This window comes from Mustela putorius, unplaced genomic scaffold, assembly GCF_011764305.1.
Source record: "Mustela putorius furo isolate JIRA1106 unplaced genomic scaffold, ASM1176430v1.1 tig00000867_pilon_pilon_pilon, whole genome shotgun sequence".
In the NCBI taxonomy this organism is placed as follows: Eukaryota; Metazoa; Chordata; class Mammalia; order Carnivora; family Mustelidae; genus Mustela; species Mustela putorius.
The window spans coordinates 3,389,964-3,534,142 of NW_025421501.1; the positions used below are offsets into that span (position 1 = coordinate 3,389,964).

At 43.3% G+C, this 144,179-nt stretch overlaps 1 protein-coding gene, 1 long non-coding RNA gene, 1 other non-coding gene and 1 pseudogene across 4 annotated transcripts; 3 read left to right on the top strand and 1 right to left on the bottom strand.

Annotated features, from left to right (window-relative positions):
* Positions 1–12,908: 12,908 nt before the first annotated feature.
* On the top strand, positions 12,909–13,045 carry LOC123393473. Its single transcript, XR_006608255.1, has one exon. It is a non-coding gene; the product is annotated as a U4 spliceosomal RNA (small nuclear RNA).
* Positions 13,046–20,736: 7,691 nt separating this feature from the next.
* Positions 20,737–104,143, top strand: ULK2 (unc-51 like autophagy activating kinase 2). Of its 2 annotated transcripts, XM_045085446.1 has the most exons (27): positions 20,737–20,869; positions 22,070–22,162; positions 23,283–23,324; positions 34,547–34,579; positions 35,079–35,115; positions 39,467–39,640; positions 40,711–40,784; positions 42,357–42,458; positions 43,603–43,661; positions 44,991–45,073; positions 48,734–48,781; positions 49,110–49,198; positions 54,674–54,845; positions 67,993–68,053; positions 76,518–76,655; positions 80,038–80,183; positions 82,102–82,182; positions 84,110–84,396; positions 85,895–86,082; positions 86,680–86,783; positions 93,017–93,166; positions 94,705–94,913; positions 96,564–96,742; positions 97,390–97,508; positions 97,884–98,041; positions 100,868–101,003; positions 101,793–104,143. In XM_045085446.1, exons 1-27 carry the CDS (start codon positions 20,780–20,782, stop codon positions 101,849–101,851), a joined length of 3,111 nt encoding a protein of 1,036 aa, XP_044941381.1. In that variant the 5' UTR covers positions 20,737–20,779; the 3' UTR covers positions 101,852–104,143. The 2 variants fall into 2 exon arrangements, with proteins under 2 accessions (XP_044941381.1, XP_044941382.1); XM_045085447.1 differs by lacking the exon at positions 93,017–93,166.
* Positions 104,144–125,576: 21,433 nt separating this feature from the next.
* Positions 125,577–126,543, top strand: LOC123393454 (annotated as a pseudogene).
* A 754-nt stretch (positions 126,544–127,297) lies between these two features.
* On the bottom strand, positions 127,298–134,408 carry LOC123393455. The gene is made up of 3 exons (XR_006608245.1): positions 133,171–134,408; positions 129,314–129,474; positions 127,298–128,477 (listed from the first exon to the last, which is right to left on the bottom strand). It is a non-coding gene; the product is annotated as an uncharacterized LOC123393455 (long non-coding RNA).
* Positions 134,409–144,179: the final 9,771 nt, after the last annotated feature.

Genomic DNA, 144,179 nt, shown 5'->3' on the forward strand with positions numbered 1-144,179 from the left:
AGTTGTGGACATGGCTGCTGTAAACATTCGGGTGCACGTACCTAGAGGGCATTTCTGTCAACGAGTAACTGATAATAAGCTTCAAATGATGGAGGGCCACTGCCTCTTTATTACGAAATAGGTACATGCTGACCACTTCCGTGGGCTAGGTAAGATGTCTGGCCTTTGGCTGCAACCGTAAGTAGGAGCAAATCCCAGCAAAACCCTCAAGGTTCCAACTTAGGAGACGGGCACTAACAGTTACTGGAGGAGGCCTCTCTGCTTGGGCGGGGTTGGGAATGGCTGGGAGTAAGAAGTGTGGTACTGTATGGGTTTGGGACAGGCGGAAATGGCCATGGTGTGCCAAGTGTTGGAAGGATCCATATGAGCAAAAGCCTAGAGGACATTCATGCTCAGGGAGGAAGAAGTTTATCTGCTTTCCCGTCACGTGGGGCAGTGATTATTTCTGCCTTAGTAACTTTATGCAACCAAATATTTCTTCAGTCTCTTGCCCTCAAACCGCCTGCTCAGGCACAATGAGTGTCTGAGCTCACCTGGAGTATTAAACCCCTTGCCCAAAGGTGGGTAGTGCCCCCCCAGACCCCCCCAGAGGCATCTACACCGTTGCTACCTACTTGTGCCCGTATTTGTGAGCATAGGCTGGGGCAGCTGGGCCCTCTGGGCCTGTGGTGGGCAGGCAAGCTGCCTAGGAAACATGGGCTTCAGTTCAGTTCGGAGGGAGCTGGGAATTGCCAAGGAGCAAATAGGATTGTGGTGACTGGCCTTTCCCCTAACTTCAGGTATCGGGGGCCCCCATCTTTAATGTGCCTTCAGGCTCACCCCTAGATGATCCCCAGCTGGCCTCTGCCTACGTCACAGTAAGAGTCCACCATGCACCTCGTGGAAAAGCCCTGACTAAACAGCGCCCTGGGCCTCCACACTGTGCATAGCTCCCAGCGCCCAGCCGGCCTGGCGTGCTCACCAGCACCCAGTGGGCTCCACCCAGACCTTTCGTTTTCCTCCACTTGACGGAGAGCAACCTTTGTTCCTGCTAACAGCAGAGCCATTGGCCTAGCAAATGTTTGCCAATTCCAAAGTATTTTGATGTCTACTAAGGGCTCTGTTTACAGTGCAGGGACTCGGGAAATAAGACAAGGTTCTGGGGCGCCTGGAGCTTTCCATTCTACTGAGAAGGAGATAGAAGTTGGAAGCTCCATCTATAATTGCTGGTGTTTTTTGGACTCAAGCCAGCCTTTTGAGCCTATGATTTAACACCCTTTCCTTACAAAGCTCCGCAGGGTGTCAATAGGCTTTCCTGACCCAGAAAGGAGACCCACAGGTTAAAGGGGTCTGAGGAGGGGTCGCTCCTCTGAAAGTGCCCACTGCTTGAGGACTGGCTGCCTCACCATCCCATTTCCTCCCTGCGAGATTAGAACACTCAGGTGTGCTCCTGGCTGACGACAAGGGGCGGGCGGCGCTTTGATGTCTGAGGCCATCAAGCAAGGCTCTGGGAGTGGGGTAGGCTGGAGAAGAGGCCACAGGATCAGTCTCAGACCCCTGGGGCTCTCCACAGAGCTTTGGGAAGTGTGAATTCTTAGAAACCAGAAACAAGGCTAGTAGTGTAAAGTTATTACACGCATGGGACAAAATCCTGGCCTTGGAAGAACCTAGCTAGCCATTGAGCTGATGCCTCGAGGCGATCGGCTCTTCCTGAGTTCTGCTTGAATGATAATGGCAGCAAGCAGCAGGACTGAGTACTTAATACTGTGCCAGGCACAGGAAAGGTAAGTACCTACTCTCCCCTCCTATAAGGGGGTGCTGAGGCTTCAGAGGCCAGGGAAGCCAGTTGAGGCAGTGAACCAGCCCTCTTCCCCACCACTCTGCTCTGTTGTAAGTTGCCCTCGGCTCTTCTCTCCTCCTGCTGCTTGTTGGTACTCACTAAAGACTAGTGTATCAGACGCTGCAGGTTTCTGGAAAAGGGGACTGGAGCTTGAAAAAGTTCCATGCATTGCTTTAAAGCAGTAGTTCTTAAACTTTCTCATGCATCAGGATCCCCTAGAGAAACTTATTAAACCTTGGATTTCTGGGCCTCACCCCGTTTCTGATTCAGTCGATCTGGGGTAAAGGCTGAGAATTCACATTTTTAACACATTTCCAGGTGATGCTACTGCTGCTCAGGAGACCAGACTTTTGAGAAGTCACTGCCTTCAGATCGTTCCTATAAATTGGGAACTAATTTCTATTCCCTTTTATTGGAGATGTCCATGCTACGCAGAAAGGGAATTTGAGGCTTATGCCTCGTGAATCACCAAAACAAGCACATACATCCTTTATTAGTATTCAGATGTTAACTCCAAGAACACCCAAATACCACCCCACTCTCTGTCACTGAGCAGGTCTGGACATTGAGGCAAGTGTCTCCCCATGGGATAAGGCTTAGACGAAGCCACAGTCTAGTCTCAGCCCACAGTCTCCCTCCTCCCTTACCGCCCCCACCCCCCACCCCCCGCCCTGTGCCTTTGCCAGGGACATGTTCTCCAGGGCTGAGACTTTGGGCTGCTGGGATCACACCCAAGGCCCCAGTGGAATCTTTGGTGCAATCCCTGTCTGGTCCATTTCCTTCCAGTGTGTCCCCCAGCTCCTTGATGCCAGCTGCCCTCTGAGGTCTTGACCATGCCTTTCCTGACCTTCGTTGCTGTCCTCCTTTTTAAGTCCCTCCCATTGGACACTAGTACCTTGTTCTTCCTTTCTGCCCCCTCTGTCTCCTTCCCGTTTCTTCCTTCAGCACGTATTTCCTGGGGACTTGTTATATGCCTCTTCTCATTACTGGGGGTACAGCAGTCCCCAGAACACACATACTGCCCGTCTTCCTTGCAGTCTAGAAAACTAGGACGATTCATGCAATGAGTATTAATGGGAAAGCATGAGGAACCTGTTGCGGGCAGTCTAGGTGGACCCCTCTTCGTGAGTCACAGACTTCCGATCATCTCAGTCTTTCTGCAGAATGTGTCCATTCTGCATGTACCTCTTTCCTCAAGATACCCTTTCTTCCCAGTCCCAACACTCCCTTCCCTGTGCAACTGGACCAGGACTCCATATTGGCATATTGGCATGACTGCCCACTGCTGGCCAGTGCTGTTTCCATATCCTTGCTGCACAGCCTCCATTGCTACATGAGGAGGCTGTGCTCTCATCTCTACCCCCTGCCTGGTTCCAGGATATTCCGAGCTATCTCCGAGGCCTTGATGCATCACTGCTTCATTCCCACCCCCAAAACATTCCTCTGTCCATGAGGATGATCCTACCTAGGAACCCAGCTTAGAGCTCTTTGGCCTTCTTCATTCTCAAGAATATGTTTTACTCTTCAGTCACACCATAACGAGGTCTTGTCATCGCCTGCAACTGCTCTACTACCTCTGATCTCTCCTCACATTTTAGCCCACCAGAATGAAAAACAATGCCAGACTCCTCCTACTGAGATGGGTGAAAAGGGGGGTGGGAAGAAACTTCGTAATTATTCCAGGGGTATGCCCATCACTATTACAAGAGTTAGGTTTTGTAAACCAGCTTTTCAAGGAGCAACTTCAAAAAGCAATAAGTGAATACTTTTGCTAAGGTTTGTAAACCTGCACCTGCATGAAAAGTTGGGGATGGGGGCAGAATTGTCCTAACGTGACTTGGATCAAACTTTCCAATGACAGTGCCAGACAAGTATTTTAAAATGCTGCATCTCAGACAACTTCGATGCAATTGAAGGATATACACTTGAAGAAAGTGACTCTGGATATGATGAAGACATTGACGTCCAAGATGCATGTAGAGACTTGAATAAAATTGTTACTTGACATGTAAGAATGGGGGGAAAAAGCAATATTTTGTATTACTGTATTAGTGTATATAATGTTATTTTAAATATGCATGTATACCTAAATAAATTAGATATTATAATTCGACATCTGACTATTTCATCGACATTCCTAAAAGTTTAAATTTACACGAGTTGATCCCTTAATTACAAAAAATTTTTTTAGAAAAAATTTTTAGGCAGAGCAGCAGGCAGAGGGAGAGGGAGAAGCAGGCTCTCTGCTGAGCAGGAAGCCCAATGCGGGCCTTGATCCCAGGACTCTGGGATCATTACCTAAGCCAAAGGCAGATGCTTATCCGACTAAGCCACCCAGGCACCCTGATCCCTTAATTTTTAAAGATGTTTTCATTAGGAAAATAGGGATTTGCCTTAAATATAAGATCACCGGTAATAATGAGCCCTGTTGCTGCTGAATAAATTCCAAGTTCCTTATCTAGCATTTAATCTTGTTCTAGCCGCCTTGATCTTAGAGCACTAGACTTTATTTTTTTTTATTTTGTTAAAGATTTTATTTATTTATTTGACAGAGAGAGAGATCACAAGCAGGCAGAGAGTCAGGCAGAGAGAAAGGGGGAAGCAGGCTCCCCGCCGAGCAGAGAGCCCGATATGGGGCTCGATCCCAGAACCCTGAGATCATGACCTGAGCTGAAGGCAGCGGCTTAACCCACTGAGCCACCCAGGCACCCCCAGACCTGACTCTCTTAAAAGACATTTTCTGGAAACCAAATGAAGCAAGCCAATGGCCCTGAGAGGAAGACACTTGACAGCATGTATTGCCAAGGATAGAAGAATGAGAGTTTTCAAGCAAAATTTAGAATTTTGGAATACCGGTGTTTGCCACCGTGACCTGGAGAGCTTCCCAAATGTTTACAAGGCATTTCTGTTGCAAGTAGATTAACAGATACGATTTTTTTTTTTAATACCGTCAGATGAAATGTGCCAGCATTTGGAAGATCGACATAAACCAATGAACCAATGTTTCTCAAACCACCGATGTGTGATGCGCAAAATTACGCATAGGTAAGAATCATTCAAAACTCAAGAGCCACCAATAGAGGCTTGAAGGGTTTCTGAGATGAAGTCTCAGAATTCCTCCACTTGTCCAAACCTTAGGCTGGTAGAAAAAGCCACACCCAGGAGACCAGACCGTATCTTCATTGTGCTGTTGGCATGGAAACAGGTTCTGTGCCGTACCATGCTGTGTCCCTGCTGTGGGATCTTCGGCCATTTCCTTCGCCTCTCTGGGCCTCTGTGTCCTCTGCAGAAGAGAAGGTGCTGATTCTTCAGCAGCTGCTGGTGGCAGAGAGAGAAGTCCACTGATTCGAGAAAGCTTTTGTAATGCAGTCCCAAGGTCCTGATGATGTACTATGCAGAAGAGGGCGAAGAGCTGGTTTACTTTAGATGGTCGCAAAGAAAGCCCCTCTCCAGTAACTCTACTTCCGAGGCTGCTCCCACAGTGCACACCCAGCAGGCCACGCGGGCCTTTGGCTCCTCATTCGAGGCATCTCTGATCAGGAGGATTTACTGGGGTTGTGTGATTGCCAAAGGAAGAAGGAGTCTTCCTTCTCTCCCCACTGCGGTGACAACTGTTTATCTGTCTTCCCCCAACTCAGAAGGAAGTGAACATTCTGTCCTGACCGCAGGGCCCAAAACAGGCTCCTCTGAGCTGCCTGAGGTCAGCCACAGTGCCGACATGCCAGCCTCTCGGGAAGGAAGCTTGTAGAAGCTGTGGGTCTGAGGTTAGCCCTCAGCGTGGCTTTGATGGTGAGCGGGGGACATCAGGAGAAGCTGGGGGCCCCGCAGTCCTCCCTAAGACTCTACGAGGGGAGTGTCCCTCCAGAGAATTCACACAAGCCTGATTTCATGAACAACCAGAGGTCAGGCTGAGAGATTGTCTCAGGAACCGGTGGCCTCACTCCAGTTCCCTGAGGCTGTGGCACTGTCAAAAGGTAAACCAGAAAGAGCATTTGGCAAAATCCAAACACCGGTTCCAACAAACCAGGAATAGAGGGGAGCTTTCCTCAGCTTTGACGTTTGTCCAAACCCACAGAGTGTGCAACACCGGGAGTGAGCCCTGATGTAAACTACGGGCTCTGAGGAAGAATGGGGTGTTGACGTAGGCTTACCAGGTGTCCCACTATGGGGCTGGATATGGACAGCTGGGGAGGATGTGCACGTGTGAGAACGGGATATATGTGCAAAAATCTCTGTACTTTCTGCTCCATTTTTAAAAAAGTCATCTCCAAACTGAATGTGGAGCTCGAACTCACAACCCTGAGATCAGAAGTTACATGTCCAGGGCTAGGACATCTTGCATGAATTCTACTGTGAGCCATCGTGCTGGTTTTGAACTTTGACTCTCAGAGTTAACCCTCTATCCATGCGGCCATCCTACAGAATGTCGATTATACACGCCGCCTCTGTCAAGGTCATCCTAGGGCCCAACACAGCAGACAGAAGCAGAAGGAATGAAAGAGACATCACAAAATGGAGGTGCCTTATTTAATAAGAGCAAGTTGTTAAATTTTCATTTTTTACCCTAGGAAAAGATAAATCTCAGATGGATTAAAAAATCAAATGTAAAAAGCAAACAAGCAAAATAAAACCACTTCCCAACTCACACAGGAAACTCAGAAGATGGCGGGGGGTGGAGGGGGTGGGATACATGTTTGAAAATTAAAAATGTGTTTTGAGGAACACCATAAACTAAGCCAATACATAAATTATGGATTTGGAGGGCACCTGGGTATCTCAGTGGGTTAAAGCCTCTGCTTTCGGCTCGGATCATGACCCTAGGGTCCTGGGATCGAGCCCCGCTTCGGGCTCTCTGCTCAGCAGGGAGCCTGCTTCCCTTCCTCTCTCTCTGCCTGCCTCTCTGCCTACTTGTGATCTCTGTCTGTCAAATAAATTTTAAAAAAATTTTAAAAAATTATGGATTTGGAGAAACAATATTTTCAAGGCAAATGACAAAGTCTGAGTGTGTGTGTGTATCATATAGTTCTAAGAAGACCTCTGACACATTGCCAGATATTAAATCACCAAGAAAAGCAAATCCAAATGGTCTACAAGTATACGAAAAGATGTGCAGGCTCCTTAGTTCCTAGGAAAAATCACATTAGAGAAAAACAAAACATTATTTTATTGCCATGAGAGTGGAAAGCATTAAAGAGGTAGAAATGGGAACTGTGGTAGCATTTTAGGAAAGCAGTCTGAAAAAATCCATTACAGTGTAAGATTCATATATCCAGGGCACCTGAGTGGTTCAGTTGGTTAAGCATCTGCCTTCAGCTCAGGTCCTCATCTCAGGGTCCTGAGATGGAACCCTGTATCGGGCTCCCTGCTCAGCTGGGAGTCTGCTTCTCCCTCTCCCTCTGCCCTTACGTTCTCTCTCTCTCAAATAAATAAAATCTTTAAAATGAAAAAACTTTGTATGTCTTAGACCTAGCAATCCCATTCCTGGCAATCTGTTCCAAGAAGTAAAAGCTTTGATACATAAAGTGTAAATGTAACAAGGTTTCTAGTGGGAAATATATGCACGCACACACGGACACACACACACACACACACACACACACTCACTCACTCACTACAGGGAACAGTGAATGTCCAACAGCAGAGGGTGATTGAATGTCTTCTGCTGCTTCCACGCTGATGTGGGGTCGTTGAGCATGGTGGTCAAGAGAGAATTCTTGAGAAAGGTTCACGGTGCGAAAGGTGCTTTTGTTAAAGCACGGGGCCAGGACCCATGGGCAGAGAGAAGTGCACCTGTGATTGTGAGGAGGGACTGATCAGTTGCAGGGTTTGGGATAAGAAAATCTCTGGGGAATTTCTGTATGTTGAAAGCGAGATTTGCAAGACCTTGGAGGTCTGGCTACTCTCAAGATAAGATTACCCTTTACTGTCTAGCTAAACATTAGTCATGAGACCCAGTAGAAATGCCTTGTCCCACGTGGCTCAGATGTGCATCAGAGGGCCACATGTTGTAAGATGATTCCTTTTTGGTTACATTCTTCCTGCCTTTGTTTTCTTCATCAAACACCGCGGAATATTATGCAACCATGAAAAGGGGGTTAACTAGATGGACTCCAGTTAACCTGAAAGAATTCCATCAGGTCATAATCTAAGAATAGCAAAATGCAGGAAAGTGTCTATTATATGATCTCGTGTTTGTCAAACTCTGACACGTACGGGAAGGCTGTTTTCCACATACATATTTATAAGAATCTGTTTAAATAATTTTCTATATGGCCATACTTGCTTGGGGAAAATCTGTAATAGGTTGCTGATATGTGTCTTGTGAAAGAGGAAGAAGAGGGAGGTGAGCAAAATTAGAAGAAAAATTAAAAAGAGTAGCAAAACAAAGTGCCGGCATGTATAGTGTAATACTTTGTATTTTGGGGGAGGAAAATCTACATATGAGAATACATCAATAAACCTTAAAATCGCTTAAAATAAGCACACTACCACAATCCCTCTTGTTTTCTAAAATTGTACACAGACGGTGCAAGAAATAATGTGGTATCTATGCCCAGACTAGATGTCCCTTGTCTTTTCAAAATTTTCTACAATGAATTGCTATTGCTTTTGTTACAAGCAAAGATGAATATTACAAACAAGAAGATCAGGGAAGATTTCTTTGTACCCTCCCACCAGATGCCTCAATGGCTCCCACTTCCTCCCTCCTCTTGCCTCAGCCCTTCTCACTGCCTTATTTCATACATGTTCCCTCATGGCTCCCAAACCTCTCTCTTGCCCAGGTAATAAACAAATATTTGTTGAGTGAAGAAAGGTTGTGTCACTCCTTACCTTCTGGCTTCAGCTCCTTCATCCATTACTCAATCCCTATATCCCAGCCCTATGGGCCTCTGTATGGTTGCTGGATCTGGGCACAAGCTGCTAACTTTGTCTGAGGAGCCTTTCTTCCTCAAGGACACCTGACTCATTTTCCAGATTCACCTGAAACACCATTTTAGTCTCATTGGACTCCATCTAGATAGGATTATTTGCTTCTAATTCTAATTCTAGCTCTGCCTTCAACACATTGTCCTGGCTGCATGACGGGTAAATTAAAAGACAAAATTTAGGGGCGCCTGGGTGGCTCAGTGGTTTAAGCCTCTGCCTTCAGCTCAGGTCATGATCTCAGGGTCCTGGGAACGAGCCCCACAACAGGCTCTCTGCTCAGCGGGGGAGCCGGCTTCCCCCTCTCTCTCTGCCTGCCTCTCTGCCTACTTGTGATCTCTCTGTCTATCAAATAAATAAATAAATATCTAAGAAAAAAAAAGACAAAATTTATTCGTTCAACAAACTGAGCCTTTACTCTTTGTCGGGGGGTTTCCTAGGCACAGGGACTAGAGAAGTAAGCGATGCAGACACAAATCCTTGCCCCCAGAACGCCTCCTTTCTACTGGGAGCAGACAGACACTAGGGAGACAAAGGGGTAAAACAGACAAGAAGGAGGTGAGGGTTGGCTATGTGAAAGGAAAAGAGTTCCAGGCTAAGGGAACAGCAGATGCAAAGACCCTGATGTAAGACACAGGTAACTTGCCATGAGGAGATCCAGAAAGGACCAGGGAATGTGGAAGAACTTTCCAGAAAGGTGACACTTGGGTTGAGCCTTTAAGAAGGAGAGAGATTTTGGTTGAGGCGGAAGGATCCCAACAGCAGCCACATCTCAGAGGTGTGAAAGGGTTGATGCGTTTGGGATGTGATTCGTGTGCAGTGTCTGGAGCTGAATTTGGGGTATGTGATGACAAGGTTGAGGGGAAACAGAACAGGAAGGAGTCGGGATGTGGATTCTGGTCTCCTGCTTCAGGGTCTGGGGATGCCACAAGACTCTGAGGGAGCTGGGAGGACAGAACCATCACCCATATCCCCAAATGAACTTCCACCGGTTTTCAGATCATCATCTGTCCAACCGATTGGCAGGAAGTTTGGATCCCTTGAGGTGAGGGGAGGTGAGTGCCCTTCTGCCTCTGACACCAGCCCTGTGTGATTTCCATGGAGCATAGAATGGGGCTCACCGCTCTCCAAGAGAAGGAGGCTGATCTGTCAAGTCAGAGCCACCAGGTGATAAGAAGACTGGCCCTACTAGGTACTGGTGAGAATAAGAGCAACCAGAATTCTCATCCTTGGCTGGTGGGGGGGTAGACCTTGGAATACACTTTGAAATGTACTTTCTAAGTATCGATCAGCATTGAGTACGCATGCTATGACCCAGCCACTCCACTGCTAGGTATATGCCAAACTGAAATGCATACCTACATTCACCAAGATTCATGTCTCAGAGTGCTCATGGCCGCACTGTTTGTAATAGACTTGAACTGGACATTATTTAAATGCTCATCAGAATAGACACACAAGTTGGGGTGTTTTCGTACCATGTAGTATTGAAAAGCAAAAAGAAGGGGCGCCTGGATGGCTCAGTCGTTAAGTGTCTGCCTTCGGCTCCAGTCATGGTCCCAGGGGCCTGGAATTGAGCCCCGCATGGGGCTCCCTGCTCAGTGGAAGGCCTGCTTCTCCCTCTCCCACTCCCCCTGCTTGTGTTCCCTCTCTCACTGTGTCTTTTATCAAATAAATAAATAAAATCTTTAAAAAAAAAATAAATAAATAAACTGTAGGCTGAGATGAAATTAGCCTCTTTTAAAAAAGAAAGAAAAGCAACAAGAATGAAGTGACAACTTGGAAGATTCTCAAATACACATGCAGAGTGCAAGACGCCTTACACAAAGCAGATAAAACTAAACCTGCAAACTGGGATAGTGCTACCCTTTGGTGGAGGCAGTGGCTGAAGGAGGGCCTGAGGGTGTCTCTGAATGAATCTGACTCTCCCAACCCAGCTGGTCAAGCCATGACCCAGGAGAGGCTGTCTTGGATTTTCCAACCCCAGTGACGCCACCGCTGCCAATACCTTGTGGGGCAAAGATGAGCCATGCCTGATGCGCCCCATCCAAATTCCTAACGCATGGAATGAACAGTGAGAAATTAAAAAAAAAGGAAAGTGGTGTGCCCGGGGTCTCAGTAGTTGGGCGTCTGCCTTCGGCTCAGGTCATAATCCCAGGGTGCTAGTATCGAGCCCCACATCGGGCTGCCTGCTCTTCGGGAAGCCTGCTTGTCCCTCTCCAGCTCCCCCTGCTTGTGTTCCTTCTCTCACTGTGTTTCTCTCTGTCAAATAAATAAATTTTTTTTTTTTAAAAAGAAGTTTCTTGTTTTAAACAACTAACTGTTACAATGTAGCAATAGATTACTGGAACAGTTTTTATTCATCTTTGAGAGGCTACTGAGGCTGGGACCTAATCATTTCTGTATCCAAGGTGATGCTAAAAATATCTAACAGTATTTTTTTTTTTTAGATTTTATTTATTTATTTGATAGAGACAGAGATCACAAGTAGACAGAGAGGAAGACAGAGAGAGAGGGGAAGCAGGCTCCCCGCTGAGCAGAGAGCCCGATGTGGGGCTCTATCCCAGGACCTTGAGACCAAGACCTGAGCTGAAGGCAGAGGCTCAACCCACTGAGCCACCCAGGCGCCCCTCTATTTAATATAATTTATTTATTTATTTATTATTTAATATAAATAATGTTATATGTTAATATACAAGTAAAATAATAAATTTAAACATCCTGTTTTATTATCTGAGTAAATGAAACAATATACCACAAAGTTTTTTACCAGCACATATACGATGTAGCATAATTTATTAAATTACTTTGAAAATCGTGAATGATTTGTTAATGTTTTGAAATTGTTGGATGATCATTTCTCTGATGTGGCTGACTGTCACTAGTTAAATGAGGGCTCTGTGCAGAACATGCTTTAACCATAGGGAATATAGTAAACTCTCCTTAGGAATTCTCCATTAAATTGGAAGTCATAAGGTATTTCAGTATTCTTAATTTGAAAATAATTTCAATATCTTTAATAAGTACCAAATGTCTCTTAATATTAATTATGTTGTTGGGGTGCCTATGTGGCTCAGTTGGTTAAGGGTCTGCCTTCGGCTCAGGTCATGATCCCAGAGTCCTGGGATGGAGCCCTGCTTTTTTGGGGGGGGAGGTGCGGATCTCTGCTCAATGGGAAGTCTGCTTCTTCCTCTCCCTCTGCCAGCTGCTCGGGCTGCTTGTGCCCCTCCTCTGCCCCCTCTCTCTCAGTAAAATAAATAAATAAAATCTTTAAAAAAATCAACTCTTAATCCTTTCTTAATCCTTGTAATGATCTCAGAGATTTTATTATTTTTTTTAAAGATTTTATTTATTTATTCAACAGACAGAGATCACAAGTAGGCAGAGAGGCAGGCAGAGAGAGAGAGAGAGAGGAGGAAGTAAGCTCCCCGCTGAGCAGAGAGCCCAATGTGGGGCTTAATCCCAGGATCCTGGGATCATGACCTGAGCAGAAGGCAGACACTTAACCCACTGAACCACCCAGGCACCCCAATCTCAGAGATTTTAAAAATATATTCAACATCTTTATTATCAAGTATATATAAGATTATTGGTATGTCTTATTGAATCTATTGACGTAATTTTATGACTTTTTGTCCTTCCTCAATCCATGAGGCCAAAACATCATTTGAACAGTTTCAGCATTTGATAAATAGAAAGATTTAGAAGTTTACTCTAATTGTCACTTGTGAATTAAATAATTTCTTTATTATGTAATTAAACAACCAAAATTTTCTCTTGGGATTCTTTCTTTCTTTCTTTCTTTCTTTCTATTTCTTCCTTTTGCAGGGGTGTAGGTAGGAGAGGAGCAGAGGGAGAGAGAATCCATGCCCAGCACAGAGCCTGATGTGGGGCTTGATCTCACAACCCTGAGATCACGACCTGAGCCAAAATTAAGAGTCACACACTTAACTGACTGAGTCACCCAGGTACCCCTGTTTTATTTTTAATTGCATACCCTCTCTCTTTATTTCTCTTTCACCCACTCCTTTGTCATAGTTTCCTGTCCTTAGATTTATATCTTTAATCACTTTTATCCTGGACTTAATTAATCCAGTGGTTCTCAAACTGTTTAGCTTTAAGACCCAACATATTTACTGTATTAAAAATTAAAACTAAGAAACGCAGCTTTGCGCAGTGGCAGTATCGTAGCCAATGAGGTTTATCCGAGGCGCGATTATTGCTAATTGAAAACTAAGAAACACAAAATAAATTTATTCTTAATTTATTTAAAGACAACAATAATAAGCCCATTAGAAGTGGATACAAATAACATATTGTAATAAAAATAACTATATTTTCCAAAACAAATTTACTGAGAAAAGTGGCTTTTGCACTTAGTGCCAGTATTAATACAACGTAAAGGGCAACTCATATTTTTATGAAAATACATAGAAGACATCAATGTCTGACCTCATGGAAACCCTGAAATGGCCTGAAATCTTCAGGAATCCACACTTTGAGGACCATTGAATTGATCCAGCAGCTTCAACAATATCTTGTAAAGCACTGACTCTTCTATTATTTTTTTAAAGATTTTATTTATTTACTTGAGAGAGAGAGAGAGTAAGAGAGAGAGCATGAGAGGGGAGAAGCAGACTCCCTGCTGAACGGGGAACCTGATGTGGGACTCGATCCCAGGACTCCAGGATAATGACCTGAGCTGAAGGCAGATGCTTAACTGACTGAGCCACCCAGGCATCACAATTGAATTTTTTTTTTTAAGTGATCTCTACCCCCCTGATGGGGCTCAAACTCACAACCCCGTGATTAAGATGGGCGCCCAATAGGTGCTCTATAGACTGAGCCAGCAGGCGCTCCAACTGATATAATTTTTTAACTGCTTTGTCGTTCTAGGATCACAGCCTGGCTATCGAGATCCAAGTCTTCATCCTGCTGTCATTATTTCAATTCCTGCTCTCAGATATTTTATTTTCTTCCCCCTGCTGTTTATTTGCACAGGGTAGTAAATACAACATTTATCAAGAGAAGATTTGAAGTACGTTACTTGATTTGCAAATGTCTTGCATCATCTAGTGATGACTGAACACAGTGACTAAGCATCACATGAAAACATCTGAAAATTTTCTAAAACTTTGAAATGCTAGATTTTCTCCCTAGCATCATACTGGCACCACATGTGCAAAACAAAATGAAGTTTTTGCATGCATCTTCCTCATTGAAACCATTTTTCCGGAGCACTGACCATCAAATTCAATATATGATTTGATTTGATTTGATTTCTTCAAGATTTTATTTACTTATTTGACAGAGAGAGAGACAGCAAGACAGGGAAGACAAGCAGAGGGAGTGGGAGAGGGAGAAGCAGGCTTTCTGCTGAGCAGGAGCCCAGTGCACGGATCGATCCCAGGACCCTAAGATCATGACCTGAGCCGAAGGCAGAGACACTTAATGACTGAGCCACCCAGGTACCCCTATGATTTGATTTTTAGATGCTATTCCCGTTAGCACCACATCATCTATAAGAACCAGTAAACAACCTTCCAAGCCTTCAATTATGCACTTTAAGTACAGGATTAAGATACATGTACGTGGGGTCCATGGCCAGGTGATGGCAGGCCTGGGGGAGATGCACCAGTGTCCTAAGGGTCCCCGGCCAGCCTTGCAGATGGATATGGAAAACAGTTTCAGAGGGAGTATGGCCAGGAGAAGGCCAAGTGTCTTTGGGTACAATGGAGCAGTTCTTCCCCAGTGCACACCTCTGCAAAATAAGGGCTCACTCACTGGACCTTGACCTATCAACCAGCTGGGACCAGGAGCAGGAGAAGGTGGAAGCTTATGGTGCAGCTCATGACCAAGGGGTGTGATGTGTTCAGGAGGATGTGAGTCTGCTGTGCATAAGCCCGGAGCTACAGACCATTTCCTCCACTTTCCAGAGTGGAGAGGGCTCTTTGGAGGGACATGAATTCCTGCATCACCCAGAGGAAGGGCAGGGCCATCAGAGAGTCAGATGAAGATGAGGAAGAGGCAGACAGCAAGGAGGAGATGGAGGTCACAGTTAGGGATGGTGTAGCCAGGACACAAGGGGTCTGCCCCCAGCCTGAACCCTCTGGTCCAGACTCCCAGACTACGAAGGAAGAGGATGGAATCCAGGATGGCCAGCCCATCTCTAGGAGAAGGAAATGAGTGGAACTGGGAATGGTTTGTGCCTTTGTTTGCTAGTTGTTTGTGGGAGTTTTCTGGAGGGCTGTGGTTCTCTGGACTGGTTACCCCATCCCTGCCCTCTGCCCCACTCCCCTTCTCATCCAGCTCTCACCAGGGAAAGACGAGCCCTAGGGTCCTTGGTCTTGGGATTGATGGGACCTGGTTCACCATACTCCCTTGTTGGTTTCCCAACACAGTGCCTCTTGGGAGGAGGGATGAGTGGGTGTGGGTGTGGCTGGAGAAGCTGCGCGCTGATTGACAGTGGGCAGGTGCCCTTGGGAAGAAACAGGAGAGGCAGGAGAACTAATACTCAGCCTCAGAGAGGCATTCTAACTATTCAGAAGAATTTCAAAGCTTAGTTTCTTGGCCCACCCTAGCAGGCTGGTTGTTGTTGTTGTTGTTCTTCTCCTTTTTAAAGTTTATTTGTTTTAGTAATCTCTACACCCAAGGTGGGGCCTGAACTCACGACCTCGAGATCAAGAGTCACATACTTTTCTAAGCCAGCCAGGCGCCCCACAGCCTGGTACTTTTGCACAAATAAACAGATGGACAAATGGAGCACAGCAGCCCTCTGAAAGTTTCCAAAATAAGCTGTTGTTTTTTTTTTTCCTTTAACAACAACAACAAAGCAAAGCAGAAATACTTGTATGGGAAACAATAGGCGTGTCATTGACGATGATAGAAATTGTACAGCCTGATCCGTAAGTTTTCCAAAACACTGAGGTTGACTTGGAGATGTGCTGCCCAGAACTCGGGGAGGAAGGATGCACCTTCCTTCCGGCTGGGGAAATTCGGTTAGCCTTCGGCTCTCTGCTCCTTCAGGCCTGACAGCAGCCTGGCCCACGGGGGTTGCACCTGCAGCTCAGCCCTATCAGGTGATGAGGTGAGCTGGGGCATTCTGGCTCAGTATAAGTCAAGTCTGAGGCTTCGCTCCAGAGCTTTCTGCTGCCGTGGCCCAGGCTTGATCAAGCTGGCATCCCAGTTCTCTCTCTGCCAATGTTTCTCCCACCCCCTCCTGCCAGCCGTGTTAATTTCTAATAATCACCTTGCGCCCAATTCTGGGTCAGCCCCTATTTCTGCAAACCCACCTGGGACAGGGTTTTCTCATTTCAATCGATACACGTTTCACAAGAGGGCGCAAAGCTCTAGATCACAAGGATATGTCGATAAAATATTTCTTTTAGGCATTTTAATATTTCAGTTGCTTTATTTGGAAAAAACTGACTCATGATGTTCCTTGCAATTTATCTCAGCGATGTTTGCAAATATTCTGTATTTTGCCTGTTAGCATGAACAGAACATTACGGCCGTTCCTAGGAAATACATGTTTAGCAGTTTTAACTTCTTTTTAAAAAAATATCTTATTTATTTATTTATTTGACAGAGACAGAGAGAGAGACAGTGAGAGCAGGAGCACAAGCAGGGGGAGTGGGAAAGGGAGAATCAGGGGGAATGGGAGAGGGACAAGCAGACTCTAGCTGAGCAGGAAGCCGAATGTGGGACTTGATCCTAGGACCCTGGGATCAATGACCTGAGCCAAAGGCAGACGCTTAATGATGAAGCCACCAGGCACCCCCAGCAGTTTTAACTTTTAATGATCCAAACTGTGAGCACCATTTGGGTCCAACAGTTATGGCAACAGCAAAAATAAGCTACTCGGGATCTTGGGTGAAATAATCAAACTGTTTGTCATTTTAGAAATGCAAATTTTATTCCAGTTCTTGAACAATATGGAAAGATTCTCCTTGCTGTTGTCATATTACCAGCAAATTCCTAGGCTGAAGCCTAGGTATAATTCCAAAAGAAGTCTGTTTATTATTCAGAAGAATTGTGGCTATGATATTTCCTAAAAGCTTTACGAAATATATCCAAGTCTTGTTGTCTCTTCATTTTATGTGTTTATTTCAATAATTTATTATAAATTCATGCATGTATAAATGCCAAAGCCCTGCATACTAACTATTCCCAAGAATTCAAAGCCTCAGCAGCAGGATCAGAGTCGAAACAATAGAATTGAAATAGAAGCAATGATGTCATTTGAAGAGAATGATAAACGAGCGATTCTCCTAGACCTCCAGTACCTCCCTGCCCAGGAGACTGGGCTGCGAACGTTCCTCACATTTACTTTTCCAAGAGGCCCTTTTCTCACCATGACATCCTACAGCGTTTGGCTGATGAAGTTTATACTAGAATTTATGTTAGTAATTCATTTTACCTCTCATTGGGGTTACTGTTATGCAGTTTACTAACTAGCACTGATGCATTTCAATTGCTTATCAATAGGCACATTTATATGCATGCGCACAGAGTTAAATTGGACAAATTAAGACCAGTGAAAGTGATTCAGATTAGTCACGCTGAGTGATTTCAGAAGCAAACTAAAATCCCCCTTGCCTCCATTCCTGAAGAAAGCCTGAATTTGACCCATGGTAAATACTTTCTGGGTTGTCCGTCCAGTCCCTTCTTCTGGACACATCTCTCTGACCTCCCTCCCATCTCAAGCCCTGCCCTGCCTCTCTGTGGCACCTGCGGACTTGCCTTGGGAACAGTCTTAGTTACACAACTTGGATTGCCTCCCTCGTCTCCAGTCCCTGGCTTTAAGATGATTGTTCAGTGCACCTCATCTAAGGTGGGCCAATCAGAATCCCTTCCTTAAGAATTTGGATTTGAGGGGCACCTGGGGGCTCAGCTGGTTAAAGTCATGATCCCAGGGTTCTGCTCAGTGGGGAACCTACTTCTCCCTCTGCCTGCCGCTCCCCCTCCTAGTGTTCTCTCTCTCTCTCTGTCAAATAAAATTTGTAATGTCCTAGTGTGGGGATGTAATTTTTTAAAAGATTTTATTTATTTATTTCACAGACAGAGATTACAAGTAGACAGAGAGGCAGGTAGAGAGAGAGGAGGAAGCAGGCTCCCCACGGAGCAGAGAGCCTGATGTGGGGCTCGATCCCAGGACCCTGAGATCATGACTTGAGCCAAAGGCAGATGCTTTAACCCACTGAGCCACAAGGCGCCCCGGGGATGGAATTTTAATGACATTAAATATAAACAGCTCAAAATCGTGTGTTAATTATAGTGAGCATCAACTCCTAGCGCATGAGACCTTGTGAACAAGGCTAGGCTATGAATTATGTCTCACGACAAAAGGTCCGAGACACAGATATGTGTAAAATATCCATTGACTTAGATGACAGAGGGTATACCTGTCCTCATCTGGGACAGTGAGGTGACCAGCAGGAAAGTCAGAGTGCTGCTCCTGGCTTGTACTAACCCCCAGAGGGGCGTCTTGGCACACAGACCCTGAAGGCAGCATCTTCAGCCACTTCTGGGCAGCCTGGGAAAGTACCCCCTGTGCTCCCCGAGATGCTGACTGCTAAGTACAACATGGGAAAGGCTGTCAGACAGTCTAGATGTATACCTCCCCATTGATCCCTGCTTTCCAGAAAATGTATGCTAATTGTTCCTGCAGGGAACAATTCTGGAATTGTAGAAAGAATAGGAAGAATTCTCCAGACATGTGTTAGATAAACCACCCTTATGTGGGTATCGATGGTCCATCCCTGGAACTGAAGAGCTTTGATTTTGTTCATAGGAGAGCTACTGGGGGAGTATACAGAAGAGGGAATGGGGAACCGTCCTGAGGGTGGGCACCGGTCTGGGATTTGGGAAGTACCGCCTAAAGCTTTGACTTCACTTTACTTACCTGGCAGTTTCGTAAATTTTTCTTTGAATAAGCCAGGCACTGGTTAAATGCTTCACATGCTTAACTCACTTAATGGACCTGATGAGGCAGTTACTGTCTTCATTTTACAAGTGAGGAAACTGAGTCACAGGAAGTTATAAGTAACTTATTCAGAATCCTACAGCCCATAAGACGCATTCCTGAAGACCTATTTTTTTGGGTGGTGGTGGTGGGTGGGGATTGGCACATTAAATCCTATATTCCAGGGCACCTGGGTGGCTCAGCCTGTTAAGCCTCTGCTTTTGGCTCAGGTCACAATCTCAGGGTCCTGAAATCGATCCCGCAACTCTCTCTCTCTCTCTCTCTCAAATAAATACAAAAAATCCTTTTAAAACATACTATACCCTATTTAAATATTCATATTTAAACATTTACAATAAAGGAGCTTTCAAACAGGGAAAAGAATCATTTCCAGATGAATTTTTGTGTCCCTGTGTATATTTGCTTCATTTGCTTTTCCATTTGGAAGTCTCCAGATCTCCATAGTGTCCAACATTCACCTGGGCTAGATTTTGAGATGGGGTAGAATGACGTAGGTATGCACAGAAGTGATAGAAGAGTTCCAAGACCCTACATTTTGAGGGTTTGAGGAAGGGAGGTTCTTCCTCTGAGAATTCCAGCTGGAGGTTCTTAGGGTCTCTGTGCTGCCTTCAGGTCAGTTAGCCGCGATGGACCTGGGGTGGGAAATGTGATTCTGATGGTAAGGGATAACCTGAGCTCAAATATACTAAACAACTGAACATACCGGGATATATGGGGTCTGAGTTTTCTAAGATATTTTCAAGTTTTTTGTCTATAAAAAGGTTTTGTAAGACTCTTCCTTGAGGAAAGTTGCCAGGTAATTTCTTTGATGCTTGAACTTCAATAATCAGGGAGAAAAGCAAGCTCCCTTAAAGCTATTCAAAGGTAAGCCTGAGAGCAAACTAGCAGGATATCTGGTGGCTGGAAGCAGGGGTTCTCATTATGAGGGCGGTGGAAAATGTATTCAATACCGAGTCTGCGTGCATAAACATTTCTCCGGGAAGAGGGTCTTGAGCAGTCCTCAGCTTCTCACAGAAGTGAAGGGACCCCCAAAATGTGCAAAGCCCCTGCCCGACTACATCTTCAGGGACCCTGGGGAGTAAACGCAGACCGGTCAGGGAAGACACGCAGCTTGGCAGCACGACCTCCGCTTTCAGAGGGCTCGGGGAAAGCCGGGCTCTAGGAGATGCTCCTTTGCTCTGACCGGTTCCTGAGGTCTGTACTGCACAAGAGATGCCTGGTCCCTCCTGAAGTTGGGAGTTCACGACCCGCTTCCCCGAAGCCCGCCTCCCAGTGGGCTCCAGCCCGGGGCGTGGCAGGCTCGAATCTGCTCCCAGGCCCAGCACGAAGGCTGCAGCGTGTAACGAGCTGTGGTTCCAACCGCTCGCATCCTTCTTCCCCGCCTGGGCGAGGGACTGGGGACGGGCCTCGACAGCAGCGCCGCGCCCCGGGACCCGCGCGCACTCATTTTCCTGGCGGAGGGAGCCGGCATCAGCGGGCGCTGCGTCCTACAAGACGTGCTGACGTCGCGGAGGGCCGGCAGTCGGCTCGGGAGCGGCCGGCGCGCGCGTGTGCGTTAGGCCCCGCTGCGAGGCAGGGAGGCGCGCACGGACGGTGGTTGTGCTGGTCCTAGGGCGGCGGCCGCCTCCGCAGCAGCACCCGGGGCTGAGGGGGCCGACGCGGCCGGACGAGCTGGGGATGGGGAGGACCGAGCCCCGCACCTCTCCCGGTCGCGCGTGCGGCTCTGGGGGTGCACAGTGACGGCTGCGGCGCCCCTGGCCGGGCAGCGCTGAGGCCGCTTCGCCAAGGGAGCCTTCGGCCGGCGGCGGGCCGGGCCATGAGGAGCGGCCGGGGCCGGGCCAGGCCTCGCTGACCCCGGCCCCGCGCGGAGGCCTTCCCCGTTTCTGCTCCGGTCTCTCGGCATGAGTGTCCGCTCGGGCCGGGGGCCGCGGCTGCCCCAGTCCCGCGGCCCGCGGGCGCGCTCCGGGCCGGCGGGCCCGCGGTGCTGAGCCCGGCCCGCCCCGCTGCCGCTGCCCGCCCTCCCGTCTGCTGTATGCCCCGGGGGCGCGGCCATGGAGGTGGTGGGCGACTTCGAGTACAGCAAGAGGGACCTCGTGGGACACGGGGCCTTCGCCGTGGTCTTCCGGGGGCGGCACCGCCAGGTGAGCCCCGCCGGCGGGGGCGAGGCCGGGGTTTCGTGGGCCCCGGCCGGACTGGGTGGTCCTGAAACTTGGCGACGCCGCGGGCGCAGAGGCCCCCCGGGGTCGGCTCGCCGCCCTGAGGCCTGCCATTGTGCGCGCTGTCAGTGTCGCGGGGTTTGTTTTGGTCGGGCGAGGATTGTTTTGAGGCCGAAGCCGCTAGGCAGCGCTCCACCTACCGACGGGCCGCTCGGCCTCTGATTTCCTCCTTGCAGAGTGCCTGGCAACCGGAGTGCACTTAGGGCCTCACCGTCCTGGGCCGCGGGAACGTGCCTTTCCACCAGAATGTGCCCAGGATACGAGTCGGAAAGGACAGCACGGTCCCCTGCCCAGCTCGAGGCTCGGGCGTGGACGCACCTTAGGTTTTTCCGCGCCCTGGGCTGCCAAGGCTTGTCACTTTTGAGGTCGATAATTGCAGACCCAGCGGAAAACGGGCTGGTTTCCCGTTAGCCCAAGACTTTCTCAAACTCGGGGCGGGGTGGTATCGCATTTCCCGGCGTTGGTTCCTCTACGCGCGGACGAGCCCCGTACCACCTTCCCTAAGTGGGGTTAGACTGGCGGGTGGAAAAGATGGGTTGGACGCTTCCTTTTTCCATCCCAGTAAACATAAACGCAAATTCAAAAATGTCTTAAAGCTCTTGCTGTTCCACAAACAGGGTCCCACGAGGTTTTCGAATCTAAAAAATTTGGGAAGAGCACGTAGGGAGTGGAAATAATCAGAGGCGTTTGAAATAAATCCTTGTTGTTCGCAAGGGGCCTGTTAAAAGTGGGCTTTTTTTTTTGCTTATCAGAGTAATAAAAACTTACTTTCCTTTAATATGAGAATAACCGCAAACTCAACGGAAAGTAATTAAAAGAAGGCTAAATCTTGCCAGGCGGTCAAATCCCGCCTTCCAGTTTATTATCTGCATTTCTCTGTAACTTTAAAGTGGCTGTAAACTTTGTCCTTTGTTTCACTTCCTGCTGGTTACTATGTGGTCTTCATGTTTTTAGTGGCTGTCTTGTAGGACATTAGCTTTTAATTTATGAAATCCTTTTCCTATTGGAGATTCAGATTCTTTTCCATCCCCTCTCCCCCCAGTGTTTATGAATTTGCTAAGAACACCTTGTAGATGATGTTTCTGTAAAACAATTTCCCGGAATAACACTATTTTTCCTTTTCAGAAAACGGATTGGGAGGTAGCTATTAAAAGTATTAATAAAAAGAACTTGTCAAAATCACAAATACTGCTTGGGAAGGAAATTAAGATCTTAAAGGTATGTTGCTTTATGTGGTATTTCATACTGGGTTAAAACTTATTTTAAATTAATGCATGATGACATCTTTAGTAATTTTGGCCCTTGGAGCCAGGTTTGAGAATTTTCACCTGTTGCTCTCATTTTTGCATGCTCAGTTTTTTGAGACATTTGAGTACTCAGAAGCTATTTTTAAGAATAGAGGTTTGTGGCCTGTGGCCAGCGCCTAGAGGGATTCTGTGAAGACTGATTTTAGCTTCTAATTTCTTCTTTTCTCTAGTTATTGTGTTACTGTTTGAGAAGAGGCACAGCCTTCTTATCCCTTTAGCCCTTCTCTTGATCTCTTTCAGGTGACACTTAAATATGGGGGTGGAAATTGGGGGAAGATAGAATCTTTTATCCTTGTAGATCGAAAAAAAATTTTATTTACCTTGGAAGTGGTCTTTTTAGATCACTCACAAGCAGTGTTATCCAAGTGCTTTGGGGAAAAAAATGGTCATCCAGTCAAATACATGTGGAAAATCCCGTTTACTGCATACTTCTTGGAGAGTCACAAAGCACTTTGCTTAGTAAAGAAAATCTGAAAAATTACACAATGAAGAAACTGGCTTAGGTGTGTTTAACTTTGTGTTCCCCAAGTTGATGTGAACATAGAGCTCTCACCTCAAACCAGCTTTCATCAAAACTACTACTCTGTGGAGAGCTCTTTGGTAAGAATTATAGCTCTTTGAGCTAAGAATCATGCTTCGTTTTCTTTCAGGCAAATAATGTGCTCTTAAAAAGCACTTTGGAATTTCATGCCTTTATTGCTGTTAGAAATGTATATTGAATTCGAAAGACCCCAGAGAGTCTGGTCATACTAACTGTGACATTTATTTTGTCAGTGAGAGTACTCACCTTTTTAAGTGTCTAAGTAAGAAACGATCTTGGTGAAGAAGCATTTAGGGTTCAGGTAGTTTGATTGGGCATATTTCCTCTTATTCTTTGTAGATTGAATTGTTCTAATCCAGTAATGGAAGTGTAGTATATAGAAAGAGTATATAGTACGTATATGTGTGTGGACACTTAGTATTTATTTGCATGTTAAGATATATTTATTAGAGCGATCACAAATATTTTAAATTCTCAATTTCCTTAACAGGAACTTCAGCATGAAAATATTGTAGCACTCTATGATGTTCAGGTACCTCCTTATTATTATTATTATTTCTTAATTTGCATGTTAGTAAAGAACTTTGCTGTTTCTTACAAATTTAAGTGGATTGTAATAGAAATAGAAAATTGCCTTATTCTTGTTGGAAAGGTATATAGTTTGAATTACATATTTATTAACTAAAAAACTGTTTAAAAGTAGTGTAGAGGGATAGGAGGGAATAATGTGCTGCACGAGTATAGTTATAGTTGTACTACAGGAGTAGTGTTGCTTTAGGTCAAGGAGAGGAATACTGATACCAGATCTAACATTTCTTTTTTTCCCCTACCATTTCTGTAATAAATGTAGAAAGGACTGTTGTGGGCTATTTAAAAATCAGAGCTTTATTTTTACTGCAGAAGCAACATTTGTTAATTGTAGAAGTATTAGGAAAAAAATAAAAACAAAGCATACATATTCATCACCTGATATATCTGTGTTTATCACCATGGCATACAGGAGAGTTGAATTTTATTTGGAGGTGGGAAGGCAAAGTTCTGAGGTTCTCTTCTAAGGCAACATTTTTCCCCTTGGGAATCCTTTTAAAATGCCCAGTTTTGGAGAAAATTACTATTTTGGGAGGGGCAGAGCACCAGAATAAGTAGTTATCTTATATTTAGGGGCCATATTGTGTTTTAAATTCTAGAATCACTGTTGTCTAGTGTGGTAGTCACTGTGTGAGAGCCACGGTGATCTGAGATCTGCGGGGAGGGGTGGGTAGGGCAGCAGATTCGGCTTCTCCCTGAATTCTCACTAGGATTCTTACTAGGACTAGGGTGCTTGATTTACTTTATTTCCTTCTTTTGTTTTTCTTAGTCTGGACAGTTGAATCCCAGTAAAGTAAATGGACATGTTATATGAGCCTGCTGTATGTGTTTCTAGCTCAAACCTTTTCTGTGCACACTTCCACTACTCGAATCCATTTGTTTTCTAAAGCTTGGAGTGACTACTATGTGCCAGACATTGTTCTAAGGGTTAGGAATAAAGCTGGGAGTAAAACAAAGTCCTTGCTTTCAGTGTGCTTAATTTTAGTGGGGTGACACAAAATGGACTATGAGACAAAAGGACAAAACGTCCTTCATGTGCTTCTTTTTTGCATGTAGTGACTTTTCACATAGTCCTATCATACTGTGAAGTATTTAACTAAACCCATGTTACAAGATGTTTATTTTTTTCCACTGTAGAAAGTGTTATGAGGGTAATAAATAAATTCTGAACATAGCTTGGATTCTTTACATTCAGTTTCTAGCGTTGGAATCAGCAGGGCAGATAAATAGCACACGAGTTGTAAAGTTTTTGACTGTAGTGTGTGATTACTCTTCCCCCAAATTGCAATTTAAATTTCGTGTGCAGACTATGCGAGTGTTGTGGGATGTGCTCATTACCTGTTTAAATGTGCTCATTCCTTTAAGAAATTGAAAGCAGCATAGCAAGAAATGGGAAAAAACTTTAAAGTCAAAACTAAACTTATCTCACCATCCCTGGTTGAAATGTTGATTCTCCTCAGAGCTGTTTGTGTAGTTCATCTTACTCTCTGGAGACAGAGGGCACCAAGTGGTACAAGTCAGTGCCTGGTACAAAAATTGTTTAAATAATATTAACTCTTAATTTCCCTTTTTTTTTTAAAGATTTTATTTATTTATTTGACATACAGAAATCACAAGAAGGCAGAGAGGCAGGCAGAGAGAGAGGAGGAAGCCGCCGACTCCCTGTGGAGCAGAGAGCCCAATGTGGGACTCAATCCCAGGACCCTGGGATCATGACCCGAGCTGAAGGCAGAGGCTTTAACCCGCTGAGCCACCCAGGCGCCCTGTATTTACTTATTTTTTGAGAAGCACAGACAACCCTGTCAATTGCAGAGGAGATTTGGCTTTCAGAAAATAGAGAGTATACTTAAATTTCATTCTATTAGAAAAATGTTCTTAAGCACTAGCTTTGGTTGTAGAGTGAGATATTTAGGAGTAACAAGAACTCAGAAACCTGAATTATCAAACGATCAGGAATTTTAAGATGACTGCATTAAAATGTCTGTATTTTGTGCATTGTGTACTACTAGAAATATGTACATTTGTGGAATATCAGTCAAATACATTTTTGAGCATTTGACTAAGGAGTAAACAGTCTTAACCTAATATTTTAGATTTGCTTCCTTAATTGCTTCCATTATGTTGGTAGAGACAGTACAGTAATTTTATCTACTTGAAATAAACATTGTTTTTCCTGGCCATCAGTTTTGGAGATTTGTCTAAAGTTTATGGATACACTTTTATAAATTGAGAACTTCCAACACTGTAAAAAATCAAGTTTCAGTTTAGATGACACTTAAAAAGCAACATGTTTTCCCTAATGAAAAAAATTAATATATCCCCATAGTTAAAATAATCATTATGAACATGAATAAATTAGAAAAGAAATAGCAATTTTCAGAGATAAATTGAGTTTTCAAAATATATATATATGCAGCTATAATTATTTATACTTAGATTTTTAAGCTTTGCATTGTGAGGGACTTAATAGCATTTTTATATAAATGCAACTTGTTTTATTAGACTTAGTGTATTTTGGATACCTTTTCATATCAACATAGTACCATAGGCTAAATGATAATTACTTGAAACCCATCTGTGGCCATTTGGGTTGTTTCTTATTTTTCCCTGTTAGAAACAGTGCTGCAGAGAAAGCTGTGTACATATCTTTACTAATTTCAATGAGTGTTCCTGTAGAGTAAATTCCTGGTCATGGAATCATCTGGTAAAAGCTATTAGCATGTTGCCTTGCAGAAGGTTGTACCAATTTATTTTGATTTAATGACCTGGTTAGTTGTTTTTTTTTTTTCCCCTTAAATCATTAATGCATTGGCCATCTTCATTATTTATTTGCTTTTTTGTATTTCTTCTGTGACTTTCCTGTTATCATTCTGTGGTGCTTTTGTTGTGTTCATTGTTCTTACTGATTTCTTTGTAATTAGTATTTCTTGGATCAGTTAATGAGAGTATACAGGAGTAGAGTGGTAAACAAAATAGAAATGGTCCTTACATATTGGGGAAGAGGACACAAAGCAAATAGCTACTTATTCTAAGTGTGCACCATGCTGTGAAGGAGAAGAGGACAGTTAAGACCTTTGAGAAGAAAGCGCATGGGGCTGAGGGGAGTAGGGCTCCCCACTTTGTGGGGTGGGGAAGACTTGGTGAAGAAATGGTGTTAAGCTTGATGGAAGAGTGGGAGACGGCCAGGCTTAGGTACGTGGGAGAAGGGCAGATAAGAGCCCCAAGCAGAGGAGTCTTCTGTATAGAGCAGACAGGAAGGATGAGAGCTTGAGGAGCTGGGAGAAGCCTGGGTCAGGGGTGGGAGTGCAGGGGTGAGGGGAGGGGGGGTGGTAGCTGGTGATGGCCTTAATGCTGGCAGGAGCCACAGGCAGTCTTGATTCTGACTTCAGTGGCACTAAGCCACTGAAGACTTTTAAGATCAAGAGAGAGATACCATTTCTGTTTTTCAAAAGATACCTATCTTTGAGCCTTGTGGACAAGAGATAAGTATTGTCAGGAGTACTTCACCGGCATACTTGTCAATTGTCAGGATAAATATCCACCACTAGGTAATTTCTAGTGTTGTGAGGAAAAGATGATTCATTTAATAAAATGGTGCTGGCAAAGCTGAGTTGTCTGAGAAAAAGTAGTATGGATCCCTATTCTCATCATTTTCTTTTTTTTTTTTTTTTTAAAGATTTTATTTATTTATTTGACAGACCGAGATCACAAGTAGGCAGAGAGGCAGGCAGAGAGAGAGGAGGAAGCAGGCTCCCTGCTAAGCAGAGAACCCAATGTGGGGTTCATCCCAGGACCCTGAGATCATGACCTGAGCTGAAGGCAGAGGCTTTAACCCACTGAGCCAGCTGGGTGCCCCAGTTCTCATCATTTTCCACAGTAATTCCCAAATGAATTAAATGAATTAAAAAGAATTTAATTTCCAAATGACTTTAAATATATAAAATAAGAGCAAGAGTCTTAGAATAATATATATATTTTAAGATTTTATTTATTTATTTGTTTTTTTGAGACAGAGCACTAGCAGGGAGGTGAGTAGAGGGAGAGGGAGAAGCAGGCTCCCCGCTGAGCAGGGAACCTGATGTGGGGCTCGATCCCAGGACCCTGAGATCATGGCCTGAGCTGAAGGCAGACGCTTGACCGACTGAGCCACCCAGAGCCCCAGGAATCTTAGAATAATATTTAGATGACTGTAATTCAAGAGTTGGAAAGGTATTTTAAATCAAGAAACTCAGAAGCTATAGAATTTTTCAAAAGTTGCCTTATGGCAAATAGTACCATGAACAAATGGACAGCCATAAAAAGGAACAAACTTGATACCTGCCACAGCATATTCATTTTTTTTTTAAAGATTTTATTTATTTCTCTATCAGAGAGAGAGCGAGCGAGAGCGAGCACAGGCAGAGTCAGAGGGAGAAGCAGGCTCCCTGCAGAGCAAGGAGCCCGATGTGGGACTCGATCCCATGACGCCGGGATGATGACCTGAGCTGAAGGCAGCTGCTTAACCAACTGAGCCACCCAGGCGTCCCCCACAGCATATTAATTTTAAACATAAGCTTGTGTTTCAATGTCCTGATTGGGTGGGGGCCTGTGGTGCAGGTCCTGAAAGAATTCACTCAGCGCAGAACAGAGGAGGTAGACGTTTGCTGAATATGCCGTAAGGGAGCAGTGGGCAGGAGGGAAGGGAGAGACTGTCTTTGGAGGAGGCAGTGGTGGGGGCTGTATTTATAATGCAGAGTGAAGTGGTAGGGGCACATATGGAACTTTCCATTTTTTGGTATCTACGTGGTTGCGTTGGTCACTTAGGCTCTGTGGCCATTTCGAGGTGGGTCACTTAAGGAGCCTGTTTGCAGCATGGAGGTCGTTGTGGGTCTTTCTGCCTGGCTCACGTTTCCATTGCTCAAGCTTGTTGCCTAAAAGTGGCCCCTATAGTGCTGAGGAAAAGAAGCCAGCCATATACAGCTCCTGTATACGATTCCATGTTTGGGAGCTCTGAGAAGAGGCAGAACTGAGTGAGGGTGGTAGAAGTCAGGGAAGGCGCAGGAGAGGGTGGTGCCTCCAGGGAGCCGGGGACAGCCAAAGGGGTGAAAGAACTTTCTGGATGATGGAAATGATCTGTCTTTCGATTGGGAGGGTGGTTACACGGGTCTATGCATTTGTCAAAACCCCTGAAATGTATACTTCAACCGGTGTATGTTAATGAATATACATTATACTATAGTAAAATTTTAAAAAAGAGGAAGTATTTACAACACAACAAATACCAGGCTAATATCTCAAACATATAAATTGTCTCACAAATTGGTAAGGAAAAGATAACCCAAAGAGACAGTAAGCGAAGGATATAAATTGTTGGTTCTCATAAGAGAAATAAAAATGGCTAATGTGTGAAATATTCTCTCTCTCTCTTTCTGACAAATAAATAAATAAATAAAATCTTTAGGGGGAAAAAAAAGGGGCGACTGGGTGACTCAGTTGGTTAAGCTACTGCCTTTGGCTCAGGTCATGATCCCAGGGTCCTGGGATTGAGTCCTGCATTGGGCTCCTTGCTCAGCCGGGAGCCTGCCTCTCTCTCCGCCTCTGCCTGCCTCTCTGCCTGCTTGTGTGCTTTCTTTCTCTCTTTCTGCCGAATAAATAAATAAATAAAATCTTTAAAAAAAAATGGCTAATGTATGAAATGATATTCATGAACAAGTAGCAGGGAAATGTAAATTAAAGAAACAGTGAGATGTCCCTTCCCATGCATCCCTTTGGCAAATTAAAAAGTGCCTCAGTTCCTACTGGTGGAAATGAGGAGGAGGTGTACAGTGTTCTCATGGATCACTGGTAGAAATGGGAGTTGTTAGAACATTTTTGGTATGCTGTTGGACAATATTTTGCTTCCACACCCTGTAAGAATATTCTTAGCGTTTGCAGTCAGACTAATCCCGGTGATGTAAGTCAGGGCTTATTGGTCCTTTGCTCGGGCTCTGCAGCAACTCCCCATTTTTATCAAAGTAAACGCCAAAGTTCTTATGTGCACGGCATGACCCTAATATCTCTGACCCACCTCCTAGTTCCCTGGGCTTGCTGGCTTCTGCTCCATTCACAGGGGCCTCCAGCATGGTCCCCGTAGCAGTCCTTTCTCAGGGCCCTCCTCTTCCTTTCCCCTAAGGCCTTTCTTCCCAGGTACACCGTATATACGGATATTTCTCTGTCTTTGTAGTACATATAGACATATTCTCAGCCTCCTTGAGGTCTTTACACAAGTGTTGTGTTTTCAACAAATACATTTCAACTTTCTTCAGCCACCCTCAGTAGAATCGCAGTCCCCTCCCCAGCACTGTCTCCCTTCCCTACTTGTTTTTCAAAGCACTCATCACCCTCTAACAGATTTTATATACTCAATTCTTTTGTTTGGTGTCTCTCCCTGACTCTTACCTCTTAGAACTGAAGCTTAACGAGAATAGGGCATCTATCTCTATCCTCACCACCTAGAACAGTGTCTTGTGTATAGTGGGCAGTTAAAAAATATTTGAATGTTACCATTAGAAATACACACTTTTTACTACAAGAAAGTTGTGAAAAGATAACATACCAGCTGGAAATACTGACTATTTGGAGGGGTGGAGATAAGCAAAAAGGTGGAAATGGATTATGTTAAAACATACAAAAATGTAAGTATGTGCCCCATTTGTGTGTGAGTGTACGTATGAAGGCGTAAACTATCAGGTCAGTCTCAGATGGTGACTGTTTACTTCTTTCAAATGTGTTGTATCTTAAGGTCTTGCAATAAACATTTTGTAATTGAGGAATAAAAGTGATTTTCTTTTTTTGTGGGGGAGTATTCACTTCTGCTTTCTTTCTTTCTGTAATGCTTGGGCAGTCTTCTGATTATGAATTTGCATTCCAGGTCCTTTAATGCCAGTGAGGCAGTACATACATCTAAACATTAGTTTTTTTAAAATTATTTAATTATTTATTTGTCAGAGAGAGATGACAAGCAGGCAGAGAGGCAGGCAGAGAGAGGAGGAAGCAGGCTCCCTGCTGAGCAGAGAGCCCGATGCGGGGCTCGATCCCAGGACCCTGGGATCATAACCTGAGCCAAAGCAGCGGCTTAACCCAGTGAGCCACCCAGGTGCCCCTAAACATTAGCTTTAACCATTATGGTTAAAGGTTAGGTTATGGTTAAATGGTTAGGAAAAGGAATATTCTCTGTTATAAATCAGTGGGCATAGGTGTCTGTTAAAGTATGTAAACCACTGGCTACTCTGGAGAATGGGCAGGGGTGGGTATGGGGACACTGCGGGTGAGGGGTCTGGGTGATAGTGGTGGCACCCCTGGAAATGGAGAGGCCTAGATGGATGGGTGAGACATTTAGGAGACAGGGCTGATAGTAGCTGTGTGAGGTGAAGAAGAGGAAGCAGACTGTGTGAGGTGTGTGTGGTGAAGTAGCTGTGTGAGGTGAAGAAGAGGTGAAGCAGACTCCCTGTGGAGCTGGGAGCCCTATCTGGGACTCCATCCCGGGATGCCAAGATTCAGCCATCCTGAGGCCCCGCACCTGTTCTTTAATAGCCTCTAGGTTTCATATCACGTAGGGAGTTCTCCACTATGAAATTATAAAAATGACCCTCTGCCATTTTCTTCTAGTCTTTGTGGTTTTGTTTTTTTGTATTTATGTCTTTGGTCTCTGGAATTTATGTGCAGAGAAATGATATAGGGGCTCATCTGATTTTTCAGAAGGGTAACCCAAACTTTTACCTGTTGTTGAGTGCAACTGCAGAAGAGGGTGATACTTTCTGTGGGCCTGTTGCAAAGAATCAGGCAATTTGAAGAATTACTGGCAAATCGGGTTTAGATTAGGGAAGTCCTTTGTTATCACTTATTAAGTTTGTAACTGGGGCCCAAGGGTACATGAGCACCTGGTGCCTGGGGTCCCAAATGGACCAGATTTGACCACTCACCACTAACAAAATACAAAGACAGAGAAATGAGTGGTGGTGAAAGGAAAAAGGAACTTTTCAGTGCGTCCAACACTGGGAAGACAGCCTAGAGTAACACTCAAAAGACAATCTCCAAAGTGCTGAAAATACTTCAAGGTTCATGTAAGGAAAATGTGGGGCAAAGATTGGTTGGTACATGCAAGTGGACAGGAAAGGCCACCCTTAGGTGACCTGGGGGCTCTCTGAAGGTCACCTGATAAACATAACAAAAGAGCCCTTCATCTCTCATCCCTTAGGCGTTTACAAGGATTTTCTTTCTTCTTTTATGAGTAACCCATAGAAGTCACCTAAGGGGTGGAGAATGAATCAGGAAGAGTAGCAGACAAATGGTGAGGGGTGGGTTTCAGGAGTCCAGACTTTGCTTTCAATTTTTCTCATGCTCTTTACTGAATTGTTTTGTTACTTTAGTTTCTCCCTTTGTGATCCTGAGCATCTGATTTCTGCTGGAAAGAGCACCTAGTCATGCTATCTGGTTTTTAAATTCACTTTGTCTTTATTGTTCTTTCAAATTACAGAAGTAATAGGCCGTAAGTGGAAAAACAATTTAAGTAGTCTAGCAGTATATAAAGTAAAAAAGAGATGCCCTCTGCTGATAGCTCCCTTTATTTCTTTTTCCAGAAAAAAACCACTGTTGTGCGTCCTTCAAAAGACTTTATTTTTTATTTATAAACACCACCCCCTTGGTAAAGGGAGATGATAACCCAAGCCGGCTTACTCATAGGATGTTCTCAGGCTGGCTAATACAATGTAAACCCAAGGAGAATAATCCTGAGGATTGTGTTTTTATTTGAACAAATTGTTTTTTAAATTGTTTCATCTAAATTTTTGTATTCTGGCATAGAGTTCTTCATAGTAATACCTTGCTTTTTTTTTCCCCCCCTTCTTAGGGATTTTCTATCTTATTAAGGAGTTTGAGTAGGGAAATGATAAATTGAAATTCATTGTGTTTAATTCTGTGGATGGAAGTTCCCCAGGGAGGAGTTGAGGATGAGGATTTCCTGAGTTTTAATCCAGATCAGATGTGTGTTCAGCTTTGGGAAACCCTCCATGGTCTGGCTCTCAGGCCTTCTGACCCTCCAAGTACCTCTTCGATTTCCACCCTAGTGCCCCACTACTGTCGGTGTTTCAGTTTGTCCGCAGACACCCTGAGTGGTTGTTTGCTCATTTTGCGGACTCTTTCCTGGCTCTCGGAGCTTACTTCTGCTCCAGATGTCTTAAAATGTATGCTATTTTGTAGTGGAGGGGGGTGTTCAAGAGAAAATGATTGAACCTTTGGAGGTTTGTATGGCTTTAAATGTGGGCAAGAGAAGACTTTCATGAGACATGTCTTTCCATGTCTTCATGTGGAGTCAACAGTTTAGCCCTCCCTAAGGAATTCCTAGTTGTCTCTTGTCTTCAGTAGTTAGGATGTGGTGCTATTGTATGGTTAAGCAATACTGATTTGAGATAATATTTTTGTACTTCATACTTAGGGAGAAGACGACTGTGGTTTAATGAGATAGTAGTATTTTTAGGGATGATAAAGCATTTTGGTCTGGATTTGATCAGGTTAGATGGCTAAACATAGACCGATTCACCATAGACATGATTTAGCTAAATTAGAAATGTTTTTTTTTTTTTTTTTATGATAAAAGGAAATAAGTATTTCTTGCAGACTTGCTTTTCTGGCCTGCTGGGAGCTGATGGCTCTCCACTTCCTTTCTGCTCATGGAAGTGCTGCTGTTTAGGGAAACCAGCTGTCTGTTTCAGGCTTTCGGCTTGGCTCTCCATGCTGGGTGTGATCCTGCTTGGGCAGGACTGTGGTTCCTGGTTCCCCAGCACAGAGCAGAAGGCGCTGCCATTCTTCTGAACTTCCAAATGCCTCCGTGTGAGGGCGGCGGGGGCTGGGGCTCAAAGAATTGGGTACAGTGTGTTTGAATTTTTTGTCTAGTCCTTTGGAGAATTAAGTGAAGTAAATCATCCCAGGTCACGGAGTTTCTTGCAGAACGTTATTTAGCTCTTGGCTTGTGGCATCCAAACCCTTGGTGAACTCCGTGAAACCACTCTGGCTGTCCCTGTATGGCTTCTCGTTGCACAGAAGAGCTCTAGACTAGAAGCACTGAGATGCCAGTTTTTATTTCCAGTTAGTGTGACCTGATAACTTTATTGATAAAATCCAATAAAAACAAATAGTTGTAAAAATGAAGTTAAGAATGACCTACAAACGGATGTCCAGTTTTTATTATTAGGTTTAGCAGACATTAAATTATTTTGTTAAATTGCTTTAAGCCTTTTAAAATTTTTTATGTTTAGTTTCTATAATTATCTTATGTGGGCTAGTACCAAATAATTCCCTGATTGGCGCTGGTTCTTGAACTACACTCTGAGAGATACTGCCTTACCTCTCCTCTTACCCTCTGCCAGAACTCCCCATTCTTACATTTAGGATATAAGTGAAGCCAAGTGCTTTTGGGAAGGGCTATATCTTGAATCACATTTGAACACTGTCTCCAGTTAGGCTATAGGAAGCACAATTTAAAATTTAATTAACACTGTAAAAATTATTATTGAACAATCAAGAAGCCAGTTTTTGAATTACCCAGGCAACAGATCTGGATATAATATAGTATATGACTTTGAGAGATGTAGTAAAATTTCTGAAATCAGTTCCTTAAAAATCAGTCTGTTACCAAGACATATGAGGAAATAAATGTCTTTCCTTTGCCAACAATTCCCAGATAATGTGATTGCTTCCAAATAAACATAAGAATCGGAAAAACAAAAACCTAATCATCCTGGGTCATGTATTCCAGAAATCAGATTGCGCATTTAGCATTGCTAGATAGGATTATGCAGTCATTGCTCAAATCGTAAACTTTCCAAAATGGAAGTGCTTTTCTGAGGAGCAGCGACTTCTTTCTGCCCCCCACAAATTTACCATAGCTATGAACGAACAATGAATTTTTTTTAGTTCTTTCCATAAACAGAATTGAACAAATGACTATATTAGTGTCATCAAAACTTGGCTTGGCTTTGAAGTTGGGATGCTTAAATTATTGTGTTGGTTTTAAATTTCACTTACTAATAGATTTTGTGATTTTATTTTACTTGTTTAATAATAAGTATAGTATTTTTATTAACTGCCATTTTTTTTTTTAAATTTGTGCTTCATTCTTTCTCTAAATTCTATTTAATGTTTACTTTTTAGGAATTACCCAACTCTGTCTTTCTGGTGATGGAGGTAGGTAGTAGATGTGCTGTTTAATTTACTTCACATTCCTTCTGGTTAATATGTACTTTAAAGTGGACAGTAGAGGGGTGCCTGGGTGGCTCAGTGGGTTAAAGCCTCTGCCTTAAGCTCAGGTCATGATCCCAGAGTCGTGGGATCAAGCCCCACATTGGGCTCTCTGCTCGGTAGGGAGCCTGTTTCCTTCTCCTCTCTTTCTGTGCCTGCCTCTGCCTACTTGTGATCTCTGTCTGTCAAATACATAAATAAAATATTTTAAAAAAAAGTGGACAGTAGATTGTTATTTGAAATTTTGAATTAATAAAGTCCATTTAGTGACTTAGATTCTACTTTATAAGGAATATATAATTTAAAATCTATACCATAATTCTTCATTTTTCAGGCTAGATTTACATTATATAGAAACTACTTTTAATTAAAATTAGCTGATCATGTATTGAATTAATCTTGAATTGGTTTCCTTATTGTAATTATCTTTTCTTTTATGTATCAGTACTGCAATGGTGGAGACCTGGCAGATTATTTGCAAGGTAATTTTTGTCTGTCAGTGTTCAATAAAGGTAGTGCTGTGGTCTGTTGAATCCTCAGAGTTTCTTCCAAAATAATGCTGACCCTGTTTTCTGCACTTGTACAGAAATGTTCAATAAATATTTGTGTATCTGTTTAAGTGTGATTGCTTTGCTGACCAACTGTTGTTATTTGTGGTTTTATTCCTGAACTTGTGGATAAATGTTCCTTCTCTTTGGTACTGTTAGAGAGATGGGTCCTCTCCCCAAGAGAGAAAAAGACCAGATGGTTTTCATCTTCAAAAGACTCTCCTGGGTTGCCAGCAGTGAACCTTTAGTCCCTTTCATTTCTTTCAAAATTAAAAAAAAAAAAAAAAAACAATGCAAAAAATATACCTAAGAATGTGTTTATCAATGTGAATCTTTCTTGTAAATTAAAAAGTTACAAAGGATTAATTAAAAGTAACATTGAAATTTTTCGTGGCAGAGCTAAGATTTTAGTACTAGATGGTGCTTGAAATTCTGTATCCAGAATGTGTATGGGCAGGATGGATATAAGGCATTCAGATCAAAATGTGTCTGTCTCCCACAAGTATGGTTTAAAATTGTGTTAGGTGAGGCCAGCTGTTGATCCCTTAAAATGCAAGGGAAATATGCAAAAAAATCTCAACCTCTAAACCAGTCATGGCGGTTGGTGGTGACCCTAAGACTTAAAAAAGGGTGTGGACAGTTGACGAGAACATAATTAAAATGTTCAGTTTCACCTAGTAATTAGGGAGTGCAACTGAAAGTGAGCTTTGAAAAATCTTTGAAATATGAAACATCGCTGACTTTCAAAAGCTGCACGGAGATTAATAGGAAGAGCCCTGGGAGTGTTGCCCCCATGCCTGCTTGGTGTGGCGGTGGGTGAGGTGGCCCCTGGGCACCAAGCTCCTTGCTGCCCATGGTGGCGGCGGGCCTAGGATGCCGACGACCATGGATGCCACATGGTCCACCGCCAGCAGAGCTCCAGCGGTCCGCATACATCAGCTGGCCGGCTGGACACTGCAACTGCCACCTCAGAGAAGGAGAGAGCGGGCGTCCTGTTCATCCTGATTGGTGAGAGGCAGGCCCCAGGGGAGCTGAGACCCCACCTGGTCCCGCGTGCTCCTGCCCTGAGGGGACCGATGCTCCGTGGCTCCTGCTTACCTGGGCCAGTCCTGCCTGCCCTGCCTGCTATGGGCCCTCCACAGTAGCCGAGCAAGAGCGGCAGGACCCTTCTGGAGCCAGCACGCCTTGGGGAGGCACTGGGGACAGAGACAGTGTTTGGAAGCTTGGTTTTTGGCTGATTGTTGCAGAAGGAGAGGAGGAAGTGAGTGACTGAAGGAAGGAAAGAAAGGAAGAAGAAGGAAAGGAATGAAGGAAGGAAATTGGTGTCCCTCCCCTATTTAAAAAAAACTTATAAATAGTGGAAGCCCTGCCTGAGTCCTTCCCTAGTCCCACTCCCATGCTTACCCCCTTACCTTGAATTTGGGAGTTTATTGCATGTGTAGTTTTGTATTTTTTCCAACCAAGATTCTTTTTTTTAATCCTTATTTTATATATATATATCTCCCCCCCGCCAATGTCAGTTGCTAGTAGATAGAATGCGGTGAGACAGGCACTTTCATTGACCACTGGCGGAAAGAAGTTCAAGCTAGAAAACACCCTGCTTCTGCCTGCCCAGTCAGAGAATCTCGAGTTCCCAGGTAAAAGCACCTTCCACCGGGGTCAGATTGAGTGGCTCCATATCAGTTCGCTGCCCTCATTAGAGTATCAGTTTCCCTCAGTAACAGAAGTCCTCCTGGCTGTTGCAGGCGCTGCTAATGGTGTCGCTTAAGTTAGCTTCCGCAGCAGTTTCCAGCGTTATGTTGAGCTCCTATTTGATATTACAGAGCAGGAGTGTTAGAACAGGAGACCCGTGAGTGAGGCCTTCACGAGCTTGAGGACTGGAGTCAGACAAGCTGGTTTACAGCAGGGCCCCCTTCACAGCACTTGACTGCTGTGGTTTTGCTCAAGTCCTTGAACCGCTCCCTGGTCCCTCTCTGCCACAGTCCTTAAAGGAATCCTTTATTGTTTGAAAACACTTGTAAAGACATAGAAAAGAAATCCAGACCTCAAGGAATTTTCCAGAGTTAAACCACCCAGTAAGATAGCTACCAATGTCATAGGGCTACGGAGCTTCTAAAGTGTGGGCTAGTCCGAAGACAACATGCAAATGTGAATGTATTTGATTTTGAACATTTCAAGGAAGAAAGCAATGATATCTCTCTGAGGATTTTATGTTGATTACAAGTAAAATTGTTTTGGTGTATTAGATTAAATATATGTTATGTAAAGCCGTTTCTTTTTAGTTTTTAAAATGTGGCTACTAGAAAATTTGCTTTGATAAGTAAAATGCCATTCACATTTTCAAAAGACAGAAAGCAGATTCTATGGATTGTAAGTTAAAAACATTTTAAATTAACAAGTCGTACTTTAACATGCATTCTGGCAGGATTCATTGAGTGTGGCAGCTGTGCTGAGTCTCCTCCCTCTGGGCTAACTTGCTCAAGAATTTATTTATTTGGAACAGTTTTGATGTTGGCCGTGCCTTTGAAATACTTAGTTTTTATGGGAAATTCAGTTTATAGGGTTGTGTTGAGAAGTATGCATTCCATGTTCATAGAACTATGTGAATGTTTACTATAGTTTGTGTACAAAAACAGCTTAGACTGGATCACTCATCACCCCCCCCCCCAAGAACAGTGCTAGAATTTGGACTCTGAAGCAAATAAATTTTAAGTATACTCAATTGTATGTAATGAGGCAAAAATTCAAGTTCGAGCAGCTGCAGTCATTTAAAGTAGCCCTAGAATGAAAATGTAAATGAAAGAAATGTAAAATTGTTCATTCTAATTTTTGCAATGTAACAAGTAAAACATTACAAAAATAAAGATCTAATCATTGGTTTGACCCACCCACTAAGATCTGGAAGAATACGCTCCATATTTTTAGCAGTGCTTATTTCCAAGGGATGGCATATGGAAGATACCACTTTTTATATGTTTTAGTGTATTTATATTTCTTTTTGTTTTCAGTGAACATCCAGAAAAGAGCCCCAAAGGATTAAAAAAAAAAAAAAGTAAAACAGAAAAAACTATTTATAAACCATGGGGACTTACCTTATTTGAAGATGTTAAGGACATAAAATGTCATTATATTATATCTAAAATGATTTTAAAACTAATATTTCACTTGTTCCAAGAATAACATTATTTTTATCTTCTTAATTGCATATGGAAAGTTTATGTAGATCATATTCTAGAGTTGTATGTTCACATACAGAAGTATGTTCACAAATGATTTAGTAGGGAGGGTCATGGATATTAAATCCCTAATGTAGATTCAAGGAATCCCACTTGTGACTTTTAGATTCATTGTAATAAAAAGTTTATCTTTGTGTACTGACTATATTTGAATAGTTACTCTGTGCCAGGCTTTTTCTAAAATCTTCATTACTAAAGGTGCTATGTTGTTTGACTTTTACAACACCACCATGGGTTAGTCTGTTTCCAGCTTTTCTTGATGAGGAAGTAGGCCCCGGAGGGTTCATCATCCGGGGTCATGCAGTGAGGAGGTGGAGGAGCTGGGATTTGGAGAGAGGCAGCCTGACTCCTGATCAAGCTGTTAACATTATGTATGCCCCAGCATACACACAGACACACTGGAGTGGCCACTGTCTTATGGCTACCCTCCAGTAACATCCATACTGTCTCTCTAAGGTACTGAAAACAAGTAGAAGTGCTCCTTCTTAAAAGTGCCTAGTGATGAGAGATACTGTGGTGGGACAGGAGTGTTGCAGCAGGAAAGACGAGGGAGAGCCCTGTGGGAGCGCAGACCCTCACAGCTACAAGTGGTGGAAAAAGGTCCCAGTTTCCATTCATTGACCCCACCTGCATTTAATTTGTGCTCACATAATGCCCGGAATGAAATCTGGACGTTTATCCCAGACTGTTGGCTGATAACAAGGGGGCACTTCTATTTTAGTTTGCCGGGGTGCCTCCCGTTTGCAGGGTACCTGTTGTGCTTAGAGTCATGTGGGCACCTTCACTGGTAAAAAACAGGGGAAAGAAAAACACCAGCGAAAACAAGAGATGCAAATTATAGCAGTTCCCTTTACAGCAGATCAAGTGAAACGTTTGAGGTGTCTGCTCTCTTTTCATAGACTTAAATTATTAGAGTAAAACGGAAAAAAAAAAATGTGACTCCCGGTTCCTCATTCCCTCTCTGTTCTTAACTTGATTCTGTTGATGGGAGATGCAGATGGTATTTGATTTTGTGTGCTTAAATATTTATGCGATTCTTTTTCTACCAGCTAAAGGAACTCTCAGTGAAGATACTATTAGGGTGTTTCTGCATCAGATCGCAGCTGCCATGCGGATTCTGCACAGCAAAGGAATAATCCACAGGGATCTCAAACCCCAGAACATCTTGCTGTCATATGCGAATCGCAGAAAATCCACCGTCAGTGGTATTCGCATCAAAATAGGTAAACGGCCATGTAGTGTTTGATGCAAAGGACAGCCTTGAGACTGTAGTTTTAGAAAATTTTAGCTCAACTTTGTTGGAATGATGGGTTTTGTTAATGCAGATTTGAAATTTTAATTGAGTTCAGCAAGGTGCATTTGGATATGGGAACCCTGTACATTACTGGCAGCCTACCCTTAGTCTCAGAATTGAGGGGCCCATGTTAGGAACTCCAAGCACCTCCCAGCACCAAATGCTGCTCTGCTTCTCATCAGAGGGAAGCTGATGTATGGTTGTCGTAGATGCAGTTGAAGAAACCGGGCTCTTCACAGCTCATGGAATTGTAACACAAGGGATCTAAGAGACCATTTAGATCAACCAACCTGTCTGTCTGTCTGTCTTTCTTTCTTACAATTATTTGAAGCAATTTGTAATCCTAGGTATTTTTTTAAGCTTTTCTTTGTGTGCTTAGAATTTTTTTTTTTTAACCAGTATGGAAAGAAATTTCTGGAGGTACTTGGGTGGCTCAGTTGGTTGGGTGTCTGCCTTTGGCTCCGGTCATGATCCTGGGGTCCAAGGATGGAACCCTGCGCTGGGCTTCCTGCTCAGCCGGGAGTCTAATTCTCCCTCTCCCTTTGCCCCTTTCCCAGCTCATTCTCTCTCTTTCTCTCTTTCTTTCTCTCTCTCTCTCAAATAAAATCTTTAAAAAAATAAGGAAGTTTCTGATTTTATGTATTTTACATCTGGATCTGGAGAAGGGAAAAAAAGAAGTTCTAATTCTCCACCTGGCACTGATACTTAGAGCAGTATTAATGAATTGTTTATTACAATTAGCGTTTTCTCTTACAAAGCTTGGTGCTCACTCCCTGAGTATGAAACCGGCAGAGCAGGGACTTGTACAGTTGGTGATCACTTCCCGTTCTTACTTGTTGAAACTGAGGTAGAAATTTTCTTCCTTGGCAGGCAGGCTTACCCAATAAGCTACAAATTTATCACAGTTCCTTTATGCCCTCTTGTGTCTTGAAGGTATGATCTATGTGAAGTGTGAGTAAAGGTATGTTTTGTTTTTCTCCCTTTTATTTTGTGGACTAGCGGATTTTGGGTTTGCCCGTTACCTGCAGAGTAACATGATGGCTGCAACACTGTGTGGGTCCCCAATGTACATGGTGAGTGAGTTTTTTTTTTTAATTTAATTAAATTTAGTTTAATTTTTAAATTTTTTATAAACATATAATGTATTTTTATCCCCAGGGGTACAGGTCTGTGAATGTGAGTGAGTTTTTTTTGTCCTTGCCTGTGTATGGTGCCATTAGCACTGGGATTTTAAGTATGATGCTGGTTTCTAGTTCAGGTGTGATTTTATGTGTAGCCTAAACTGTTGTATTACTAACAGAGATTGTATTACTGATAATGCTTTAAGTCATCTTTTGCTTTAAAATAGTGGACTATAAAGGTCACTTTTACCCATTAGCTGATTTTTTTTTTTTTTTAAGTAGGCTCCACTTAAAGCATGGAGTTCTTTTAGCTTAAGTTTTTTAAAAAACTAATTATTAGTGGTAAAAAATTCCTTGTTAGAGTAAATTGAAAATACAGATTGACGAAGTGTGTTCATGCTGTACTTGGTGTATGATATTAGAGAAAACAACAACAACAAAAAAACCCCTCTTGGGCATTTCCTCATCTTCAGGGTGAACATGATCATCTTTTCATGTTGTTTCTCTTGACAAGATCTCTGGGTCATAGAAGATTTTTCAGTTAGTGTTAGAGGTAAAGCTGAAAAATTGTAGTTCCGTCTTCATCCTTCCGTACGGATGTTGTCATGTCTGAAAAGGAAAGGCTATGAAAATTCCGGACCAGTGGGAAGCATCAGGCCTGGAAGTAGCTTAATTCTGGAGCTTCAGAATTCTGCCAAGTAAATGCATGTACCTGTCTCAGTTCTAAATGTAAAATGGGCTTATGTTCAGTAAGGATTTCCTCTGATCTAAGTCAGTGAGAAGCTTACTAGGGATGACAGCTAAAAATGGTACAAATGGAAAATAAAGTTTCCCTGGTTTTGAGTGTGTTTGACATTTCTGTTTAATGTTTGTCCAGATTACTGGCATTTTTAAGAAGCAGCATGCAGTAAGAGGTGGGAAGAGAGCTGTAACAAAGCAGCAGAGAAGACAAATGCCTTTGCTTTTAAGACAGTCCTTACTGTATTTTCATCATAGTTTGTGTATTTTAAAAGCTTTCAAATGAGTGGAAAAACAGGGAGTAATACAGCAAACACTTGTGTACTTGTCCATTTTTAACAAAGGTAACATTTTGCTTTATGTGCCTTGATCTTTTTTTTTTCCCCCAAGAAAGAAGTAAAATATTTCAGCAACAGCCCAAGTCTTTAAATCTTTCCCTCTTCCCATATCCCACTCTTCTACCCCAGAAGTCACCTCTGTGTTGTAGCTGGTGTGTATTTTTATTATAACCTTAATACTCTTACTGCATTGCTGTCCCATAGTAATACATAGAAATGTTTGTTTCTATACATTGCTTCTTTTCATGCAGTGTTGTTTTTGAGATTTACCAGTAAATCCCAGTGTACGAATGTGGTTTAAGCTCACAGCAGGATCACCTGATTAGGGAAGTGTCGTAGTGCGATCTCATTTTAGCATTTGTTAGGAGCGTGAACTTTACCAGTTAATTTATCAATATTAGTAAGATAAATAACATCATGCATGTGTCTGTTATGTTTTTATCCCCAGGCTCCTGAAGTTATTATGTCTCAACATTATGATGCTAAGGCAGACCTGTGGAGCATAGGAACAGTGATATATCAATGCCTAGTTGGAAAACCACCTTTTCAGGTAGCCTGACTTTCTATCTGTGCTCAGTTTTGGGCTCTTCTCATTTTGCAGTTGCCTATGACTTAGAAAACAGGGAATATTTTGAAAACGGTGCTTTTGGTTCCCTTGTGACTTGTTTTGATTTTGTTACAGGCAGAAACTGCTATAGTGAGCCAGAACATCTTTTGCTTTTCCTTTTTTTTATCTGCCCTCCCTTTGTCGTTGGCCTGGGTATAAAGCTTGCTTTATGTTTCCCAGGCTGGTGACAACTAGCCAGGGACAGGACTGACACCCTGGTGGGAAGTGATGTGAACGTGATGTTCCATGCTTCCTGCTTACCTGGGTGTGGGAGGCCCTGCACTCCACATGAGGGCAAGGCCTGGTCTCGGAAGATGAGCGGAAACCGCCTCCAGCTTCCTGGTCCTGGCGCTGCTGGGTGAGAGAAGACTGATGGTCTAGTTTTGGTGGACATTATTTGGGGTTATTCTTCCCTCTTCTCCACTCCCCTCACATCCTGTCAGAAAGAGGCCCTCCAGAACTGATCGTGATGAGTTCCTACTGCCCAGTTACAGAGAGGTTTTTCTGAACCTGAAAACTGGAACAGAGTAAACAGAGTAAAAAAGGATGTGAAATCAGTGCCCCACCTGGTTTAGACACTTACCCTCTCAGCCTCGTTGGGTACAGAGGGGCAGCAGGAGGGGCAGGTGTGTGGGGGGGGCACTAATCCTGCAGCTCTTACTGTGTGGGAGGGCAGCATCTGCTGTCGAGGAGGGACTGAGAGGCAGCTGTTTGTTTCTTTCCCTTCCTTATGCCCTTGGCAGTCCTAAGAGAAAATATACCCTGATTGTACACAATAAAAATGTAGGTGTTGGGCTGGCAGGGTGACCTCCAGAGTAGTGGTTCTGAACTCTTCCTAAGTTTTGGGCTCCTCTGGGAGACAGACCTGGGCAAAGATACCCTAAGTCCAGATAGGCAGAATTCGCACAAAGTTCCACAGGTTTTTAAGTTCCTGGTGCCCCTCTGTGGCCCCTTCTGCAACCCAGGACTTTCAGGTTCAGAATATGTGCTTTATAGCCAGCATTTGAGCATGGATCTCATGATTTGAACTTTCTGCCCCCATTGTCTAGGGAATAAAACCTTGTTGTTTTTGTTTGTTTTTAAACAGGCCAATAGTCCTCAAGACCTCAGGATGTTTTATGAAAAAAACAGGAGCTTAATGCCTAGGTACGTGTTTGGTTACGCTGGGTTTTAGTGTCTGTGAATGCAGCATTATTTGAACTCGTGTTACCGGTTTCCAGTCTTGAATCTTTCTTCAGTTGACAGTAATGGGAGAACATTCATTTTAACCAGAAATCTGAAAATTACTGGTGCATCACAGGTGCCTGGATAGTATAAATGTAAAGTATATTTAAAATGTAAAGTATATTTAAAAGGAAAAAAAAACACACACAGAAGTTTTACATGTTCTTGGGGGGAAGGGAGACACAAACAGAACAGATGTGTGTGAACTAGGCAGTCAGTCCCTCCCTCAGTCTTCCCTGCTCTCCAGGATGACATGGGCTGGCTCTGTACCTCCTGTAGATATGTACACGTATATGTTTTGTACAAATTACATCATACTTGGCAAATTGTTCTGCAACTTTTTTTTACTGTACAGTGTATCATAGACACCAGTTAGCGTCAGGATATAGAGAACTACTTCATTCTTTTAAACGGTTCATAGAGTTTCATGGCTAAATGTTTCATATTTTGTTTAATCAGATCCTTGTTTTCATTTTTTGGTTACTCCAAACAGTGTTGAGTGAAGTGTGTGTGTGTGTGTGTGTGTGTGTGTGTGTGTGTTGGTGTACAGTCCTGTGTATTTCTTTAGGATAGACTCCTGGACATGGAATTAGGAGACCACAAGGGATGCTCTCCCAATTAGCTAATGCAGCACCACCACAGAGTGCTTGTTTCCCCACGGTTTCACCAACACGGGATGTTATCACAGCAGGTGCCTCACAAACAGAAGGGGACCAATTGGCTCTTTAATTTGCATTGTTCTCTTTACTAGTAAAGTTGGTGCTTTTTCATTTGTCTCATGTCCTTTTGTAGTTTTTATTCTGTGAATTGCGTGGTCCTATTACTCATTTTTCTATTGGTTTGTCTTTTTCTTAGTGGATTTTAGGAAGCTGTATTATTTCTCACTCAAATTGGAGCTGTGCCTTTTTCCAGACAATGGGAGGTGGCTCTTCTTCTAATAGAGAGTTCTGGCAAATATGAGTGCCAGGCTGATTGTGCTTCTGAAGTGCTTTATGCCTGCACATACTCAGATAATATCAATAAACACAATGCAGGAACCTCCCGAATTGATGCCCTTTCTCAAAGGCAGTTGCTTAGTGTTTTGTTTTCTTTTTCTTCTGGAAGGAATGAGGCTTTACCATGATCTTCTTGGTTTAAGGTGTGTTTGTGAATCTATATATACATATTCACTTACCATCGTGAAGGCGAAAGTCGTGTGTGTTAACCTGTATAGACTCACCACTTAAGAGTCTTTTTCTTCCTTTCCCCCAGTATTCCCAGAGAAACATCACCTTACTTGGCTAATCTCCTCTTGGGTTTGCTTCAGAGAAACCAGAAAGATAGAATGGACTTTGGTAAGTAATCTTTTCAAATTCTGTGTGCGTTCTAATTTGATTTTTGTGTATCCCCCAAAAAGTTATTTTTAAAAAGATACTATAGAGTTTTCAGGAGAAAATTCAAGTCAGTTTCTTTCTCTTCATCTTTTTTCTTTCCTTATTTTGTAAATATTTATTGAGTGCTCGCTATGTTCTAGATACAGGGGGTAGAGTTAATAAAGAAAATCCCTGTCATCACATAGCACATATTCTCGTGCAAGAGAGGCAAACAAAGGGTAAAGTTTAATCAATGCACCATAAAGAAGGTGATAAGTGCTCTGGGAAAGACGAGGGAAGGGAAATGCCCATGGGGGAGGGATTGAAAGTTTAAATTCCATGAAGCCCCTTCTGAGGAAGTGGCCTTTGATTGATGGACAGTGGGATAGTGAGACAGTGGACGGTGTGCTTGTCTGTGGGAAGAGCTTGCCAGGTGGAATGAACAGCCAGTACAAATGCCCAGGGCTGGGAGTGCCGTGTCAGCTGGAGGAACAGTTAGAAGACCAGTTAAAGATGTGGGCTTTTGCTCAAAATGTGTTGGGGAGAGTGTGAGCTCAGGAGTAATAGGATCTGACCCAAGTTTTAGAAAGGATCATTCTGGTTGCTTGTTGCCAACAGACTGTGGAGCGGGGTGGTGAGGACAGGAGCCTGGGGACCAATCTGGGGACTACAGCAGTTACCCCAGTGAGAGATGAAGGGACTCAGGCTGGAATGACAGCCATGGAAGTGGTCGGGGGTCCCTTGAATTCTGCATGTTTTTGGAGGTAGAGACCATAGTATTTACAGATGAATTGGATGTGGGGTGTGAGAGAGAAAAGACTCAAAGATGCCTCCAGGGTGTCTGGCCTGGGTGCCTGAAGGAATGGAGTTGTTTGTTACAGACATGCTTGAGGCTCTGTGGCCAGAGTAGGCTCTGGGGCAAATCAGGGGTTCAGCTTGGATCTGTTAAACTGAAGACACACATTAAACGGAGGGATGCAGATGCCCAAAGGGCATTTGGAGTCCAGAGGAGAGGTCTAGGCTGGGGATGTATTTCGGAGATCTGGGAGGAGGCAAAGGAGGAGAAACACTCCAGAATCCTGGTGGAAAGTCCCTGGCCTCGAAGATGGGGTTTCAGGAGACAGGCAGGGGCCGCTCCGTGGCAGTTTGGTTTTCACGGCAGTGTGAGGGCTATGGAAGAATGGGCTCTGGGTGCTCCGCAAGGCCCGAGTTCAGATTTTTACATTCTGAAGGCGAAAGCTGTATCACTGATATTGAGCCTTTCTTCTTTTTATAATATAATCATTTAAAGCTAAACATTTCTTTTTTTTTTTTTTTAAAGATTTTATTTATTTATTTGACAGAGATCACAAGTAGGCAGAGAGGCAGACAGAGAGGGGGAAGCAGGCTCCCCACTGAGTAGAGAGCCCGATGTGGGGCTCCATCCCAGGACCCTGGGATCATGACCTGAGACAAAGGCAGAGGCTTTAATCCACTGAGCCACCGAGGCGCCCCTAAAGCTAAAAATTTCTAAGTATTTTAACTTTACACAGTCTAGGAATGCTTAATACTATAGGGATTGTCCAGTCTTGGAAGGCTTTGAAAGAACATTTTCCCCTGAAATTGTCTGGGTCTTAGCTCCTCTTTGGGGGCAGTTTTTAAACTTGTTTTTATCAATCTCATGTAAAAGATTGTTCTTTTGGATCTTACTCTTAGCAGTCATATGTAAAAACAGCATGACTTAAATGTCAGACCAGAAAAGCCATAAGACATGTTAGTGAAAATGCTTTTTAAATTAACCTTGGTCTTGACATTTTTAGAAAGAAATAAAAAAGTGTTTGATTTTTCCTGTAGTAATTAGTTGTAATATTAATAGAGATTTGCAAAACCTTAGTCCAGAGTTTTGGTCTCTTCATGTGTGTTATGGAAGTCCATATAGGTTCCTGGATAAGACCAGGGTTTGAATTCTCATCCCTCAGCTTGCTAGCTTTGACGTTGGAGAAGATACATGGCCTTTATGCACTTTATCCTTGTCTGTAAAAGGAAGATAATCCTGTGTGTTAAGTTTGTGAGGATTAAATAAACTGGTATGTGAAGCACTCAGTTTGTTGTCCTAGCAAATGTCATCAGTAGACAATAACTCTGGAAGTTTCCATATAGGGGACAAGGTGAAATAGTCTGAACATGTATTTTCTTAAAGTTTTGTAAAGTTGGAACTAAATTTCAGCAAATGGACTTGGTAAATATTTTTATCTTTTAGGGGGAGAAATTAAATTGAGAGTTGCTCTGTAACCATGAGAAATAGGGGTCAATACTGAAACAATATACTCATCAATAATAGTTTTAAAATACTAGATTATATATTAAGTATTTGTATATTTTCCCTGCCATAGCAATGGATTTGGGATGTGGTTTCAGAGCATTTACATTCAGTTCTTTTCTGTTTCATCCCTATGATGTTCATTGTAAAAATTAGCATTAAAAATCTTATATGTCAAACCAGAATTTATGTATATGTATAGTAATTTTTGTTCCAAAAATTATCTCTGGTAGAAAATATATTTTTTTTCAAAACCCTCCACATTTCTATTCCTTAGCAAGTCTTGCAACTGATATTTACACTGAGTGGCTTTTGGTGATTTATTTCAGTAAGACCCCCAGGGCCCTTCAGAGTGGAAGATAACGCTAGCCTGACCCTGAGTTAAGCTTTTCCTGATCTTGTACCTCCTCATTTAAATCCCATGCTGGTGTCACGCTGCCCTCCTTGCCTGCTCTGTGAGATTTACTAGCATACAGGTCTGGGACAGGAGATTAGCTTTATGGGTTTTTAAAGAATTAATGAAATATTTTAAACACACAGGAAGCTAAAGTAAAATAATGAACGGCCATGTCCTCCTGACTTATTTACCTTTAATTAGCAGACTTATTATGTAGTTTTTTTTTTTTAAGTTTTTTTTTTTTTTAAGACTTTATTTATTTGACAGAGATCACAAGTAGGCAGAGAGGCAGGCAGAGAGAGAGGAGGAAGCAGGCTCCCTGATGAGCAGAAAGCCCGATGCGGGGCTCGATCCCAGGACCCTGAGATCATGACCTGAGCCGAAGGCAGAGGCTTTAACCCACTGAGCCACCCAGGCACCCTATTATGTAGGTTTTATCCTTGGTAGACAGCCAAAGAAATTAAATCAGACTTACAGATTTTTAAAAAAATGTGAAACCAGCTGCAGGAATATCTCTTCTGGGATAGAAGGATGGGATTTATTATATAAATCAGCTACCTGGATTGCCTCTAGGACAGTTAACCCCAGCCATGCTTCCGTATACACTTTGAGGGGCCTGCTCACAGCCCCCTCCCCCCCACAGGAGGACAGGGCAGGTCCCCGAACATGCCTGCTTTCGTGGAGCCTGCCGCATTGGGAATGCGTGTTTGCAAAACTCACAATTATTATTTTAAATTTTTCGTGCTTTAAGATTTATTTATAATCTGATAATTTTTATAGATGATTTATAAAAATCATAGGCTTCTACAGTGGAAGGAGATGGAGTCTACATAAAGAAGTTAATAATAATTATTTATGATCTCAACACTGTTAAATGCATCAACAAGATTAACCCATCTGCTACTCAACCTGAGCTTAAGGGTTGCATTCTCCTTTTTCATTACAGAAGCATTTTTTAGCCATCCTTTTCTTGAACAAGTTCCAGTGAAAAAATGTGAGTACCTTTTTTTTTTTTTTTTCATTTTTGCTTGAAGAGTGAAGGCAGACAGACTTAAAGGAAAAATTAGTATTTTGTGTCACAAATTAATTTTTGATTGTACTTCTCAAGATTTCATTGAGCTTTATTTATTGAATTCCAGTCATTTTTTTTTTCCCAAGTCCTAGTTGAAATATTTGTAGTAATTGCTGCAGGTTTAGTTTTACCCACAGGAGCTGTAATAAGTAGGTAAATGAATCTGGTCAGCACAGCGATGTCGTCTCTTAGACGAGCTGTGTAAGTCTCTGCAGCGCACATCTCTCTTCACCTGTGTTTCTCCCCCCAGCCTGCCCAGTTCCAGTGCCCGTGTATGCTGGCTCCGTCTCTGGGAGCTCCTGTGGCAGCTCTCCATCCTGTCGCTTTGCCTCTCCACCAGTAAGTTTCGGTTTTATTAACTATAATTTCAGAGTGAGTGCTATTGCCTCTGTCCCTAAGGGAGCCTGGGATACATTGTGGATTCCCTTCTGATGTGCAGTGTTTACTAGAACTTACATTCTGACGTGCCCATTCCAGTGCTACTGCTGAGCTTTGGACAGAGAACATTATTGTTGAGTCAGATGGACCTAGATTTGCACTCTGCCCTCTGTAGCTGTGTAAGCTTCAGCAAGAAATGTCACCCCCCGGGCCATTTTCCTCTCAACAGCGAGTATCCTACTCGCAACTTTTGATGCCCCGTTGGTTGGAAAGGATGACAGCTGCAGAGTACCCATCGGAGGCAGGGAGGTAGTAACTTCATTTTCTCCAACTGTCATCGCATCCGTCTGGGTATTTATCGTACGTAGAATTTCCATTGGTGGTGAGTGACCTCGGAGCCACATTCCTCACACTTCAGTTCCCTGAATGCCGGTTCCCAGCCCTTCAGGACTTGCTCCACCCCAGCCGCCTCCCTCCTCTGGGCTTCCCTGGCCATTTTCTCTGTGATTCTCTTTCCTCCAGCCTAAGTGCTTCTTCTAGATCCTGAGAATTTCTGCTCTGTGCTCCCAGGGTTTCACTCTGCCGCCTTCCGACCCTTCCCCCACTCCTTGCTCTGGGCTGTGACCTTGAGGCTTTCCCATCAGCTGAAGTTCCAAGGGCTCTTGTGTCAGCTCTGGTGACTGTTTTCCAGATTAGCCTGGCAGACGTGAATTTCTTGAATTCTGCCGGTGGAGGGTGGGGCAGTCATAAGAGGAAGTGATTGTGTAATTAGTGGGTTCTTCTTAGAGGTTTAAGAACATGGGACTCGGGAGCTTCTGCACCCCATACTTGCCGCATTAGCCAGGTCAAATGACTTAATCTCTTTGAGCCTGTTTCTCCTAGGGAAAGCGAGTGTAATTGACCTATTTCATAGGTTCTTTTAAGTGTAAATGAGCAAAAGCATTTTACTATAATGTCTGGTACACAGTACTCAGTAAGTGGCAACTGCTGTTAGACTATTGTTTTCAAGGAAAACCTAACAGCCCATGGCTAAGGCAGATGCTGAAGAAGCTGATTGCAAACAGACAAAAAAAAAACCCTTTTTGCCTATCCCTCCAGACTTAAACCAAGTTAGAAGAAGCAGATGGGATAATAAGATATTATATTCCCCTAAATTTTTTTTAAAAAGCTAAGAGGGGATAAAAAGTGTTGTGGATTTCCTACTTCAGTCTGGAATATTAGAAAACACTGGATTTGGAGTGACTGGGGAGAAATGTGGAGGAAGTGTACTGGCATGGAGAGACCGTTGGCTTTATCTGGGGTCAGGCCCATCTGGCCTCAGCACTGGCCAGGCCACTGGCTCATGCTTCACCTGGAGCAGCTCAGCTCCAGCGCTGAGCCGGGGCCCCCTCCTCTGTAAGGTAGGCTTCATGAACAGCAGCCTTGGGCGTGCTTGACAAATTGTAGTTATTATTATGAAGTCTATATTTGATGCAGTGTGAGACGTGAAAAGTGAAGTTGATGCTTGAGAAAGGAACCACAGGGAAGAATCTAATTATGAGAAGATGTGGGAGAGAGCAAGAAGAGAGGAGCCTGTTTGTAGGATGACCGAGGAATGAGATAGAGGGGGTCCAGTAGGAGGTTCATTGAATTGGAGATTGCTTTGACTGGCGAGAGCCAGTTGGGGTTTTCTGTTGTGTGGGGCAGCATTGAAGGGGAGAGCACTCGGAGCTCGGCTCAGGCTGCTGGCCAAGAGATGGAGTGCTAAGAGAGGTGAGGACATGCCAGGGGGAGAGAGGAAGCATATTTAGATGCTAGAAACTTTGGTGGGAAAACCATTTTTAGAAGGCTTTTATTAAAAGCTAATGGTTGGGCACCTGGGTGGCTCAGTCCATAAAGCATCTAACTCTTGATCTCAACCCAGGGCTTGGTCTCAGGGTCGTGAGTTCAAGATCCATGTGGGGGTCCACACTGCGTGGAGCCGACTTAAAAAAAAAAAAAAAAAAGGCAAAAGAAAAAAAAAAGGCAGCTTGAAATGAAAATAAAAAGGGATAAAGGACAGCTGAGGAGTAAAAGGAAATCCAGAATGTTTCTGTATAATTTCCAGATAGTGAGAAATGGGATGGTTTAATAGGCCTTGCTTTTAATGTAAACTGCCAAAAATAAGATGGTTTTATGCATGCGTCTCCCCTTTCTTCCTATGGCTGGAGTAGACTCATGTGGAGGGTTGATACACACAGGCATGCACATACAGCATTCTCTTTTTACATTCTCACACAAATACCTAGCTGCTACTTGATTCCAGAGAAATCTTGAAAGGAAAAAAAAATCCAAGTCAGCCTTTTAGTTACAATAGTGGCTATAGGTTAAATGCTGTTTAGATCATGTTTCTTGGTTTCATAACATTTATTAAACACCTAGTCTGTGTAAGGTTCTGGTTGATACTAATGAATGAAACGACTAGGTCCCTTACATTAAGGAGCTTTGAATTTAGTTGTGTGGGGACGAGGTAGATAAAGCAACCACTGTTGGAAGCTTATGTGTGTGTCTCATTATTGCCTGTGGGAACATGAATGGGGAGCATGAAATCAGAGCAAGAACTCAGGAAGGCTGCTCAGGGGAGGGCATTGAGCTGACTTTTGAAGAAAGACCTAGTAAGGTGAATTAGTAAAAGAATGGTATTATAGGCAGAAGAATTCTTATTCATGAAGTTCCGGAAGCATGATGCCCTGAAGGAACCCTAGAGCCTCTCTCGGCCCACTTAAATTTGTTAAAATTAAGTGAAATTTAACATTTTGTTCCTTAGGCTAGCCACATTTCAAGTGTTCAATAGCTGTCTGTGGCTAGTGGGTCGCCAGCACACCGTGCGCTCAGATGTAGACTGTCTCCATCATTGCTAGAAGTTCTGTGGACGAGGCTCCTCGGAGCAGTCCAGACTGGGGGACACAGAGTACTGGTGGCATGCGGAGGGGCAGGTGCAGCTAGAGAGGCAGAGGTCTGCTGTCTCTTGATGGGATTTGGCTGTGGGAGCCTTCAGAGTGCTTTTAGGTGGAGGTGTGCTGTAAGCCGCCGCAGGGTGGAGAGAGCAATAGAGAGTAGAGTGGTCGCTCTGTTAGAGCACGGAGAACCCACAGACTATTGCACCTTTCTTGTTTTGTTTTTTCTTTTTCCAAGAACGAGGGCCTGAGCTGCAGGGAAGGTGGGGGCCAGGTAAGAGAAAGGTAGAGTTCACCAAGCTTGGAGCTGCTTGAACGGGAGACCGAATGGATGGATCATGGTAAAGTCACTCGAGCAGGGAGTGCGGGGAGCAACGCTTTGGACCAGGAAGGTAGTGAGTTAGTCCAGTGCTCACTGGAGAGATCTAGGCCGCAGAGGTGAGGGGGTACTTGGAGGGTGAGAGTGCTCGCTGCGATGCGGATAAAAATGTGAGGAGTGCGGGCCATGATGAGCACTGGGTGTTCCATGTAACCAGTGATGCACACCGCATCAGACGCTAATTACGTACGGTGCAGTGGCTAACTGAACAGAATTTTTAAAAAATGTGAGGCGTAGAGGGTCCAGAGTGGCACCTTGGGGAACTCCACACTCCATCCCTCTCCTTTAAGGGATGGAAGAGAAGCAGGCACCCACAGAATAGACTAAGAAGTGGGAGGAGAAGCCGGTTCACTGAACGAAGGGGTTGATCATCGAGTGGTCTGCAGCACGGGTGAAGCAGAGCACGGGTAACACGAAGTGTCAGGGGGAAGCCTGGCCAGCCTGGTGAAGACCGCGTGACTGCACAGGAGAAGGCAGAAAGGGGGTTATGGTGGGTTGAGCGATACGTAGGAGGTGAGGAACTTGTGTCAGTGAAGATTGATAATTTCTAGAGACATCGTTAAAAAGTAAAGAAGTGAGAGAAGACGGTGATTAAAAGGACTGCAGGGATTTGAGGTGTGAGAAAATGGAATGTGTTTATGCACAGAGGGGAAGAAAACCAGAGGAAAGGGAGAGGGTGAGACCGTAAGGGGCAGAGGGAGCTAGTCCAGGTCTCTGAGGAGGTGTAGGGGACCGGACTTAGAGCACAGGGTGGAGAGACCAGCAGGGAGAAGATCTCTTCCACTCAGATGCTGTGGCTGCAGATGGTTTGACAAAGGCATGGAAGAGCTTGAGAAAGGGCCTGCCTAAACCACTGGAAAGAAATTGTGGAGTTAGATGCTTGGAATCACATCTCAGCTTGAGCACTTTTTAGCTGTGTGATCTTGGGCAATTTTCCTAAACTTCTGAGCTGTCTGTCTGTATCCATGTATGACATGGGTTTCAGAACAGGACTGGGGTTAGGTAAGACATGGAAAGCACCCAGCGGTGTCTAGTCCATGGTAGACGGTTGGTCATGTTAGTCTTTCCATTGTCCCTTCCCTTTATTACCTAGACACACAAGGTCTCTTTAAAAAGTGATGAGGGGATTGTATGTCATGTGTGTCACACACACACACACACACACACACACACACACACACGAGAGGAGATCTGATACAGATTTCATTGCACAGTGACATTCGAAGGAGCCCTAGCAGTGAATTGGGTGTTTAGGACATGGGTTTAAGATCAAAGGGCATTGTGTAGTATTTTTCCTTTTCTTAACTAGAAACGAAGGTTAAACAAGGTCATAGAGGACTTAACATAATAAATTAGGAAGTTCATTGTTTCAGAAAACCATTGTGTAACCAAGACATTTAATTAGAGGTGTCACTTGAGTCCTTGAACTAGGCAAATGCCACAGGACATACAACTGCTTACATCTGTGTATTTGCTTGTATACCTTTTATATGCTTTCCTTTCCTTCCTGTCCTATCTCCTGCAAACCCACTCCTCCCCCTAACAAAAGAAGAACAAAAGGAATGTACCCACAGCCTGTAAGGTTTTCCAGATCTTGCTTTCTGTGAGCAAACATAAATCTCTAGGCTTGAATGTAGTTATCCTTATCGATCTATTTACTTTTTTGCATAACGTGGTCTCTTGCTTTCCTGTTTATAATGTTTTCTTCACTGGAGGTTTAAAACTTTTTAAAATGTGTGCAGGATGTTGTTAGTCTAAAGTCCCTGGACATAGTGTTTCAGTCATCGAGTGAATAGTTTTTGAGTACCTGCTTTGCTAGGCCAAGAGCCAAAACGGGGCATGTTGAGATGATGAAAACACACCTCAGAAATTTCAGGAGAGGGAGACATGTACGTGATAAGTGGTATGATATATTTTTAAGTATCATTTTTGGAAAAAAATGATAGAAGTCTTTATATGAAGACACTTTAAACTGTGCTTTTCTAAGGGAAAGATTTTCCAAAGAGATTTCTTTTTTCCAAAATTTTAAGATGGAGTTAACTTTATGCCCACTTTTATGAAGACAGCATTCCTTAGTCTAATGGCTATTCTGACGTGCATTTTATTACTAGGCCAGTTTTAATTTTATGTTGTTAATTTTAGTCCCTTCCAGATATGCAGCATATTCAGGAAGAAAACTTATCCTCCCCACCATTGGGTCCTCCCAACTATCTACAAGTGTCCAAAGATTCTGCCAGTACTAGTAGCAAGAACTCTTCTTGTGACACGGATGACTTTGTTTTGGTTCCACACAACATCTCGTCAGACCACTCATGTGAGAATCTTTTCTACTTGTACACATTATATTTCTTAATTTACTAGACTAGCATTTATTTTTAACCTTTATATCATGCTCTCTCGTGCAGGGCACCTTTTCAAAGGGGCACTTTATTTAGTTGTGTGAATTCCCAGAACTATATACCTACCATTCTAAAATCGGCTCAGTCATCTTCCATGAAGCAGTAACTTTGGATTCTGAAGGTAGATGAGAAGTTTGCAGGAAATGATCTCAAATTCTGTTTGTATCCACACAGAAAGAAATAGGAAAGTCAGCAGAATTAAAGGAAGACCTCTGTTGCAAAAACCACCTTAAGAGTCAAGGGAATTTAAAACCAGTCTGGATGCCGTTCAGAAGAGACTGGCATGAGGTCAGGAATGAGTTTCACAAATATATGGGGAGAATTTTTATAAAGGAAGCAAAATCCAAGTTGACTAAATACGGTCAGGGCTCTGAGGAGCAGTAAAGGGCACCAGAAAACCTACAAAAAAGAAGTTAGAGAAAACCATCAAGAAAGAAGGATCTGTGGTTTGGTGGTAAAGGAACGGGATCAGAAAAACTAGAAATTGGCTTCCTTCGATAATTGAATAGTATCAAGTTGACCATATGCAGGTTGGAGAAATTCATGTCCAGAGGTCTGTGTAGTAGTTTGTCAGATACCAATGGCACAGCTGCTACTGTTAGGCATCATGCCAGGTGTGAAGGCCGTCATCCCCAGAGCATGCGCTTTGGGGATGTATCCACTGGGGAAGGGGGAGCAGGGACAAGGCTGCAGGAGAAGGTGGGGCGGTTCACCATCGGTGCTCCGACAGCTGGGAGTTCCCTGTAAAAATCCAACATACGGTGGTTTTCTTCTATTTTAAAAAAGGAATTAAGACTTTAAAAATTATGCAGTATTTCAAGCAGGAAATAATACAGCAGATACGCAAATCCACCCCCATTCTAATTTTATTTATGTCAGTGTTTAGCCATGTTGTTTTAGATGTCTTTTCTTAAGGATAAAAAATGCTGTATAGGTACAGCCAAAGTCCTTTTCCTTGTTCCACTCTTGCTAGAGGTTAATTCTTACTGTAGTTTTTTTTTATACTTCCGCATATCCTGTATCTATAAATGACGTACAGTGTTCTTGTGTCTTTACAGTTTTAAGTAAATGGTATAAGGAACGTTTCTATAGCTTGGTTTTTTATTCATGTTTTTGTTACATTCCTAGATACATATCTAGATATGCATGCAGTTTATTTTAATATCTGAAATTTACAGTATAACTATATTTTATAATACAACTCAACCACATGTTTTTTTTTTGCTGAGGTTGACCTGGGTAATTTCTATCTTTTCACTGTTCAAAGTATATTGTAACAGATGTCCTTGTATCAGAGTTTCTTCCACATGGATGCTCTAGAAATTTTCAACTTCAGATCTATAAAATATTAGTACAGACAAGTTGTAGGCAATCAGTAGTTTGTGCCATGCTGCCCCAATGGAATAATGGTGACTTCTAAAGAATTTTTTTTCATCATTAAATCTTTAACTTTACCTGGAATTCACTTTTGTAGATGGAATAAGGTAGGGATCTTAGTATTGAACATTCTGTCCTTTCTCTGTTGATAGACTGGATTTGTCCTGTTAGGTTTTTATAAAGAATTGGGTTTGTTTTAAGGTGTTCTATTCTGTTGGTCTATTTGTCTGTATTATAATCATTTTTAAATTTGTGTGTGTGTGTGTGTGTGTGTGTGTGTGTATGTGTGTGTGTGTGTGGCGGTGTGGGGTGATGGTAGAGAGCATTTTAGTATTCTTTGGAATCACCCTGGTTACTCCTGACCACTTTTATCCCCATGTAGTCTAATTTCAGCTTGACAAATCCTACAAAAAAACATTTGGCAATTTTGATGTGAATTTGATTGGTTGATTTTGTAAGACCTATACAGGAACAGTTAATGATCTTTACAATATTAAATTGCCAAATCAAGAAAATGTGTTTCTCACAAAATCATAGGTAATCATAGGGGAAGAGAAGGAAAAACGAAATAAAAACAGAGAGGGAGGCAAACCATAAGAGACTCTTAACTCTAGGCAACAAACTGAGGGCTCCTGGAGGGGAGATGGGTGGGTGGGTGGGGTAATTGGGTGACGGGCATTAAAGAAGGGACTTGATAGAATGAGCACTACGTCTTTTAGTCATCTGATAAACCACTAAATTTTCCCCCTGAAACTAGTAATACACTATACATGAACTAACTCAAATTTAAATAATAAAAAAAAGAGTATGCGTTTCTCTACTTATCTAGGTTTCCTTAATGTGTTTTGATAGATATTTCTATTTTCCTACATAAAGGACATTCACATCTTTTGTCTTATTCTAGTTACCTTTGTTTTTTTTCCCTTGTGTAAATACTGTATTTGGTGATTTTTTTTTTCCAAAACCACTCCTGTCAAGGTCTCTGTGCTTCCAAATCTCAGGTTATTTCTCAGTCTTCAGCTTTTTGATATATTTACAGCATTTGTTATAGTTGGCCAAACCCTTTTTAAAATTTTATATTTTTAATTTTTTAAAAAAATATTTTTTTGTTTATTTGTAAGAGAAAAAGAGAGTGAGAGCATAAGCAGTGGGGGAGAGGCAGGCAGAGGGAGAAGTGGCTCCTTGCCAAGCAAAGAGCCCAGTGCAGAACTGGATTCCGGGACCCTGGGATCACAACCTGAGCCAAAGGCAGGTGTCCACACACCCTTCTCTTTATTAAAAATTTGTTATTGTAAAATACATCATGCTTATATTTTAAAAACATTTTATTTATTTAGAGAGAGTAAGAGCAAGTGGAGGGAGAGAGAGGGAATCCCAAGGACACTTTGCACTGAGCCCAACATGGGGCTCGATTTCATGACCGAGATCATGATCCAAGCTGAAATCAAGAGTTGGACACTCAACCGATCAAGCCACCCAGGTGCCCCAAAGATTTTATTTTTTTTTAGAGCAGTTTTAGGTTTATAACCAAACTGAGAGGAAGGTACAAGTTTCCACATATCCCTTGCCTCCCCGTTCTCAGCATCACTCACCAGAACAGTACATGTGTTGCTGAGGATAAACCTACATTGACACATCACAGTCACCCAAAGTCCATAGTCTACTTAGAATTCATTCCTGATGTTGAACATTCTGTGGGTTGGGGGGAAGGTATAATGACATTTATCCATTATTATAATATACAAGGCATTTTTAAAAAAGATTTTATTTATTTATTTGACAGACAGAGATTACAAGTAGGCAGAGAGGCAGTCAGAGAGAGGAGGAAGCAGGCTCCCTGCTGAGCAGGGAGCCCGATGTGGAGCTCGATCCCAGGACCCTGGGATCATGACCTGAGCTGAAGACAGAGGCTTTAACCCACTAAACCACCCAGGCACCCCAATATACAAAGCATTTTTACTGCCCTAAAAATCCTCTGTGCTCCCCACCTGTCCCTCGGAAACTACTGGTATTTTTTATTGTCTCTACATTTCTGTACACAGTTTGTCCATTTACCTATTGAAGGACACTTTGCTTCCAAGTTTTAACAATTAAGAATAAAGCTACTATAAACATCTGTGTGCAGGTTTTTGTGTGGACATAGTTTGCAGCTCCTTTGGATAAATACCAAGGAGCATGACTGCTGGCTGGTATGGTAAGAGAATGTTTAGTTTTGTAAGAAAACACCAAACTCTTCCAAGTGGTTGTACCATTTTGCATCCCCACCAACAATGAGTGGAGTTCCTGTTGCTCCACATCCTCACCAGCATTTGGTGATGTCAGTGCTCTGCGATGAGCTGTTCTGGTAGATGTGCAGTTGAGTCTCGTTTTTATTTGCATTTCTCTGATGACATCTGATGTTCAGCATTTTTCATGTGCTTATTCACCATTGTATAACTTCTTTGATGAGGAGTCTGTTAAGATCTTTGGCCCATTTTTCAATTGGGTTGTTTGTTATCTTGTTGAGCTTTAAGAGTTCTCTGTATATTTGGGATAACAGTCCTTTATCAGATGTGTCTTTTGCAAATATCTTTGTTCAGTCTGTAGCTTATATTCCATTTTCTTGATATGGTCTTTCACAGAGCAGTTGTTTTTAATTTCAGTAAGTTCATCACTAATGATTAATTCAAACATTAAATAAATTTCTTTCACGGATTGCATGTTTGGTGTTGGTATCACAATACCCAGGGTCCTCTAGGTTATGTTGTCTTCTACAATATTTGCTATTTTTTTCTTTTATATTTAGGTCTGTGGCCCATTTTGAGTTAACTTTTTTTTTTTTTTAAGATATTATTTATTTATTTGACAGAGACACAGTGAGAGAGGGAACACAAGTAGGGGGAGTAGGAGAGGGAGAAGCAGGCTTCCCGTGGAGCAGGGAACCCAATGCAGGGCTTAGTCCCAGGACCTTGGGATCATGACCTGAGCCAAAGGCAGACGCTTAACAACTAAGCCACCCAGGTGCCCCTTGAGTTAATTTTTTTGAAAGGTCTGTATCTAGATGCATTTTGTTATTGTTGTTGTTCTGTGGATGTCTACTTATTATAGCATTATTTTTTAAAGACTGTGTTTGCTCCATTGTATTGTCTTTGCTCCTCTGTCATAGATCAGTTGACTAAATTTTTGAAGGTCTCTTTCTGGTCTCCCTATTCTGTCCCATTGATCTATTTGTTTGTTCTTTTGCCAGTATAACACTGTCTTGATTACTGTAGTTTTTTTTTTTTTAAAGATTTTATTTATTTATTTGACAGACAGAGATCACAAGTAGGCAGAGAGGCAGGCAGAGAGACAGAGAGAGAGAGAGAGAGAGAGGGAAGCAGGCTTCCTGCGGAGCAGGGAGCCTGATGCGGGGCTCGATCCCAGGACCCTGAGATCATGACCCGAGCCGAAGGCAGCAGCCCAAACCACTGAGCCACCCAGGCGCCCCATTGATTACTGTAGTTTTATAGTGAGTCTTGAAGTTGGGTAGTGTCAGTCCCTTGTCCTTCTCCTTCAATGTTCTGTTGGCTGTTGTGGGTCCTTTGCCTTTCCATTTAACCTTTAGATTAGTTTGTTGATATCCATAAAATGACTTGCTGGGATTGTCATTGGGATTGTAGTGAATCTATAGATCAAGTTGGGAAGAACTGGCATGTTGACAATATTTAGTCTTCCTATCCAAAAACATAGAGTATCTTTCCATTTATGTGTTCTTTGATTTCATTCATCAGAGTTTTGTAGTTTTCCTCATACAGGTCTTATATGACTTTTGTTAGACTTATACCTAAATATTTCATTTTGGCGGGTCCTGATATAAATGGTGTTGTTTTTTAATTTCAAATTTTAGTTGTTTATTATTGAGATATAGGAGAACAATTTAATTTTTAAATATTAACCTTGCATTCTGCAACCTTGCTTTAGTCACTTATTAGTTCCAGGAGGTTTTTTGATCAATTCTTTTGGATTTTTTTTACATAGGTAATCATGTTATCTTCGAACAATAGTTTCATGTTTACCTTTCCAAGCTGCATACCTTTCATTTCCTTTTAACTTACTGTATTAGCAAGGACTTCAAGAGCTGTGTTGAAAAGAAGTGGCGAGTGAAATAGGACTTCCTTCAGATTATGAAACTGTAATAACCACAGCCAATAGAAAAATCAATGGAAGAAAAAGAAAGAGAGAAGACATCCTTATATTTTTACCCAATCTTGATGGAAAAGCTTGGAGTTTCTCACCCTTTAGTATGGTGTTAGCGGTAGCTTTTTGTAGATATTCTTTATCAAGTTGAGACAGTTCCCCTCCATTCCTAGTTAACTGTGAGATTTTATCATGAATGGTGGTTGGATTTGTCAAATTCTTTTTCTGTGATGTTCTGTCTATTAATGGGATAGATCGCATTAATTTTAGAATGTCGAACCAGCCTTGCATACCTGGGATAAATCCCATTTGGTCATGGCATATAATTCTTTTTATACATTGCTGAATTCAGTTTGCTAATATTTTGTTGGAGATTTTTGCATCTGTGTTCATGAGAAATACTGGTCTGTAGTCTTCTTGTAATGTCTTTTTCTGGTGTTGGCATAAGGGTAATTATGGCCTCATAGAATGAATTAGGAAATATTCTCTCTGCTTCTATCCTTAGAAAGAGATTGAAAATAGATACTTGGTATAGTTTCTTCCTTTAATGTTTGATAGAATTCACCAGAGAACTCATCTGGGCCTCATGCTTTCTGTTTTAGAAGGCTATTAATTACTGATTCAATGTCTTTAATATATAAAGACCTATATTCAAATTGCCTATTTTTTCCTGAGTAAATTTTGGCAGATGTGTCTTTCACAGAATTGGTCTACTTCATCTATGGTGTCAAATTTGTAGGCATAGAGTTGTTCATAGTATTCCTTTATTATCCTTTTCAATGAGATCCCTACTGGTGTCTCTTCTTTCATTTGTAGTATTAGTAATTTGTATCCCCCTTTCTGGTTTGTTTTTTTTTTTTTTCCCCATCTTTTGTTAACCTGGCTAGAAGCTTATTGATTGTTGTGTTTTCAAATTCATTTAGTTCAAAATCTTTAAAAATTTCTCTTGAGATTTCTTCTTCTGCCAATTTGTTATTCAGAAGTATGTTTTCAGTCTCCCTGTAGTTGGGGATTTTTCAGTTACCTTTCTGTTACTGATTTCTGGTTTAATTTCATTATAGTCTACAAGCAGAAGCTGATTTCTATTCTTTAAAAATATTTTTTTGGTTGTTTTGTTTTGTTTGTTTTTAAAAAAGATCTTATTTATTTATTTGAGAAGGAGCACAAGCAGGGAAAGGGGCAGAGGGAGAAGCATACTCCTTTCTGGCAGTGAGCTTGATGCATGGCTCTGAGTTGAAGGCAGACGTTTAACTGACTGAGCCACCCAGGCACACCTCTTTTAATTTTGTTAGGATGTGTTTTATGGCCCAGAATGTAGTCTATCTTGGCAAATGTTCCATGTGAGTTTGAGAAAAATGTGTATCCTGCTGTTGTTGGATGAAGCTGTCTGTAGATGTCAATTATATCTTGGTGATTAATGGTGTTATTGAGTTCAACTGTGTCCTTACTGGTTTTCTGCCTGCTGGATCTGTCCATTTTTGAGGGATAGGTGTTGAAGTCTCCAGCCACATTAGTGGTTTCACCTGTTTCTACTTGTAAGTTTTACCTTGTATAGTTTGACACCTTGTATAGTTTGACGCGTTGTTAGGGGCATGCATAATGTTAAGGAAGAATTGCTTTGTCTTCTTGGAGAATTTATATTTATGTAAATATAAATATGTCATTACATAAGGCCCTTCTTTATCCCTAACTTTTCTTTCTTTTTTTTTTTTTTTTAAAGATTTTTATTTATTTATTTATTTGTCAGAGAGAGAGAGCAAGGACAGGCAGACAGAGTGGCAGGCAGAGTCAGAGGGAGAAGCAGGCTCCCTGCGGAGCAAGGAGCCCGATGTGGGACTTGATCCCAGGACGCTGGGATCATGACCTGAGCTGAAGGCAGCCGCTTAACCAACTGAGCCACCCAGGCGTCCCTATCCCTAACTTTTCTTAAACTGATGTCTGCTGTGTCTGAAATTAATATAGCTATTCCAGCCTTCTTTTGATTAATGTAAGCATGTTAGTGTTAGCATGGTCTGTTTTTCTCCATCTGTTTACTTTTAATCTGTATGTCTTTATATTCAAAGTAATTTTCTAATACACAACATGTATTTGGGTTGTGTGTTTTAATCTGCTCTGAAATCTGCCTTTTAATTGGTGCATTTAGGCCGGTGACGTTAGAAGTGTTATCGATAAACCTAGATTAATATCTAACATTTGTTACTATTTTCTCTTCATTGTCCTTGTTCTTTGTTCCTGTTTTTGTCTTCCACTCTTTTTCTGCCTTTTGTGGTTTTAACTGACAATTTATTATGATTTAATTTTCTTTCTTTCTTAGCATATCAGTTGTACTTTTTTTTTCTTTCTTTATTGGTTGCCCTAGAGTTTGCAATATATATTTATAACTATTCCAAATCCACTTTATTATTTTTAAAAAGCTTTATTTATTTATTTTAGAGAGGGGACATGTGTAGGCAGTGGGGAGGGGCAGTGGGGAGGGGCAGGGGGGAGTGAGAGAATCTCAAGCAGACTCCCGGCCGAGTGTGGAGTGCAACAAGGGACTCAGTCTCACGACCTGAGATCGTGACCTGAGCCAAAATCAGCAGTTGGACACTTAACCAACTAACCCAGCCAGGTGCCCCAGTCCAGGTCCACTTTCAATTTTTTTTTTAAATTTTTTATTTTTTATAAACATATATTTTTATCCCCAGGGGTACAGGTCTGTGAATCACCAGGTTTACACACTTCACAGCACTCACCAAAGCACATACCCTCCCCAATTTTTTTTTTTTTAAAGATTTTACTTATTGGGGCGCCTGGGTTGCTCAGCGGTTAAGCCTCTGGCTTCTGCTTAGGTCTTGTTCTCAGGGTCCTGGGATCGAGCCCCGCATCGGTTTCTCTGCTCAGCAGGAAACCTGCCCCCCACCCCCACCCCGCCTGCCTCTCTGCCTGCTTGTGATATCTCTCTCTTGCTGTCAAATAAATAAATAAATAAAATCTTTAAAGATTGTTATTTATTTATTTAAATTTATTTAAATTTAAATTTATTTAAGATTTATTTAAAATCTTTAAAGGGAATGGTAGGCAGAGGGAGAAGGAGAAGCAGGCTTTCTGCTGAGCACGGAGTCCAATGCAGGGCTCGATCCCAGGACCCTGGGTTCATGACCTGAGCCCAAGGCAGATGCTTAACTGACTGAGCCACCCATATGCCCTCCAGGTCCACTTTTAAATAAAACTGTACTACTTCATGGTAGTGTCAAGTACCTTATAGTAACAAAATTCTAATTCCTTCCTGCCATCCCTTGTATCATTGCTGCCATCCATTCTAGTTGAATATAAGAATCCATAAGCCCATCCCTGTATACCTAAGACACACACATTAAGCATACATAACGGAATATACTATTGCTATTATTTTGGCAACAAATCCCCTCAATTTTTATTGTCTGAGAAAGTCTACTTTTCCTTCACTTTTGACAGATAATTTTGCAGGGTTCAGAATTCTAAGTTGGTGGTTTACTTCTCTTAACACTTTAAATACGTCGTTTCATTCTTGCTTGTGCGATTACTGAGAAGTTAATGCAGTTCTTTGTTTCTCTCAAAGTATAGTGTTCTTTTTTTTAACTTCTTTCAGAATTTTCTTTATTTTTAGTTTTCCTGTTAATTTGAAAATGATCTGCCTACCTGTAGTTGTTCTGGGCATTTATCCTGCCTGGAGTTCTCTGAGCTTTGTGAATCTGTGGTTTGGTGCCTGCCCTTTCTTTTGGGGGAAATTCTCAGTCATTGTTTCCAGTATTTCCCTCTGTTCCTTTTGTCCTTTCTTCTCTTTCTAGTAATCCCATTACACATGTTACACCTTTTGTAGTTGTCCCACGGACCTTGGATATTCTGTTGTTTTTTAAAGGAAATCTTTGTTGGGGCACCGGGGTGGCTCAGTTGATTAAGCATCTGGCTCAGGTCCTGATCCCAAGGACCTGGGACCGAGCCCCTCGTCAGACTGCCTGCTCATTGGGAAGCCTGCTTCTCCCACTCCTTTCCATGCCCCCTGTTTGTGCTCTCTCTGTCAAATAAATGGATAAAATCTTACCAAAAAAAAAGCTTTGTTTTCCAGTTTTTGAAGATTTTGGCAATAATGTTCTCTAGTTCAGAGCATATTTCCTTAGCTGTTTCTGGTCTACTAATAAGGCTACCAAAGGCATTTTTCATTTCCTTTACAGTGTTTTTTAATCTCTAGCATTTCTTTTTGGTTCTATGTTAGGATTTCCATCTCTCTCTTTATATTGTCTGTTCTTGCTTGTGATCTACCTCATCCATTAGGGCTCTTAGCGTATTAATCATAGTTGTTTTAAATTTCCAGTCTGATAATTCTAACATGACTTCCATATCTGGTTCTGAGGCTCACTGTCTCTTCAGTCTGTGTTTTTTGCTTTTTGGTATGCTTTGTTACTTTTTCTTGATAGTCATACATGATGTCCTGGGTAAAAAGAACTACTGTAAGTAGGTTTTATAGAAGTGTGATGGGGAGCTGTGGGGGGAGGGGGGAGTGTTCTGTGATTGGGTTTCAGTACTTTAGTGAGCCTAGGTTTCTGGTCTGTGGGCTTTACACATGTTTCCCAGTTTCTTTCTCCTGCCTGAAGATGGGACAGGATGGCTCTAGGGCATTAGGGTTGGGTATTTACCTGCCCCCAGCTCAGTCTGGGGCTTAACTCGAGCTGGTAAAGCTCTGATTGTTTCCCCTGAAGGCAGGACCTGCGAAGAACAGAATGCTCACACCTATTTAAACCTGGTCCCTTTTCTCCTCCCCCTCCAAGAGGTAGGAGTGGATTTTTTCTGTTTACTAAGTGAGCATAGGAGTTCCCTGGGATAAATCTGACAATATTATGGGCCTCCCTGTGACTAGATCCTTCTGGAATTTTTAACTCTGAGAATTGTCCACAGTGATCCTCTTGCAATTGTCAATCTCAGTTCATGTTTTTCTGTCCTGGCTGTGCTTTCCTCAAGCCTTTTGCGGGTGAGTCTCTTCTCAGATAAACCACAACTCCGGGTGTTTGCCTTTCTGCCTCTCTAATCCTGCAGCATCAGTTTGCCTCGGTCCTTCTCTCTCTTTTGGATCCAAGAACTGTTGATTTTTCAGTCTGTTCAGCTTCTTACATGTGATACTGGGACCCAGAAGTCCCCATGTAAGATCTTAAAAACATCTGTACAATTTAAAAGTAATAATAAGACAAGTACCAGAGTGCACTCTGATTTTCTTCTTTTGTCTAATTTTATTTTTGTTTTGTCTTATTGCTCTAATTTTAGGGAAATTTCCTTGATGTTTTCTTTTCTTGAGTTTTTCATTTATGTTCTCATATTTTTAAGTTTTAGAAGCTTCCCCTTCCTTTGAGTATTGTTCTGATTTCAGTGTGTAGTATTTTATCTCTGAGGACATTAATTACAATTTTTTTTAACTTTTCCATGAAAAATACTTCTTTTTTATCTCTCCCAGGTTGTTTTAGAGTCTGGGTTTCAGATTAGATTCCTTCCTTAGATGTTTGGTAATTGTCATATACTCATAATTAAGAATGGAAAATTAGAATGTTGTTTGAAAGCTTCGAATGTGGTGGGTCTTAAGGACAATGAGTTTATGCTGATGATGTATTATGTATTCTGCTTCCTTTTTGGAGGAAGTCTCCTGGAGAAGACTCCCTCATACCACGTGGGGGAAATTTCTATTGGCTCTTGGGTCTCCTAGGTCAAATAATGCTTCAATCAACTTTGTAACTTCTAAATTTTTGTGGCTATTGACTCTTCTATTCTTTTTGCCCTTGTGAACTTAGGTTCTCTTTTCTCTCCTTCTATAATATGGTATCATATAAAAATAACAATATAATTAACTAAAACCATTTAAAATCATTTTATGGGGGCTCCTGGCTTACTCAATTGGTAGAGCATGTTAGTCTTAATCTCATGGTCAAGAGTTCAAACCCCACGTTGGGTGTGGAGCCCACTTAAAAAAACAAAAAAGTCTTTTTGTGGGTCTTTTTGTCCTTAGGGTAATCCTGTTAGGAATGTCCAATCAAATTACTAAACTTAAAGTCACTTGAAAAAAATTCCCTTCTAGTGATAACACTAACAAATTGTTACATGGTTATGTATGACGGAAGATGATAAATGTTTTGCTCCATTTTCACTTTTGATTTCTAGGGATCTTTTTTTCCTTTTGATTTTATTTTGTTTCATAATTATGTATGGCCCCCAACTCAAAGCTAGAAAATGAAGTACACTTAGTGAAATATAGCTCCTACCCTTGCCCCATCTACCTTGTTCCCTCCATTACCATATCAGGAGCTATTCTCTATAAAATAGGTCCCTTCCTCCCTCACTTCTCTTTATTCTCTTACCCTGATTTATTTTCCTTTATATACATTTTTAAATATTTATATTATTTATTTATTTTGAGAGAGAGTGTATGTGTGGAGCCGGATGCAGGGCTCGATCCCATGACCCTAAGATCATGGCCTGAGCTGAAATCAAGAGTCTGATGCTTAAACTGAGCCACCCAGGCGCCCCGTTTTCCTTTATATTTCTTATCATGTCTGACACTATTACCTTCTTTCCTTACTAGAATAGAAGCTTCATGGGAGCAGGGACTTAAGATGTGCCAAAATAAATGCATTTCTCCATTCTTATTTAGGGCCCTTCAGAAGGATATTTGTGTTTGTTTCCTTTTTTTCCCTTTTTGAGTATGGGCTAGCAGTGTAACCTATACTTTTTAAAAACTTATTTGGTCAGCACTGCTATTTCATATCAACACATTGATTATGCCTTTGCAGCCATTTAAAATCACCCAGGCAGTGTGATATAATGGACATCCTAGTGACAAGAATGAGGGGAGCCTGCATTCTGAGCTCAGCTCTGTTCCCATGTATAGATGATACCAGAGTAGGTGATTCTGGCCTGTGGCGGGTGCTACTGTGTCTAAGAGGCCCCAGCTTCCACGACGTCTTGTTCAACAACCCATGCAAGGCAGGAAGTGTTATGCGGGATGGGGGTGCTCCAACATTGGGGTGAACTAGACTTTGTTTACAGTCAGTTGTGCTAGAATGTCACATGTGTGTTCCTAAAACTTAGCACTCTCTGAAAAAATTGTTAGTAAAAACCACAGAGTTCATGGGCAAATTGGAATTGAGGACATAACACTCAAAAACGTTGGTGCGTGACATATTAAAAGGAACATCATAAAAATGTTAGCACAGTTTTTACTATGCATGTTAAATGGTGAAGAAAGATATCAGACTGAAGTAAATATGACACTTTACCTTGAAAAGCCCTGATGTTTGTTTATAGAAGTGGGCACTGAAGGGTTCCACCTATGAATTCAGCTGGGTGCAGTGTTCAGTGTTTTTACTCATGGTTTTTACCTGCTTTTACTCGTGGAGGAAAGTGCATCATAATCAAGTGATAAATTTGTGTGGTGCTCAGTTTTTTCTGAATAATCATGTTGGAATGGTTTACATTTTTTTAAGCAGGTGGCAGAGCAGAACTAATGGTATTTTTCTCTTTCTCCTTTAGATGATATGCCGATGGGAACTGCTGGCAGACGTGCTTCAAATGAGTTTTTGGTGTGTGGAGGGTATGTTTATATATATTAAATTAGAACTTTTTCATATTTTGGTTTTTGTGAGTAAAGTTATAGAACTTTGACCATGTTTTTGATTCTAAAATTTATTTTATTTCACAATTTGTCATTTCTTTTTTTAAAAACAGTTTAAATTATAGATAAAAGCACATAAAATCTATTGTTTTCCCCATTTTTAAGTTTACACATCAGTAGCTTTATGTATATTCACAATGTTGTACAACCAGTCTCCAGAACTTTTTCATCTTGCAAAACTAAAACTCAGTACTCATTATGTAGTAGCACTCCCCATTTCTCCCACCTGGGTGCTGGTAACCACTGGTCTACTTTCCCTTTCTATGAATTTGACTGCTTTATCTACCTCACATAAGTAGAATATATAATATGTTTCTTCTTGTGACTGGCTTAGTTCAGTCACCATAATGTCTTCAAGGTTGGCCCATGTTGTAGCATTTGACAAAATTTCTTTTAAGGCTGAGCCATAGTCCATTCTGTGTATATACTGTGTTTTGTTTATCCATTCATCTGTCAATGGACAATTGGATTTCTTCTCCCTCTTGGCTATTGTGAGCAATTCTGCTATAAATATGAATGTGTAGGTATCTGTTTGAGATCCTGCTTTCAATTTTTTTTGTATATATACCCAACACTGGGGTTGCTGGATCATATGATATTTCTATTTTTAATTTTTTGTGGAGTTGCCATGCTGTTGTCCATAGTGGTTGTACCATTTTACATTCCTACCAACAATGTGCAAGCGTTCCAGTTTCTCTACATCTTCAGCAACACTTGTTATTTCTGTTTGTTTTTTTTTAAGATAATAACCATCTTAATGAGTGTGAGGTGATATTGTGGTTTTAATTTGCTATTATCTCTAGTGGTTTTTGAGTGTCTTTTCATATACTTATTAGCCATTTGTCTATCATTTGTTGTTGAGTTGTAGGAATTCTTTATATATATGTTGGATATTAACCCTTTACCAGATATATGATTTACAGAAGTTTTCTCCCATCCCAAAGATATTCTGTCCACTCTGTTGATGTTTCCTTTGAGCATAGAAGTTATAGATTTGATGTGGTCTCATTTGTCTATTTTTTGGTTCTGTTGTCTTGTGTTTTTGGTGTCATTTAAAGAAATCATTGCCTAATCCAGTGTCATGAATCGTTTCTCCTGTTTTTTCTTCTACAAGTTATATAATTTTGGGTCTTATATTTAGCTCTTTAATGCATTTTGAACTAATTTGTGTACATTGTATAATGTAAGGGTCCAGCTGCATTCTTTGCCTGTGGATACCTAGTTTTCACATTTTCTGAAGAGACTGTCTTTTTGCCATCCAGTGGTGTTGGCATCCTTGTTGAAGATCATTTGTCCATATATGCAAGGGTGTGTTTCTGGGCTGTCTATTCCATTCTGTTGGTCTCTGTGTCTGTCGTTATGCCAAACATATTGTTTTGATTACTGTAGATTTGAAATCAGGAAGTATGAAAGCTCCAGTTTTATTTTTCTTTTCCAAAATTGTTTTGACTATTCAGGGTCCCTGCAGATTACATATGAATTTCAGAATAGATTTTTCTATTTCTGCAAAACAATGCCATTGAGATTTTGGTAGGGATGGGATTCATCTGTACAGATCGCTTTGGGTGCTGTTGACATCTTTACAGTATTAAATCTTCTAGTCAATGAAGACAGGGTGTCATTTATAATTTTTTCCAGCAATGTTTTGTAGTTTCTAATATACAAGACTTTCTCTTTCTTGGTTAGATTTATTCCTCTGTATTTGATTCTTTTTGATACTGTTGTAAATAGTATACTATTGTAAATAGTATCAAAAAAGTATTATAGTATTGTATTGTAAAACATAAATAGAGTATTGTAAAAATTGTAAAAAATAGTATTGTAAAAAGTATTGTAAATAGATTTATTCCTGTGTATTTTATTCTTTTCAATACTATTGTAAATAGCACTTTTTTTTTTTAAGATTTTATTTATTTATTTGACAGACAAGATTACAAGTAGGCAGAGGGGCAGACAGAGAGGGGGAAACAGGCTCCTCACTGAGCAGAGAGCCCAATGCAGGGCTCGATCCCAGGACCCTGGGATCATGACCCAAGCCGAAGGCAGAAGCTTTAACCCACTGAGCCATCCAGGCACCCCTAGTTATAGGCTTTTTATATATGGTGTTTTTTATGTCAAGGTAATTTTTTTTTTATTCCTTGTTTGCTGAATGCTTTTTATCATTAAAGGATGTTGGAATTTTGTCAAATGCCTTTTATGCATGAATTGACATGGTTATATGGTTTTTGTCTTTGATTCCATTAATGTAGGTATATTATAAATCACATTTGGTCATGGTACATGATCCTTTCAATATACTGTTGAATTTGGTTTGCTAGTATTTTGTTGAGGATTTTTACGTCAAATTTCATCAGGGAAACTGTTCTGGTTTTTTGTTTTAGTTTTAGTTTTTGTCTTTTGGTAGTATCACTGCATGGCTTTGGTACTAGTGTAATGCTCAACTCACGGAAGGAGTTTGGGAGTGTTTCCTTCTCTCTAATATTTTGAAAGAGTTTGAGAAATGTTGGTGCTAATTTTTTAAATGTTTGTTAGAATTCACCAGTGAAACATCTGGTCTTGGGCTTTTTTGTTATTAGGAAGTTTTGATTACTGATCCAATCTTGTTAACTAGTTATGGTCTGTTCAGATTTTCTCTTCCTTTATCATTCAAACTTGGTAGGCTGTGTGTTTGTAGAAAGTTACCAGTTTCTTTTAGGTTATCCAACTTGTTGGCAAGCACTTGTTTGTTCATGGTATTCTGTTGTAATCTTCTCTATTTCTGTGGCATTAGTTGTCATTCCTTCTTTCATTTCTGATTTTGAGGCATCTCTTTTTCTTACTTAACCCAGCTAAGTGTTGGTTTTGTTGATTTTTTTTTTAATGCCAACTCTTAGTTTAATTTTTCTGCTTTCTCAGTTTTGTTTATCTCTGCTCTAATCTTCATGATTTCCTTTTTTTTTTTTTTTTTTTAGGAAATGGGTTTAGTTTGTACTTTTTTTTTTGTAAGATTTATTTATTTGGGAGAGAGAGTGCCTGAGTGTGTGTGAGTGGGGGAAGCAGCAGAGGGAGAGAATCTTCAAGCAGACTCCCTGCTGAGAATGGAGCCTAGCGTGGGGCTTGATCTTACAACCCGTGGGATAACAACGTGAGCCAAAAGTAAGAGTTGGATGCCCAACTGACTGAGCCACCCAGGTGCTCCTATTTTTATAATTTTGAGGGGTAAAGTTAAGTTTTTGACTTGAGTTTTTTTTTTTTTTAATGTTAGCATTTACAGCCATAAACATCTATCTTAAAGAGTTGCTTTCGCTGTATTCCATAAGTTTTGGTATATTGTGTTTATATTTTCATTTTTCTCAAGATATTTTCTGATTTATTTTGTGATTTCTTCTTTGACCTATAGTTTATTTTATTTATTGTTTATTTTATTTTTTTATGATTTTAAAGATTTTTATTTATTTATTTGATAGACAGAGATCACAAGTAGGCAGAGAGGCAGGCAGAGAGAGAGGAGGAACCAGGCTCCCTGCTTGAGCAGAGAGCCCGATGCGGGGCTGGATCCCAGGACTCTGAGATCATGACCTGAGCTGAAGGCAGAGGCGTTAACCCACTGAGCCAACTAGGAACCCCAACCTATTGTTTGTTTAAGAGTGTGTTGTTTAGTTTCCATGTATTTGTGGATTTTCTAGTTTTTCTTCTCTTATTGATTTCTACTTTGTATCTATTATGATTGGAAAAGATATTTTGTATGATTTCAGTCTTTTAAAATTTTAAGATTTGTTTTGTGGCCTAAGATGTGGTCTATATCCTGGAAAATGTTTCATGTGCACTTGAGAAGAATGTATATTCTTCTGTTTGTATATTCTTCTAGACACTGTATATATCTACAGTGTCTAGAGTGTTGTTCAAGTCCCGTTTCTTTATTGCTCATTCATCTGGTTTTTCTGTCCGTTATTGAAAGCAGAGTATTGAGTTGTTCAGCTGTTAATGTAGAATTGTCTATTTCTCCCTTCAATTCTGTCGATACTTGCTTCATATATTTTGGAGCACTGATGTTTGGTGCATAAATATTTATAATTGTTATACTTTCCTGGTTAATTGGACCCTTAGTAATGTCTTTTTTTTTTTGTCTCTTTTAACAGTATTTGGCTGAAAGTGTCTGATATTAATATTGCCACTCCTGCTGTCCTTTGGTTACTATTTGCATGGAATATTTTTTTTTTTTTTTTAAGGGTTTATTGGGCGCCTGGGTGGCTCAGTAAAGTGATTGCCTTTGGCTCAGGTCATGATCCTGCAGTCCCAGGATCAAGTCCTGCTTCGGGCTCCCAGCTCAGTGGGGAGTCTGCTTCTCCCTCTGACCCTTACCCCTCTCATGCTCTCTCTCTTTCTCTCTCAAATAAATAAATAAAGTCTTTTTAAAAATTAAATTAAGGGGCACCTGGGTGGCTCAATGGGTTAAAGCGTCTGCCTTCGGCTCAGGTCATGATCCCAGGGTCATGGGATCCAGCCCCGCATCGGGCTCTCTGCTCAAGCAGGGAGCCTGGTTCCTCCTCTCTCTCTGCCTCCCATATCGGGCTCTCTGCTTGGCAGGGATACGGCTTCCCTTCTTCTCTCTCTTCCTGCCTCTCTGCCTGCTTATGATTTGTCTGTCAAATAAATAAAATCTTTAAAAATTTTTAAATTAAAAAAGATTTTTTTTTGGAGAGAAAGGGAAAGAGAACATGCATGTGGAGGGGAGGGGCAGAGGGAGAGGGAGGGAGAATCTTAAGGAGGCTCCCCACTGAGTGCAGAGTGTGACATGGTGCTCAATCTTACATGAGATCCTCAATCGTGAGATCATGACCTGAGCTGAAAACAAGAGTTGGTTGCTCAACTGACTGCACCCCCCAGGCATCCCTGGGATATCTTTTTCAATCCTTTTCTTTAAGCTTAATAGGGGAAGATTTACTTTAGCCATTTTGTTATTTTTATGTATGTCTTGTGGCCTTTTTGCCCCTCACTTTCTCTCTTAATATCTTTCTCTGTGTTTTATTGATCTTGTTGTGGTGACATGCTTTGATTATCATTTCCTACTGTGTATATTCTATAGATACATTCTTTGTGATTAATTTTGGGACTACATAAATTATCCTTAAGATATAGCAGTCCAGGGGCGCCTGGGTGGCTCAGTGGCTTAAAGCCTCTGCCTTCCGCTCAGGTCATGATTTCAGGGTCCTGGGATCGAGTCCCAATTGGGCTCTCTGCTCAGCGGGGAGCCTGCTTCGCCCTCTCTCTCTGCCTGCCTCTCTGCCTCCTTGTGATCTCTCTCTCTCTCAAATAAATAAATAAAATCTTAAAAAAAAAAAAAAAGATATAGCAGTCCATGGGGCACCTGTCCTGGGTGGCTCCACTGGTTAAGCATCTGCCTTTGGCTCAGTTTATGATCCCAGGGTCCTGGGATCGAATCTCACATCAGGCTCCCTGCTCAGCACGGAGTCTGCTTCTCCCTCTGCCTGCTGCTCCCCAGCTTGTACTCTCTTTCTGTCAAATAAGTAAATACAATCTTAAAAAAAACAAAGCGACAACAATCCATTTTAAGCTGAACTTCAGTTGCATACAAAAATTCTACTATAGAGAGTATGGGAGTTTACTCCCCCTTCCCCCTTATGTTCCTGATGTCACAAATCGCATGTTTATGTGTTCCTAATAATCACGTACATCTATAGCTTTTTTGGTACTTTTGTCTCAGACTCTATACAAGAATTGGGACATGCTGATCTTCCAAGAGAGGGAAACAATAGTGATAGCAGAACTGTATAATGGCTCTGACAGCTTCTGCTCTGCAGAGGGAACAGCATGTCCCCCATGGGAGCTGCTCTCTCAGCCTGCTGCCCAGGGCTTGTGGCAGGAGTACACACACTAGGGGCTGTAGAAAGGGGCTCAGAGAGAGGTAGTGAGTAGTTTGAAAAAAATCATACACTATACCACAGGATATTAAGTGCATATGGGAACAGATTATTACAAATACATTAAAATTATGCTGTATGCAAAATCAAAATGGTCTGATGCAGGAACAAGACATTTTCTCTGCAGAGTCATTAAAATCCTGGAGCTCCATGTCCTAACAACTATCATCTCGTAGGCCAGTCTTTATAATGTGACTGGTAGTATATCTCATTCTTCCCTTAGAACCTCACTTTTATTGAAATTATTTTGAAATATTTCACTGTATTTCTTTCCAGGAAAATGTCTGACCTCTAGACAAAAACTCTTCATTTTAATAAAATAACAGCATATTGTATTTTGGGCAGACTGCTTAGTCTTTCTAGTATTCAATGCAGGTCAAAGATGACTTTCCACTCATGCTGGAGACTTGGGGCTTGCATAGACCTGCCCTCTCCTCACCTTGGGCTTAGGGAGTCAGGTGGTGGTTGAATTGTATTATTAATATAAAGCTAGACAGAAAAGTGGCTGCAGTGGTCTTAGCTAGCTGGAGCTCTGGGAATTTCTCCAGGGAAGACTGTGTAGGTGGAGCAAGTGTGCTTGGAGATTCTGTCCAGACAGACCAGATTTATAGGACACCTGCCATGGCTGCTCACATCCTGACATGCTGGGGGAGGATTGCCTGAGATTCCCTGGGACAGGGGCTTTGCATTATGTATGAAGTTGCTAAGTTTACTTCTTGGGGTAGTTTTATTCCACTCTAATTTTCCTTTGGTGATTAACTAGTACAGGAAAAATATCAGAACTTGAAAATGTATGTATTTTTTTAAAAGCCCTCAGTGTACACCAACAGTGTACTTACTCATTGAAGTGAGACCGTAGAAAGATGATATTTCTTCCTTCACCTTCTGATCCTTGATGGCCTTGCTGGTTGGCCTTTCAGTGGAACTTGGGCTGTAAGGTCTGTGTGCTCTGGGTTGCAGGCACTATGGTTGGCGAGTGAAGTCTGGTAACGCTGTTTAGTTTCCAGTAGTAGAAGTTTTTTGTTTTGTTTTGTTTAATTTTCAGGTTATAGGTCAACTTCACAATCAGGTATATAAATATTAAAAGCACAAATCATTGTATTTAAAAGATAGTTAATGTTACACTTGTCACTAATATAACATTGCATGTCGACTGTACTTCAGTACAGAAGGATGGGTGGATAAATATATGATACTTAATGGGAATTACCTAAATGAAGAGTAGAGCTAATAGACTAAAAGCTAGAAACAACAGTCCCGACCACAGCGTGGTTAACACCAAAGATGTAGTTTCCTCGCAAGATGAGAAGTCAAAATAAATGGTTGTTGCCTTCGTTTCTGTGGCTCGAGGAATTTGTCTCTGGTTCTTTTGGCCTGTTCTTCATGGTTCAGAGGTAGCTGCTGAAGCTCCAGCAAGTGTACCACATTCTGGGTAGGAGGAAAGAGGAAGAATGGGTAGAAGGTTGCTACTTAGACCTTATTGACTGAGAGAGAGAGATGGCTGCAAAGGAGTCTGGGATGTATCATAATTTCACTGAGCAAATCACATCTTCCATAAAATTTGAGTTTTGCTAGTAAGAAAGAGTGGGCGAATGGCTATTGGGGAAAGCAGCTACGATCTCTATGATGGATGAGATTTTCTTTTTATTTAAATATTAGATACTCTAATGGTTCAGAAAGCCCTAAAGTGACACTTTAAAAGATAATCATCCTGTTGTTAGCTAACTAGATCTCCGATCTCTTTATGTCTGCAATGTAATTTGAGAAAAAAAATGTTAGATTCATGGGGCTTTTTTAGTATTATAGACAGACAGAAGAATGAAATAAATCATCTTTTTTAAGGTCCAGTATTGTCCCTGATGTTTTTCATAGGTTGTAGGTTGAATCGAAAGGACATACTGTTTCCAAATTTATGAAAAGCAAGGAGAGAGGCTATTACAGAAACCCAGCACTGACACTTCAACATGTAGACCTCAGATCGGTCATGTGCTTTGAGAGTTGTACAGTGTTATTTTCAATCTTTTTAAAAGAGTTGTTTGGGAATGCTTACTGCATTCATGACTTTTGTAAACATTCCAGTCATCTCTGCTCTTGAACTTCCTGTTCTTTTACCCAGCATATTTTCCTAGAAATATTTTTTTCTCCTCACATAATAATGAATAGCAGAACGTGAGCAGATGAAACAGAAATTTGCCAGCCTACAGACTTCTCCTAATGTTGCAGAGGAATGTTTTTCCAGTTCTTATTATGATTCTTAGTCCTCAAAAGGCTTATAAATGCCTGGGGAGTTCCAGTGTGATTTTTGTTTTTTGGCCTTATTTTTGAAATGATCATTTTTTATTCACATGAACATGATCATTTGGTCTCTTCTAGAATTTTCTCTAAATATCATCAAGGTGTCAAATGAAAGAGAAACAGTCTCACTTGGATTTCTTTCCTTTTTCAATTCATGATTGTTGCAGTCCGTGTCAGCCCACTGTGTCGCCTCACAGTGAGACAGCACCAATTCCAGTTCCTACTCAGATAAGGAATTACCAGCGCATAGAGCAGAATCTTACATCTCCTGCCAGCTCTGGCACAAATCTACATGGTTCTCCAAGGTAAGCGAGTATTTTTTTTCCATCTTTTTCTTTTAAAAAATTTGTTGTTTTTGAAAGATCTGTTACTTTCCATGGTTTAACATAATCTCTTACCTGTGTGTATCATGGAGGTATACAAAATTGAAGAATAAAAAACTTCTGTAATGAATCTATTTTTTTAAAGATTTTATTTATTTATTTGACAGTCAGAAATCACAAGTAGGCAGAGAGGCATTTGGAGGTGGGGAGGCAGGCTCCCCGCTGAGTAGAGAGCCCGATGCGGGGCTTGATCCCAGGACCCTGAGATCATGACCTGAGCCCAAAACCACTGAGTCACCTAGGCATCCCTATAATGAATCTATTTAAATGGTGGTTAAGCTTAGCTGGATGATATAGTAGGATATGTATATATAATAATTCTTAAGAATTAAGGAAGAACTTATTAAAGATGAAACCTCACTGGTTGTACAGATCATTTACATATTATTTTTTTCCTCTACATCCTGAAACCCCACTAAGGTAGCAAGAACGAAAAGGTCTAAGTCCACTAAGATAAGTTAGATAAGTTAGATAAGAACACATTCTCAGAGGATGAGAGGTTTCAGCACCTTTCTGGAAAACAGAAAAAAGATGAAGGGGGCCCCACTATAGTAGGGCCAGCATCAGAGTGCCCCACGGTGCCCCCGAGACCCCAGCCCCCAGAGCTCAGGGAAGGGAGAGCTGCAAGTGAGGCATAAGGCTGAAGACAAAAAAGTGCAATCTGGACGAAATAGCAAGAATACAAAGAAAAGAAAACTTATGTGAAATATGTGTACCCTGAGAAGTAGGGTAGAGACTGCATCTGTACATTAGAACAGAATGCTGTTGAAAACAATCAACATCAAAAAGACTTCTTGGACATTCCAAAACATAACTGAAAAAAAAAATAAATGTTGAAAGACAAAGTTGAGACTGTATCTGAAATAGATGACTCAAATAAAGAAGATGGAAACTATGAATAAAAAATATTCTTCCAGCATTATGGAATGTGGGCATTCCAGAAAGAACAAGTTAAAGAAGAAAATTTCCAGGAAATAATCAAGAAAAGGTTTTCTAGAATTGGAGAGTAGATGATTTTAGATTTAAAGGGCTCACCAAATGCATAGTTGAATGAATGGAAAAAGGATGTCATAGGATGAGATGAAAACTCATGAGAGCTTTCTACAAAGGATGTTTTGGTGCAAAACCTGTGAAAATTATTAATGCATATATCTTTTGAGCCCAGCACTTGAACTTCTGGTAACTTATTCTGTAGCTACACAGTCCTTGCCTGTGTATGAAGCTACATATATACAGGTTGTTAATTTGGTAATAGCAGAGGATAAGAAATAAGCCAAGTGCCTACCCATAAGTGACTGAGTCCTTAACGTCCATCTGTGACAGTGGAGCACCTTCCTTCAAGAGGAAGGAAGCTCTCTCTGTACTGAGGTAGAAAAATTTCCAAGGCATATTATAAAATGAGAAAAGCAAAGCGATAGCAGAATTAGCAGTGGTTTTCAAAGTGTGGTTTGTGTGTGACTCCCTTTTGAAAGGTTCATGAGGTCAAGACTGTTTTCATAATGATTGGGACACTCTTTGCTTTTTTTTGCTATGTTGACATATGCACTAATGATACGGAAGCAATGACATGCAAACTGCTGGTGCCTTAAAATGCATCAAGGTAGTGGCACCCAAATGCACTGTGATTTTTCATATCTATTACCACCACACAGTAGCGGTACCAAGGAATGTCTTTAAGGAAGCAGTAAAAGTTACTATTTCTCTTTGAAAATTGCAACCTTAAGTAGCTTGTGGGCATAAAGCACTTTTGGTGCACATTGGAGTAGTTCTTTTAAGGAAAAGCATTTTCATGATTGTTTCATGATTGCAAGTTGAACTCACCCTGTTTTTCATGGAAACACCATTTTTTCATGGGAGAACAGCTGACGGGCTATCAGTTGTGGGCATTGGGCAGCCGTTTTGTTGAGAACAGTTGAACGAAGTCTGCCATTCCTAGAAAACAAGTGACATAAAATTTGAGCTCTTGAGCAAAAATTAGAATTTTTGAAAATATACTCACCATATTCACCACTGTGATCTTGACAGCTTCTCTTATGCCTTGACGGCCACTTCTGTTAAGATTTGTGGTGATATTTTGTTATGGATGTGACTTTTTGATACTGTGTGATATGTTAACATTTGGAATACCTGCATATACTCATTCAAAATGCCAAATGTTTAAAAATCCTGCATGGATAAAAAAATCTAGTCCAAGCACAAGATACCTTCCAAAGGATTAGAGCCTAGTATAAAACAAAATTTCATTGGCATGGTTTCAGATTCCACATTGCAGTGATTCTTTTAGATCATCCAGGAGTCCAATGGCTGAGTTTTGGTGTAGTCTCCAAGACAAGCATCACAAAAATCTGAAAAGGCTACCAAAATAGTCCTCCCTTTTCTGGCTACATGTCTGTGTAAGGCTGGATTCTCTATGCATGTCCCCCAATATATGTGCTATAGAAAAGATTGAATACACAAACAATTTTGAGAATCCCAACTACTGAGCCAGACATTAAGAGATTTTAAAAAATGTAAAACAGTGTCATGCTTCTCATGAATTTATTTTGTTTGAAAATATAATTAATTTTCATAATCTTACATTACATGTAATAAGTTTATTCTTCTTAATGAATTCTTAATTACCAGTTTTTTTCAGTTTTAGCTTCTCATACAGTAAGTTTCAATAGATTCAAGTTTTATAAATAAAAACTCTGGGATAGGGGTGCCTGGTTGGCTCAGTCATTTAAGCATCTGTCTCTTGATTTCAGCTCAGGTCATGATCTCATGGTCATGAGATCAGGCCCTGTGTTGGTCTCTGTGCTGGGTGTGGAACCTGCTTAAGATTCTCTCTTTTCCTCTGCCCCTCCACCCCCAATCCCCTCTCTCTCCCTCTCTTTAAAAAAAAAAAAAAAAATTCTGGGATATTCAGTAATTTTAAGTGTGTAAAGGGAACCAAAAACAAACAAAAAAACAAAATAGTTGGTATGGTATACATTACCTTTGTTAAAACAAGATGAAAATAATATTTTCAGTTTGTTTGCTTGGATATGACTTAAGGAATTCTGAAAGAATATCTTAGGAACTAAAAATAGTGGTAACCTTTGGAGTAGGACTGAGGGAGTGTCGAGAAGTAGGCAGACAGAATATAAGGATGGGAGGGAGACTTCACGCCATATAACTTTATACATTTTCTACTTGTTCCATGTGATTATATTACATATTTTTAAAAAGTTCTACTCCCTGACAGGTTGTTAGGAAGTTTTAGGAAAAAGGAAGGAGAGCCCAGAACCTGCCATAGAGGGAGTCATTTTATTTTTCTTTTCAGATCTGCAGTGGTACGAAGGTCCAACACCAGCCCACTGGGCTTCCTCCGGCTGGGATCCTGCTCCCCGGCGCCCGCAGACACAGTGCAGACAGTCGGACGAAGACTCTCCACTGGGTCTTCCAGGCCTTACTCACCTTCCCCTTTGGGTAAGGAGAATGGAACTGTTTTTTTCACCATTTTTCCACTGTGGCGGCTCTGACATGACACTGTCTTTAGGAGCAGTGGCTCACGATGGCAGTGAGTTTCAGCTGATGGGGAGCCATATCCTACCCTGCCCACTCTCTACCTTTTCCCCGGCCCGTGTCAGCATCCCCAGATAATATTTGTCTTTGTCGGGACTGCTGTTGGAAATGTAAAATGGATCTCATGGATAAAAAGTATCTCCACTGGGTTTGGGCTTCAAACACACAAAATCAGAAACCCTAGATAATTATTGTTTGAAACACCTACCCTACGGACCACTCAGATTTGTAAGGATTAAGAGATACTCGTGTGTACAGCAGCACTGGCTTCGGTCCCCTGGGGGCCTTCCAGCTTTGCGAGGAAGAAGGTGGCAGCTTCAGCTCGGGTCTTTCCACCTCTCCTGGGAAGTCTGCACGACACAGGAGCAGCCCCCGCTCGAGCAGCCCCACAGCCCAGGCAACAAAACCCCAAACAAACAGAAAAACAAACCTAAAACCACAAGTTTCATGAACTGAGAGACAAAATGCTCCAACTTCAGAAAGCATGCAAGACAGGCCAAAGCAGCTGAGACTGCAGAATCTGAGGGAGACAGCACTGGTGTCGCGGGGCAGAGCAGGGTCAGGGGCAGAGAGGGCCCTGGGGCAGTAGGTCTCAAACTGGGCCCCCCATATAAATAGATATATATTTTTTTTACCCCTGTGAAGGGCTCCACTCACAGGCAAAACTGCTGAGGTAAGAGTAGGGAACATGAAGAAATCCCAAGAGGAGGTAGAGTGCGAAGGATTGAAATATGCCCAGGAGCCCTGATTCAAAAAAAACCCACCATAATGATAGTTTTAAAAAATGTGTATCACCACGCCTATTGCAGTGGTTCCGAAACTGCTGTTTAGCTGAAAAATCTTCCCCGAACAAAATCCTGGCCCTCCCTCACCCCCTCAGCAATTCCCGAGGCACCTCAGGGTCTCCCGAGACAAGAGCCAAGCCTTGTCCTTGCTCTCAAGGAAAAGGCCTCTCCTCGGGCTCTAACCTTGCTTGCCTGTGTAACCCCCCGGTTACAGACCTACGTCTCCTGTCTGCTTCATCTCCCTGAGCTTTCCCAGCTCTTCCTCTGGTTGGTTTGGGTTCTCAGAGGTAGATGCAGAGAAGGGAGCTGCAGAGACGTGCCAGAATAACGGGGGGAGGCGCCTGGGATGGGTGCGGGGGCAGGGAGAAGAGGGCTCTGGGGGAGCCCCTTCAGACCTCCTTGTAGCCCTGACCCCTGGGAGGGAGAGGGGGAGGTCGGAGGAGTGGGCCCGGGAACCTTGACTAGAGTGACTAGAGTGAATTAATTCTAAGGACGTTTTAGCCAGGCCCCAGGGGTGTCCCCAAGCCCTAGATGGTCCAAATTTCCTGACCTGCTTGAACCAGCCTGAATGAATGCCACGTCCACGTGCAGGTGTTGGCTGCGAGCAGCCTCGGGGAGCAAGGCTTGGGACGGGCGGCAGGAGCATAGTGGGTGCAGAGCGACAGCAGCTGGGCCATCCGCCGGCTGCGCGGTCCGCTGGCTGGGCCCCCTGCAGCTCCACAGCCTCCAACACCACGAACTCCTTCCTCCTTGGTCTGAAGTGACCTACCGGTTGCAGGCATTGGTTTGTTCCCGTGGCTTTCTTTCCTGCTGCCCTTGTTTCAAGGCCGATTCTGCGGTTCTTTAGACCGTTGTGTGCCCAGCACCCCGCACTCCGCACCACGCACGCTGGTTAGTAAGTGCCCGCTGAAATAAAGCTTTGCTCATCTGGCTTTATCGACTGTCATGTACAGTGCAGCTGGTGCATGGCACACCTGTTCCTTCCGGCACTGGTTTTGAATCACCTCTCGTTCCTTTCCCTGTTTCCCTGCTCACAGTTGGGACCATTCCGGAGCAGCTGAGTCAGTGCTGCTGTGGGCATCCTCAGGGTCACGAATCCAGGAGTAGAAACTCATCAGGTAGGAGATCTGTTTGGCATATTAATAATTTTAATCCTGTTATAAGTGGATTTGAGTTATGTTTTTCTAGCCTTACAAAAGGAATAGAATTGATATGAAATATTCTATCTGTTGTCCTACTTTCTAGGATCTTGGTCTAATGGGCTTTAGCATATAATTAATCAGATATCTTCTTTGGGTATCTTTTCTCTTGGAAATTGTTATTTAACGGAGCTAAATTTTGGTCATTGTCGTGTAGATAATAAAAACTAAGCTAGGGACCCCTGGGTGGCTCAGTTGGTTTCTGCCTTCGGCTCAGGTCATGATCCCAGGGTCCTGGGATTGAGCTCTGTGTCAGGCTCCCTGCTCGGCGGGAAGCCTGCTTCTCCCTCTCCCACCTCCCACCTACCCTCCTGGCTTGTGTTCCCTCTCTCACTGTCTCTTTCTCTGTCAAGTAAATAATAAAATCTTTGGAAAAAAAAGGAAAGAAAACCAATCTAGAAAATGAAATTTCATTCCGTTAATACTGTTCTTGATAACAGCTGCTAGTTAGCGCGAGATAAACAAGAAATATAGTTTATTTGCTTTAATATAAAATATATAAAAGATATGTGCAAATCACACTTTTATTAGTCAAATTTTATATGTGAATTTGAGGAGTTGGCTAATTAAAGGAATCCTGTGTCACTGAGAAAAGCACCTTTTCTTAGTTTTTCATATTTTGTGTTTCCTTAAAAATAAACCTTAGATAACTTTCCCAGATTTATAACATTCTGCTACTAATTTTATTTATTTCTCTGTGCATATTTATGCATATATTGTATACACACACACACACACACACACACAGACGGCAGAACCCAGTTCTGAAAGATTAAATACCAGATTTAGGATGAGATTAGGCTAGAAGCGGTCAGTAGCAAAAACTCCAATTTCCTTTTGGGGAAGATTATGGTTATAGGTCCATACCTATAAATTATTGGTGGTAGTTTGGCTTGCAGCACGCTCTGAAGAATTTGTATCTGGAGCTTTGGGATGGCTTAGTAGACCTGAAGTTGGCAACAAGGTCTGTGCGGGGCAGTCCTCTTGCCATTTCAGCCATTCACCGTATCGGGACCCTATTTCTCGGGCTCTTACTGCAGTGTCCCCTGAGGAGGCAAGAGTTCCTGTGGACGAGGCTTTTCTTTGTGGAGAACAGGGACGCTTTAGGTTACAAATGAATTTCAGAGGACTCTGAGACTAATAAAATAATTCATGAGACTAATAAAAATAATTAAATTATCCATATATGCTTGTGATTTTTAGGCAAGTAAAATAAAATCCCAGAAAAGTGTATTATCTAATTAGATAAAGGGTTATTCTGGATTGGTTCGAAAAGTTTCTTTTAGCTGCTAGGTGAGAAAAGAGGGTAATACGTTGATATCCCCAAGTATGCATTCACATAAGAAGTAGAAACATTTGGTTTCGGTTCAGCAGGGGTTTTTGTAGTTTTTTTTTTTTTTTTAAGATTTTATTTATTTATTTGAGAGAGAGACAGAGAACATGAGAGGAGAGAGGTCAGTGAGAGAAGAAGACTCCCTGCCGAGCAGGGAATCCGATGTGGGACTTGATCCTGGTACTCCAGGATTATGACCTGAGCTGAAGGCAGTCGCTTAACCAACAGAGGTACCCAGGCACCCAGGTTTTTGTAGTTTTTATTGACATTGATCATTTATGATGTGGTTCTCTTGTGCTAATTAGAGTTATCTGCTAGCTGCTGCTAAGAGCGGCTAACGTACCCACCACCATTACCACCTATCCCCAAAATCATCTCTTGCCAAATACACAATTTTTAAAATAGCTCCTGAAGAACATGACATTCATTAGACTTCCCATTTCGAGTCCTGTCCTCTGACTTCTTCAGTGTTTGCCTGCGCTCTGGGTTAACCTGCGTGTGTGTCCATGGCAGGTTCCCCAGTGCCACCGGCTCCGTCACCACAGTCTCTCCTGTCGGGCGCTAGGCTGCAGAGCGCTCCGACCCTCACCGACATCTACCAGAACAAGCAGAAACTCAGAAAGCAGCACTCGGACCCCGTGTGCCCGTCCCACGCCGGGGCTGGGTACAGCTACTCACCTCAGCCCAGTCGGCCCGGCAGCCTCGGAACCTCTCCCACCAAGCACACGGGGTCCTCTCCTCGCAGTTCGGACTGGTTCTTTAAAACTCCTTTACCAACCATCATTGGCTCTCCTACTAAGGTGTGTTCATTAAGCTCCTTAGTCAGCATGACGACTTTGTTCAGTTAACGTCCGTTACATGGAGCACGGGGTGCCGTGTGGTGAGCTCAGGTCCGGCAGCAGACTACCAGAGAGACTGGAGCAGAGAAGTCCGTTGCTCATATGTCTTGGCAGAAGTACCTGGCATGCCTCAAGAGGCTACATGGGGACACCCAGGCAGGTGCAGACAGAGACAGGACCCAGGGCACATGCCTTTATTAGGGTCCGGGTTGGAGGACTTTGGGGTTCCTGAGCTAAAGCAGAATTGGTCAGTTTGAGCCAAAAAAATGGGATTCTAGTAAGCTCCGCAGGAGTCTTTGTGTGTGCAGCATCCAAGGAGAAAGCCTGGGGGATGGGGGAGACTAGACCACCAGGGGTATTGGAGGAGTCATCTCCAGAATTTAAATGTACTTGTGACCGCAGTATGCTCTTGAGGACCTGCACTTGTATGTGGGGCCGGTGTCCATTTAAGGCCCTGCAGCTGCATGGCCACATGGAGTGACGCGGAGTCCGCAGTGCTGTGGGGTAGCTTAGCTGAGCTTGAGACAGTAGTCCTCTTGTCCCCCGGGGATATGCTCCAAGACCCTCTGCAGTTGACTGAAACCACAGATAGTACGATAAAGTTTAAGTTATGTTAGGCACGGTGAGAGATTAATAACTGTAACTGATAATACAATAGAACAGTTATAATAGGCCACAATGAATGAATGTGGTCTCTCTCTCAAAATACACTGAAAATATATATAATATATAATAATCATGGGGCAGTTTTTTTTTTTAAGATTTTATTTATTGGGGTGCCTGGGTGGCTCAGTCGGTTAAGCATCTGCCTTCAGCTCAGGTCATGATCCCGGGGTCCTGGGATTGAGCCCCACATCAGGCTCTCTGCTCAGCGGGGAGCCTGCTTCTCCCTCTCCCTCTGCCTGCCACTCTGCCTGCTTGTGATCTCTGTCAAAAAAGATTATTTATTGGAGAGAGAGAGAAAGCACAAGTGATGGCAGGAGGGGCACAGGGAGAGGGAGAAGCAGAGGATGTGAGGTGGGAGCAGGCCTGCGTGGGGAGATGAAGTGAGGGAGTGACGTAGGCATGTGACCCAGTATTAGGCTACCACTGACCTTCTGACAGTGTATCGGAAGGAGGATCACCTGCTTCTGGACCAGGGTCGGCCACAGAAGGCGAAGCCACTATGGGGCCTACTGTGCTTGATAGAAAAGATTCATGGTGATATTGAATGCCTACCATTTAAGGAGGACTTGCCATGAGCCTGGCATAGTCTAAGTACTTCATGCCAAATGCTTTTTATACATGATCCCACTGATTCCCGAAGAACAGAAGTTGAGGCCAGAGAGAACGAGTGAGCTGTCCACGGCCACAGAGGCTGTCAGTGCAAGAGTCAGAATATGAATCGAGGTCTGACTTAGGTCTGATGATTCTGAATGCTGCATGTGGGGTAGTAACCAGCTTGCATGTGTTTCCTCAGACCACGGCTCCTTTCAAAATACCTAAAACGCAAGCGTCTTCCAACCTGCTAGCCTTGGTGACTCGTCATGGGCCCTCTGAAGGGCAGACTAAAGACGGGAGTGACCCACGGGAGTGCCCTCATTGTCTCCTAGCTCAAGGCGGCGAGAGGCAGAAGCCTGAGCAGCAGAACAAAGCAGTGTTTGGCAGGTAAAAGACACCGTTTCCTCCCAGCCTTCAGTGTGAAAGCTGCAATAGTACATATATGTCTACGATAAAGACAGACCCGAGCAAATTAGTTTAGTAGCTGGTCTACGCCACTTGGGTAATGATATGAACTGTATACATTTAGAATCTCTGAAAACCACAGGTGCTTCCTGTGACTGAATACAGAGTCCTCACTGAATTTCCTGAATGTTCTCTGTCTGCTTTTTGTTTGTTTGGGTTATTGAAGTTCGTCTCTGCCCTGAATTGTCTGGTATCTATTTTTTATCTCCTTATTCTCTGACTTCCCTTTAACCCTTTTGTGGCTTGGCTTAAATCTCCCTTATTATTTTAAATACTGGGATTTTTACAGTATACTTTCCAGGGATGCCTGGGTGGCTTCTATCTTCAGCTCCGGTCATGATCGCAGGGTCCTGGAATCCAGTCCCACATTAGGCTCCTTGCTCAGCAGGGAGTCTGCTTCTCCCTCTGCCTCTGCCTGCCTCTCTGCCTGCTTGTGCTCTCTCTTTCTCTGACAAATAAATAAATAAATAAGTAAAATAAAGTAATCTTTCCATTATGAACATTGTTCCTTCTTTCTAGATCTGTCAGTGCTGGGAAATTATCAGACCAACAAGCGAAGATACCTTTAGGTGGACATCAGGGCAGCACGGACAGTTTAAATACAGAACGACCAATGGATATAGGTAAGAAAATGGGGTTTCTTTCTAGGTAGGTAATTTGCTAGTATGTGCATTGGTTTGCTGTTATTGCTGCCACAGATTAGCACAAGTGTGCTGTTTTTAAAACAACATAAACGTAGCATTGTACAGTTTCAGAGGTCAGAGGCCTGCAGTGGGTTTCTCTGGGCTAAAACCAGTATGTTGACAAGGCTGCATTCCTTCGAGAGCCTGTAGGGGAGAATGCATTTCCTAGGCTTTTCCAGCATCTAGAGACTGCCCTCCTTCCTCGGATTGGGGTCCCCTTCCATCTTGAAAGCCAACGATGGCTGGTTCTAGACTCCGACCTCCTGCCTTCTTATTCTACATTTAATGGACCCTTGTGATTATGTTGGACCCGATGGATAATCTCGGATAATCTCTTTATGTTTAAACCAGTTCCATCTGCAACTTTAATTACCTTCTGCCATGTAATGTAGCCTATTTACAGGTTCCAGACGTTAATCCATGGACATCTTTTGGCCAGGTTGGAGGGCAGGAGAAAGTAGTTGTTTTACCTATCTGCTTCTGCTGACTGTTCACACACTCCCTGCCACTTCATCTTTTTTCTTAGCACATCAAGACAGATGCTTGTGGGGTGTATTAATCACCACCAGTTATGAGTTAGGACAAATTCCGACCCAAGATTGGTTTTTATTGGTGGGGTAATACTGACCAAAGTTAGCTTAAATACACTTGTACTCTTGAGCATTTCTTCTACAGTGAGTGAGTAGATCTTATAAAAAATACCATTGGTCACTGAGCTCCCCTAGCCTTTTTCATAGTTGTTTCAGGGACTGTTATGTTTATAGATCCACAACTAGATTACTTGGATTACTGCTTGTCAAAAAATAAAACAAAGGGCAGGTTGTGGACCATAACCCAGACTTATTTAACCAAATTTTCAGGGAATGGATTCTGAGAATCAGTACTTTTAACAAACTCCTGGGTTCCTGAGTGGCTCAGTTGGTTAAGTGTCTGCCTTCAGCTCACGTGATGCTCCCAGGGTCCTCGGATTGAGCCCCACATTGGGCTCCCCACCCAGCAGGGAGCTGCCTTCTCCCTCTCCCACTGCCCATCCCTACCCCCACTCATGCTCTCTCAAATAAATAGATAAATTCTCAAAAAAAAATACTCTCCCCATGATTATTATATACACCTAAATTTGGGATTCACCATTGTAATCTTTTCTCATTTTCTCTGTAATTTTTTACTGACTCTCCCGTTAGCATCCGAAGAAGGAAATAATCTGGACCATCAAATATCTGATTGAACATGGTTTCTAATCCAAAGAGACTACTCCACTCTTTTCTTGCTTGCATGGTTTCTGAAGAGAAGTCCAATGTAATTCTTACTCTTGTTCTTCTATAGGTGAGGTGCTTTTTCTTTGGCTTCTTTCAAGATTTTTTCCTTGTCTTTAATTCTGTGCAGTTTGATATATGTCTAGGTGTAGTTTTTTTTGTATTCATCCTGGTTGGTGTTCTGTGAGCTTCCTGGATATGTGGTTTGGTTCTGGCAGTAATTTTGGACAATTCTCGATCATTACAACTACAAATATTTCTTCTTTTCCTTTCTCTCTCTCTTCCCCCTCTGATATTCCCTTTACATATATGCTATACTTTTGTAGCTGTCCCACAGTTCTTGACTATTCCATCTTTGTTTTTATTTTTCTTTGTATTTGCTTTCCAGTTTTGGAAGTTGATATTGGCTCATCTTCAAGCTGTTTCTCTCCTGAGCCATGTCTATCTACTGGGGAGCTCATCAAATGCATTATTCATTTATGTTTCAGTGATTTTGATTTATAATGTTTCCTTTTGATTCTTTTGTAGAGTTTCCACTCTCTCTGCTTATGTTACCAATCTCTTCTTACATGTTGTTTACTTTTCCCTAATGAGCCCTTAGTATATTAACCATATTTTAAATTTTTAGTCTGATAATTCCAGTGTCTGCTGTATGTGAGTCTGGTTATGAAGATTGCTGTTTCATCAAACTGTTTTTACCATTAAGTATATCTTTTTTTTTTTAATATTTTATTTATTTATTTGTCAGGGATAGAGGGAGAGAGAGCGAGCGAGCACAGGCAGACAGAGACAGAGGGAGAAGCAGGCTCCCTGCCGAGCAAGGAGCCCAATGTGGGACTCGATCCCAGGACGCTGGGATCATGACCTGAGCCGAAGGCAGCTGCTTAACCAACTGAGCCACCCAGGTGTCCCACCATTAAGTATATCTTTTAAATTTTTTTTTTTTTTGAAAGCCTGACCTGATATATTGGATAGCAGGAATTGAATTAAATATCACGAGGTTTTTTTTGTTTTCCCGGCTAGGAGTTAGGCTGTGCTTAGTGTTCATTGTAGCTGTAGGTGTCAGGCTAAACCTCTCTGTGTTCTTTTTGGGTTTCCCTAGATCCCCCTTCTTAAATAACATCTGACACCCTCGCCTAACTCTGTATTCTTTCCTGAGAGTTTTGTGTCTTAGCTCTTACATGTAGACCTGTGATCCACTTTAACTGACTTTCTTGTGGATGATGTGATGTAGGGGTCCGACTTCATTCTTTTGCATGTAGATTTTCAGTGGTGCCAGCACCGTTTATTGCAAAGATTATTCTTTCTTCCATATTGTATTGTTTTGTTAGCCTTGTCAGAAAAATCTGTCTACTATAAATGTGTTTATTTTTGGATCCTAATTCTCTTTCACCAATCTATATGTCTTTTATTGTGTTGGTACCATACTGCCTTGATTATTTTATAATCAAGTAACTTTATAGTAACCAAGGAAATGAGAGTCCTTTGTTCTTCATTTTCAAGATTGTTTTGGTTATTCTGGGTCCTTGAGTTTCCATTGTGAAATGGAAATTTTATGAAGTGAAATTTTTCCCTGGACTGCTAAGTTGCTTTCACATATGAAAATCAGTTAATGTAATGCCTAATACTCAATATGCTAGAAATAGAATTTACTCACCTGATAAAGAATATCTATGAAAAATGCACAGCTAACATCATATTTAAAGGTGGAAGATTGAATATTTTCCCTCTAAGATCACGAAACAGACAAAGATGCCCATTCTCACCACTTCTATTCTACATTGTATCAGAGGCTCTAACCAGGGCAGTGGAGCAAAAACAAAAAACAAAACACCCAGCTTGGAAAGGAAGAAGTAAAACTACCTCTCTTCACAGATGGCATGATTTTGTATGTAGAAAATCCTAAGTAATCCACTAAAAAACTATTTGAACTAGAAAATTCAGTAGCATTGCAGAATACAAGTTCCGAAACTAAAAATCCACTGTATTTCTTATACACTGGCAAGAAACAATCTGAAAGTGACATTAAGAAAACAATTCTGTATAAGATACCATCAGAAATAATAAAATATTTAGGAACAAATTTATACTTGTAAACTATAAAACTTTGGTTCTGGAAACTACAAAACACTGATGAGATAAATTAAAGAAGACATAAATAAATAGAAAGAAACCCTGTATGTATAGATCAGAAGACTTAATATTGTTAAGTTGGCTGTACTTTCCAAATTGAGCTGTAGATTGAACGAAACCTCTGTATGTGACACATGATTTTCCTCTTACTGCTCCGAAGGTTTTCTCCTAGTCTTTGGCTTTTACGGTTTTACTGTGATGTTTCTGGGTGTGGCTTTCTTTGAGTTTATCTTCCATTGAGTTTGTTGAGCTTCCTGGATATACAGATTAATGTTTTTCATCAGACTTGAGAAATTTTCAGCCATTATTTATTTGGATATTCTTTTCTGCTTTTTTCTGCCTCTCCTCTCCTCCTGGCACCCCTAGCATGCATATAATACACATTATGCATAGGTACACTTAGTGGTGTCTCCTAGTTCTTTTGAGGCTCTCTTTTCACTCTGTGCTGCACATTGTACGGTCTCTATCGATTTATCTTCAAGTTCATGGATTCTTTCTTCTGCCAGTTCTCATGTGCTGTTGAACCCCAGTAGTGAATTTTTAATTTCAGTTATGGTTCTTTTTAACTCCTGAATTTGCACTTGGTTCTTTTTTATAATCTCTCTCTTTAATGATATTCTCTATTTGATGAGACATTATGATCATACTTTACTTTAAAATTTTTTTTCTTATTTCAGTATAGTTGACATACAAGTTCACATTAGTTTTAGGTGTACGACATAGTGATTCAGCATCTCTATACATTACGCTGTGCTCGCCCAAGGGTAGCTGCCATCTGTCCCCAGACATCACTATCATAGTATCATTGCCCGTATTCCCTGTGCTGTAACTTTTATTCCCATGACTTACTCATTTCTTAACTGCAAGCCTGTATCTTCTACTCCTCTTCACCCATTTTGCCTTTTTCCCCTCACTTCCTTTCCCCTCTGGCAACTATCTGTTTGTTCTCTGTATTTATAGGTTTAATTCTGCTTTTGGTTTATTTTGTTTTTCCAGTTCCACATGTGAGTGAAATCACATGGTATTTGTCTTTTTCAGTCTGAGTTATTTCACTTGGGCATAATACCCTCTAGGTCCATCCATGTTGTCACAAAGGGCAAGATCCCATCCCTTTTTATGGCTGTGTAATATTCCACTGTGTAAGTAAAACACCTCCACCACATCTTCTTTATCCATTCATCTGTTGATGGACAGTTAGGTTGCTCCCATATCTTTGCTATTATAAATAATGCTGCATTGAACATAAGGGTGCATATACCCAGGTGCCCCTAAGTGGTTGTTTGTTAAAGAATTTTTACCACAGTGCCTCTGTGATGCAGTTAAGTATCTGACTTTTGGTTTCTGCTCAGTTGTGATCTCAGGGTCGTGAGATCGAGCCCCATGTTGGGCTCCCTGCTCAGTGCCAAGTCTGCTTAAGACTCTCTGTCTCTCACCCCCTACTCCCTACTCTCTTTCTTAAATGAATAAGAAAATTAATTTTCGCCAGTTACAGTTGTTTCACTGAGAAGCAGGTCTCTGATGCTGCTCACACTTAACACTGACATTCTGAAAGTTGTTATTCTGTGTGCTGTTTTCTAGAAGTCAGTCACTACGAGTTGGAACAGTTTTGGAATTAGCTTGTTTGAAAAACCGTATTATGTCTCATCCCCTTTTACAAATTAATTTAAATTTATAGGGTTTGTAAGTTCTGCATGAATATGTGTTGTAATTTAAGTCCAAGTTTATATGTATGAAACCAGAGTTTTCTCCTTAAACAACATTTAGGCATAAAATGCATCTTTGATCATTTTTATCCTCTTGTTCTCTTCTCTTTTCCACATGAACTTTACTATCATCATTCGAAATCACAGATTTCTCTTCCTAATCAGGAAGTCTCCATTTCTGAAAATAAAAACTGCTGATAATAGGAAAAACTTAAGACCTTAAAAGAAATAGGGTCATTGTCTCTTAAAATACATCCATGACCATATTTAAATACACAAATACCTACAAATAGATACTGTTTAATTAATTTCCACTTACTCTTTGTGGCTTCCTAGAAGATTTTTTATAAACTCTCTGTTCTGTTAATTAGATGCTTCAAGTTTGTTATGCTCTGTTGTGGATAGGATGGACACTGATGGTAGGTTTTTTTTCTGTATCTGGTTTTAAATTTGTGATTTGTGTTGTTAACTGCCACCTCCATTCTGTGTCCTAAGAAATGTAATGTTTTTGAGATGCTTGAGTGTAAAAAGGCTTTGGATAACTTTTTTTGATTCTGTGTAGTTTGGTGGAGAAGGACTTTCCACCTTCCCTTCCTTTAACCCACACCAGCCTATCAGGGCCCCTGACATTGGGTCCACCCCCATTTCTTCCTGACAGATGTATGGCTGCAATTCCAAGGCCCACATGTACTTTGACTCAACTTTCTCTGGCTCTTACACCGTGGAGAGTCCTGATCTCCCTTCTTCTTTCCTTCATATTTTTATCCTAAGTTCTTGGTTTCCACTTTTTCGAATGATCCTTAACAGATGTGACAGCAGCTCATGTCCCTTAGAAGTCTAGGAAGTGACTCTGAGTAGGCGGCTTTTGGTGTAAAGAAGGTTCATAGCTGAGAAGAGAGTACTATAAAATACTGCTTATGCAGATCTGTGTTGACTTTCTGATGTTAAGATTAAGAGTAATAAGTACCTAATGTAAAAAAGCCCCTAGAAACCCAACTATAAAAGTAATGGTCTCCCTGTAACCCCACCCCCAAATCGAAACACCGTGGAAGCGAAGTAACATTGTGTGAACTTTTCGCTGTAGCCCCTGCAGGAGCTTGTGGTGGTGGACTGGCACCTCCTATAGGAACAGCAGCAAGTTCCAGAGCTGTCCTGTTCACTGTAGGATCTCCTCCACACAGTGCCACGGCCCCCACTTGTACCCATATGGTCCTTCGAACAAGAACAACCTCAGGTGAAGAATTGTCTTATTATCATTTTGGCTTGTGTTTGGAGTGCAGTGTTCTGTCGATGACTTGATGATGCCACTTGGGCGAGTCCCTCAGCTCTCTGGATTTTAGTTTCCTTACCAGTGACATTGAGATCATCACTTTCTTGACCTTAGAGGGGTTATAAGGCATAAATGGAACGTTATTTGTAGGGGGGAAACTTTGTAAGCTAAGAGCACTGCATGTTGATAACACTGTATTATAGCGGTATAATGTACCTGTGACTTCTCCGTGATGAAGGAGCGGCGCATCTGCGGTGCTTGTTGTGTCTTTATATTAAAGGCGTATTTCAGTACCTCTGGTAAATTTTTTGAAATGGTAGATGGTTGTTTATCTTTGCTTTTGTTCTTAGAAACCTAAGTTTCACCTTTTTTCATACTTCGGGTCCTAATCTTTGCACTTAGCCCTAGCTGCATTTAGATAGGCCAGTAGATTGGTTTTATCATCCATTCTCTATAAATAGGTTATTAATACCCCAAATTAAGGAAGTATTTAGCTTGGACTGGAAATGAGTTATCATTCAGCATTGTTGTCTGTATTGTACCTTGTGTCCTTTAAATTCTCTTCTGCTACATAAGTTACCAATCAAAATGTCGGGAGATTTATAAGCAAAGGATTATAAACAGGTAGCGAGAGAGGAAGTAGAGTCAATAATCTTGTTCTTCAGATTATTGGAAGTATTAAATAATAGTAAAATGTCATTTTCAGAAAGTGACATTTTATACCTGTTAGCTAAGCCAGCGCTAGAAGATGGAGGTGCCCAGCGTTGCTGAGGTGTGGTGGGGTCTGTGTGCTCACACCTGGGGTCGGAAGCAGTGTGGCAGTTGTCACAAGAGCTGTGAAGATGTAACATTTGACCTGTGGTAACTGCATTCCTGTTTATAATACCACTTCAGAGTGCTTAAATCACAAATGAATCATCCAAAAGAAGCGAAAACTTTGGATTTCATTACAGTGTTATCTGTGGCTTAAAAAACCAGAAAATCCTCCAGACAGTCATCACATACAGAAGTTTAGGGAACTGCTGTGCCTCTGCTGCGTTTTATGATGAGGAGGACTATGGGGCTATGGGGAGAAATGTATACGCTATAAACTTGTTTAAAACAAGCCACGAAGGGATGCCTGGGTGGCTCAGTCAGTGAAGCGGTTGCCCTCAGCTCAGATCATGATCCAGGAACCCCAGGAGGGAGCCCTGCATCCAGCTCCCTCCTCCATGGGGTGTCCACCTCTCCCTCTGCCCCACCCCCTGCTCGCTTTCTCTCTCTCTCTCTCTCTCTCTCTCTGGCTCACTCACTTTCGAATCAATAAATAAAATCTTTAAACAAAAACAACCTAGTCATGATGATGTCGATGAAATAGATGTATAAACAAGGAATAAAGTTGACCTTGGAGAAATAAAACCTCTTCATAGGCTCCACTGGGGTGTCCGTGACTGTTGCTGGGCTGGCGGGAGGGGCGGGCGCAGCCCACCTGCCCACATGCTCACCGTCCTGTCCCTTTGCAGCTGGCTCCAGCAGCCCCGGGGGTTCCCTGTACTCTGCCAGCGGCCGCGTGTGTGTGGGCTCCCCGCCGGGGCCCGGTTGGGGGGCTTCCCCTCCGGGAGCTGAGGCCGCTCCCAGCCCGAGATACATGCCATATGGTGCTTCACCCCCCAGCCTGGAGGGGCTTGTCACCTTTGAAGCCCCGGAGCTGCCGGAGGAGACGCTGATGGAGGTGAGAAGAGCCACTGGAGGGCGTTCTAGCCATGGGTGGTGGGGAAGAGCAGACTGCTCCCAGAAGTGCCCACGGTTTTTGTTTTTGTTTTTGTTGTTGTTGTTTTTCTTTTCTTTACCTCGCCTTGTCTTTTCTATTTGAAAACCACTGCTGACATGCTTTCAAAATAATGTGGACAGTGACACTCATCCAGAACAAGCTTTGGTTGATAGGAAGTGACAGATACAGATTTTTCATCTGAAGTTTAGTTTCTTTCCATCGATAGGACTTGGAAAGCATAATCTTGGTCCTGAAACCAGTACTTTTTATTTTCAGTGTTTGCTTTTCTTTATAACATAAAAATGACACACTTGGGCTTAAAAAGTAATCAAGCATAATTAGATGTGTCACTAACCCGGAGAAATAACCCTAGCAGGTAGAGGTTCGCATTGGTAGACTAGCCCCTGCCCTCTTGGAGCCAGTTGTGCAGGGAGACCCACATCAGAATCCTGTGAACACAGACTGAGAACAGGTGAGGTTCATTCAGTGACTGCAAAGGCTGTGTCAGTTCAGTTTCTCAGTCCTGCCTCCAGGACAGCATTCAGGAGCCCACACTGTCCTCCTGCTGATTACAGTGCTGACTTGGCTTGCATTTCCATTAAAATGATCAGTTCTCCAGACCAACAGAGAACAGACGCTCTCTCCATGCTGGACCTCTAGCATTTCTGCTTTGTGTGAATGAGAATTAGGTATTTCACATAGAAGTTATAAAGATATATGTAAAATATATCAGTGATTTCCCAGTAAATTTAGTCGTAATTTTGAACATATGTTTAACCCAGGGGTAAAATTGGAAAAGCAGTTGTCAGAGTATCTTCAATCAAATTAAACACAAATTGTTTTCTAGTACATTTTATGGTATATTAGAATATATAGTGCTATGTGCTGTAAGAGAGCAGGGAGATCTTCACAAGTTAATTGGTTTATTCTTTCTCGAGGAAATGATTCTCATCCTTTTTTAATCTTAAAAGGAGAATGAGAAGCTTAGTCTTAGTTGAGATTTCGAGAAACATTTATAGCTAAAAACACATCTCAAAACAACACTAATTTTAGACTACCCATTTTTAATGCATGCTATTATGTCTACACTTACTCCCCTCTTTAACTAACTGGACAGCTCACCAAGATTTAGAGTTTTGGTATCAGGAATCACTGTGAACTGAAAACACACCAGAAATTAAAATAAAGCATCTCTCAAACTATAAGTCAGTAGAATTTGCAGAACTGTCAAGAAGTGTGGTTTAGTGTACGGAATAGCCTTTCAATCCCGATATTTATTTTGTCATGTTTTGTCTCAGATACTGATTTTATTGTTTGGTTTTGTTGTTGTCGTTATTGTTTCTAGTAAAAGCATGTGACCTCACATCTTTGAAACTTAATTTTGTGGCTGCTCTCATCCATACACACAAACGCATGCACACACCCACATTGTGTTTCACCTGTGCTTATTTTCCTACTAGTTTTGGGGAATTTAAAAATTGTAGTCTGTTCTACTCATTCTGATGTTTCTAAGTATAAAAACACAGTAGCTTCGGCCACGGTGTATATAAAGAACAAGTATGCCCGTCTTCTTAGTTTCTAAGTTTCTAAGACAATTTGGCTTTGCCACAGAGAGAACACACAGACACCTTACGCCACCTCAACGTGATGCTGATGTTCACGGAGTGCGTGCTGGACCTGACCGCTGTGCGGGGCGGCCACCCGGAGTTGTGCACATCTGCTGTCTCCTTGTATCAGATCCAGGAGAGTGTGGTCGTGGACCAGATCAGCCAGCTGAGCAAAGACTGGGGGTACGTGCCCCCTTTGCCGTTTGCTTCCAAATTCTCCATGCTTTCTGTAAATTCGTGTCTGAGATGGAGGTCCTGTCAGACACAAGAGATTGTGTCTCATGAAGAGCTTCAAGGGAGCTCTTGGTTATGTCACTGGCCTAGATTCCACTTGTGAGCCAAGACTCGCAGATTCTGCAGTCTTAATATTGCCTCTTCCTTGTGACTTATACTGTTGAAGGTATTTGATGATGAAGGGGTTGTATTGGTTCTTGAGTCTTTTCACACGCTTTTTTCTGTACTGAACCTTTTTCCTTCAGGAGTTATTTGTGCATTAAAAACATCAAGGGGGGTGCACCTGTGTGGCTCAGTGGGTTCAGCCTCTGCCTTCGGCTCAGGTCATGGTCTCGGGGTCCTGGGATCGAGCCCCGCGTTGGGCTCTCGGCTCGGTGGGGAGCCTCCTGCCCCTCTCTCTCTGCCTTTTTCTCTGCCTACTTGTGATCTCTCTCTCTCTCTCTCTCTCTGTTAAATAAATCAATAAAATATTTTTAAACAAAATGTCAAGGAGGATGATATTCCTTTAGAAATGCTCTTTGGTGACCCCATGGTAGAGGGCGGAGTGCGGCACGTTGGCTCACAGGATAACACTCTCTGCCTTCCTTCCGGCGCAGGCGTGTGGAGCAGCTGGTCTTATACATGAAAGCCGCACAGCTCTTAGCAGCCTCTCTGCATCTCGCCAAAGCCCAGATCAAGTCCGGGAAGCTGAGCCCGTCCACGGCTGTGAAACAAGGTATGGAGGCGTGCGACAGTACCCGCGCCGATGCCCGCGTCCTCGCGCCGCCCTCTTTCCATTTACGTGGAGAGAGAGTGTGATGCGGAGTCTGGGCTAGTAAAAACTCTTAGATGGGCAAAGATGCTGACTTTTCTGGGTTGTGCTCTTGCCATTTAATTGATACAGAGAACAGCCAAAATGACTTTCTTTATTCTCAACTTTTCCTTAACTGGAAGAGAACCCATGAAAGAACCTGATTTCTGGTCATTTTTTCCCCCAAGGATCATTTAGTGCTACTTTCCTTAAATCGGCAGAAAAGGTGCATGTCACTGTGACTTTATTTTTATTTTGGGAGGAAAATTAAAATTAGTTCTCATCTCAACTTCTTTCCAGTTGTCAAAAATCTGAATGAACGATACAAATTCTGCATCACCATGTGCAAGAAACTTACGGAAAAGCTGAATCGCTTCTTCTCTGACAAACAGAGATTTATTGATGAAATCAACAGCGTGACTGCAGAGAAACTCATCTACACTTGTGCTGTAGAAATGGTAACCCTTTTAAATATTGAATATTATATAGGCCCATCTTCTCAGTTGAATACCTACTTAGCATTTTCCCTTTATTATTTTTTTAAAGATGTATTTATTTTGAGAGAGAGCGCACTAGTGGGAGGGGGCAGAGAGAGTTTCAAGCAGACTCTGTGCTCAGCACGACCCTGAGATCACAGCCTGAGCCGAAACCAAGAGTCAGAGGCTTAACCAACTGCACCACCCAGGTGCCCTTTGACGTTATCCTTTAAAAAAAAAAAAGTTTCTGCCCTTAACCATTCCCAAGCCCCAAACATTGTGACTCCCTCTTAACGACAGGGGTAATTGGATGTCATTAGCCCAAGTAACGCATGAAGTGACATTGGCTACCACACGTGGTGACATTTTATTGTACCTCTTAAAAATTGCTCACATTAGGCACAGTCTAATCTTTTTATACTTTGCATCTAAAGGCTTTGGCTAGATCTGCATTTTCTGCATTTTCTACTGTTTCAGAAATTTGGGAATAAACATTAGGAGAAATCCTGCTGTTCACCAGCGCAGGTGCCCCGCCTCTGCTTACTGACCCTACCTGAGTAAAGACGCAAAGTAAAATCTGCTTTTCCAACTGTGTTGTTGTACTATTGGAAATATTGTTTCTGTCTCATGGGGGGGAAATTGCTCTGAATAGAGATGAAATTAGGGACTGTTAAAGAAGTGACTAAGTGGGGGGAATTATCGACCAATCTTATTTTCTCCCACCTCCCCTCCAAAGTTGTCCACTTGGAATTGTACTGTTACATTACCCCTGGCCTCATTTTGAAAACCATTATCAAGTCATAGGAAAATAACTTTGGAATATAAACCGTTGATAAAAATAACAGATATTATTTTGCTCTAAACTGTTGCTATGAATAATATGCATTCTGTCACTGTACTGAATTAAGACTTCATATGGTATTTGATTTTTAGAAGTTTGCCAGAAAAAATGTTCTCTCCAAAGCAGTTGTGGCGCTCCCTTCTTTTCTGATAATGAGAGCAGTCAGTGGAGCTTGAGTAAGTTTGCCCAGGCTGCACAGCAAACTCACTGGTACTAGCACTATCTTTAGTTAGTTTTTTCTTCTTCCTTTTCAGAATAGACTTTCTGTACCCAATTTTTTTTTTATTTTTATTTTATTTTATTTTTTTTAAGATTTTATTTATTTATTTGACAGAGAGAAATCACAAGTAGATAGAGAAGCAGGCAGAGAGAGAGGGGGAAGCAGGCTCCCTGCTGAGCAGAGAGCCTGATGCGGGACTCGATCCCAGGACCCTGAGATCATGACCTGAGCCGAAGGCAGCGGCTTAACCCACTGAGCCACCCAGGCGCCCCCCCAATTTTTTTTTTTAAATTGTAAGTGGCCTTAAAGTATTGTTTGGAAGATACAGATGATATCGACAAATACATTAGGATACTGGGTTACTGACAGTCCTGGCATTTAATGATTAAAAGAATGTTGAAAAACAAAATTCAGCCAAGTAAAACTGGAGATCTAACTGTCCTTGTTAAATGACTCACGAGTCAGGCAGCATCCCACCTAGCAAGCAGTGGGGACCTCTGCTGAGCTCAATAAAACAAAGGTTTTTAAAAGGGAAGGAGAGGTAATAAAAAAGAAGAACAGAATTTATTAGTCAGAAGTGCATTGTTTGGGCAAAGATGCCCTCCTAAGGGGCAGCAGAAGGTGCCCGTTGACTAGGAAATGCCATGTTGACTGGGTAACATTACATTCCTGAGCGGCCGAGACTGCGTTCAGGTTGGGCATTAAGTCCTGGTTTGCTGACTCACCCTAAGTGATGCCATCTGGGCCCTCATTTCAGAATACTGTTGGGAAAACTTCTGAAATACTCACAACCTGTGAATACTTCTGCTGTCCCTTCTTTCTGGAAAGCTCCTCCCACCTGGCCATCTCCTGGTCCTCCTCCAGACTCAGCCTAAACACCACTTCCTGGAGGCTTTCCCTGATCTTTTCTCCATCCATGGTTGGGTTAGACACACCCAGCATGTATCCCCTACCATTCCGGGGCTCCCTCTCTAGTACCATGTATCCCTGTGTTAGAATGCCATGTTTCCCAGCCCTGCGCGTCCCTCTAGACGTGTACTCTCCTTCACCATGTGCAGAGCGCTGGGAATGAGGGAAGGTGCTCAGCACACATCTCTGAACGAATGAACGACTATACCCTTTTGAAAATGCTTTGGGTAAAACAAGCTAAGAGATGACTTTTAACACCACTGAATTATCTTATTATTACAAGATGTACTTTTTTTAAAAGATTTATTTATTTGACAGACTGAGAGTGATCACAAGTAGTCAGAGAGGCAGGCAGAGAGAGGAGGAAGCAGGCTCCCTGTTGAGCAGAGAGCCCGACACAGGGCTCGATCCCAGGACCCTGGGATCACAACCTGAGCTGAAGGCAGAGGCTTTAACCCACTGAGCCACCCAGACGCCCCATTATTATTACAAAATGTACTTTAATGAAGTGTCAGGCTGTGCTAGTGTGAAAGTGTATGTTTAAAAGAAGCTTCTTAGTGCAGTCCTAGAAGAGCCAGTTCAGGAGCATAAGTTTTGCGAGTCCTGTGTCTGAGTCGGAGACGACGTGAGAGCGCAGATGAACTCTTTCGTCAACAAGCTGCTGTTTTATTTTGCCTCTCTGATGAAGTTTTGAGTTTTATATAGGTTGCTAGAGGATATCATTTTGTCAAAATGTGTTAATTTTAGATAGATTCCATTAAAAGCTGCATTGCCCAGATGGATTCGTATTTTCTGGGAAAAGTTGAGACTCTTCTCATTTCTGCCGACTTGGCTTTAGGTTCAGTCTGCCGCCCTGGATGAGATGTTTCAGCAGACCGAAGACATCGTTTATCGCTACCATAAGGCAGCCCTTCTTCTGGAAGGCCTCACTAAGATTCTCCAGGACCCTGCCGACATCGAAAATGTACATAAATGTAAGTCGACTTAGAAGACAGACAACCCAGTTGTCTCCTACAGGTGCAGCAGGAGTGAGCAGAGTTTGGCACCATACGGCCTGGGTTTGGATCTTGGCTTCGGGCCGATCCCTCACCCTTCCTGTGGTCTGTTTCTTCTTCTGAAAGATGAGAGAGTTGTTCGAGGGCTCGAGATAATGCACGTGAAGTCCTTGTGACTTCGGATTTTCACACTGCATGACCGTGTTGGCAGATGTGTGTTTGCATCTGTAGAGAGCTTTGGTTTTATTGTTAATAAAGGCAACTGTTCTAAGCCTCATGAGCTTATTGGTGACTGAAGACTTTTATGAAGACTCCAGGGTAGATGTAGGATAGACAGCAGAGTGGAGATTAATAGGCTGCCGGGTGATGGTATCATTTATCAGAAAGAAGCCCTGGGTTTTGAAGAGGGGATGGTGGGCCCTTCGGAGTGTACATGCTCACACCACACAGCCTCAAAGGGATGCCAGTTCTGAAATGACTTGGAGTTGGGAGCAAGCTGGCCATTCAGACCTAAATGTCCTGTGTTTTATGTACCAGCCTCAGTTTTGCCACTGCACGTCACCAAGCTGGAAATTAACATCCAAACAATTATTAGGCAGAAGGAAGACAAAATACTCAAATGGCCAACTTTGGGCCAAAGAAAGGTCAGGGGCAAGGGTGCATGTGGAGAATTAATGGTGATGGGTTTGGATTTTTTCCCCATTAGTTCTTCTTGCTTTGGTTTTGACAATAGACATGATTTTCATTATGAATTTATTTTATTTCTAGATAAAACTAGTATTGAAAGAAGATTGTCAGCACTCTGTTGTAGCTCTGCGACCCTGTGAGCCAGCCGCAGGCTTGTCCCTGGACCAGCGGTGGGACTGAGGAGAGAGGTTTGGGATGACAGCTTGGGTTCTGTTTCCCCAGCCCCAGGAAACCCTAGTCTCCCACCTGGTGACTACCAAAGAACAAGCGTGACTTCAAAAAGGAAAACCACCCAAAAAAACTACAGACTTGTAGGAAATCTGCCTTATTGGAGGCGTCAGCCCTTCCCTTTTCTGTGTAGAAGCAGAAGCAGAATATTCCACTTGGCTCTCGGTTTGGACGGGGTCAATAAATGGACCTTAGAAATAGAACGATCGGTGCAGTTATTCCTAAGGATAAGTAAGAATGGAACAAAGTAGGTGGCTCTGTACTCAGTTCACCAGGGCAGTATGTGAAATTCCACGCGTTTACTGAGGTATAAAGAAAAGAAAAATAAAAAAAAATAAAAATCAACATCTCATCCAGGCAGTGTGATAACTGGGGTCTGTTTGTCTGAACCTGAGCACGCATCCATCGACAGCCCAGGAAGAGCGAGCTCGAGAACGAGCTGAGAAAAGGCTCTTGGCAGAAGTGGTGAACTCTTCCATTTGATCAAATATGGACACATGTTCATCTTCCAACTCTTTCATATTGCACTAATTTATTAAAACAACTGTGTATTGGATTTTGCAATTTAAAACTAACTGAGGCACAATGGACTTGTTTAAAATATTTTACTTGATTATGTTATATACACACACCCTTTCCAGAATTCACATGTAACCTCTAGTGGACTTTTAAATGGTAAAACTTGTGTTCGTGTGAACCTTTGCATTTTTTTAACCTCTCCATCTACACATACAGATTTTCTCAGTGGCGTTTTTGAGTTGCTGGCCGTTTGCTTTCGGTTGTATTTTTTATTGTGCATGCAGAGTGTGCATCGATGCCTGTGATCTCTAGGTTTACTAAATGCTAGGTTTATTTGGGCAGTATTAGAGAAAAATACCAACTCGGGATCCTCTCAAGAATTTTAAAGGGCCAAAACAAGGTTGGTGACCTAAAGGCTTGTTGGTGATGTGGAGTTTCTCCATGAAGTTAGTGACAAATGAGATTTGTCTTCTCTTAGGAAGACGGGCAGCTCTTTGCAGCCTAACATGCATGGTTTGTGTCTGTCCTGATGGTCCACCAACGGCTGGTCACGGAGAACGCGGGCAGGTCACGTCCTTCCAGAAATGGTTCCTGCATCATGTATGGTTTCGTTACCTTTTCCGCACCTGCTTGAATACTTGAATAAACCATTCTCCAGTTTTAATCCTTTTATTTTTACCCTTTTAGGTAACATAATCCAAACTCTGACAAATTGCACAGAAGCTCTTTGGCATTAATCTAATTTTAGGATACTGATGCAGACAGACAAAAACATGGTTTTTCCTTTACTTTGACGAAGTAATGTAATTTTTACCTTATTTATCTGTATGAAATTCCAGCAGTTAATTTGAACATTTATTTATACAATGTTTGTATTTTTAGGTCTTTAATACAGTGTTTCTACCTCTCATTTGTAACTGCATGCATTATTCTCGAAACTAGGTAAAACTGACGGAATCGTTGTGTAATAGCCTTTTTATTCTTGCGTGTACAGATGTATATTAAGGTAAAATAAAACTGACAAAGTGTTTCTAGGGTAAAGCTGGGTCCATATTACATGGCTTGTCAAGCCAGCTCCTTCCTCTGTGAGTCTGGAGGCTTGGGCATCAATGTCCTTTGTCCTGCCCCAAGATTTCGGATGCTCGGTGACTGTCCCGCCCGCTGCCATGCTCGGAGGCTACGCGATGGGGTTCCCACCCTCCCCTGCAGGGCTTCCAAACACTGTTACTAGGAATACTCTGTTTTGTATCATTTTTTTCAAGCATCCAGGGCAATTTCATTTATGTCCTCCTGGTTCTCACCCACATTATCTCAAGAGGCCCTCCAAGCAGCTGGGTTCATTCAGGCCCCTCCGCCCGGTCCCGTCTTTTTTTTTTTTTTTTTTTTTTTTTTTTTGAATCAGCACAGGATGAAACAGGTTCACCGCAAGTGATCGGTCTGAAGTCAGGTAGCTAAGGGAGGTAGGTAAGCCATGCTTTGTGACTCCCAAGTTTGTTCTTCTCTCTCCTGTGTAACAAAGGTCCGTCTCATGATAGATGCCGTGTGTGAAACTGACATGTGGACGGCAGAGAACAGACTGTAAACTCATGAATAATGGTTCTGATTCTACCCCCATTATCAAGGCCAATTGTTTCCAGAGATTTTGCCTTGACTATAGCAATAATAAATGCTTTATGTTTCCATGAGTATCTTTAATTTCGTATCCTTGAATTCACAAGCACACTCACGGCTTGCCGCCCAGGTTCAAGCCAGAATGCGGGAAGTCAGCGACCACACAGACGTAAGGAGAGGAGTGCCCGGTGAATCAGCTGACCGGCGTGCGGTCAGGGTTTGCCCGAAGTGCGTCCAGTACCGGACCCTGTGCATCCTGCGGTCCCGCTCCCTTCTCTCTGCCCAGAGGACTAACAGAGTCCCGGAGAGGAGTTTACTGTCAGGGCTGGGGTGTTCTCAGTCTCCCCAGGGCGAGAAGGAAGAAGCTGAGTGGAACATAACCTTTACAGGACCTCGAGACAACTTACCCCTGGGGCCTGGACCCTTGAAATCTTCAGCTGAGGAAGCTCTCAGGACCTACTCATGCCCCTTCCTGGTTCCCCCAAGCCCTTGTGAGATTACACCTCCGGGAGAGTGTGGAGATGGTCTTTTCCTTGGCAGAACCAGAGGGAGCCCCATCTGAAGCCATTCGCCTAGGAAAGCACCACACTCCTTCGGGAAATGGGCAGTCAGCCCCGAAAATCCCAGCTCCTGTGAGTGAGGCGGAGCCACACAGCTGATGGAACAGTGTGATAGGGAGCGAACTGTGGTAGTGGAAGGGACGGAGGCAGAAATCCTGCTGTCCCTGCAGGGGCTGAGCAGAGCGAGAGCTCCCACGTCCATGCCCTGCAAGCAGAACTCATCCGAGGCTGACCCCCCTTTCCCCAGAGGGCCTCTGCTCTTAGCTCGGTGTTCGGTGTGCCCTGAAGATCTTTCTCGTTGTTCAGGGTGTCCCTCTCAACAGCTTCCAGGGCCCCTCCCGGGAATGGGTCTGAGCCGAGGAGCCTGCAGAGGTGATTCTGCACTGGCACTTCCCGGAGCCCCACACCTCCCACCCTGGCACAGAGGCTCCCCAAAGTATGCCCTCGGGGAGGCCACCTGGCACCGTCCTGCTCTGGGACTGTCCTGCTCTTTGGGAGTTGGCGTCTGTCTCTAGGAGAGGCCAGCTCACCCCTTGTTCATTGGAAACGGCTCTCCACCTCCCCGGGCGTGGGGGTGCCCTGGGGCTCCAGCTGCCTCGTGCACAGCCATGTGCCGTTGGGCTCCTATGTCTTTACCTGCCAGCAGGGGGTCAAGGGCACAGAGCTCAGGGAGTCACAGCGAGGATGGAACAAGTTCCTGAGCATGAAGTTGGAGCCACCCTGGGCCTGTGCCTACCCTCGGGAACACTAGATGTTAGGGTGCGCGCTGGAGGTCCACAGCCCCTTGCCGTTTGGTTTTGGGGAGGAGTGTGTTTGCTCGGGGCAAGGCCTGGCCTTAGGGCTCACTGGAACCACATTTGCTCCGGCTGGACGATTTCTGAAAGGGTGCGGCTCCTTCCCCAGCGGACCCACCGGGCAAGCTGTGTTCACACTGTCCCTTTTGGGTCAATCTGGCAAATCAGGCAATCTGTCATTTTAGGCAAATGTTATTTCAACCTAATATTTATTGCTTTATTCCATCCTCGTATCAACCCTTACTTGCCTCATTTTTCAGATGGAAAAACAGACTTGGGGAGTAATCCAACCTCCCCCCCAAGAGAAAGGCCCCACGGCTGGGGTAGGGGCTGGACAGCCAGGCTGGGGGCTAGGATGCGGGGCCTGTGTGCAGGGGCCTCTCCTCCCTGTGTGATGTGCCTCGTGCCCCAGACCTGCTCACCCCCATGTCCTTGTAACACTTTTCTGGTGATGTCCAGGAGGAGGGGGAAAGGCAGGCTTCTGTGTGGTTTGGACGCATCTTCTGCGTCGCAGGAGGCCGCAGAGTTCAAGAAGCCGGTGAGCCCGCAGCTCTGTACAGCCCCTCTTGGGCCTGGAGCGGGAGCCCGAGAGCAGTAGGTTTCAAAAACCAGTCCTGCTAGACCCATTTTGCAGTTTCCCTGTTCGCTTCCACGTGTGCCAGTGAGAATGGACAACGGGGAGTTAGTCCCATCCTGGATGAGAGGAGCCTCGATCCCAGGCTTGCCCAGGGGACTCCCCCTCCACTCCCTCGGCCCAGGAACTGCTTAGTGTCTCCCCGCCGTGGCCTCACACACTCAACGTGGCCCTGTCCAGTGTGCGGTTCGCATCTTGCCAGCCCCTCAGGGCACCAGGAGGAGCGCAGGAAGGATAAGGCGGGGGAAAGGCTAATGGGAAATAAGGACATTCCCTTCGCGCCCACCACACCCCCTCCCCTGTGCCCTGTCAGGAGCCTGCCAGGGAGCCGCGGAATAAATGAGCCCCAGGCATGGGGGGCCACAGATGTTGAGTCACCCAGCTCTGAAGAGGGAAGTGGATCCAAGAGCCCTGGCGGTCCTCTCCCCTGGACGCTAGTTTCTCTGCCTCCTTCCCTTGGGTATAGGGTCACAGCAGGATTAGAACTCCCGGCTCCACCCTCCCCGCGGACCACCAAGGCCGGCCCGAAGCCACTTCTCTTTCTTCCCCCGTCAGTCCCGTGCTATGTTCTCTTCAGCACGTCTGTGTTTCGGCGACATGAGCCCTGTCCTCCACCGAGAATGGATGACACGCCAACATTAACCCGCAAACAAGCCGGCGGGGGACAAAAGCAAGTCAGCTCAGAATACAAAATCTGGCGTGTATCTGGGAAACAGGACACCTAGGACACAAGCAGCGTGTTGGAGGGACCATGGTGTCCTCTCGCAGGGTCCGAAAAACATCTAGATCTGAGCCAGGGTGGTCCAACATACTAGGCGTTCACGAACCTTCTGGATAGGACCCGACAGTAAGCATTTCAGGCTTTGAGGACAATGGGGTCTCCCCTGCAGCTCCTCAACCCTACCTCCCCCAGTAGCAGCCGCAGACCATACACACACGGACACGGCTCTGTTCCAATAGAACTTTCTATACAGACGCTGAAATTTTAATCTTGTGGAATTTTCATGGGTCACATAGTTTTTTGTTTATTGGGGTTTTTTTTTTTGGTTTGTTTTTTTACCTTTTCCATCCATTTAAAAATGTAAAAAAAAATTTTTTTTTTTATGTATCGGCCTGATGCGTAGGCGGTAGTTTGCGGCCGCTGGCCTGTCAATTTATGGCACAAGAGGGCACCCAAGATGCAAGGAATAATGACCGGGAGATGCCCGTGGTGCCCAACGAAGGATGAGTTTTGCTCATGAATCCGTGGTGCCCGGTGGACCCAGCTCACACGGATGTGAACTGATCTCCGCGGGTCGGAAGCCAAGCCCGGGCGCCCCCGCTGCTTTAGAACAATTCATGAAATTGTCAGCAAGCATACAGAAGGCACAGTGTTTTGCACAATTCTTAGTTCTGGGACATTCTGGGGGAGCGATTTGGTTTTTCTTGGTTCTTGGACAAACGGTGTTCTCTGCTTCTTGGTCTTGCTCTGTGGCCTTGGGAAAGTCAGCCCACCTTCCTGAGCCTGCCAAGGGGTACCTGCTAAAGCGGTTGTTGTGGGGGAAAATGTGCTTTGCACCATGACTGGCACTTACCAAGGGTTCGATAAATGGGGGTCGTTTTGCTTTTCATACTAAAAAAGTACGAGCTGGGCTGGGATGCCTTATTCCTAGAAACAGGTGCTTGGAGTTGTTCTAACTGCTGAAGTTAACATCCAGTGGACACAGGCCAGAGAGCCTGTCCCTGGGCCCCTGCCTCCTCTCAGCAAGGAGCATGGGCACACTCCCTCCACAAAACCAGGCCCCCCACGCCTTGCTTGTGGCAGGGCTGGTCATCCACAAACATTCTAGCTCTATTTTCTTGATAGGTTGAAAATATGAAATAAATGTATTATGTGTCTGTAAACTGAAAGTCCCCTCTGAAATCGTGCATCCTGTCCCCGGCTGACAGTGGGTGCCCACCCACAGGAATGAGGTGTCCTGGACGCCCATGGGACCCTGGGATGGGTCTGGTCCTCCCCAAGAGAGAGGACCAAGTGCCTGCAGGGGTGGGGGGAGGCGGGGATCAGGGAGGGGAAGGGAGGCCCAGTAGACGGGAGCAGACAGGGAAGGCCTCTCCAAGGAGTCCCTGTCATGGACCCCTTTAGAGAGCCCAAGGAAGATCTTAGAGAAGGTGCTCGCAAGGTCAAATCTTGCAAAGACAAAGCTCGCTCCCTTGGTGCTTTCCAGAAGCTCGCTCTCTAAGCCAGGTGGTGAGCTGAGTCCGGAACTGTGTCCCCCTCCCCCGGGGAAACTCTTGCCCCAAGATGCTCTCAACCCCCTCCTGGGGCTGGTCCCAAAGGAGAGATGGAGAGACGGAGAGTCCAAGGGGGCTGCCCTTACTTCTGCCTCCGAGAGTCCCTCCTCTCAGCCACACCGTGGATGAGCTTATGTGAAGACAGCCCAAGACGGGGCGGGGGAAATAGATCTCATCTGGGCTCGGCGCGGCTGGCGCTGTGGTTCAGGGAGCCTCCACCTGTTCGCTGGATGTTCAGCTGGGGCACCGAGGATGATTTGGCTGTCCTGTCCGTCATCAGCCGGCAGGCTAGCCCAGCCTCGTGGACGCCACAAGGACCCAAGAGGTCCTCCTGTGGACCTAAGAGGACGTGCCACAGGACCATTGCACCCTTCAAGCCCCTGCTGACCCATGTTTGCTAATGTCCCCTTGGCCAAGTCCAGATTCAAGGGCTGGAGAAATAGACTCCCTGCCCCGGAAATATGGCAAAAACAGATTACAAAACCACGCGCCTGCGGGGAGGGAAGAATTCCTGTGGCCATTGTCATCTACCATAAGCAGAAGGGACTCTGGCCAATCACAGCAAAAAGGAATTTGGAGAAAAAAAGGAAAAAACTGAAAATGGTGCTGCCGGATCGGTGGAGCGGATCACAAGCAAGACTCCATTTGCAGACTGGGCCGAGGCCTCAGGTAGCATGCCTGGTATGCGGGGAGGAGAGGTCAGAGGTCAGGACACATGCAAGCACACGAGCCGTGGTGAATGGCTTTGCTGAGTTGTTGAGGGTCTAGAAGAAGCAAGTTTGAAAAATTGGAGTAGAGACCTGGGGAGGCGGCCGGCCAGTGGATGGCCTTGGAAGTGGCACAAAGTTGGGTAGTTCACACCTATGGCCACTAAGCAAACCAGGGGGACAGGCTGACTTGTCCTGTGGAATCCGCTTGCCTCGGTCCAAGCTCCCTGGTCCTTGTACCATGAGCCCACCACAAGCCGGTCGTGGGGACAGAGTTGGAGGCTACCCATAGGCCTAGCCGGCTATATTCATTAATGCCCAGCCTGCCCGCAGAAGAGGCCAAGGCTGACCTCATTGTGCTACACTCTCCTGAGACCAGCCAGCCTGGTCCTGATGCATTTCGTGACGGCTGGTCCTCATAAGGTCCCACAGAAACCAGCAGCCACGATCGAGAGGTCACACACTCAGCAGCACATCGTCCCATAGGCTTTCTTCCTTCCCTGTCTCACTCAGGCTCCCCTGAAACCACACAGCCAGGTGAAGTCCCTGCATCCAAGATGAGCCCTTATCCCTGGCTTTTTCAGGTACCGAGGCCAACACAGTGCTTTGAGCAAGACGGAGAGCCCAGGGCCGCTCAGAAGTCCCTCCAGCGGGACCTGTGGGAGAACTTGTCATATGTAACTTCTGAAGCTTGGGGGACATTCTAGAAAGGCGCAGGACTGGGAATGTTGTAGAACTTGCCCTCGGGAATAAGTAGCCCCCCAGACCAGTGGGGAAAGAAGAGTGGGTTTTGGAGAGCACAGCACGAGAGCCGCCAGTCCACTGTGATGAGTGGGTCACCTGCTGGGAGAAGTGTCCTTGGAGTGCGAGAAACTGGAGCCCCAGCCCCGTGCAGGGGAAAAGGTAACACGGAGCAGCCATTGTGGGAAACCATATGGTGTGTCCTCGATAAATGAAATAGATTTACCGTAGAATCCGGCCATTCCACTTCTGGGTATAGCCCCCCAAGAACTGAAAGCAGAGATGTGAGCAGATCCGTGTGTCCACGTTCATGGCAACATTACTCACAAGAGCTAAATAAAACATGGGCTGCACCCCAAGTGCCCACTGATGGATGAACGGATTAAATGTGGTCTTTGCGTCCAGTGGGATATCATTCAGTCTTAAAAAGCAAGGAAATTCTGGCACCTTCTCTAATGTGGATGAACCGTGAGCTCATCTGCTCATGCTGGGTAGAGAAAGCCAGTCACAGAAGGACTGATCCTATGTTATTCCACCCGTAAAGGTACCTACAGTCGTCAGATTTGCAGAAACGGAAGAGAGGACGGTGTTGCCGGGGCAGGCGAGTTGGTGTCAAATGGGGACAGAGGTTCAGTTGTGCAAGATGGAGAGTTCTGGAGGTGGATGGGGGTGATGGCTTCTATCGACATTTATGTGCCGGAGGCCACAGAACGTACACCGGACACGGGTAGGATGGTGACCGTGACGGCCGGCATCCTGACTGATGGCTCACATGCACCAGCAGATGGGGGTCCCCAGAGAATGATGCTTGTTTGCCCTTAGTTCCAGCCCAGACCCTCCAAGTCCCAGGCAGGCATCGTCAGTTGCAAGAATGAAACTTATCTTCTCTTATGGTCGTAGTTTTCGCAGTAAAAGCAAGAAATAAATAAAAGTCTGAAATCAGTGCGTGAAGGGGGTGGCAGGGACAGAGTGGAAGGAAGGCAGTGAGATCCAAGAACAGACGGGCCCTGGGGCTGAGCGGTGACGCCCCGGACCCCAGCGAGGGGGCTGAGCTGGAGCCCCCCTCCCCCACACCCAGGGCCGCCTTCAATGCCCCAGGGTCCTGGAAATGGGACTGCTGGGAAGGGGACGGGGCTGGGGTTTATGAGGGACAAAAGCACTGACCTGGTCTGGAGCCCACCATGGGGTCGGAAGGAGCCCCAGCCCACTCCTGGAGCCTGAGGTCAGGGACTCGAGAGGAAAAACTGCTCCAGGGGGCCGTAGGGGTCCCATTCCTTGTCCTTAGGGGCAAACTAGATTTCCAGTTCAGCCAGGGAGGGAGTGGTGGGTCTGTGCTTTCCAGAAGGTCCAGGAGAGGGGTTTGGGCAGAAAGGGAGGGCATGGGGGCTGGCGGGGCTGGGCAGGTGGGGTGATGGTCTGGGGGGCAGAGGAGCTGGAGGGGGGCATGGATACTGGCCGTGATGGGATCTGTGAGGGAGCAGCTCCGGTGGTGTGAGTCCTACGCTCCATGGTAAGAGGGTCTCAGAGCAAAGGCCGGTGTGAGAGTAGATGGAGAACGAGGGAGGGAGGGAGGAAAACTAGTCCTTCCGCAGGCGTCCAGGGGTCCCAGCCTCAGGTCTGAAGCTGGTCCCTACATCTCTCCCGGGGTGGGACTGCCACGGAGCCACCTGGGCCCCACACCGCTGGGAGAAGCGCTGGACTCTTGTTAGTCTTGAGGTGGTTGGCTTTGTGTCATCTTTCCCAGTAGGGCCCTGGCCAACACGTATCCTAAACATCCCGTGGCTCCCCATTGTGCACGGTCCTGCCCAGCTCACCGAGTTGCTCTGCGCTCCCTGGACAGACGGTCAGTGGTGGCTTGCCCCCGACGTCAGCCCAGGAAAGACCCTCACTATCCAGAGCCCTTTCTCTGTCACCCCTCTGCACCCCCAGCCTGAGCTTGTGCCCTTCTCCTGCCCCCGGGCCTGCCCCTGGGCCCCTCAGCTCCCCCTCCCTGCCTCCTTTCCCCACTGCCCTGCTGCTTCAGTGGGAGCTTGCTGAGAGTGGGCAGACAGTGGGAGCTTGCTGAGAGTGGGCACACAGTGGGAGCTTGTTGAGAGTGGGCACACAGTGGGAGCTTGCTGAGAATGGGCACACAGTGGGAGCTTGCTGAGAGTGGGCACACAGTGGGAGCTTGCTGAGAGTGGGCACATGGGCACACAGTGGGAGCTTGTTGAGAACGGGCACACGGCGGGGGCCTGGGAAATTCTTGTTGCCTTCCTGAAGGTGCACAGACCCTTCCAGCAGCTTCTCTCTCTCAATGTCCCATGAATGGAGGGACCCCAGAGGGGTTTGTTCCCGCATGGGAGACCCCTCTCCTCCTCTTTATATGAATGAGTACTTTGGGTTCACTGCAGAAGCCTCTTTTTTTTCCAAGAGAGGAGAGGAGGGGAGGGGTATAAGGTGAGGGAGAGAGAGAGAGAATCTTAAGCAGACTCCCTGTGGAGCCCAGAGGCCAGAGCCCCATGCGAGGCTCGAACACTCGATCTGAGATCATGATCTGAGCTAAAATCAAGAGTCAGACACTCAACAGTAGAGCCACGCAGGCGTCCCTAGAAATGTCTTAAAACACAACGAAGCAATAAACCTCCTATAAACCAGAGATTATATTAACATTCCAGTTTGTCTTGCCCAGATTATTTTTCCTCCGCGTGCACAAAATCTTTTCCCCAAATGGGATGATACAGAATATGCTACTTCAAGACTGGCTTCTCTTATCTATGAATATATTGGGAACATGTCCCCTTTCTAGGGACCTGAAGTCTTTCACTAAATGGCCACACCCTCATTTACGCAGCTGGTCCCATCCTGTCAGGCCTGAGGCTGCTTCAATTCTATGCTCATCACAGGTGATGCTGAAGCGAGTGGCGTCTCTGCTGGTTGCATTCACAATGGCCATCACGCACCCAAGTCCACGGCACTGGCGGCTGGCCCTGGTGTTCCTGTCCCCCCTCCACGGCCTCCCACCCTGTCCTACCTCAGGAAATTCTCCATCCTGGGCTTCTGTGATTCTACTCTGTTTTCCCTTCAGGACCTCAGGCTGCCCCTCCTCACCGTCACGCTGCAGTATAGACCAAGTCTACACTCTCGCTCTGGGACTCTGACCCAGCAAATGCTGCAATGACCGTTTCCAGACAGCTGGGCTTGGATGTGCCCCAGACACCGGGAAATCTACACGTGTCCTCCTGAAGGCAGGAAAATACTCTGAGACGACGGCAGGTGGGTCCGGGTCAGGATTCATCCAGACCCGGAGAATGGGCAACACCAAGAGTGAACTGTGATATATGCTATGGGCTTCAGGTGGTGGCGATGTGCCAGGGTCGGGTCATCAGCTGTAAAAAATGCCCCATTTTGCTGGGTGTGTTGATATCTGGGGAGGCCATGGACATGGGGTTCTGGGGATACGTGGGCGATCTCTGCACCTTCCCTTCCAGGTTACTGTGCTGAAGACGGCTCTATAAACCAGACTTAATTTAATTTTATTTTTAAAAAAGATTTTATTTATTTATTTGACAGAGAGATAGAGAGAGAGCGCAAGTAAGCAGAGCAGCAGGCAGAGGGAGAGAGAGAGAAGCAGGCTTCCTGGAGCCTGATGCGGGGCTCGATTCCAGGACCCTGGAATCATGACCTGAGCTGAAGGCAGCCGCTTAACTGACTGAGCCACCCAGGCACCCCTAGCCTTAATTTAAAAAATGAAATGTTTCAGCTGTGCAAAAATGTGTAAAACCCATTTAACAAACATTTATACCCTTTCTGCCCAGATTTAGAAATTAAATACATGGAAAGCCTGCTGTGCCTCCCTTGCCCACCACCGATTCCTCTCCCTGTTGCCCCCCAGATGTTTTCACTGTCCTGATTGGGCTTTACCATTCTCCATGCCCATCTTTCGGCCAAGGTCAGGCTTACACACACAAGGCTGGGGCCAGTTCATCTGACCTTGGCCCGTCTCTCGCATTTTGGGTTTCTGTGATTGGGCTCCCTGGCCATGTGGTCATGGCTGGCCATCAGGTCCCCGTCAGCGTCTGCCCTGGTCACTCCAGCCACTTCTGTCTTCCCAGCTGGATGGGAACCCTGTGACAACAAGGGACATCTCTGCCTCTCTGTCTCTCTCAATCTCTGTCTCTCTTAATCTCTCTCTCTCTCTCTCTTTTTTAATCACCCTATGGCTCTAGCATTTGGAACCCAGGGGAGGTTAACTAGAAAAACGTGTTGATGTGTTGCTGCATTTCCGGGTCCTCGCGGATGGGTTTTTAAAGATGTTACTTATTTATTTTGAGAGAGAAAGAGAGAGCAAAGGAAGGGGCAGAGGGGGAGGGACAGAAAGAGGAAAGGATCCCCAGCAAACTGCCCGCTGAATAGGGACCCCGATATAGGGCTCGATCCCAGGACCCTGAGATCCTGAGCCCAAACCAAGCAGAGGCTGGAGGCTTTACCCACTGAGCCACCTGGGCGCCCCCATGTGGATGGGTTTTAAAAAAACATTTTTATTGTGGTTAAATATACAGGACCTGAAAGTTACCATCGTCACCGTCTGTAAGTATACCGCGCAGGGACACTGAGTGCATTCACGCTGTTGCATGGCCATCCCACCAGCCACCCGCAGAACCCCTTTTCTCTTTCTAAATGGAAACTGTCCCCACTAAACACCAGTCCTCCCCTCCCCCACTCCCACCACCGCCCCGCCCCGTTCCCTTTCCCCAGACCAGGGGCAACAATGTTCTACTTTCTGCCTCCATGAAACTGACCACACTAGGTTCCTCCTGGAAGTGGGATCCTAGCCTGTGTCCTGTGACTGGCTTATGTCACCGAGCAGAATGGGCTCCAGGTTCACGCATAGGTCAGATCTCCTTCCTTTTTAAGGCTTAACAATATTCTGCCGTATGTTAGTTGTGCAGATGGTTGGAACAGGGCCACGCACTGTGTGGGTGTCTCTGTGGTCCCGAGAACAGCTGCCGCCCCTCCCCAGTATCACCTAGGGATGGACACTGGGAGGAAAAAGTGAAGATTTGATGAGCACAGTCGGACACGGCATGAGCTCCAGTCTGGGAGTCACCTGCGGGACTCACCAGCCCTCCAGCCCCCACCAGATATCCCAGCGCCTGCAATGTCCCATTCCCTGGGGCTCTGTACTTTCTCTGCGCTCTGGCCCTTTCCCCCCTGGGCCTCCATGGGGATCTCCCTCAAAGTGGAGGGGGCAGAACTAGTTCCGCTTTCTCCTCCAGCATCTCTCAGCCGTGTAAGCAGAAAACTAGAAACTGGGCGCAATGGTAAGGGTCAGGGAGTCATGAGCCTAAGTGGCCCTTCCCACCACCCACCCCCAAAAGCTGGACTTCCCGCCTCTCCAGGCCAACAAGTGGGGCTCCAAGAGAGTCACTGACCGAACTCGGGGTTTCTGCAAGAAGGTGGGGTGGGGGTTGGCAATTCATTGCCCCCGGGACTGCGTCCTCATGCAAGTGACTTGCATCCGAGCTGGTTGAACTAGAAAAAAAAGAGAGAGCTGGCTGGGTGCAGGGAAGCCATCCTGGGGTGGGGGCAGAGTGAACATCTGTGGTTTCCTCTGTGCTAATTCCTTGCTGGGTTAACCGTGTTGCCGATAGCAGGGGGTGGATGGTGTTGTGGGGGTGGGGAGGCTACGAGGCAGGAGGAAAAAATCTTTCCCTTTCCTGGGAACCATGCAATGGCCAAGCCAGCCCGTGTGGATGTCTGCCCACAGAGGGCGTCAGGAGCACCAGTTGAGTAAAAAGGCTTTGCCTGAGTCCATTTTCCCCCTGCCAGCCCCAGCGACCTGGTGGTGGTGGTGGGGGGGACTGAGGAGATGTGGGGCGGCAGAGGGAGTGAGACCCCCGCCGCTTCCTTGGGGCCACAGGCCAGACCTGAGCCGGGACTGGGGGGCACAGGGGAATGGGTAGGAAGAACATTCATGGGGATGAAAGTGTTAAATTAGTCTGGACTGAGCTTTTGATACAGGAAATTAAGCAGGCAGTGAGAGGAGCTCCTTGGAATGTTTGAAGGGAGGAAAAAATGAAGATTTGATGAGCACCGTCGGAGGCAGTAATTGAAAACAAATTTGGAAAGCCATTTTGTACTTATACCTCAGTTGGTCTAAACATGAGTCTATAATTAAAAGTATAAAATTCTCCAGAGGGAGAGGAAAAACCAAAGGGTATAGATGCTGGGGGGGGGTGCAGAAAGTTAAGCCCAACCTACATGTCACAAGCAAGGCCTGGGAGTCCCAGGAGAGGGAGGAGGAAGTGAACATATCCAGAGCTCCTGTCTTGGGGCAGGAGAGGGACAGAGCGGCTTAGAGGGGGAAGCGGTTGGAATTTTGCTTTCAAATAACTGTAGAAAAATATGCATCTGATTTGAGAGCAGGGAGAGGGATGGTATAAAATGTTATACAAATATCGGTGGAGGGTGGAGATGAGCTTACAAGTTAACCAGGAGAAAGGGAACAGAGAGTAACCATCTGAGAGGAGAGAACAGTGTAAACAGTGAGCCAGAAGGAAACGGAAAGAATGATATCAAGTATTTCAGTCATCGTGCGAAGTCCGGATGGCTTATAAAACAAACCCCGGCTAGATGTTTACAAGAAAGGATGCAAAAGAGCAGGATGAGAGAAGGGCTGGGAATAATTAGGTGTGCGGGTTCAAACACAAGTAAGGCAGGACTGACGGTATTAACATCCGACAAAGAGGACGTTAAGGGAAAAATGGGTGAAGATGAAAAGCAAAAAGTATAAAGAAGATCAAAGTGTTGGGGCACATGGGTGCCTCAGTGGGTTAAAGCTTCTGTCTTCAGCTCAGGTCATGATCCCAAGGTCCTGGGATTGAGCCCCGCATCGGCGTCTCTGCTCAGCAGGGAGTCTGCTTCCTCCTCTCTCTCCTCCTGCCTCTCTGCCTACTTGTGATCTCTGTCTGTCAAATGAATGAATAAAATCTTTAAAAAAATTATTAAAATGGCCCTTAGCTTTTTACAAATCCACTTACTAAGTCATTCACTTACTTTACTGAAATCAGCTGAAAAAGAGTGACATCACCACTGAGCTCTGACTATGCATCAGTTGAAAATGGTAAGAGAAGTTTGATTGGAGAGCAAGTTCTTTTGCAGAGCTATCTTGTTTTGAGAATAAGGCTTATTTCAGTAAAAGAATTATTCTTTGTTGGCAATTCCAGTTGAGTTGGCAATTCCAGAAGAGAGTGGCTCTTAACAGATACTTGTGGGACTCATATTAAAAGAAGCTCAGCAATAAAAACATAGTTTTTGGAAAATTTTTGAAAATATTATGAACATATAGAAACCCTAAAATTATTCTAATCCGATTCACTTGTTTTGCTTAAGAGAAAACTGAGGTTCAAAGGTTTTTTTCCTATGACCTTATTTGTCAAATATAATTATACTATAATTATTAATTTTTTAAAAAACTAAAAATATCATATCAAGTTTATTTTTTAAAGATTTATTTATTTAATCGAGAAAGAAAGTGCAGCACAAGTGGGGGGAGGGGAAGAAGGAGTAGGAGAAGGAAAGAAGCAGACTCCCTGCTAAGGGCAAAGCCCACCAATGTGGGGCTTGATCTCAGGACCTGAGATCTTGACCTAAGCTGAAATCAAGAGTCAGGGGCTTAACCAACTGAGCCACCAGGCACCTCTGAAAATATCACATAAATTTTAAAATGCTATACAAATATAAGGTATTATTATTATTACTCCTTATAATTAGAAATAAACCTACAAATAGCTTAAGAGTTTTCAAACTGAAAGAGAAACATGAAAAAACAATTAAAAGATTTCCAGGCAAGATAGAATAATAGGAACCCATCTACTCTCACCTGAAACAACCAAAAACAGAAAAAAATATGTGAAGTTTTTAAGAACTAGATATCAGGCAATAGGAAATGAGAGATAAAAAAACAATTGCCCAGATTGCTGCCTTGAGAAATTTTTCTAGATCATGGTTCAGCAAGCTGGAACATATGCAAAGACCACCAATTCCCTGGGTTGAGGACACAACTAAGAGTCTTAGAAGACCAAAGCAGCTAGTTCCTAGGACAAGGTACTAGGGGCAATTAACAACATTTAACTAGATATTATGGATGCAAAAATGGTACAATTAAAGCCATATCAATAGAAACTATATAATGTAAAATACAGAAAAAGGAATCTTCAGGGGACCTAGGTAGCACAGTTGGTTGAGCATCCAGTTCTTGATTTTGGTTCAGGTTATGATTTCAGGATCATGATATCAAGCCCTATATCGAGCTCTGTGCTCAGTGCAGAGTTTGCTTGAGATTCTCCCTCTGCCGCTCCTGCTCATGTTCTCTCTCTCTCTAAAATAAATAAATAAATATTAAAAAAAAAGAAAGAAAGAGAGAGAGAGGGAGAGAGAAGGAAAGAAAGAAAGAATACTAAAAAAATAAAAATGGGGGCGCCTGGGTGGCTCAGTCATTAAGCGGCTGCCTTAGACTCAGGTCATGATCCTGGCCAGGGTCCTGTGAATAAACCCCACATTGGGTCCCCTGCTCAGCAGGGAGCCTGCTTCTCCCTCTCCCTCTGCCTGCTGCTCTGCCTACTTGTGCTCTCTATCTCTGTGTCAAATAAATAAAACCTTATATAAAAAAAATAAAAGAAAAATGAACAATGAGCATCAGTGAGCTTCAAGCAGCCAAATATATGTGAAATTTGACAGTCAAAAGTAAAGTAGAGAAAAGGGAGAAGAGAAAAAATATTTAAAGAATAAATAGCCAATTTTTTTCCAAATTTGCAAAATTTATAAGCTGACAGATGCTAAACAAACCTCAACCACAAGAAATACAAAGAAAACTATACTAAGGCATGTCGTACTCACATTACTCAAAACCAGAAATACAAAAAAAATTTTTTTAAAGAACAACCAGAGAAAAAGAAATACTACATATTTCTTCCATATAGAAGAACCAGAATAAGAATGATGGCATATTTCTCTTCAGATGTAAAAACAGTGAAGCAAATCACCTTCACAGTATGGAAAGAAAAAAATGTAAACTACAATTTTATACCTAGCAAAAATATCTTTCAAAAATGATGGCTAAATGAAGATTTATTCTGACATAGAGAAGTTTGAGTAATTCCTCACCAGGAGACCCACACTAAAAGAAATGTTAAGAGGAGTTCTTCAGGTATATTGAAAATGATACCAGATGGACATATGGAGAAATGAAAACCAGAAGTGTAACTACAAGTGTAAATGTATCCATTGCACATAAATTTTAAGAGCAACGGTCCATAACAGCATTTTACGATAAAAGCTGAAAAAATTTATCAGTATCAAATCTGCACTAAGATAAATGTTAAAGGATACTCTTTAAGGTTCAGGGAGAAAGTGTGACATCAGACAGAAACTCAACTCTACAAGAATCGAAAAACAACAGATGGTCAATAAGTATGTAAATACAAAAACGTTTTTGTTTTCATAATTTCTTTAAAAAGACAACTGCTCATTTAAAACAAAAATACTAGCATTCAAAGGTGGAGTTTTCACTTTAGAAGTAAAAGGTACCACAATAATGGTACAAAGGATGGTGGAAATGCAATTATTCTAAGTTTATTGCATTGAGAAGAGGTAAGTGATAACTGGGATCCATGAAGTGTAAAGTAGCCTAACACTGATTCTAAATAAACTGTTACATGTGAGCCCTAGAGCAACTACTAAAATTTAACAAAAAGAAATACAGCTAAAAAGCCAATGGGATAAATAAATTAGATACTAAAAAAAAATTGATAATTCACTGTTAAGAGAATAGTAAGGAAGTCATAGACTGGAAGCAAATATTTGTAATACTCATATTGGAACAAAAGAGTTATATCATAATAAAAGGACCATTGCAAGCTGAATAACAATAAATAATGCAATAAAAATGGCTAAAGATTTGAACAAACAAAAGAAGAAATACAAATGTCCAACAGGCAAGTGAAAGAAGCTCAAGATCATTATTTATCAGGGAAAAGAGGCAGTGGTAGTTGAGGTTTGTTTAGCTTGAATGTGATGATTACTTGACAATATATATGTACATCAAATTGTACACTTTAATTATACACAGTTCTTAATTGTCAGGTATATCTCAATTTTAAAAAAAACACTATGATATACCACTTCAAACCCGCTCATATACATTATATGGGATCCAACAATTCTACTGCAAAGCACTTAATCAATGAAAATATGTAATTCACAGAAACATATGTATATGAATGTCAATAGCATCTTTATTCATAATAGCTAGAAACTACAAACAATTCAAATGTACTTTAAGAGGTGAATGGATAAGTCAGTTGTGGTAGATTCATTTCATAAAATACGGTTCAACAATAAAAAGAAGTCAAATCCCAAAATGTGCAGCAACACAATCAATCTCAATAACATTATGATCAACAAAAGAAGTCAAGCACAAAAGAGCATGTATTGTATGATTCCATTCATAAGAGATTCTACAATGGGCAAAATTTATCCATAATGACAGAAATCTGAGTAGCGGTTGTCTGGTGCTGGGGATGTAGGGGATTGACTACAAAGAGACAAGAGGAAAATTTCCAGGGGTATGGGAAATGCTATGTATTTTGATTAAGATGGTGGTTACACAAGTGCATACATTTGTCAAAACTCACTGAGTGTGTGTGCATTTTACGACATGTAAATTATACTTTGAAAAAGTGAGTTGATTTTAAAGAAAACTAACATGTGATCCGAATAAAGCATTTTTAGTAGTGGTTCTTATTCACGCTCCTACAATAGCTATCATTTTAGTCTTCCCAAGTATCCATGTCCTGATGAGTAATACAAAGCATTTGCAGTCAATGATTTGTAAGCTCCCTTCCATTTAGTTTTGAACAGTTTCGAATGCTAAAGTTAACTTAAGTACAATTAATAAACTTCCTGGGGGATGCCTGGGTGGCTCAGTGGGTTTAGCTGCTGCCTTCGGCTCAGGTCATGATCTCAGGGTCCTGGGATCGAGTCCCGAGTCGGGTACTCTGCTCAGCGGGGAGCTTGCTTCCCCCTCTCTCTCTGTGCCTGCCTCTGTCTACTGTGATCTCTCTCTGTCAAATAAATAAATAAAATCTTTAAAAAAAAATGCATTTCCTGGGCCTGATGTTATTTTGGTTCCTATACAAGTACAGACATATGCATACACATGTACATATGTAGCATGTATGAAGAAACACATCTGCATGTACAGGTACATATACATATATGCATACCTGTATACAGAATACAAAAAGCTAATCACCTTTTTCTCTGATAGGCTAACTTGGTGGTACCTATATTCAAAAATACTCAGAATATAGGCTTTTTAATATTAATATTTGCAATCCTTGTGAGTTAAGAATGTTTCTTGTTACTGTGTTATTATAAATAAGAACAGTTTTGGTGTCTTTGGTATTCTTATGAGCCCAGATGGGATCCTAGTTTCTGCAGAACAGTCTTCTTCAACAGCCCTGCTGCTCAGAACAAGTGAGCATCCTGTATCTTGTGTCAGACTGATGTGTTCAGGATCACAAGAAACACTGAGCACACTTCACCCCTGTACTTCAGTGTCAGGTGTGCACAGCACCATCACTTAGCCATCATTCGCTGAACATGCATTATCCATTATTAAAGCTGTGATCCCTGAACTTGCCTGTTCATAAGCATCTTGCCCCCACCCCCAAGAGACCTAGTGATTGGAAATCCCTGGAAAGTCCCAGGGTCCTTATACTCCAAGGACATGATGACGTTCAGGATGAGGCTAGTCTGGGAAACCCCGGCCTAATGTGAGAAACCACAGAATTTACTTCAACATCTCGGGCAAATAGATCACTTCTCAGAGAGATTTGGCACATTTTAATGTATTCAGGTTTGGACTGACTCTTTCTCTGAAGTCTCACTGATAATTAGAGGGTAAAGGCTAAGTGGTAAATGACAACCAGACACCCAGATTCGAGGCCAAGGGGGAAGTCACTGTGGTATTGTCCATTAAGTAATCACCTCTTCATCAGGCAGATATTTCAACCTGGGTCCTGAAAATCAAAACGAATCATAGCATTTCTCATCCAAAATACCCAGAATGTGAATTTCCAAACAAGGGTCTCAATGGAAGCAAATGTCCTGGTGGACATTGGGTATGTGTCTGATAGTCAAATATTTGAGCTATGCAGAGCAGCTGGGAGAGTTGCCTGCAGGTTGGGTGACAGGTCCAAAGACGGCTCATTTAAAACAACATTTTTTACCAAGAGAGAATAAATGTTTTTCTCATTCATAAAAACAAATTAAAAAAAACACACATTTTTAAAACCTATATTCTTGAAGCCTGAAAGACAAGATTCGCATCTGATCCAGAATAACCATAGCCATCATCTCTAGTTAAGAGGCAGGTGATAATCTCATTTTCCAGTCCTCTGTCATCTGAAGGTTGTTTATCTTTCTGCAAATCAGCGACCTATCAGCGTTCAGATTTCCTCAGGAGTCTAAAAGGTTTGTAGTGAGCAGATAAACCAGATTGGGGGTGGGGGGGGTTTGGGGAATGTCAAAGGACAAACTTATTCCCCAGCCCAGTGCCTAGTCTCCTCAAAATCCCCTGTTCTCAGTTTCCTATGTCAATTTACCAGAGACTTAGGAAGCAGGAAATCACTAGAAAGTAGTAATTCTTTCTAAAGAAAATATGTGTGCCACTCTGACAATGTCAGTGGGGTCAGAGTGCAGAAGGAGATTTAAATATTCTGAAATTGACATCAGTCCAAATGCCCCCTCTTCCTGGTTTACAGATGGACTGTTTCAGAGGGGCCAGCTGGTCAAATCCCAGCAAAACTTCAAAAACATCATACTGGGAAATGAAGACAATATCCAAAATATTATCTGTGGAGTCAGCTAAGCCTTTTTCATTATAAAATTCCTGGAAATTCTCTAGTAAATAAATATGTAAGTAATATATTTTTTTTAAATATCTGAACCTGCTGATTTCCTCCTCCTTCTGTAACTGTTGGGTAGTCAGTCAGAATTCTCTAATTAAATAATTTCCTAACATAGCTAATAACCAGATCTTTTTAAAAGTACATATTCGAAGCCTCACCCTAATTCAGTGGGATGAGATCCAGAAATATGTGGACTAAAAACCCTCTTACCTGACAAAATTACAACTGATATTTGAATTGTTCCACACAAAATTTACAGAAAGCAAAAAATCAGGAGAAGAAATGTTATATGTGCATTTCTAAGGCACAACAGTTTATGTGAAACTAAAATATCTAAGTATACCCATTTGACACACTTTTAATGTAAAGACTTTTTTTTTCATATAGGTCTACTTATTGAACCATGAAGCCATCTTTCTTGCATTTTCATATCCACAGTACAGGTATGCAACTTTCAGGTTTAGTTACTTTGAAAAAGAAGAAGGACTTGAAGGCATTTGTAAGGAAATCTGAGCCCTTCGATTTTTATAATTTTTCCATCACAGTTTCCTTGTCTCCATACAAAAATAAACAAACAGTATTACTTTATTTGCACTCATTGTATCAGTTTGCATTATTTACACTGGATCATTAGTAAATTTAGGAACAAGCACAGCATATGCATCAAGCAGATTGTGCAGAAGTGCTGTTGAATACAAAAGAATGGACTACAAGCCAAGATCAGTCGGCTTGCTGTGGACATTAGTCAGTATGTCTTGCTGGAGCAAAGAAAAAGTTTGGTAAACCAGAGAGTGTGTTGAATAAAGGCTCATTAGCAGAATCTCTACCATGTTTCTTAAGACCTCCACACATGGGTGATTAAGATGATGATCTAAGCCTGGGAACTATTACCCTAAACTGGGTCTTTTCAGACTTGAATGTGCATACAAATCCCCTGAGAGTCCTGTTAAAATGCAGATTCTGGTTCAGTTTATCTGGAGGAGAACCCATGAATCTGGATTTCTTTTTTTTTTAAGATTTTATTTATTTATTAGACATAGAGAGATCACAAGTAGGCAGAGAGGCAGGCAGAGCGAGAAGAGGAAGCAGGCTCCCTGCTGAGCAGAGAGCTTGATGCGGGGCTCTATGTGGGGCTAGATCCCAGGACCCTGGGATCATGATCTGAGCTGAAGGCAGAGGCTTTAACCCACTGAGCCACCCAGGTGCCCCTGAATCTGGATTTCTAACAAGCTGCTAGCTTGTTAACAATCTAGGTTGGGAAGCTCTAAATGAGAGCTTTTTATGTCACATGAAGTTCTTTTTTTCATTTAAAGATTTGATTTAATTTGTCAGAGAGAGTGGGAGAGAGCGAAAGAGACCACAAGCAGGGGGAGTGTCAGGCAGAGGGAGAAGCAGGTTCCCAGCTGAGCAAGGAGCTCGATGCAGGACTGGATCCCAGGGTCCTGGGATCATGAGCTGAGCCAAAGGCAGACACTTAATCACCGGAGCCACTCAGGCATTCCATAAGTTCTTGATGAACAGCAAAAACTAGAGCTTCAGTGTTGCAGCACTGAATTTCAATTTTCAGTTGAAAATGGATATTCTTTCTGCTCCCATTTTATAAAGTTTATTGAAAACATTAAATAATTTCTTTAAAACAGAAGAGTTTAATAACCCATCATTCTCAATCACGGTATAAGGTCTTTTGTTTTTTTCCCAACTATTCTGGGGACTCAAGTTTCTGTCTTGTAGAAAGAAGTTTTAGGGTGAGGACCAGAAGGCCTTTTCATTTTCTACTGATGTCAACAATTCCCTTTTTCTGTACCCACAGCAAAATAAAAATTGAACTATTTGCTCTTGTAGGTTTGGGTTTACAGGGAAGGTAATTATATTTATAGAAAATTCATCAGGATACCTTCTTCTAATTCTCTCTTCCAACACTAGCTGTGCAGTTTGGGCTAAGCCAGTGAACAGTAGCTAACACAAAGCCAAAATCAGTGATTTCTTGGCAGCAAATAATCTCCTTCATGAATCATCATAGGAAAGACATCAGGGGAGTCTGACAGAGGAAGAAGGAAGAAAAGTAGAAGCAGCTCTAACAGGTTTTCTCTTGCTGTGGTGGTTTATTTCAATTGTCAGTGGGTCACAAAAGAAATTTTTAATCAGAGTCCCGTTTTCTTTCATTGATGTGGCTCCTACCACGACTGATACTTGATTTGAGCCATCTTCAGCAGCCCACAGCATTATTCCAACACCCACAACCAAACTATAGCAAAGATACACTCACGTATGGGATGGAATTATGGTGATGGATATTTTTATTAAGCAGCATTTATTCCATCTGGCCTGAAACAAACAAACAAACAAACAAACAAAACAAAAAACAAGTGTGAATCGACTACAGGGAGAGAAAGGCTGGTCTCTACCGGAGCGAGGAGGGCCAGCCCTTGATTGTCAAAAATCCTCCTAGGTCCAGGGTATGGAACCTTGCCAGCAGCCTACAAGCCAGGGCACTCAATGCCTCATCTTTCATGGACATCTTTCACTATTGAGAATCCATCCACATCTGGACTTCTGACTCCTACTTAGTGGAAAATGTTACTGGAAAAGCACAAAGCAATTCTCTTCAGAATCCCAGCAAGCTCTTCAGGGAACAGAAGAGACAGAACAGGAAAGCCACTAAGTGGGCTGCTGCTGGTTAAGTGGAGGGTGACTGTCATGCCCACATTCCCATGTGTTTTAAAAATATCCACACATGAGCGCCCGGCGCCGGCCAATCCCAGAGCTCGGCCCGCGGTCGCATCACAGGCCGAACCACCAAACAGAAAAGTTTAAAAAACGGCGGACGGAGGCCGGCGGCGGCGGCGGCGGCGGGGCGGGAGCGAGCAGGGGTTTGGCGGCCTCACCTGTCCCCACTCTCCGGCGGCGACCGGCGGCGGCGGGCAGCGCGGCGGGCGGGGAGGGCCGCCGCCAGGTGTGCAGCAGAGGAACATGGCTCAAGAAACTAATCACAGCCAAGTGCCTATGCTTTGTTCCACTGGCTGCGGATTTTATGGAAACCCTCGTACAAATGGCATGTGTTCAGTGTGCTATAAAGAACATCTTCAAAGACAGAATAGTAGTAAATAAGCCCACCTGCAGCCTCCGTCAGTAGCCTCTCGGAGTCTCTCCCCGTCCAGGGCGTGGACGGCGGTGGCCCCGACGTTCAGTGCCCGCATGTGCGTCCGCGCAGCCAAGCCCTGTATCAAATCAGTCACTTTTATCAGAATCTGTAGCATCTTCCCAAGTGGACAGTACATCTGTGGACAAAGCAGTACCTGACACAGAAGACCTGCAAGCTTCAGTATCAGATACGGCACAGCAGCCGTCTGAAGAGCAAAGCAAGTCTCTTGAAAAACCAAAACAAAAAAAGAATCGCTGTTTCATGTGCAGGAAGAAGGTGGGACTTACTGGGTTTGAATGCCGGTGTGGAAATGTTTACTGTGGTGTACACCGTTACTCCGATGTACACAATTGCTCTTACAATTACAAAGCTGATGCTGCTGAGAAAATCAGAAAAGAAAATCCAGTAGTTGTTGGTGAAAAGATCCAGAAGATTTGAACTCCTGCTGGAATACAAAATCCTTTGACCATCTGCAAACTAAAAATTGACTTGAGGTTTTTTTCCCTAGTCCTTGGGAATGTAGAGCAACGTACTTGCATAGACCTTTTAATCATGCATGTCGCCAGAAGAATAGATTTTTGTTTTTGTTTTGAAAATGACTCTGAACATTTATTTCCATTGCAGTTTCTGTGGCTGAAAAGACTTAAGTAAACTTTACAAGTATTATCCTTTTAAGATCATTTTAATTTTAGTTGAGTGCAGAGGGCTTTTATAACAAACGTGGAGAAATTTTGGAGGGCCGTGATTTTTCCAGTATTAAACACGCATGCGTTGATCTTGCAGTTTATTTTCCATTGTGTGTGTCCATAGCTTTTCTCTGCAGCACGATCCCTGCCGACGGCGCCCCTCGGGGCCCGACTAGTTACCAGTCACGAAATGTATCCTCATGCTTACGGCTGCTGCTGGGTGTTCATTAACAGAAGTTCTACATAAGTTAGCGTATAGTTTCTTTGCATCCACTATTTATGTCTGAATCATTTGTCACAAGAGAGTGTGTGCTGATGAGATTCTAAGTTTGTGTGTTTTTAATTTTTTTTGAGTGAGGGAAGGAAAAGCTGTGTGCATTTCATTGCCAACTGCGGGTTTCTTTTGGATTACGCTCACCGGTCTGTGTGTACACGGTGTGAAGAATGATTTGAAGTAATTGTGCTGTATTTATGTTTACCCACCAGTCTTTGATTAAATAAAATGGAAAACTGTAAAAAATAAATAAATAAATAAAAATAAAAATAAAAATATCCACACATGAGAGGCACCTGGGTGGCTCAGTTCAGTTAAACAACTGACTCTCAATTTTGGCTCAGGTCATGCGTGATCTCAGAGATCGAGCCCCACGTTGTCAAGCTCTGTGCTCACTGAGGAGTCTGCTGGAGATTCCCTCTCCCTCTGCCCCTCCCCCTCTTCCTCTCTCTCTCCTTCTCTCTCTCTCTCTCTCTCAAATAAATAAATAAATAAATCTTTTAAAAATATATAACCACACATGAGAACTTTGAGACTTTACATTGAGAGAGCAAGATGCTGTTTGCCACAGATCCTGCTACTTACAATCAGTGGTCCAGCTTTTAAAATTCTACTTCACGATAGCATGCCACACAAATTTCTTTGTGATCTCTTAACTGTATCAGAAACATGGTTCCAATATTTTAGATGCCAGAGACTCCTCAAGACTATGATGGTCACCTGTGAACCAGTTTCCCAAGACACAAAAACAACCTTCTGCATACAACTTCCAGGATTCCTAAGATGCCCTAAAGATTTTCTTCTTCTATATGGCTACCAAGAAACAAACTGACATTCTAATAAAATATGGATATTCTCTGAGCCTTTCAAATAAAAAATGTGCTGGTATGTACTAAACATTGTAAACTCTGGGTCAGAAGCCCAGCAACTTCTGTCCCATTCAGAAAACTATCTGCTGTCAGCGCCGCCACTAAAGCCACCAGCTTCCTGTGCTGGGGTCAATGGAACAGACTTCAGTTATGTAAGATTATTCATTTGGTGCCACCTACAGTACCGGTTTGATTGTTCGGGATTTCCACACTCGGGAACTGCTCTCGATGACTACCTGTGGCGTCACTGCCGTTCTGAATCATGCAAACGAGGATGTCTTATCCTCTGACTCAAAAGGCTTTATTTCACTGAAAATTATTTTAAGGACTGCAAGCAGAAAGCTGGTCTTTGCTTAGATCTGACTTCCCAGATAACATCACTTTTCCTTTCCTCACAGGGATCCTGGCTGCTGCAGAGGGAAACTGGGAAGCGGAAGGTGGGGGGGGGCGGTGATGGATGGGATCCTGTGGATCTCAGCTTGAAAAAAGTGCCCCTCTTCAGGCAGCGAGGTGCTCCTCTCAGAGAACCTGAGCTCCACCACCCTTGTCAAATCTCACGCAGCGGCTAATAGTACATTTCCACGTAGTACTTTTCTCCTTATTTTCCCCAAGGAAACGGCGAGTCAGGATATGCACGCACAGCATGAAGGACTGAAATATCCTTGTTTAAGTAGCTCAGCAGCTATTAAGTGAAGTTACTTGGTTGCGTCCATTGTGGGCACAAGATTCTATTCTGCACTGGTCAGGCAGCATCCTCCGAATGCGGAAACCCTATGAAGTCATGGAAACAGACATTAAAGTAGGATTTGAGTCCCCCCCACCAAAATAAAATAAAATAATAAAAATAAAAGTAGGATTTGAGTCCGAATGGCTTAGTCATGTGACTTAGTAGCTGTGTGAACATTAGCAATACAACTGAACCTCTTTGAGCCTCAATTTATTCAGCTATAAAATGGTGTGAAAATGGTACCTATCTTAGGATTGTTGTGAGGATTAAATCAATAAATACAGTACATGTCAAGTTCCTAGATCAGTGTGCAGCATACTTTAAATACTGTGTGAAGGTTAGCTATGATTATTATTATGTAAGTTATCACTGAAACATTTCTGTAACTCAAGAGTTAAAGCCAGAAGAAACACATTGTTTTTAGTTTACAGGACAAAAGGCAATACAGCATAGACTCCGGAGTCTGGTAGCTCATCACAGTGGAAAATGCTGCAGCAGGTCAAAGCCTGCTGAGTTCAAAAATCATGCCTTAGCTGAGCCACTTCGTAACTGTGTCTGCAGTAAGCAGGGGATAATAATAGATCCTACCTTCTGGAATCTTACTGGCATTTAAGTCACACCACACAGATAAAGCACTTAGCCCACAAGGAGTAGTGTGCAATTAATGTTAGCCATCATTATAACTAAAAATTAATGTATACAATACATGTATACAAACTATACGATATAGGCAGTAGACATCCATTCATTTGAAAACCATGGTTGTTGCACATACTATGAGCCATAAGAAAAGAGTTCCCTTATTCAGTCCTCATTAACAACCTCAGGAGGCAGATGCCTCACACTACTTTAAATATGAAGAAGTAGGACACATCTTTACCAAATTGTAGAACCCAGGACTCCATCCCAGGCTCCCAAGACAATGCTCTTCCAGTGCTGCCCAGTGGAACTTTCCACAGTAATTTCACCGTCAGTCTGTGTCATCCAATATGGTGGCTTCTGGGCACATGTAGCGACTGAGGCTAGATGTGGTGAATGTGCCTAAAGGAGAGAATTTTTTATTTGATCTAATTTCAATTAATTTCAATTCATTTTAAATAGCCAGATGTGGCCGGCGACTATTGGACAGCACAGCCTAGGCTACCATATCGAATTTCTTTAACCAAAGGGCTAGCCCCACTATGGAAACTAGTAAATACTCTGATCTAAATTGTTATTGGCCAACTTTTGTCTACATTGCTTGCAGCTCCTTCACTTAGGATTTTATTACTGTTTTCTTTTTTTTTTAAATGGCCTTTTCTGATACAGAAATCAGAGACTTTGCCTCCCAAGTATTCCACTAGTAGCGGCTCATTGTTTGACTTTTTATCACGCGCTCTGAGAAGGAGTTCTTGTTGTACTTGTTCAATACCAGATACTATTCTTTAGCCATTGGCCCCATGTGGACCGTTTTCTGCCCCTGCCCATCCCATATTTTTCTAGGTAGGGCAGGAGTTCTGTTTTGCTATCTTTTGCAGAACTACCAACTTTCCAATTACCATCTGAACCGAATACGGGCAGAGAGAGACATTGTGACACTTTTTATGTAACACCACGAAGCTTGTCCTCCAGACTATGCTTTTGCTTTTACTTGTACTTCATAAAATTAATTTCCCAGAGCAGGCCTGTCTGACTGCAAATAGTCAGTCATCCTTTCCTCCACCTATGCCCCTCTCCCCATGGCTATAATTTGGTAAGTATGAGACAAGTTTAGAGATACGCAGGAAAAAAAAAGAAAAGAAAAGAAAAGAAAAAGAAAAGAAATCCAAAAAAGGATCACACTTGTCTCCTAAGTTAAATCTATTTTGCAATGGAGAAAATAATTTCATTTGAATGATAATCCGTGAATCTAGCTGCCCAGTTTCATTCTGGCTGCATCACATTATTCATTGTCTGTGCTCTGTGTAAACCAGCACTGTCCCATTTGTAAGCAGGACAGAGAGTAGGGTCTCTGCTACTTTCACCCAAATCCTTAGATAGCATCACTCATAATCAGTGTTTTCGAAACCTCATTTACAAAATCACTATGTGACAGAAGCCCCACAAACTTGAAATCCTAAACAAATTTTCAAAATAGGGCATAGTGATTTATCCAGTGATCTTTAAAAGGGAATTTCGTGGCATCTGTGGGCCAGGCAGCCTATGCAGTCCAAGGAGGGGCTCATGTGCACACCCCCTGCCAAGTCATTTCCTCTCTTTGTTTTTAGACTAGGATTTCCAAGCAGAAGATTCATATCTGCTTTCTGTATGTACACTGACTCAGCTTTGCCACAGTTTTGTAAGCAAGATGGGTACATGTGTTGTGTGTTTATCTTGCCGATTTTTTTTTTATCATGTTAGGGTGGTGATCTTGAAAAATTTTGATTTCTCTTGTTTTCATTGGATTCTCTCTTCTCTCCCACCTTCATTCCTATTAATGTACTCATAGGTTATCATTTGTGTGATTGTAGGAACACTGTAAGTCAAAGGGATTAACAGATAATTTTGATATGCAAATAGTTATAATAGAGGGCACTTGTCTTAGCTCTTACCAGAAAGGAAAAAAAAATTTTTTTTAATTTAAAAAAATGAAGTTCAGTGTGTTGCTCTCAGGAGACCTGAGAATCATACCATTATAGACATAATCCTTTTAATCTGGCTGCCACAGATCTGTTCTTGTGCCATATAAATTCTCCTCTGTCTGAGGATAGCAAAGATTCCCAGTCAAAACTTGGCATTCACAGGTCACAAATGTCAAAAGCTGACAAGTCTCCTTGCTGGATGGGCTTTTATGGGTGTGTAAGAGTAAACTTTAAAACTAATTTAAGGGTTTGTCCAAAAAGCAAAGGAGATAAAATCAGTTGTAAGCTGAGAATTATTAAAAAAGAAAGACACCAGTTTAGCCCTAAGTCTTTCATTTTGAAGTATTTTAATGTGAGTATGATAATTTCCAACTGCTGTGAAGGGAAAAAATCTCTGTGTTCTTGCTTCCAATTTGGTTTACATCAATAAAGTTCATATCAACTAGAAAGCAATTCTTCAGGTAGCAGAGAATAGAAATCAGAGAAATGGAGATGAATGGATTAAAATGGATGTTTATTATTGATCTCCAGAAGATTAAAAAAGGAAAGTACCACAAATCGTAAGGGCTATCTTCTGCTACGTCTAACTCATTTCTACATTCCTGAAAACTGAGACATGCATTTATTCCATAATCAGACAACCTGCTAGGTAGCAGAAATACAAGAAGAATAAGATACAAACTTTGCCCCTAAGAAGCTCATAGCCTAGCCTAGGGGACTTTCTTAAGAGAAAGTCTTAAGTGCAGGGATATGATAGGAAGAGCACAAAGAGAAGCCTCAAAGCAATCAGGCTTCCTGGAAAAGGTGGAATCTGATCTATGATTTCCTTTCTTTTTTTTTAAAGATTTTATTTATTTATTTGACAGAGAGAGATCACAAGTAGGCAGAGAGGCAGGCAGAGAGAGAGAGGAGGAAGGAGGGTACCTGCTGAGCAGAGAGCCCAATGCGGGACTCGGTTCCAGGACCCTGAGACCATGACCTGAGCCAAAGGCAGCGGCTTAACCCACTGAGCCACCCAGGCGCCCTGATCTATGATTTCAAGGATAAGTAGGAGGAAGGTATGTAAAATGGAGGTGGAAAAGAACAAAAGGCCAAGAAGGAGGAGCATGGTGAATAAGAAGAATTAAAGTATTTCACATTATTAGTCACATTGAAGTGAAGTGCAAATTCATGAGAGCTAACCCGAGAGAGGTCAGAAGGAACTACATCTTAAGAGCCTTATTTACAGCAGGTGATAGAAAGTGTTTTACTGTTTTTGTTTGGTTGGTTGGTTGGATCACTTTTGTATTTTTAGGGTTTTTTTTTTCAAAGTTTTATTTATTTGAAAGAGTGAGCAAGAGAGAGACAGAGAGCATGACCAGAGGAGGGGAGAGAAGCAGATTCTCTGCTAAGCAGGGAGCTTGATTTAGGGCTCCATCCCAGGACCCTGGGATCCTGACCTGAGTGGAAGGCCGATGCTTAACTCACTGAGCCACCAGATGCCTAGCATTTTACTGTTTTAAACAAGAAAAAGAAAAGAAAAGAAAGAAAAAAGATCTTATTTTTAAAAATTGTTTTTTCAGGCTCTTCTTCTGCATCTGTTAAGATGATCACGTGGTTTTGTCCTTCAGTCTGTTAATGTGGTGTGTCACATTTATTGATTTGCATGTTTATCCAACCTACGCTCCAGTAAAAAATCCCACTTTGTCATGGTGTATATAATCTTTTTAATTGAATAGCTGAATTCAGTTTGCTGTATTTTATTGAAGATTTTTATACATATGTTCTTCAGGACATTGGCCTGTAATTTTCTTTTCTTGTAATGTCTTTCTGGCTTTGAAACAAAGGTAATGGTCATCTAGTCCTGAGCTTTCCTTTGTTGTGAGGGATTTGATAACTGATTCAACCTCATTACTCTTATAGATCTATAAATATTTTCTTTTTTCTTTTTATAATTTTAATGGTGTATCAGGTAGCTTGTACTATATAACAAATTACCCCAGGACTTAGAGATTTAAAAGAATGACTGTTTAGCTCATAATCATGAAGGAAGTTCTTCTGGTCAGTGTTAGGGTCCGTGATCGAAGAAACAAGACTGATACAAATCGAAGGTCAAACAAAACCTTATTTCGCGCCAAGCATCAAGAATCAAACTGACCGGTCAGGGCTATCTCTTACGAAAAGGCGAGGACGATGATCCCGAAAAGGTCACTCCCAAGAAGGCCGCTCCGGACGAGGCTGCTCTAGATGAGGCTGCTCCGCAGATGAGGCCGCTCCATGATCCGAGCCGCTCCCAAGAAGAGGCCATTCTGGACAAGACCGCTCCGGAGAGGCCACTCCCGACGACAAAGAGGCAACGATGACAGCGACGATGACAAGGAAGACAACCCGGATGACACAGACTCTGCTCCCCACGATGCCACTCTGACAAGGCTGCCACCCAGAGGAAGCCACCGCTGCGGACAAGGCCGCTCATGGCTCGGGGTGGCAAGGCATTTTGCGGCGAGGCTGCTGGCGGCTAGGGGCCATTGGCATCTCTGGGCCACTGGCGTCCCGGGACCACTGGCATCCAGGGGCTGCAGGCATCAGGACCGCTGACCGCTGGGCCGCTGGACTGCTGGTGTCTCGGCACTGCTGACGTCTAGGGGCTGCAGGCGTGGGGACCGCTGACCACCGGACTGCTGGACCACTGGTATCTCGGGACCGCTGACCGCTGGGCCGCTGGACCACTGGAGTCTCAGGGCCGCAGGCATCAAGGGATCGCTGACAGCTGGACCACTGGGGTCTCAGGGCCGCAGGCGTCGAGGGACCACTGACAGCTGGACCGCTGGTGTCTGGGCAGCTCGGGGCTGCTGGAAGCTGCACGCGGCTGAAGGCTGCAGGTGGCTCAAGGCTGCCGGAGGCGGGGCCTCAGGCGGCTTGAAGCTGCAGGCCGCTGGAGGCTGCAGGCGGCGGCTGGGGGCCGCGGAGGCAGGACCTCCGGAGGCGGGGCCTCAGGCGGCTGGAAGCTGCAGGCCGCTGGAGGCTGCAGGCGGAGGCTCGGGCCGCCGGAGGTGGGACCGCGGGGTGGGGGGGGCGGGGGGGGGAGGGCTGGAGGCTGCAGATAGCGGCTCCGGCCGCTGGAGGCAGGACCGCCGGAGGCGGGGCCGCAGGTGGCTGGAAGCTGCAGGGGGCTGGAGGCTGCAGGCAGCTGGAGGCTGCAGGCGCAGGGACCGCCGGCGGTGGGACCGCTCGCAGCGGTTATAGCTCTTACAAGAGCTGTTATAGCTCCTCCACTCCGCCGACTCTTCGCTCCCATCGACTCTTCTTTTGCTCCCAGCGCAGCTCTCCTCCTGCTCCCGGTGCAGCTCTCCTCCTCCCCTGCTAGCCTCGCAGCAACCCCTCCCTATGCGGTTGGTTGAGTCCCACCCCTATACAGGTGGCCAATAGGATCTCAATCCACCCTAGTGGATATACACATGCTGCACCGATTGGACATCTCCACCTGGCCTGCCCCACCCCTACATCGGGGTCCACAAGCAAGTTCCTCTGGGAGGGGCAGGCCCTTACAGTCAAGCCAAGTCAGCTGATTCTACTTGGTTCTCTTATGTCTCTGGGGTCAGCTGGTAGGTTGGCTGGCAGCAGGATTACCTGGAATGACCTCAATCATAGGATGGTTGCAGCCTGCCACAGTGCTAGTAGCAACAATATTTCCTTGCTTTTCTCTTCTCCCCTCGAAGTCATATAACTTAACTGAATTAAAAGGAAAGGTTCATAAACAGAACATAATTTCCACCAAAATTAAACCCGTTTAGAAGGCATACAGGAGGACAGAGAGGGGGCTCTTTTCTGACCTGATTCAGCAACAAGTACATGGTTTACCAAAGAACAAAAACATATCACCTTAGTGGGAAAAAATAACATATTTATTCAACAATATTTATTGAGCAGCTGTTATGTGACACTGTTTAAGGCACTGAAGAACAGTGACTAATCTGACAAAGTCCTTCCTTCAAGTAGACTAGTCTAGTTGGAGAGGCAGAAATAAACAAATATATAAACAAGAGAATTTCCGAGAGACATGAGTAATCTAAGCTGCTATAAACATGATGCTGGGATATGGGAGATACATCGCAGGGGGAGCGTTTCGTTTGAAGTGGATGGTCAAGACAACCTCTCTGAGGAGATGGCATTCCATCTGGGATCTAACAATGTGAAGGATCTTGCCACACTAAGCATTAGGAAGTACTGTTCTAGGCCTAGGAAATAGTAAATACAAAGCTTTGGATGCAGTATGATTTTGAGGAAAGTGAAGAAAAAAAATCAAAGCAGAGGAAACAGCTTGAGGAAGAGCAAAATGACAATAATAATAATAGAAATAATAAATTTTTAAATATGAAAGTACCTAGGATGTTTGGAAACAAGGAATTCTGACATAACTGAACTGTAATATAGATGGGAATGAGACTAAAAAAGCAAGACTGGGAGGTTGGGAAGAACATTTGAAAATCTAGACTTTATTCTTCAGATAATGGGAAATAAAAGGATGGTATAGGAATGGATGAACATAAAGAACGGACTGATGCATGAAGAGACTAGAGACAGGAGTCCATATAAAAGATTCTGATTGCGGGGCACCTGGGCGGGTGGGTTAAGCCTCTGTCTTCGACTCAGGTCATGATCTCAGGGTCCTGGGATCGAGTCCCGCATCGGGCTCTCTGCTCGGCGGGGAGCCTGCTTCCTCCTTTCTCTCTCTGCCTGTTTGTGATTTCTCTCTGTCAAATAAATAAATAAAATCTTTTAAAAAAGAGGAACTGATAGCCCTGGTCCAGTTAATACAGAGAGGCAGAATAAGTATAGCAGCCTTGGTCATGGGAAGGAAAGGAAATTAACGGACATTTCAGGGGTGGAACCATAATATGCATAAAGAGTAATCAGATATAAGGGTTCAGAGAGGGGAGGAATTGGAAAACTATGATTCCAAATTGGGCAGGATGTACAAAAGTGGAAAGGGAACCAACAGCCAACATATGGAAGAGGAATTTTATGAGGTGCATTCATTCAGTTTAGTTCGTATCTAGAGGGGCATATATCTGTGGAGTAGCCAAGGAGAGCTGTTTGTCTGCTAATGGGCACAGGAGGCCTTGTTTTGAGAAGAAGGGGGTAAAGATGAAAGGGGCAAAGAAGACAGCAAAAGGTGCTAAACAGAGGTGCAGAGAGATAAAAGGGCAATCCCAGGAGAGTATTAAAGTGATTCGATGAGAAGGGAGTCCAGAAAGTCAAAAATACTGTCAAGAGGAGACTTGACCCTAGTGGGACTTGTATGGTTAAGTTTCTGTGGATTGAGTAAATTCTATTCTGGAGGATAGGGCTGCATAACTTCTGGAAATAAATATAATTGTGCCAGTCAAAGGGCATAGTTTTCTGCTACAATTTAAGCTTTGCCAGCTGTCAAATGCCAGTAATTTTCAACCCAATAAAAACCCATTTCACAGTTAGAGGTATCTCTTTCCCTCTTCCCTGCCCCCTGTTTTCATGCAAATCATGAATAAAGAATGTAGCAATTTAATAAATCACTGTAGTTTTGAACTTAGCCATAATAGGAATCTTAGCTATAATAGAGGGGGGCTTCAAAGCAAAACTATAGAAAGTATTTTGCTCATGGTGAATGAGTTAAGACTTTTAGGGAGATAAATGAAATAGTAGTTTATAAAAATAGGGTACTTTGAACAAAATGGACAGTGACATGCATGTCCTCTGCATATAATTGATATAAAGTATTATCATAATTGATATAAAGTATTATTATTGATATAAAGTATAATTGATATAAAGTATTCTCCTCCTCCTCCTTCTTATCACTTAGATGGATTATCACCTATGAATTTTTTTTAAAGATTTTATTTATTTATTTGACAGACAGAGACTACAAGTAGGCAGAGAGGCAGGCAGAGAGAGAGGAGGAAGCAGGCTCTCCGAGAAGCAGAGAGCCCGATGTGGGGCTCGATCCGAGGACCCTGAGATCATGACCTGAGCCGAAGGCAGAAGCTTTAACCCACTGAGCCACCCAGGCACCCCTCACCTATGAAATTTTAATTGCAAGTTGCAGTCCAACCCCAATCAAAATTAATACCTATCAAAACAATAGATTTCACCTCTGTCTGCACTGAATAATTACTAAATTGATATAATATCTCATGTAGAGCATTAGCACGAAGGTCAGGCCATGCTCTTTCAAACACATCATTTTTTTTGTACTATTTCTCAATGTCAATCACTTCAGAAGATCTCTGCTAATGTCCTTACAGAGAAATACAGAATTAAGTCTGCCATGGTATTCATGTGCCGTTATTTTGTAAAAAAGAAAAATCCAATATAAATTCACAGACACTTAACTTCCAAGCCACCAGGCACCTTAAGGCAGCCATTTTTAATTATGTATTTAAGAAAATGGTTGTGTCTGTAACCGATAGATTTTCTTTTCAATTGGAGGTGGAAACGAACAAAAAAAGACACCATTTTTCTTGGTGACTATTCCAGTCTCTACCTCATCCAAAGCATGTTGAAACAACAACTTTATCAGAAACCCATGTTCACAATTGTTAAATGAAATATTATTTATGGGACCTCAGATGTGAAAATATCTACAAGACAGAAAAGAGTTAATAACTGGCTTTCAAGAAATGCCACCTAACGGGCTTAAAAATGGGTTATTTCAACCTGGTTTTCATTTTTGTTGTTGTTTTGTTTGTTTAGTATAAAACCTATTCCTTTAACCTTATAGATCCTTCTTGAGTTCATGGTTCATTTCTGGTTTAATCTGGAGAATTTGGGGTCCTTTTAAATAATGTGATCTTGGGGTCCTTTAAAATAATATAATCACAACAAAAAGTGAAGTACCATCTTGTGCATTGGTCACTGGCAACTTTAGAGGATACTGATATACTTTTTAATATCATACATAAAGGAGAAGGACTAAAATTCTGGGATTACTAGGTAATGGGATTGTGAACAGAATTGTTCATTGAGTGACTGCTATCTATACTAACATTTAGTCACTTTTTGGAAAACGTACTAGAGGCTATGATAAATGTGTTACATTTATTATTAGTGCCTTGGCTTTTTACAAGATCCTAAAATGAGTTTCCTCATTTTAGAAGTGGTGAGAACACAGCTCATAAGTTGAGGAGCTAAAGGGCCCTAAAAGACAGTCTAGTAATTAATTATATATAAATTAGAGAGTATAGTATCCACACAGCCAGAAATGGTCATATCAAGTAAAATTTTTCTCTCAGTCTACTGTGTTTCCCTACAAATGGGTTTCTTACCATGTCAATGCCAGACTCCTGACCGTGTAAACTTCCCCCCCCCAGTTTTATCATTTTGATAATTCTTCTGGAAAAATGCAAACCGCATAAAGGATGTGCAACTTTGTTAAGACACTAGTTAAGGTAGAATTGGAATACGTGAATCCTGATTCTCAGGGGATTCTCTCCTCATTTGACCACATACATTCATGATCTATTTTAGAAACTTGGCCACTTCAAACTAAAACATTCCAGTTTGCTAATTACCCTCCAGGAATGACTGCCCAAGAGGTGGGAGAACATATGTTGGTAACTGATTCAACCTTATCTTGCTCCAACCACATTTTACTATAAGCAAAATAATTTATGTGTAATGATTACAATGATTCCAACCATTATTTTCAGAATAGCTTTTCTTCCACTAAATGTCAGGAATTTAATCACATACTTTATCAACATTACATGTCACTGGCACAGAGCTAATCTCACTTTGTAAACTTGCTCATCATACAGTTTGCAGGTTTGAGGTCCTCTGAGTATTTGTATTTCCTTTGTTGTTTGTTGTATTTCCTTATGGCTGATGTACCAGGCAGTATAGAAATTACTGGGTTTTATGAATATTTAACAAAGAATAGCTCTTTTTGGATGATGTCATCTCTTTTCAATACAATAAGGGATTACATTTGTAGAAAGATTTTTGTTTGGAAATTTGTAGAAGTTTTAAATAGATGTTTTATACTGATTATAAGCATCTTCATATTTGAAGGGAACTTAAGAGAGTCCTATTCCCTTTTGGATACAAGACGTGATATTTTCCCCTCATTTTTTAATAGAATTGCCAAGTGTAGAAAAGTCAGATGAATTGTCTAAATTCATACAAGAAGTGTTAGTCACAGAAGGGAGATAAGCATGCAGTTTTTCTCTTTTCTTGTATATATATATATTTTTTAATATTTTATTTATTTATTTGACAGACAGAGATCACAAGTAGGCAGAGAGGCAGGCAGAGAGATAGGAGGAAGCAGGCTCCCCGCAGAGCAGAGAGCCTGACGTGGGGCTCGATCCCAGGATCCTGGGATCATGACCTGAGCCGAAGGCAGAGGCTTTAAACCCACTGAGCCACCCAAGCACCCTAATACTATACAACTTTTATAGTCTTTTTTTTTCCAAGAGAATATTCACTTTTTTGAAAGAACTCATAGGTTTTTTGTTTTGTTTTGTTTTTTGGTTCAGTTGTTAAATTTCCAAAGCAACATATATAATTAAAAATAGATGTTCATGGACTAAAATATCTGGAGAGTTAAGACAATATTTAAACTAATATTGTCTGCATATCCCTGTGTTTTAAATATCACTGATAACCAAATAAGGTTATATTTACATTTACAATATAAGCATGCTACAAAAAGAAAGTTATTGAAAACTCAGAAAATTACATCAAGTTTACTCACAGTTCTAGGTTTTTTTTTTTTTAAATATATTCTTTAGGTTATTCCTTTGCTTTCTAATTCTGTGAAATAGAAATATAACAGAATTTAACAGAAATATTCTGTGTCTCCATTTCAGGCACAGAACTAAAAACCTCTGTAATTTCCTATGAGGATAGCAATAAAAGTTTCTTTTGTTATATTAATGAGGTGGCTTTTGGATCTCCCCTAGGAACTGGCGCTGGTTGGCAGTGGGGTCAACTTGTGATTAGAGCCATGGACCCTTGAGCCCCACCACCCAGACCTCTGGGGAGAGAAGACAACTGGACATGAAGATCAATGGCCAATAGTCAATAATGTAATCAATCATGCCTGTGAAATGAAACCTTCATAAAACAACATTTCTCATAACATCGTGCATTTGTAGAACACGCTTTGATTTTATTTTTTTTTATTTTTTTTAAGATTTTATTTATTTATTTGACAGAGAGAAATCACAAGTAGACGGAGAGGCAGGCAGAGAGAGAGAGAGAGGGAAGCAGGCTCCCTGCTGAGCAGAGAGCCCGAACACACTTTTGATTTTAGACTTTCTGTTTTAGCCAAACTAGCAAAAAGGGTGAGGTTTTTGTTTTGGTTTTGGACATTCTCATATTTGGAATCATAAGGGTTCTGTGCCCAACTCCACCACGGGTGAGGGAGGGGGTGTTCCACTCACCAACAATTCTCTGACACCAGTTAGGTGTGCGACAATGTAACTCAAATCTGACGCTATCTATGTGGACATAGATACCTGGAGAGAGCAGGGGCTCAGTTCCACAAAACTGTCCCCCCAACCACTGCCCCACCGCACACATATTGCACACTTCAGACAAGAGTCACAAATCCCGGTTGTCACCTGTGCCTCTGACCAACCTATTTTAGGAATGACAGCCATTACTGTTACCGCTGCCACTGTGGGACTGGCCTTGCATCAGACTGCACAAACCACCCAATTTGTGCAAAAATGGCACGGGAATGCTATCAAGGCTTGGAATCAACAAACAGTCCTAGATCAAAGATTTCATGAAAGAGTCTGTGATTTAAAAGAAGCTGTAATATATATAGGAGAGAAGATCTTCCAAATATAAGGCTTCACCTTCCGTGTGATTAGAATGTTTCTTCCTTCTGTGTCACTCCTACACCTATAATAAATCAGAAATACCGTGGAACAAGATTTCACCATATTACTAGTCATGATGATGGTAATTTAACTGTGGATATTAAACAGCTTCAAGATACTATTCAGGGCACTCCTTGTGAGCCTTACAATCAGATCCAAGAGTGAGTTTCGCACAAAGGATTAATGATATTCTGTCTGATGTAAACCCCTTTGCTTGGATCAAAACACTGGTGCTGGCATTATAGGTGGAATGATGACACTTTTTATTGCTATAGTCTTTTTACGCTTAGTCCTCAGATGCTCACGAAAATCTTTCTGACGACCAATGGTTCAAGAACTTGCAAAATGGATTTTGCTGCTTCTGCATTAACCATCTCTCAGAATGAAAGGCTGCTTAAAATATCACTAATGAGAAATGGTAGTGGTCAGGCAAGCATGCTTGACGATGACCTTGAGAAAACCCGAACTAGCAGCAGGCCTCCGGTGGACAGGAGGATACAGGTCCTTGAAGCCCAGCAGCTCAGGCTGGAACATCGCCTGTTTCCCTTTTCCATTGTCTCCCCTGCCTCACGAAAGCCTGCTGTTAGAATAATCCCTTTATGTGCACTTGCTCAGCCAAAAATCCAAGCCGCTGGGCCAGGCACAGCCTACTCTGTTTACCTACAAGACTATGGTCGATGTAGGCCTCCCATTCCTTCTGGTTGACCTACAAGACTCATGACTAATGTATAACCTCCTCCTTTGTTGGTTGTGATCTTGTATCTAATAAATACGGGACTGAGGAGTTTTGGGGGGTGACAGTCCTTTCAGCGTGGTCCCTGCTCCCTCCCTCTCCCAGGTGACTTGTTTGTTCCTCATTCTTCTCCCCAGTGCCCTCAGGAAGGGGCCCCCAAATGCCTGGCAGAGGGAAGAGATGCACGGAGGGAGGCCTGGTGCTTGTGTGAAGTGGGATGTCACTCAGCGCTCAGGGGGCTGTCACACCCTCAAGGCAAAGCTGTCCTCCTGTGCCCTGAGCCACAACCTTTGATGCCAGACCTATACTCTAGGCCAAGAGTGTCTTTACATCACCCTAGGGCTGTGAAGCAAAAAGATTCCGTGGGGTCCCCAGTGGGAGAGCAGCAGCGCTTCCAATAGACAAGGGTGAGTCTCCCCACTTTGCCCTCCCCAGGCCAGTGTTCTCCCAGGCCCATGCCCGAAACGGAAAACCTACTCTCACTCTTCAAGGGTCCGTCCTTCTCGCCCTACCCGCTCTGCTGGGCCGCGGGAACCTGGAAACGATGGCGTCGGGCTTCCCATGCCAGCACCCATTCGGCCCCCAACTTTTGCCCACTTGACCCACAGAAGAGACTCAGGAGAGCTATGCAGAGAAACTAGAACAGGCTTTAATTAACGAAATTAACACTACCGAAAGGTTCTGCGAAGAACATGGGGAGAGGGGAGGGGAAGCCCGTGGGCAGCGGCAGGAGTCCCAGGAGCTGTGGGACTGGAGGCCAAAGGGACACGGATCTCCATGTACTGTCCCAAGGCCCATGCCCCCTGGGATCACAGACGAGGCCTCAAGCCCCCACCTTCCTTCAAACTGCTGGTTCAGGGATTGGGAAGTTTTCCCAACGTTGGCTGGCAGGCTGGGAGCCCGGTTTTGCTCCAGGACCGGGCTTGATTTGTGTCTCCCATTCCACACTAGTCTTGCACCGGTGTCATCTAGAAGGAAGTGCAACACCGGCTACTTTTCCAGGAAGGTATTGGCTCAGCCGAGCCTCTGCCTCTTGGAAGCGGGCTGTGATTTGGAGGAAAAGGGCTTGTTGCCCGGTGCAGATCTTTTGCGTCCTCTCCGGTGCTGGGCAGGGAATGAGGGGTTCTTTGTGGCAAGGCTGCTTGTTGGGGCCCTGCTCGTTCCTGCTGTAATGCTCAGAGCCCCAAACCTGGAGCACAGATCTGCAACTACATCTCCTCTCCCCAAACCTGGGGGTGCTGCGGTAAGCCCCATGCTGATGGGGGCCAGCATTGTGTTGCCAGCTTGGGGGCCGGGCTGCTGGCTGTTGGGCCCAGCATGGGACACGGCGCCCGGCACCTGGGGGGCAGTTGCCAAGCCAGAGGCAGAGGCAGTGGGCTGTGATGTGGACGAAAATGCTTTGTTGCAGGGTGCAGCCCTTTTGCACCTAATGAATCGCTGGGCAGGGAATGAGGGGGTCTTGGTGGCAAGGCTGGTCTGGGCTGTGCTGACCAGAGAGGTGGGGCCACTAGGAGGAGAGGCCAGGACGCCCCCATCCCCGCAGGCGGCCTTGCTGGCAGAGCTAATGCCATCTGACCTGGACCTCTTCCTGCTCTGGTGCCTGGGGATGTGACTGAAGCTAGGGGCACTCGGGGCTCCCGACACAGGCTGGTTCGTCGTGCCGGCTCCAGCGGTCCCGGACAGGGTGCTCTGGCGTGGGTGGCCCCCTGTGTTTGGGCCCAGGCTTGCCCTGGAGCCCTGTGGGCCGCTTGGGGCCCTGCTCGTTCCTGCTGTAATGCTCAGAGCCCCAAACCTGGAGCACAGATCTGGGACATCATCACCTCTCCCAAAACCTGGGGGTGCTGCAAAAACCCCCATGCTGATGAGGACCAGCATTGTGCTGCCCCCTGGGGGGCGGGGCTGCTGGCTAATGCGCCCAGCATGGGACACAGCGCCAGGCACCTGGGGGGCTGCTGTCAAGCCAGGGGCAGCGGCTGCGCCAGGGGCGAGTACAGCAGGGGAGGTAGCCGAACCTGGCTGGGCACTGGCACGGGTGCCCCGGGAGGCAGATGCGGGTAAGGGAACCACATAAACTGCCTGAGTGCCACTGCCCAAGGACAGCTGGACTACCGTTGTGCTCAGGGCCTGGAGTGGGACTGGAGCCTGAGCTGCCGGCTGTCCATGGAGGGGAGAGCTGTGAAGGGGGCTGGCTCCGGGCCACTGCCCACCAACAGCCCCGAATGGGGCCTGGGCAGTGGATCCCGGGTAGCCACTCCCTCCAGGCAGCGCAGGCAGCCCTGTGGGGACTGTGACTGAGACCATGTTGTCCCCGGGCTGCATCAAGAGGGCCTGGGTAGATGCAACGTTGCTCCCACTGCAGCCAGGGTGAGACCCCAAGAGGAGAGGCTGGGAAGAACCTGAGGAAGAACCGGAGGTGACCTGGGAGTCAGAGGCCGGCAGGGGAGCAGCCACTGCAGCAGGCAGGGCCAAGGCACTGGGTGGGCTAGTTGGGCCACTGCTGCAGGTGGCCTCTGTGTCCCCTCGAAGAGCATCTTGAATGCGCTGGAGAGCAGCTGTCTTTTC

Coding starts and splice junctions, on each gene's coding strand:
- ULK2 (XM_045085446.1), top strand. CDS start 20,780: ATGGAGGTGGTGGGCGACTTCGAGTACAGCAAGAGGGACCTCGTGGGA. Junction 84,397..85,894: donor TCATTGGCTCTCCTACTAAG/GTGTGTTCATTA, acceptor GTGTTTCCTCAG/ACCACGGCTCCTTTCAAAAT. Junction 98,042..100,867: donor ACACTTGTGCTGTAGAAATG/GTAACCCTTTTA, acceptor ACTTGGCTTTAG/GTTCAGTCTGCCGCCCTGGA.